General features: G+C 44.2%; 10 protein-coding genes across 10 annotated transcripts; all 10 read left to right on the top strand.

Moving 5' to 3' along the window:
- Positions 1-17,050: 17,050 nt before the first annotated feature.
- LOC119707968 (inositol 1,4,5-trisphosphate receptor-interacting protein-like 1) lies at positions 17,051-18,625 on the top strand. Its single transcript, XM_038153660.1, has one exon. The coding sequence runs from the start codon at positions 17,051-17,053 to the stop codon at positions 18,623-18,625; it is 1,575 nt and encodes a 524-aa protein (XP_038009588.1).
- Positions 18,626-21,114: 2,489 nt separating this feature from the next.
- On the top strand, positions 21,115-22,689 carry LOC119707967 (inositol 1,4,5-trisphosphate receptor-interacting protein-like 1). The gene has a single exon (XM_038153658.1). The coding sequence runs from the start codon at positions 21,115-21,117 to the stop codon at positions 22,687-22,689; it is 1,575 nt and encodes a 524-aa protein (XP_038009586.1).
- Positions 22,690-25,178: 2,489 nt separating this feature from the next.
- LOC119707966 (inositol 1,4,5-trisphosphate receptor-interacting protein-like 1) lies at positions 25,179-26,753 on the top strand. Its single transcript, XM_038153657.1, has one exon. The coding sequence runs from the start codon at positions 25,179-25,181 to the stop codon at positions 26,751-26,753; it is 1,575 nt and encodes a 524-aa protein (XP_038009585.1).
- A 2,540-nt stretch (positions 26,754-29,293) lies between these two features.
- Positions 29,294-30,868, top strand: LOC119707965 (inositol 1,4,5-trisphosphate receptor-interacting protein-like 1). Its single transcript, XM_038153656.1, has one exon. The coding sequence runs from the start codon at positions 29,294-29,296 to the stop codon at positions 30,866-30,868; it is 1,575 nt and encodes a 524-aa protein (XP_038009584.1).
- A 2,540-nt stretch (positions 30,869-33,408) lies between these two features.
- Positions 33,409-34,983, top strand: LOC119707962 (inositol 1,4,5-trisphosphate receptor-interacting protein-like 1). The gene has a single exon (XM_038153654.1). It carries the CDS (start codon positions 33,409-33,411, stop codon positions 34,981-34,983), a length of 1,575 nt encoding a protein of 524 aa, XP_038009582.1.
- A 2,540-nt stretch (positions 34,984-37,523) lies between these two features.
- LOC119707961 (inositol 1,4,5-trisphosphate receptor-interacting protein-like 1) lies at positions 37,524-39,098 on the top strand. Its single transcript, XM_038153653.1, has one exon. The coding sequence runs from the start codon at positions 37,524-37,526 to the stop codon at positions 39,096-39,098; it is 1,575 nt and encodes a 524-aa protein (XP_038009581.1).
- A 2,101-nt stretch (positions 39,099-41,199) lies between these two features.
- LOC119707960 (inositol 1,4,5-trisphosphate receptor-interacting protein-like 1) lies at positions 41,200-42,774 on the top strand. Its single transcript, XM_038153651.1, has one exon. It carries the CDS (start codon positions 41,200-41,202, stop codon positions 42,772-42,774), a length of 1,575 nt encoding a protein of 524 aa, XP_038009579.1.
- Positions 42,775-44,877: 2,103 nt separating this feature from the next.
- LOC119707959 (inositol 1,4,5-trisphosphate receptor-interacting protein-like 1) lies at positions 44,878-46,452 on the top strand. The gene has a single exon (XM_038153650.1). It carries the CDS (start codon positions 44,878-44,880, stop codon positions 46,450-46,452), a length of 1,575 nt encoding a protein of 524 aa, XP_038009578.1.
- Positions 46,453-47,340: 888 nt separating this feature from the next.
- Positions 47,341-50,547, top strand: LOC119707958. The gene is made up of 2 exons (XM_038153649.1): positions 47,341-48,094; positions 48,188-50,547. The coding sequence occupies exons 1-2, from the start codon at positions 47,341-47,343 to the stop codon at positions 50,545-50,547; spliced, it is 3,114 nt and encodes a 1,037-aa protein (XP_038009577.1).
- An 888-nt stretch (positions 50,548-51,435) lies between these two features.
- Positions 51,436-54,696, top strand: LOC119707957. Its single transcript, XM_038153648.1, has one exon. It carries the CDS (start codon positions 51,436-51,438, stop codon positions 54,694-54,696), a length of 3,261 nt encoding a protein of 1,086 aa, XP_038009576.1.
- The last annotated feature ends 67,200 nt before the right edge of the window (positions 54,697-121,896 follow it).

Raw genomic sequence — 121,896 nt, 5'->3', positions numbered from 1 at the left:
TCAGTTTTGCTCTCTGTACTACCATTAGTGTTCAGGTGCCTGAGAGGATAGCAGTGGCCTGGAGTGAGCAAGCAACTGATTTACCCAACTCTAACACAGGCTCTGGAAGCACCTTGCTTCTGGAGATCAAGAAATCTGAAGGAGAAAAGGTGATAAGAGGTCATGGAACAGGCAGTGAGCAGCAAGACTAAAGATGAAGAATGGCCAAGCACAAGGAGAAAACCATGAGAAATGAAGATGGACTTTTCCACTTTAAGGATATTCACAAGAGGACTGCACTGAAGTAATTTTTCTGTTATCAGCTAGAGTCTCACAAGAAAACTTTTGTAACCCTTGGTCAGCAAAATAATCTGTGTAGGAGCCATTTTTCCTGTGACAGTCTCCCTGTTCATAAGCCAAGATAGAGAAAGTAATATTTAAAAGGAGTAAAAATGAAGGTGAAAACAACATTCAGAGGAGAAATTTTTCATCATTTGATGTTTTGAAAGAAAGAAAATAGGATGATGTATGTGACCTTCTTATTAAACAAAAATCAAAAAGCATTAGAATAATTTTCTTTAGCCTGACAAAAGGATTGGAAAAAGAGGGATCAAATTCTGTTTACCACAAAGCAGTATCTACAGCAAAAAGAATTCAATAATACATCTCTTAAAAAAAAAAAAAAAAGAAAGAAAACAAAACAATTGGAACACATAAAAAGAGAAAACTGAATGAAGCCAGAAAATGAAATGAAACTTTTTTTAAAAAAAAAAGTTGTTTTGAAACACTAGCTTAATTTCCATTTCATAAGTATTTCTGGGGGTTTGGGGTTTTTTTCATTTAATGCTTGCTGCAGTGCATATTTTTCCCTTCTTAAACAGAGGCTTCTGGCCATTTAAACAAAACTACTCTATTGCTCTGCTGATGCTAAGGGTACTTATAAGCAGACTGACCTGAAAAACAAAAATCTTCTGTTTTTTCACAGATTTTAGATTGTAAACAATGTTTCTTTTCTGATGGCAAAGGAAGGGAAATCAAACCTGGCAAAACTTTTTCTGAGGTGGAGGAAGGGAGACAAGGAGTGCAGGAGATAGAGAAAAAAGAGAGGCCTACAGTAGGACTGCCAACAATGTGGACGATAAGCTTTGCATCTGGCATGAAAAGAGCCAAGCCTCGTGTTACTCTTCTAAATTGGGCAGATTTCCCCAAGTTCAGGCCTTCTTGGGTTTGGCATGCCTTCCTAAAAATTAAATCCTGAACCTGAGAAGTTGGTTCAACAAAAGTTTTGTCACTTCAGAGTAAGAGACAGACCAAATTATATACTTATGTTTTGGGGATAATTCTCTTTATTTCAAGCTGTGGGGAAAATCAAGGTATTATCATTTAAATGCTAAGGATAATCAGGACATCTGTTTCATAGCAGGACAGGCAGAGGACAGAGAATAAAGAGGTATTTAAGCATTAGGAATATAACTTGAGACTTCTTCAATTCACCTAACACCCACTCCATAAATTCTGTTTATGGCTGCCTGGACAAATGTGTGTCTTTTGTGAGAAATGTGTATTTTATACTCTGAAGTATTTCTCCCCACTGAGCCTAAATGACTAGTTCAGGTGAAGATGTACCTATCAGGCACTGAAACCTGGTGAGCTGCATCCAGTATTTAATTGTCCTGTAGTCACTGAATAGTCACCAAATATTCTTCTGAAAGCCAGTTTCACAGGAAAACGTAATTTCAAGATTCAGAATGACTGTTTGGAGGATGACAGTCTTCTCTGGGCTATGCTGCTAACCCAGGAAGACTTTTGGTAAGTTATATTTAGATTATTTTTTTTTTTTTTGGATATCTGTAAAACCAATCAAATAAACTAATAACCATTTAAAAAAAAAACAAACTCAAAAGCCTATCCATGGTCAAAACAGTACATTTAAACACTTTTGATTACACCAATTATACTGGCTAAAACTTGTCACCATCTGAAACATTTTTAGCTAAATGATTAAGAATTATGCTGAAGCTAGACAAGGAATACTTTTTTCAGTGTCTTAAATAATGTTTCAGCAACTTGTACTCCTCCTAAAACAGCCCTCTATGAAATCAACTTATCAATCCATCACCTCCAAGAGGTGTGCAAGTACTACAGTAATTTTACAAGTAGTTATTCAAAGGGAGAGAGAAACAGACCAAACACCTTATTTCAGTGCCGAGTCCATCCTGATGCTTTGTTTTTACCATACAACTGTCTTTTCACCCTGTATTACTTTACAACATGCATAGCTGGCGCCCAGCTGGAGTCAAAGCTGCAATGAAATGCATGTTTGTTATAGTCAGAGTTTAACGCAATCCCTATCCCTAAAGCAACACAAAGATTTCTCTGAGACCTCTTTCAGTTCCATTTATCTCTCTGCTTTAATTTTTCCATCTGGAATAGCTTGTTTCTTCTCAGTCCAACTAGTAGTCCAAAATGATTTTTTCCCTGGAAAATCCAAGGGATGGCATTTTGCATCATTAGGAAGGCTACCACTGAATCTCAAACACATCATGACTGAAGGATTTGGATGGCAGATGCTTGAAATGTAATAGGCAGGTCAGAGACTTACTGGCAAACAAGTGCAAACTTCACATATTTCACATCAGCCCAATTCTCAAGCCTGTCAAGGCCAAATGATAGCAATACTGGGGGATGTCAGATATTGCAGAGAAATTCTTCATAACAATGCTGCAGGAAAGTTAACCTATTTCTCTGTAGAAAATCTGCATTACCTGCAAGAAGAAAAGGCCTCCCCATTCTCTCCTGTGAATGAAAGTTGTATTGGAAATGGAGCAATTAGAGCACTGTGAGGATGGCAGCAGTATTAGGGGGAAAGGCTGGGACAGCTGCTCTATGCCAGTACTAGGAATCAGCAAATACCAGAAGTGGTAAAACCCCTTTTTCAAATATTTGCTTCCCTTCATGTAGGACTGGCTAGTGGAGGCAGAGTCCTTTGGCTGTGAAAGGCACTATCTGGTACCAAAGACACTTTCACTTATTTTGTCACAGTCTCAGCTTTGAATCATAGAATCAGTTCTATCATTTCACTGCTGTTCCTTCTCCAGACTACCGTTCAATATTTGCCCAGAAAACAACAAAGTGGAATTTCTTCTTTACCACTGCACAATTCAATGTATCAGCTCTGAGTCTGTCCCAGTGACACTGGGAAAGTGCCATTAAATCCCAAAGTGATCCTAGCCCTGCAGTTGGGTTTTTGCTACACGAACACACCGAGTTCCACAGTGCTCACAGGCAGCTCCTTGCTGAGCAGAGAATGTCAAACTTAGCACTGTCCTGCAATGATGTTTGCTAGTCTTGGTACACTTACACACTTACATTCATTGCAGAGACCACAAGGAATCATGGTTTAAACCACCAAGAACAGAAGAGATTAACTGAATTAGGGCACTAGAGTGCAATCTGAGAGAGATGGGTATTTTTTGAGCCCTTGGTGTTTGCTCCTTCTATCATACAAAGAAAGTGGCTTTATGTCTTCTTTTTCTCCCTTTTTTACCCCGAACTGGAGCTAAGGAGGAGTTTGTCCTTGTTGAAGATGTGCACAAATACTGTTACAGTAAGAATCAGAGGGGCAACAACAAACAAGATTCCTCTGTGGAAACTTCAGATAGTGTGGAGTAAATGAGGCATAGTGTTATACCAAAGGATAACAAATGGAAAGGAATCTCAGCAGTCTCACTCATGGAATACTGCTCATCCTGTGCTCTACTGGATGCAGCCATACTGTAGGAAAGAGAGGCTCACACAATAAAACAGGATTGCAATACACTTGTGCAAGGGGGCATGTAATGATCTGATTCTGAGTCCTGTTGACATGTCATGGAGGACTTGAGATGGACTGTGTTATTTCATACTTTTATTCTCTCTGGCCATGCCTACAACCCAGAGCAGTATAGTACTTAGATTGGTTTATTATTTTTGCTCTCAGCCCATGAAAGGGTTTTGCAATATTATTCATTAATCTTGAAAATAATGTCCATTTCCAGGTAATTATGAGTAGTTCTTTGAATGCGGTATATACATCCAGATGGAGATGTTTTCTCATAGTGATTATTTCATACCACCTATAACCAAATTTTCTTCTGTTTTACTCAATACAGAAATTAGGTAAAATACAGCATTCTTCTTACCTCTGTGTTCATTGGCATGAATAAGAGTTTTCTACACACAGGTAGATCAGGAGTCAGACCTTACAAAAATAATAACATGAGTACAAACCCCACAGGAATTTGCAGTGCTGTTGACGTGTTTGCTTTCTGATCCTCTGGCAATGTGGAAAACATAACCAGCCATACACTGGCTCAGGATTACAGGACCTATTACAGACCCTATTTCTAAACTACTGGAGTAATCTATGAATTTAAAATACTGCAAAGAACACATTTGTTTCTTTTCTTTGCCAGCTGCAAGTTTCCAAGCACTCAGTCTGCCAGTCAATAATTTATTTTCTTTTGAATTCTATGACTTCATTAAAATGCTTATAACATTTTTGGCTTGTTACATTTATTTTAATTATTTAACTATTATTCTTGATCTAGCATGACCTTTGAATCTAATCAAGCTTCTGTTGGCTTGTTTTTGTTTTTAAAGGCAGTTAACCAAGGCCAGACCTCTTTAAAAAAAATAATATTCAATTTATGCGGGAGTATTTTTTAAATTCTTTCATAAATGTAAGAAAACTAAATTATTACCTTCTTACTATGTACTTTCCTAAGTCAAAGCTGGAAATTTTGAGAAGAAAAACGGTGCAAAACTTAAAAAAAAATCCAGTTGCAGCAAGTAGTTGCAGATGCATGCTTCAAAATTCTCAGTGAATCCAACACATTTTTGAATTAGCTCTGTTTTTCCTGTAATGCAGGAAAAAAGTCTTAGTGCCAGGTTATACTTCTATTTTAATTCAACTCAGGATATTACCCAGAAATCCAAACCAAGTGTGATTATTGATAGTCTCAGCATGTGTAGTGGAAGACAGCTGAGTGATAATGGATTTGTGTATATTTTGGTATCTCATCAAGTAGTATGGTACCTCATCAAGTATTGGATGCATTTGTGCCTCGTGCTACTTATCTCTGGCATGTCAAAAAAACATTTTGAGTACTATAAGATGTGAAGCATGATGTGTGTATTTCCTCTCCAAGGAGCATGCTTTCCTCATTAGCATGAGGAGCACTTGCACATGTATGGGGAGGGATTCTGGGGATCTAGGTCAGGTGGAGCTACACAGTTTTACAAATTAACATTTACTGTACCATACCATTCACATTATTTGCAGCAAAATCATCACACTTCTCAGAGAGATTAAAAGAAAGCACCACAAACCAGTGTGTGAACCATTATTTTCCTTCTGTAAATTACCAGATTAAATGACCTATGGAGATAACTGCAGCAAGAGATATGAGTAAGGGTGACTTCAAACAGCTGCTTACCCATGCACATTGGAATGCTTTAGACAACACGGGATGTGTACTCTTGTCATAGGGATATTTCTCCAAATGCCTAAATGGTTCAATCAATGCAGTAGAGACACTCATACATTTGACAAAATTCAAATCTGCCCTTTAGGTCAGATCTCTGAGATTTTCAAGATCTGCCATCACAGTGGCTATTGTGTACCTAAGCTGCGAGAATATCACTAGACACTTAGGGCCTTCATGAAGGAAGACAACACTGCAAAGGGCTTATCATCCTCAGTCAGATCAATATAAATACCCTGAAAATTCCCATGATAATGTCATGGCAGATGTGTTGTTTGGGAGATAAATGTTTGGCTTCTGGAAGCTTGAAGAAACAGACATCTGTGATCAATATGAATCCTATCTCTCTTGGAATATTACAGGGTAATGAAGAATGTGTTGGAAATGGATGTATCTGAGGGATGAAAAGTTTTAGGGAAAGGATCCCAGGTTTAATTTGCTGTGCTAGGACTGTCCACGAGACCCTTTCAGAAAAGCCCAGAGTACTGGCCCTGTGACAGGCCTCAGCAGCACATGTATGACCTCTGGTTTTCCATTCCCACACTATCACCTCTTTCCCCCAAGCAACAACTGTCCACAACGTACCCTCCTCCCACCTTCTCCTAGAATACTCTGGGGTAAAAATGAGAATCCAGTATTTACACCTTTGTCTGTAAATGTCTGTGGTTGGTACTGTGAACAGAGTGATAACACAATGCTGCTAGCAGCAGATCAGTGATGGGACAGCCACACCTGGGGCAGCCACACCAGTGATGGGGCAGCACCGGCTAAACCACAGTGTGGGTATAGAGCACAGAGGTGGTACCTGGGACTTGGAAACGTTTAGTTTAGAAGGCAATGGATGGCATATAGAGGCTACATTCTTCTGCTCAGCAGTGTGAAATTAATGGGGTTCTGCAGAGGAAGGACAAAACCTCTGTTGGAGTCCAGAGGCCACAAAGATGATTTGTGGAACACCTCTCCTATGAGGAAAGGCTGAGGGGATTGTTCACTCTGGGGAAAAGAAGGCTTCAAAGTGGTCTTACAGTGGCCTTCCGCAGCATAAAGAGGGTCCACAAGAAAGCTGGAGAGGGACTCTTTCCAAGGACATGTAGAGATAGGACAAGGGGATGTAGCAGGCCCAGGGCCTGCAAGGCCTCCCTGGCGTTCGGCAGCCTAAGATAGGAAATGCCAAGTCACGATGACTGGACTTAAGAAGCCCCTCTCTTCCGCCTTCGGACCCTTGCTTATCTCTCTGGGAGACTATAGGTCACTTTCCTTTAACCCTTATGATTGGACAATTTCCAATTCCTCTATACCCTATATAAACCCCTACTTCTGCCCAGTTCAGCAGAAGAGCTGTCACTGAGAACCTTCGCAGAAGAGCAATAAAGACTTCCCTGTGGAATGTCACACGGCTTCTCTCCTCTCTCGCCTTGTGTCTGCCTGCAGCGCCTAGCAAGCTGAGAGCTGAACTCACAAATGAGCTGATAATCACTAAAGAGCTGATATCACTGAAGCTTGCTAAGCTTGCTCCTGAGGCTGGGAGCTGCTTGGGAACTCAGGGCGTGCCGAAGCAAGGCTGAGCTATCCGGCTTCTATGCAGCTCTGCTGGGGACACCCCGTAACACAGCGAGCAGCATTAAGGGGGAAGATGGCTTTAAACTGAAAAAGGGTAGATTTAGATGGATATAAAGGAAGAATTATTTTCTGTGAGTGTGGTTTGGCATTGGCACAGATTCCCAGAGAAGCTGTGGATGCCCCATCCCTGAAGTGTTCAAGGCTGGGTTGGATGGGGTTTTGAGCAACCTGATCCAGTGGGAAGTGTCCTTGTGTGGTAGGAGGATTGAAACTAGGTGATCTGAAATGTCTCTTTCAGCCCCAGCTATTCAACGATTCTGTGATTTTAAAGTGTAGCTACTCTGAAAATAGTCACCAGTTTCCTCTCTACTCCTTGTTCACTAGGATAAAACATAGAACATCTTTGTCCATATTCACTTATCTCATGGGGGTCAAAAGTGCAGATATAAAATCTATACAGCTTTCTTGGGCTCGGTCTGAGAAGCATTAGAACAGAGAGCAAAGGAAATGACTCCTAGTTGAGAAGTGGGAACAGATTCCTATGTTCCTCTTCTGCTATCATACATAGGGAAAAGTACATTTTGGTTTCTAGACCAATGACTTCCCAGGAGCTTATACTGATTAAAAACAATCTCTTACAGCGAAAAGAAATCCAAAAGCCTATAAATATTTATGTCAGAGTCAAAGCCACAGAAAGATGAGTATGAAACAAATAAGTGAAAAGAAAAAAAAAAAAGGCTAGTACAATGGCTGGCACGTGAGGCAGACTGAATTCCATACTGCACTCAACCACACTATGAGGACTCTGCAATAGGAAAAGGTGATGTAACAGAAGACTTTTGGAGAGATACACAAAGAAAGAAGAGATCTTGCTTCCTGTGTGCATGAAAAATTCTAGGTCGTGCTTTTTCCACCTTCCCTGGATGGGAGAGGAGCCTCCCTGTGCCAAAGGTTCAAACAATACATGGCTGTTGGTGCAGAAGTGAGTGCTGCTCCTTGGATGTTTTCTCTGTTTTGCAGCAGGACTGTAACACTGTGTGTTCTATTGGATACAAACAAACCTCTTTTAAAGGTAGTTAAGTCATAGGAAAGAAGACAAAAGTCACTATTGATTTTCCACAGATCTTCCCTATTCATGTTCTTCTAATCAAGACAACATTCACCCTTCTTTTCTCTTACACTGAAAGAAGAGATGAAGCTTGCTCAAGTGGCTGCAAATTTCACTGATTTAAAGTCTTTACAACTGTGCTTTGTATAAACCTTAAAAGGACTCCAGCTCACTTTCAATGTTCAGGGACAGGAGAGGGACACAGCAACATAGCTCTTCGGTAGACACTTCTAATGCATATTTTAAGTTTACTAATGACATATGCTGCTCAGAAAAAAGGAATAGAATTCCATTGTTTTGAATAAATGGTGAGGGGTTTTCCTTCCTGAAGACACAGAAGAATTTTCATAATTACACCATATTAGATACATGTGGACAAAACTTGTCTTAAGATGTGTATTTAAAACTGATTTATTTGACATGATGCATGCATGTCAGGAGATTTCTGTAAATCTAATTTTTAAAAGAATAAATATTATACTTATAGGCTCTATAAAGGTATTGTGAGAAATTATACTCCCAAAAATTTAGGAAGGTTTATTAAAACATTATCAAAAATACAACAGAAGACTGAATAGAGAAAATACTATGACTCTGGGGGCAGAAGATCATTCCCACCATGTGCTCATCCACACAATGGATGTTCCACCTTTTAATCCTTTAGCCCCTCCCAAAGTTCTGTCCATTGACTCCTTCTTCCTTGTCCAGTGGCGGAGTTTACTTCCTTAAATCTTGATTGGAGGTCAGATGTTGCCATAGCAACAAGCCAACCCTCCCGAACCCAGCCCCTCCCCAACAACAGCAAGGTAAAACAAAACTATAAGTCTATAAAACTTCTCTCAATATACATAATATTTGCCTTTTAATTGTGAGAGTCAACCATCACATTACTCATCTATCACAGTATGTAAAGTAAAATCTCCTTCAGCAAAAAAAGAAACATTAAGAAAATTAATGTCCTATGTGCCTAACCCAGAGTAGAGACACATGATGCATCTCATATTTGGTGTTATTTGTAATTACACAGAAACAAAACACATTTTGGACACTCCATACAGTTTGAAAGAGTAACACATTTTAAAATATTCTAGATACAGTCTGCTTCTCAGACTTTTCTGAACAATAGAGCAGTACTAATCAGCCTAGCTCAAAGAATGCTTTTTTAAAAGTTGCTGTGGATTTCACTTGTGATTAGGAAGGAATTCCCATCCCTGCATCTTCATTAGTCATGGAGTTTTGAGACTCTCACACTGTGTGCAACCCTGTGTTGCAGAGAGATTTCTTTCAGCCTAAACAGAGGACTCAGAAGAGGAAAAGGAAGAGGTTCTATGTCTCATGGTTATGAAATATACAACATACAGGAAAGATCTCAGGCACCACACTGGTCTTGTATTCCTTATTCCCAATCCCTTCACTTGTCTGAATTTTCAGAGAAGTACTATGATAGCCTAAACATTTGCAAGAAGATAAAAACTCAGAGCAAAACCATTTCCTGGAATGCACTGAAAGTCAAGGACTCAATGGGACATATGTTCAGGAAGACTGGTGAGCTGAGGAAAGCTGGAGTGGATGCAGAGCTATAAAAACCACATGAGAGGAAGAGGAAACTGAGCAGCTATGAGGGCAGTCACAGACGTGCCACACTTGCCAGGACAGGCTGCAAATGTGTGTCCTCTCCTCTTTCTAAACACAGGCTGAAGGATATCTGAGAAACCCCTGTATGCCTAAAGGAACAAAGCATCTTTCATTTTGAGTTAAATGATACAGAAAAAGGTCCCAGAAGAATGGTGGTTGAAGACAGAGAAGTTTTTGAACATGTATAATTCAAGGTCATATGAATGCTTGTCACATCATGTCCTGAAATCATATGATATTTTGTTGTTCAATTACTCCATTCTTACCTGTAGGCTCCTTGAGTTTGCTGTAGTCATTCAGCAAATCTCTGCTTTTGTGCTTCTTTTACAGTTCATTTCTTCGCCCTCATTGCTTCATTTCAGAAATGAGGAAGGAGAGGAAGAGGGGAAATAAAAGCAAAAAAGCATATCTGGAAAATGCATTCAGCGATCAATCAAATCTGAGCAGGAAGCCTTCAGGAAGAGGGGCAGACTGGAAAGTGAGGATCTGCTCTTATGAATCACAGGTCAAATCTTATAAAGGCTGCATGTGCCCCATTGTCATTGTGTTTCATGGGTGCAAATGCAGAGAAAAATGTTCAGGCTGGCTGAGTCACACTCCCCTGCAGGAAGAATCACTGAGAAAGGGCCATTGTGACAATGTGGATACGCATCCTTCATAACTGTGAGTGTCATAAGGGCAAGATAACCAAGTTGAAGACCTCAACTCAACAATCTCATAATAGTATCTCAGATACTATTATGCCACACTTTTGAAAAGGGTAGGAAGCATGACAGCAACTCATGATTACATCTGCCATTTCCTGGCCTCCCTCATGCTCATTGTTGTACATTTTATCCAAGTAAGGAGGAAGGAAGAAGTCAAGACCAAATGGTTGATTTGGCTGCTTCTGCACGCACAGATATTTGTTCAGAAAGATCTGAGCATAAAGAATACAGCAAATACATTCTTTTTCCCCACCGTACTTCAATCTTGTTCCATTCCCATCTCCATTAGGGCCTAGAAGTTCCCTAGATCTCCTTTCAGAGAAAAACTTTTCCTCATAAGAACAAGGGGTTCAGAAATAGCAGAGCAAAAGCCCACCATATTCATGTTTAGTAGGGGGTCTTTTATATCCTTTCTAAATGAGCAGGTTTCTATTCCAAAAGCTGAAAATATGTGAGCACAGCAACAAGCTGGCTCTTCTCAGACTATGAAGAAGGAAACATGCTCACGTTAGCTCAAAATAATGTCTCAGAGTTGAATTTCTTTAAGCTTTAACCGTGCAATTTTTTTATCAGTAAATTTAACCTTTTCTTATCACTTTACCCTTCCTGGCAACTGTTTACATGCAGCGCACATCATCACTGATAAAAGAATGGAACAGTTCCTGGAACAAAAATTTTCAGTGCCTTCTCTCATGAAAACCCTGAAGTATTTATTGCCCTCACATTCAGCAGGGAGGAATCAAGCTGCAAGAGAATGAACTCTTCATGTAATGCTTCTCCTTAATGTTTTATTGGCTAGAATGGAATTCCCCATTTTTCCTTGTCCCTTCCTCATCACTCAACACAGCTTCTTAGGAGCTAAATCACTTAATCCAGCAAACTCATACCATCCCTAACACCTTCTCCTTTCTCTTCACATATTTAAACCTTCACCTTCATAGTACCTCATGAGAACAATTTTTAAAATTTTACTATAGGTTATGAGAGTGATGAAACAAAGTTGCCATCAGGTTTTGTTCCTACGGACTCTTAAATCTTTCAGGTCTTTCCTTTTCATATGCTGATTTTATATTGTGGATTTACAAGCATTTTATTTTAGCTCTCCCATTACCGTCATCTATTACAATGCACAGACTCAAGGAGACCTTCACTGGCTTCATTGCAGCTCTGTAGCTGTTTGTATTTACCCTTAATGAAGTCAGATTTCAGGATCAGTGACTTCAAAACCTGTTGGTCAGGAAGCTGCGTTGTGGTTTCCATGAAAGATCTTTCTACCATCATCTTGCTTCCCTAGAAGCAAATCTGTATGTACAACTAAAACAGAAAATCACTGCATTTCAGGAAAGTCCAGAAAGTGCAATTTGTGCTTTCCTGATTAATTAGGAGATAGGACAGTCTTGTAATATCTGCTGAACAACTGATGGCTACCAGAATTGTTAAGACAATTTTCATCTTTGTTTCCCAGGACTACTGAACTAAATAAACTGTTTCATTTGTGCTGAGAAAGAGAGAAAGGGGGAAAATAGAGAATAGTAAGGTAACATTTTTCACTGACAGTTTGTTTTCTGCTCATAACTTACAAGACATAAATAAAGATGAAAGGTGTTGTCATTAAGAATTAGAATGAGTAGGTTTCTTGGCAGAACCAAAGAAAAAAATTAATATGCTGACCTATGAGATCTATAGGTAATATCAATTCAAATCAGTAAATATAAATTCAAATCAATAAACATAAATTCAAATCAAATATCAAGCCAAACCACAATAAAATTTATTTGTCATATTAGTAATAGATGTGAATAGTAAAAACAATCCATGCTTTTTTATTTTTGACATCACTATCTTCAGCCAAGACCATGCTGTTCTTCATCTTTTCAACGGTTATGGAATCTGAGAGTAACAATTGTTACAAAGTAACTGCAAATTCACCAGAAACATAGATAGAAAACAGGTTACAAAGTAACTGCAAATTCAGGAGAAACATAGATAGAAAACAATGATTTACATTTTCCTAGAAGGAAGAATTCACAATGAATAAGACAAAAGCAAGCAAGTAAGGAGCTGGTTTTACATTGTGTGTGACTACAGTGAAAGAAAACCCTCCTTAACTGGGCTGTTATCTGCGCCTTCAACACAGTGGTGCCTGTTATCATTCTTATAAAGTAGTGTCTGGAAGCCTTTCCTTTACAAACCTGTTTTTCAGGTATATGCAACTCTGCTCTTAAACAGAACAAGGGCCTGAAACAGATTAATTCATTTTCATTTGGAAAAAATACATTTCCTGAATTTTTTTTTAAATTTTATCTCAAGGACTGTTACTCCAGCCTCAGTGATCTGGGCTAGGAGATGTAGCAAAGTCTTCTGTCTTGCCTCAGCATGCCGTGTTCATGTTAGAGATTGTCTTGTTGTCAGAACCCTTTCTGAGATGCAGTTAGTTGAAAATTGCAGGTGCAGGTGCTTGCAACTACTCCAACTCTTTGTGCATCCTTCTAAGGGAAGCAAGTCTGAAACACAGGAGTGGCAGTATTTTGAAGGCAAGTGCAATATAATGAGGGTAATTTATTTGGAAAGTAGGGATAGCACCACCTATAATTTCACAAAGCACACTTTGAGAAAGGAAAAGCTGTATGCCTTAAGGTGCTAAATATGATCAGCATGTTCCGTTCTGAACACCTGGACATGCTTGCAAAAGCAGGGCATGTTTCCATCCAGGCTGGAAAGAAGGAGCCCACTGCTGCAGGGTGGAGTGGGTTCCTTTGTTCAAGTCAGCACAAGTCCCAAACCCCTGAGGTGGTTTTGAAGGTACACAGCTTCTAGACACAAGCTATTTCCAGACTGTCAGTGTTGCCTGTTCCTCAGAGTGTGGACTAATCCCACACTTCATTCCCCATATCTGTTTTTTTCATAAGACTCGTGCCTTTCTGATTGCAGGTTATGGGCTTATGCAGCTGCAGGTTGGGAGGTTGCTGAGCTGAGCTGAGGTGGTAGGCTAAGTGGAGCAGTAAAAGTGATTCACAGTCAGTGAGTTGACCTCAGGTCCTTCAAATAATGCAGTCCAAGTGGATCTTGCCAGTATTTCCACTGGAAGCTTACCATGGGTACCTTGTTTTGTCTGTGTTTGACTGTCTGGTGCATTGGGAGGGACAAGAGACTGAGAAATGGTTGACCAGGGCAGGAATGAAATTACTTTTTCCTTTAGTTGGTCCTAAGCATCTCAACCTGAAGTTTTAAGGAGAGAGAGTAGGAGTAGCAGAGTTCATTTAAAGCTGCCTTTTTCCCAGGGTCAGCAAATTCATAGGCTCTTTATCACTCTGGGTCTAATAATGTGGGCTTTCAGAATAGCTTAAGGTATAGGTGAACCTAAACCACCTCCCTTAGAGTAGGGCAGAGGTTTTCTCTTGTCTGCTTGATGCTCAAGTGACTGCAGGTCAGAAGAAATTTCCCCCCTATTCTTCATCTTAGTTACTCATGTGCCTCAGGTGAGCACTGTGATGAGACTGGATGCTCGTCATCAGAAGATATTTAAAAGGAGCTGAGTGCTATGGATTGCTGAAACACAGTAGCCTGTGACATTCATGGCTCTCTCCTGTTTCTTCCTGGTGATGCCTGTGAATAACTGGTTAGTGGCTGCTGTGATCCTGTCTTCCTCTTCTTATCTCCCTGCTAGGTAACACTTGGGACATGAAGCTGTTCAACAGCGACCTCATTTAGATGGCAGAATGTAGAAGGCGTTGTTATTATATAGGATGGTTCAGAAACCTGTGTTTTCTTAGTGCAGCAAGCTCTTGTGTCATGGATGGAGAAGACAAAGGCAATTATTTAGACATTCTGTGCTCCTTCAACCCTCAGCTGATAATCATCCAGAAAGAATTTGAGAAGCCCAAGGGAGCAAAAACTTCTCGCTGTGCTGTGATCAGCATCAGAGAAACCCTTCCCAATAAACAGCTCCATCATAGGCAGTAGCAAGGATCTCCAACCAGAAAAAAGCAAGGGAGGAGGTTTGTACCCAGGATGGTGTCCAAATGCAGACATGTCTACATCCCATACAAAAAAGAGTTTCCCTCAGAATGGCTGTCATGCTAGGGTAGCCAGTTGCAGAAAGCGTCAGGAGGGGCACATCTTTATGTGTTGTTGGGGGACAGCACATTAGAGTGGAATGAGCTAAGCTTCAAAAGTTCTGTGTTTCAAGGACTTTTTCCATTTTAAAACTTGTATTTCTTGATTATGGTGGCTTGCCCAATCTTCAGCCAGACAATGGATTCAGCCATCAGTGGTGTAAGAAGTAGTTTGTACCGGCCTGACGATTTTTACACTGCCGTGTAAACCATAGGTTGGTTGTGTGTGATCTTTTGTCAGTCAATAAACAGATCTCTGGAAGTGTTCCTAATTCAGAAGAGAAACCCTGAAACATCTTTGTTTTCAAAAAGATCTCTGAGGCAGGACAGTGCTGGTGTAAAGTAAGTGTAGGCTGTAAGACTGGATGACGTTACAATTTCCAATGCATCATTCCAGCAGTGGGGATTACTTTATTTCACTCTATATCAGTAAATAAATATAAGCTGATATGACATGTTGCCGCCAAAGTAATTGTCACAAATGAGTGTGCTTCAGATTGTCAAAATAAAGTAAGAACTGATCCCAGGTGGTGTGTCAAGACCACGGCTAACAAGTATTTCTCAGACCACACTGCGGCCCAGAAAGGAGCAAAGGAGGGGAGATGCACAACCACAGTAATAAATATAAATATTATGAGCAAAAAAGTTCTGCCTTGAATAACAAGTTTACAGCTGTATAATGAAAACATCCATTGGTCACATCACCAAAAGTTATATTTAACAAAGATTGTGCAGGAAGGCACGTGTGTATACTTTCCCAAGGGAAGTTCTGGGGTTCCCAGGGTCCTGAGTGCTGGTCTGCATTTGGTGTCTATTGGGATTTTGTGAGCCCAGGGCCATGAGGAGCACCCTGTCCAGGCTGAGGATGATGGGCGTGGCTGGCCTGTGATGCGCTCTGGGTTCTGTGACAGCACAGGTGTGTCACAAGGCCGTGTCACAATGGGGGCAGCTACGAAAGGCCGCAGCGGGTGCCACTGCCCCAGTAGAGCCTGGGCAAGCGGTGAGTGCACAGCAGTGAGGAGACGGGGCTGGAGGAGGGCAGGGGCTGGAGGAGGGCAGGGGCAGAAGCTCCGGTACCGGGCCCTGTGTTCTGCCCCCACACCCAGGGCCCGGCCCCCGGGAGGGAGCGCCGTGCTGAGGGCGCGGCGCTTGCTGGGGCAGCGGTGCAGGCCTCGCCGCCTGCCAGCTGCCGGGGTCCCCCTCCTCCCTGCCGCCACATCCCTGCGGCTCCTGCCCCCCACTGACTCTCTCCATTCCAGCCCCACTGAACTCTGCATTCTGTGTGTCCTCCTGCAGACCATGGCTTTACTGTCATTGCTCTTCGTGCTCGTGCAAAGCCTGATCCAGTACCCCCAGCCGGCTGGGGATGGGCTGGATGAGGCCATGCACCGGCGAATGCAGGAGCGTCAGGAGCTGCTGGACCGTGAGATGGCTCGGCTGCTGCAGGAGCTGGAGCAGCAGGACGAGGGCTGGGGAGCCGTGCTCTTTGGTGCCCTGCAGCAGTGGCCATTCTGGGTCCTTGCTGGAGTCCTGCTCCTCTTGGGCCTGTGGTTTGGCTGCAGGAGAAGGAGCAGTGAGGCCTGCAGCAGCAGCAAGGACCTGACCTCCTGCAAGACTCGGGGAGATGAGGGAGGAAAAGGACAGGAAGGAGACAGTGCTGGTTCAGAAGAAGATGAAGAAAGCACTGGTGGGATTGTGGAGGAAGAGGACTGCGGCAGTGGAAAGGACAGAGAAGGAATTCCTCTGGCTGCAAATGACAAAGACGATGATGATGCCATTGAAGGCAATGATGCTGCGAAGGTGAAGGAAGACAGCAACGTTTACAAAGATGATGACCGTGACTTAAAGAAAGACAAAGAATGGAGTGATGGGAACGTGCCAGGAGATAATACTTGTGAAAGAACAGAAGAAGAACCTGGCAATGTTGCTGGAAATACAGAAGGCCTAGATGAAGCAAATAAAGGAGAAAACAAGGATGAACAGGTGAATGAAGACAACGATGCTGAAAAGGAAGAAGAAGAAGGAGAAAACACGGATGTACAGGTGGATGAAGAAAAGGACGCTGAAAGGCAAGAAGAAGAAGAAGGAAACAAGGATGGACAGGTGGATCAAGACAAGGATGCTGAAAAGGAAGAAGAAGAAGAAGAAGGAAACAAGGATGTACAGGTGGATCAAGACAAGGACTCTGGAAAGGAAGAAGAAGAAGAACAAGGAAACAAGGATGTACAGGTGGAGCTAGACAAGGACTCTGGGAAGGAAGAAGAAGAAGAAGGCAACAAGGATGTACAGGTGGATGAAGAAAAGGACGCTGAAAGGCAAGAAGAAGAAGGAGGAAACAAGGATGGACAGGCGGAGCAAGACAAGGATGCTGGAATGGAAGAAGGAGGAGATGGAAATGAAGAAAAAACCAATGGTGTGAATATGAAGGCAGGCAGCAACGAGGATGTAAATGATGGGGAAGACAACGTGGATGGACAGGAAGAATACATGGATGTGAAGGTGCAGGAAAGCGGTGATGCCAGTGAACAGGGGAGCAGGGATTGCACTGGGCAGGAAGACAGCAATGAACGTGGGAATGAAGCAGCCCATAGTGCTTTTGCTGGCACAGAAGAAGAAAAGAAGGAAGTTCTAGAAGGAGATGGCAATGATAGAAAGCAGGATGAAGAACAGGGTGATGTGAATGTGGAGGCAGACAAGGAGGAGGATAGGAAAGAAGGTGAACAAGGTAACGTGGCTGCTAGGGAAAAAGAGGACAGTGATGGTGGCAAGGAAGAAAGCGGCAGCGGTGGAAGTGAAGACAGAGAGGACACCCAAGATGTTTGGAATGAGCTAGGCCTCCTTTTAGTAGATCAGATAGAGTGGCCTGTGGAGGACCTGGAGAGAGGTTGCTCAGTGACAGCTGAGCTGATGAAGAGCTTCAGCCGTGTCTTTGTGGACAGCGCCAGCAATAGCTTCTACCCAGTGCCTCAGGAAGCCATCGGGGTGGGCAGTGCCTTTGAGGGCTGGAGTCCCCGTGACTGGGATGGCGTGTACCGTGTGCTGGTCCCACTGGATCCCCCACCAGGGCACACCTTCCAGCTGGAGCTGAACAGTGCAGGGCCGATGGCGGCAAGGACCTTCAGCGTCCGTGTGGAGCTGGTGTGCACGTGCAAGAGGGAGCAGCTGGACAAGAAGCTCTTGTGCTTCCTGCACCACTCGCAGGAGGAGCTGCGGCGGAAGCAGAAGCGCAGCCTCCTAGAGACACTCTGCACCGGCTCCTACCTGGACGTGGAAAAAACCTCCCACTGGTTCCGCCAGCTGGTGAGATGCTCGTGGCTGCACGTGCCTCAGTCATACTCGTGGCACTTGGTGTTTCAGCCCAGCAGCCGGTCCTGCCAATTCCAGCTGAGCAAAGGCAAGGAGAGGCTGACGGTGGAGATGCTCTTCGGGGTGCGCCAAGGGGACTCGGACATCTTTGTGGTCAGCCAGCCCACGGAGGCCCAGAAAGGTGGCTCCCTCAGCTTTGTGAGCAGCCAGCCCGCCCAGGCCAACTTCATTGCAAGCACAGCGTGGCCCGAGACGTACGCTGCGGCAGAGGCAAAATTCTTCCAGCACATCGCCAGGCAGCTGCCGTGTGAGAGCTTGCACCTGAAATGCCTGCAGCTCTTCACCTGCATCCTGAGGGACACAGGTCTTTCCAGCTCTACCTGGAAGACTGTGGTCATGCACATGCTGACCATAGTACCTCTGTCCCGCTGGTGCAGGAGGGAATTTGCACGGCGGCTGTGGGACACCATGGCCTACCTGCACTGCTGCCTGCAGCTGAAACGCCTGGACCACTTTGTGCTGGGCAATGAGAGGCTTCCTGCAGAGATCAGCTTGCCGCCGGCAATGCGAAGGGTTGAGCCGCTCAACCTCTTCGAGCGCCTGGCCCGAGATCCGGCCGCCCACGGACAGGCGATGCAAGCTTATGGTCAGCTGCACTTTCACCTCTGGATGCTGCTCTGCAACCAGTGAGAGGAGTTCCCTGCACAGATCTGTGCTGGGGGGGGTCACACCTGATGGCAGCCATGTGAACTCTGCACTGCTGTTCCCTTTGTCACTGGCCATCCTGAAGCTGCTTTCCTGCTCCTGTGCCAGGAAGATGCTGCAGCGCACGGATTCCTTGGACCCACACATCTCAGAGCGGCCGCGCCCTTCACCTTCCAGTTACAGCGGTGCTGCTGACCAAGTCTCTGAGGCAGAAACTTGCTCCACCTGCACATCCTCACGGAAGACAGTGAAGCTGGGAGAGGTTGCTTGGGACACCTTGAAGACAGCAACCTAGCCTCTTAGGGGCCTAATGTAGTTAGTTAGTTGTAGCGGCAGCTTTAGTTAGAGTTGGAGTTGGAGTTGTAGCTGCAGCTTTAGTTGTAGTTGTAGATGTAGTGGTAGCTGCAGCTATAGCTTTGTAATTTTTGTAATTGTTGTATTACAACATTGTGTTGTGTTGCTATACAATTATTATAATACTTGTATAGTTGTAATTGTAGCTTTAATTCGAGTTGTTTATTAGCAGTAATTAGGCTTGAATTAGACTTGATTATTAGCATTCCTTGAAGAGGCCCTTTAGTGTTGTCAATTTTGCAAAGTTACCCTTAGTTTAGAGAACTGCCATGCCCTCCTGTAGTGAAGGGTCTGCTTTTAAATAATATTTGAATATCTATGTTTGAAAAAATAATAAAATGAGATAAGTTTCTCAAATGGCCTGAAGTGTGTCATTCTTTGGATTTAACCCTCTGTATCTTAGAGAATGTCCTTTCTCTATCCCTATCTGAAGTAAAGACTTTTGGCAAACAGAGAAGTTGGCTATATTAAGTATTCTGTCTCTCAAGCATTTCCATAAAAATTCCATTTCCATAGAAATGCTTGAAGCCCAGGGCCATGAGGAGCTTCCTGACCGGGCTGGGGACGGCGGGCGGGGCTGGCCTGTGATGCGCTCTGGGTTCTGTGACAGCACAGGTGTGTCACAAGGCCGTGTCACAATGGGGGCAGCTACGAAAGGCCGCAGCGGGTGCCACTGCCCCAGTAGAGCCTGGGCAAGCGGTGAGTGCACAGCAGTGAGGAGACGGGGCTGGAGGAGGGCAGGGGCTGGAGGAGGGCAGGGGCAGAAGCTCCGGTACCGGGCCCTGTGTTCTGCCCCCACACCCAGGGCCCGGCCCCCGGGAGGGAGCGCTGTGCTGAGGGCGCGGCGCTTGCTGGGGCAGCGGTGCAGGCCTCGCCGCCTGCCAGCTGCCGGGGTCCCCCTCCTCCCTGCCGCCACATCCCTGCGGCTCCTGCCCCCCACTGACTCTCTCCATTCCAGCCCCACTGAACTCTGCATTCTGTGTGTCCTCCTGCAGACCATGGCTTTACTGTCATTGCTCTTCGTGCTCGTGCAAAGCCTGATCCAGTACCCCCAGCCAGCTGGGGATGGGCTGGATGAGGCCATGCACCGGCGAATGCAGGAGCGTCAGGAGCTGCTGGACCGTGAGATGGCTCGGCTGCTGCAGGAGCTGGAGCAGCAGGACGAGGGCTGGGGAGCCGTGCTCTTTGGTGCCCTGCAGCAGTGGCCATTCTGGGTCCTTGCTGGAGTCCTGCTCCTCTTGGGCCTGTGGTTTGGCTGCAGGAGAAGGAGCAGTGAGGCCAGCAGCAGCAGCAAGGACCTGACCTCCTGCAAGACTCGGGGAGATGAGGGAGGAAAAGGACAGGAAGGAGACAGTGCTGGTTCAGAAGAAGATGAAGAAAGCACTGGTGGGATTGTGGAGGAAGAGGACTGCGGCAGTGGAAAGGACAGAGAAGGAATTCCTCTGGCTGCAAATGACAAAGACGATGATGATGCCATTGAAGGCAATGATGCTGTGAAGGTGAAGGAAGACAGCAACGTTTACAAAGATGATGACCGTGACTTAAAGAAAGACAAAGAATGGAGTGATGGGAACGTGCCAGGAGATAATACTTGTGAAAGAACAGAAGAAGAACCTGGCAATGTTGCTGGAAATACAGAAGGCCTAGATGAAGCAAATAAAGGAGAAAACAAGGATGAACAGGTGAATGAAGACAACGATGCTGAAAAGGAAGAAGAAGAAGGAGAAAACACGGATGTACAGGTGGATGAAGAAAAGGACGCTGAAAGGCAAGAAGAAGAAGAAGGAAACAAGGATGGACAGGTGGATCAAGACAAGGATGCTGAAAAGGAAGAAGAAGAAGAAGAAGGAAACAAGGATGTACAGGTGGATCAAGACAAGGACTCTGGAAAGGAAGAAGAAGAAGAACAAGGAAACAAGGATGTACAGGTGGAGCTAGACAAGGACTCTGGGAAGGAAGAAGAAGAAGAAGGCAACAAGGATGTACAGGTGGATGAAGAAAAGGACGCTGAAAGGCAAGAAGAAGAAGGAGGAAACAAGGATGGACAGGCGGAGCAAGACAAGGATGCTGGAATGGAAGAAGGAGGAGATGGAAATGAAGAAAAAACCAATGGTGTGAATATGAAGGCAGGCAGCAACGAGGATGTAAATGATGGGGAAGACAACGTGGATGGACAGGAAGAATACATGGATGTGAAGGTGCAGGAAAGCGGTGATGCCAGTGAACAGGGGAGCAGGGATTGCACTGGGCAGGAAGACAGCAATGAACGTGGGAATGAAGCAGCCCATAGTGCTTTTGCTGGCACAGAAGAAGAAAAGAAGGAAGTTCTAGAAGGAGATGGCAATGATAGAAAGCAGGATGAAGAACAGGGTGATGTGAATGTGGAGGCAGACAAGGAGGAGGATAGGAAAGAAGGTGAACAAGGTAACGTGGCTGCTAGGGAAAAAGAGGACAGTGATGGTGGCAAGGAAGAAAGCGGCAGCGGTGGAAGTGAAGACAGAGAGGACACCCAAGATGTTTGGAATGAGCTAGGCCTCCTTTTAGTAGATCAGATAGAGTGGCCTGTGGAGGACCTGGAGAGAGGTTGCTCAGTGACAGCTGAGCTGATGAAGAGCTTCAGCCGTGTCTTTGTGGACAGCGCCAGCAATAGCTTCTACCCAGTGCCTCAGGAAGCCATCGGGGTGGGCAGTGCCTTTGAGGGCTGGAGTCCCCGTGACTGGGATGGCGTGTACCGTGTGCTGGTCCCACTGGATCCCCCACCAGGGCACACCTTCCAGCTGGAGCTGAACAGTGCAGGGCCGATGGCGGCAAGGACCTTCAGCGTCCGTGTGGAGCTGGTGTGCACGTGCAAGAGGGAGCAGCTGGACAAGAAGCTCTTGTGCTTCCTGCACCACTCGCAGGAGGAGCTGCGGCGGAAGCAGAAGCGCAGCCTCCTAGAGACACTCTGCACCGGCTCCTACCTGGACGTGGAAAAAACCTCCCACTGGTTCCGCCAGCTGGTGAGATGCTCGTGGCTGCACGTGCCTCAGTCATACTCGTGGCACTTGGTGTTTCAGCCCAGCAGCCGGTCCTGCCAATTCCAGCTGAGCAAAGGCAAGGAGAGGCTGACGGTGGAGATGCTCTTCGGGGTGCGCCAAGGGGACTCGGACATCTTTGTGGTCAGCCAGCCCACGGAGGCCCAGAAAGGTGGCTCCCTCAGCTTTGTGAGCAGCCAGCCCGCCCAGGCCAACTTCATTGCAAGCACAGCGTGGCCCGAGACGTACGCTGCGGCAGAGGCAAAATTCTTCCAGCACATCGCCAGGCAGCTGCCGTGTGAGAGCTTGCACCTGAAATGCCTGCAGCTCTTCACCTGCATCCTGAGGGACACAGGTCTTTCCAGCTCTACCTGGAAGACTGTGGTCATGCACATGCTGACCATAGTACCTCTGTCCCGCTGGTGCAGGAGGGAATTTGCACGGCGGCTGTGGGACACCATGGCCTACCTGCACTGCTGCCTGCAGCTGAAACGCCTGGACCACTTTGTGCTGGGCAATGAGAGGCTTCCTGCAGAGATCAGCTTGCCGCCGGCAATGCGAAGGGTTGAGCCGCTCAACCTCTTCGAGCGCCTGGCCCGAGATCCGGCCGCCCACGGACAGGCGATGCAAGCTTATGGTCAGCTGCACTTTCACCTCTGGATGCTGCTCTGCAACCAGTGAGAGGAGTTCCCTGCACAGATCTGTGCTGGGGGGGGTCACACCTGATGGCAGCCATGTGAACTCTGCACTGCTGTTCCCTTTGTCACTGGCCATCCTGAAGCTGCTTTCCTGCTCCTGTGCCAGGAAGATGCTGCAGCGCACGGATTCCTTGGGCACACACATCTCAGAGCGGCCGCGCCCTTCACCTTCCAGTTACAGCGGTGCTGCTGACCAAGTCTCTGAGGCAGAAACTTGCTCCACCTGCACATCCTCACGGAAGACAGTGAAGCTGGGAGAGGTTGCTTGGGACACCTTGAAGACAGCAACCTAGCCTCTTAGGGGCCTAATGTAGTTAGTTAGTTGTAGCGGCAGCTTTAGTTAGAGTTGGAGTTGGAGTTGTAGCTGCAGCTTTAGTTGTAGTTGTAGATGTAGTGGTAGCTGCAGCTATAGCTTTGTAATTTTTGTAATTGTTGTATTACAACATTGTGTTGTGTTGCTATACAATTATTATAATACTTGTATAGTTGTAATTGTAGCTTTAATTCGAGTTGTTTATTAGCAGTAATTAGGCTTGAATTAGACTTGATTATTAGCATTCCTTGAAGAGGCCCTTTAGTGTTGTCAATTTTGCAAAGTTACCCTTAGTTTAGAGAACTGCCATGCCCTCCTGTAGTGAAGGGTCTGCTTTTAAATAATATTTGAATATCTATGTTTGAAAAAATAATAAAATGAGATAAGTTTCTCAAATGGCCTGAAGTGTGTCATTCTTTGGATTTAACCCTCTGTATCTTAGAGAATGTCCTTTCTCTATCCCTATCTGAAGTAAAGACTTTTGGCAAACAGAGAAGTTGGCTATATTAAGTATTCTGTCTCTCAAGCATTTCCATAAAAATTCCATTTCCATAGAAATGCTTGAAGCCCAGGGCCATGAGGAGCTTCCTGACCGGGCTGGGGACGGCGGGCGGGGCTGGCCTGTGATGCGCTCTGGGTTCTGTGACAGCACAGGTGTGTCACAAGGCCGTGTCACAATGGGGGCAGCTACGAAAGGCCGCAGCGGGTGCCACTGCCCCAGTAGAGCCTGGGCAAGCGGTGAGTGCACAGCAGTGAGGAGACGGGGCTGGAGGAGGGCAGGGGCTGGAGGAGGGCAGGGGCAGAAGCTCCGGTACCGGGCCCTGTGTTCTGCCCCCACACCCAGGGCCCGGCCCCCGGGAGGGAGCGCCGTGCTGAGGGCGCGGCGCTTGCTGGGGCAGCGGTGCAGGCCTCGCCGCCTGCCAGCTGCCGGGGTCCCCCTCCTCCCTGCCGCCACATCCCTGCGGCTCCTGCCCCCCACTGACTCTCTCCATTCCAGCCCCACTGAACTCTGCATTCTGTGTGTCCTCCTGCAGACCATGGCTTTACTGTCATTGCTCTTCGTGCTCGTGCAAAGCCTGATCCAGTACCCCCAGCCAGCTGGGGATGGGCTGGATGAGGCCATGCACCGGCGAATGCAGGAGCGTCAGGAGCTGCTGGACCGTGAGATGGCTCGGCTGCTGCAGGAGCTGGAGCAGCAGGACGAGGGCTGGGGAGCCGTGCTCTTTGGTGCCCTGCAGCAGTGGCCATTCTGGGTCCTTGCTGGAGTCCTGCTCCTCTTGGGCCTGTGGTTTGGCTGCAGGAGAAGGAGCAGTGAGGCCAGCAGCAGCAGCAAGGACCTGACCTCCTGCAAGACTCGGGGAGATGAGGGAGGAAAAGGACAGGAAGGAGACAGTGCTGGTTCAGAAGAAGATGAAGAAAGCACTGGTGGGATTGTGGAGGAAGACGACTGCGGCAGTGGAAAGGACAGAGAAGGAATTCCTCTGGCTGCAAATGACAAAGACGATGATGATGCCATTGAAGGCAATGATGCTGTGAAGGTGAAGGAAGACAGCAACGTTTACAAAGATGATGACCGTGACTTAAAGAAAGACAAAGAATGGAGTGATGGGAACGTGCCAGGAGATAATACTTGTGAAAGAACAGAAGAAGAACCTGGCAATGTTGCTGGAAATACAGAAGGCCTAGATGAAGCAAATAAAGGAGAAAACAAGGATGAACAGGTGAATGAAGACAACGATGCTGAAAAGGAAGAAGAAGAAGGAGAAAACACGGATGTACAGGTGGATGAAGAAAAGGACGCTGAAAGGCAAGAAGAAGAAGAAGGAAACAAGGATGGACAGGTGGATCAAGACAAGGATGCTGAAAAGGAAGAAGAAGAAGAAGAAGGAAACAAGGATGTACAGGTGGATCAAGACAAGGACTCTGGAAAGGAAGAAGAAGAAGAACAAGGAAACAAGGATGTACAGGTGGAGCTAGACAAGGACTCTGGGAAGGAAGAAGAAGAAGAAGGCAACAAGGATGTACAGGTGGATGAAGAAAAGGACGCTGAAAGGCAAGAAGAAGAAGGAGGAAACAAGGATGGACAGGCGGAGCAAGACAAGGATGCTGGAATGGAAGAAGGAGGAGATGGAAATGAAGAAAAAACCAATGGTGTGAATATGAAGGCAGGCAGCAACGAGGATGTAAATGATGGGGAAGACAACGTGGATGGACAGGAAGAATACATGGATGTGAAGGTGCAGGAAAGTGGTGATGCCAGTGAACAGGGGAGCAGGGATTGCACTGGGCAGGAAGACAGCAATGAACGTGGGAATGAAGCAGCCCATAGTGCTTTTGCTGGCACTGAAGAAGAAAAGAAGGAAGTTCTAGAAGGAGATGGCAATGATAGAAAGCAGGATGAAGAACAGGGTGATGTGAATGTGGAGGCAGACAAGGAGGAGGATAGGAAAGAAGGTGAACAAGGTAACGTGGCTGCTAGGGAAAAAGAGGACAGTGACGGTGGCAAGGAAGAAAGCGGCAGCGGTGGAAGTGAAGACAGAGAGGACACCCAAGATGTTTGGAATGAGCTAGGCCTCCTTTTAGTAGATCAGATAGAGTGGCCTGTGGAGGACCTGGAGAGAGGTTGCTCAGTGACAGCTGAGCTGATGAAGAGCTTCAGCCGTGTCTTTGTGGACAGCGCCAGCAATAGCTTCTACCCAGTGCCTCAGGAAGCCATCGGGGTGGGCAGTGCCTTTGAGGGCTGGAGTCCCCGTGACTGGGATGGCGTGTACCGTGTGCTGGTCCCACTGGATCCCCCACCAGGGCACGCCTTCCAGCTGGAGCTGAACAGTGCAGGGCCGATGGCGGCAAGGACCTTCAGCGTCCGTGTGGAGCTGGTGTGCACGTGCAAGAGGGAGCAGCTGGACAAGAAGCTCTTGTGCTTCCTGCACCACTCGCAGGAGGAGCTGCGGCGGAAGCAGAAGCGCAGCCTCCTAGAGACACTCTGCACCGGCTCCTACCTGGACGTGGAAAAAACCTCCCACTGGTTCCGCCAGCTGGTGAGATGCTCGTGGCTGCACGTGCCTCAGTCATACTCGTGGCACTTGGTGTTTCAGCCCAGCAGCCGGTCCTGCCAATTCCAGCTGAGCAAAGGCAAGGAGAGGCTGACGGTGGAGATGCTCTTCGGGGTGCGCCAAGGGGACTCGGACATCTTTGTGGTCAGCCAGCCCACGGAGGCCCAGAAAGGTGGCTCCCTCAGCTTTGTGAGCAGCCAGCCCGCCCAGGCCAACTTCATTGCAAGCACAGCGTGGCCCGAGACGTACGCTGCGGCAGAGGCAAAATTCTTCCAGCACATCGCCAGGCAGCTGCCGTGTGAGAGCTTGCACCTGAAATGCCTGCAGCTCTTCACCTGCATCCTGAGGGACACAGGTCTTTCCAGCTCTACCTGGAAGACTGTGGTCATGCACATGCTGACCATAGTACCTCTGTCCCGCTGGTGCAGGAGGGAATTTGCACGGCGGCTGTGGGACACCATGGCCTACCTGCACTGCTGCCTGCAGCTGAAACGCCTGGACCACTTTGTGCTGGGCAATGAGAGGCTTCCTGCAGAGATCAGCTTGCCGCCGGCAATGCGAAGGGTTGAGCCGCTCAACCTCTTCGAGCGCCTGGCCCGAGATCCGGCCGCCCACGGACAGGCGATGCAAGCTTATGGTCAGCTGCACTTTCACCTCTGGATGCTGCTCTGCAACCAGTGAGAGGAGTTCCCTGCACAGATCTGTGCTGGGGGGGGTCACACCTGATGGCAGCCATGTGAACTCTGCACTGCTGTTCCCTTTGTCACTGGCCATCCTGAAGCTGCTTTCCTGCTCCTGTGCCAGGAAGATGCTGCAGCGCACGGATTCCTTGGACCCACACATCTCAGAGCGGCCGCGCCCTTCACCTTCCAGTTACAGCGGTGCTGCTGACCAAGTCTCTGAGGCAGAAACTTGCTCCACCTGCACATCCTCACGGAAGACAGTGAAGCTGGGAGAGGTTGCTTGGGACACCTTGAAGACAGCAACCTAGCCTCTTAGGGGCCTAATGTAGTTAGTTAGTTGTAGCGGCAGCTTTAGTTAGAGTTGGAGTTGGAGTTGTAGCTGCAGCTTTAGTTGTAGTTGTAGATGTAGTGGTAGCTGCAGCTATAGCTTTGTAATTTTTGTAATTGTTGTATTACAACATTGTGTTGTGTTGCTATACAATTATTATAATACTTGTATAGTTGTAATTGTAGCTTTAATTCGAGTTGTTTATTAGCAGTAATTAGGCTTGAATTAGACTTGATTATTAGCATTCCTTGAAGAGGCCCTTTAGTGTTGTCAATTTAGCAAAGTTACCCTTAGTTTAGAGAACTGCCATGCCCTCCTGTAGTGAAGGGTCTGCTTTTAAATAATATTTGAATATCTATGTTTGAAAAAATAATAAAATGAGATAAGTTTCTCAAATGGCCTGAAGTGTGTCATTCTTTGGATTTAACCCTCTGTATCTTAGAGAATGTCCTTTCTCTATCCCTATCTGAAGTAAAGACTTTTGGCAAACAGAGAAGTTGGCTATATTAAGTATTCTGTCTCTCAAGCATTTCCATAAAAATTCCATTTCCATAGAAATGCTTGAAGCCCAGGGCCATGAGGAGCTTCCTGACCAGGCTGGGGACGGCGGGCGGGGCTGGCCTGTGATGCGCTCTGGGTTCTGTGACAGCACAGGTGTGTCACAAGGCCGTGTCACAATGGGGGCAGCTACGAAAGGCCACAGCGGGTGCCACTGCCCCAGTAGAGCCTGGGCAAGCGGTGAGTGCACAGCAGTGAGGAGACGGGGCTGGAGGAGGGCAGGGGCTGGAGGAGGGCAGGGGCAGAAGCTCCGGTACCGGGCCCTGTGTTCTGCCCCCACACCCAGGGCCCGGCCCCCGGGAGGGAGCGCCGTGCTGAGGGCGCGGCGCTTGCTGGGGCAGCGGTGCAGGCCTCGCCGCCTGCCAGCTGCCGGGGTCCCCCTCCTCCCTGCCGCCACATCCCTGCGGCTCCTGCCCCCCACTGACTCTCTCCATTCCAGCCCCACTGAACTCTGCATTCTGTGTGTCCTCCTGCAGACCATGGCTTTACTGTCATTGGTATTTGTGCTCGTGCAAAGCCTGATCCAGTACCCCCAGCCAGCTGGGGATGGGCTGGATGAGGCCACGCACCGGCGAATGCAGGAGCGTCAGGAGCTGCTGGACCGTGAGATGGCTCGGCTGCTGCAGGAGCTGGAGCAGCAGGACGAGGGCTGGGGAGCCGTGCTCTTTGGTGCCCTGCAGCAGTGGCCATTCTGGGTCCTTGCTGGAGTCCTGCTCCTCTTGGGCCTGTGGTTTGGCTGCAGGAGAAGGAGCAGTGAGGCCAGCAGCAGCAGCAAGGACCTGACCTCCTGCAAGACTCGGGGAGATGAGGGAGGAAAAGGACAGGAAGGAGACAGTGCTGGTTCAGAGGAAGATGAAGAAAGCACTGGTGGGATTGTGGAGGAAGAGGACTGCGGCAGTGGAAAGGACAGAGAAGGAATTCCTCTGGCTGCAAATGACAAAGACGATGATGATGCCATTGAAGGCAATGATGCTGTGAAGGTGAAGGAAGACAGCAACGTTTACAAAGATGATGACCGTGACTTAAAGAAAGACGAAGAATGGAGTGATGGGAACGTGCCAGGAGATAATACTTGTGAAAGAACAGAAGAAGAACCTGGCAATGTTGCTGGAAATACAGAAGGCCTAGATGAAGCAAATAAAGGAGAAAACAAGGATGAACAGGTGAATGAAGACAACGATGCTGAAAAGGAAGAAGAAGAAGGAGAAAACATGGATGTACAGGTGGATGAAGAAAAGGACGCTGAAAGGCAAGAAGAAGAAGAAGGAAACAAGGATGTACAGGTGGATCAAGACAAGGACTCTGGAAAGGAAGAAGAAGAAGAACAAGGAAACAAGGATGTACAGGTGGAGCTAGACAAGGACTCTGGGAAGGAAGAAGAAGAAGAAGGCAACAAGGATGTACAGGTGGAGCAAGACAAGGACGCTGGAAAGGAAGAAGAAGAAGAAGGAAACAAGGATGTACAGGTGGATGAAGAAAAGGACGCTGAAAAGGAAGAAGAAGATGGAGAAAACATGGATGAACAGGTGGATCAAGACAAGGACACTGGAAAAGAAGAAGGAGGAAACAAGGATGTACAGGCGGAGCAAGACAAGGATGCTGGAATGGAAGAAGGAGGAGATGGAAATGAAGAAAAAACCAATGGTGTGAATATGAAGGCAGGCAGCAACGAGGATGTAAATGATGGGGAAGACAACGTGGATGGACAGGAAGAATACATGGATGTGAAGGTGCAGGAAAGCGGTGATGCCAGTGAACAGGGGAGCAGGGATTGCACTGGGCAGGAAGACAGCAATGAACGTGGGAATGAAGCAGCCCATAGTGCTTTTGCTGGCACTGAAGAAGAAAAGAAGGAAGTTCTAGAAGGAGATGGCAATGATAGAAAGCAGGATGAAGAACAGGGTGATGTGAATGTGGAGGCAGACAAGGAGGAGGATAGGAAAGAAGGTGAACAAGGTAACGTGGCTGCTAGGGAAAAAGAGGACAGTGATGGTGGCAAGGAAGAAAGCGGCAGCGGTGGAAGTGAAGACAGAGAGGACACCCAAGATGTTTGGAATGAGCTAGGCCTCCTTTTAGTAGATCAGATAGAGTGGCCTGTGGAGGACCTGGAGAGAGGTTGCTCAGTGACAGCTGAGCTGATGAAGAGCTTCAGCCGTGTCTTTGTGGACAGCGCCAGCAATAGCTTCTACCCAGTGCCTCAGGAAGCCATCGGGGTGGGCAGTGCCTTTGAGGGCTGGAGTCCCCGTGACTGGGATGGCGTGTACCGTGTGCTGGTCCCACTGGATCCCCCACCAGGGCACGCCTTCCAGCTGGAGCTGAACAGTGCAGGGCCGATGGCGGCAAGGACCTTCAGCGTCCGTGTGGAGCTGGTGTGCACGTGCAAGAGGGAGCAGCTGGACAAGAAGCTCTTGTGCTTCCTGCACCACTCGCAGGAGGAGCTGCGGCGGAAGCAGAAGCGCAGCCTCCTAGAGACACTCTGCACCGGCTCCTACCTGGACGTGGAAAAAACCTCCCACTGGTTCCGCCAGCTGGTGAGATGCTCGTGGCTGCACGTGCCTCAGTCATACTCGTGGCACTTGGTGTTTCAGCCCAGCAGCCGGTCCTGCCAATTCCAGCTGAGCAAAGGCAAGGAGAGGCTGACGGTGGAGATGCTCTTCGGGGTGCGCCAAGGGGACTCGGACATCTTTGTGGTCAGCCAGCCCACGGAGGCCCAGAAAGGTGGCTCCCTCAGCTTTGTGAGCAGCCAGCCCGCCCAGGCCAACTTCATTGCAAGCACAGCGTGGCCCGAGACGTACGCTGCGGCAGAGGCAAAATTCTTCCAGCACATCGCCAGGCAGCTGCCGTGTGAGAGCTTGCACCTGAAATGCCTGCAGCTCTTCACCTGCATCCTGAGGGACACAGGTCTTTCCAGCTCTACCTGGAAGACTGTGGTCATGCACATGCTGACCATAGTACCTCTGTCCCGCTGGTGCAGGAGGGAATTTGCACGGCGGCTGTGGGACACCATGGCCTACCTGCACTGCTGCCTGCAGCTGAAACGCCTGGACCACTTTGTGCTGGGCAATGAGAGGCTTCCTGCAGAGATCAGCTTGCCGCCGGCAATGCGAAGGGTTGAGCCGCTCAACCTCTTCGAGCGCCTGGCCCGAGATCCGGCCGCCCACGGACAGGCGATGCAAGCTTATGGTCAGCTGCACTTTCACCTCTGGATGCTGCTCTGCAACCAGTGAGAGGAGTTCCCTGCACAGATCTGTGCTGGGGGGGGGTCACACCTGATGGCAGCCATGTGAACTCTGCACTGCTGTTCCCTTTGTCACTGGCCATCCTGAAGCTGCTTTCCTGCTCCTGTGCCAGGAAGATGCTGCAGCGCACGGATTCCTTGGACCCACACATCTCAGAGCGGCCGCGCCCTTCACCTTCCAGTTACAGCGGTGCTGCTGACCAAGTCTCTGAGGCAGAAACTTGCTCCACCTGCACATCCTCACGGAAGACAGTGAAGCTGGGAGAGGTTGCTTGGGACACCTTGAAGACAGCAACCTAGCCTCTTAGGGGCCTAATGTAGTTAGTTAGTTGTAGCGGCAGCTTTAGTTAGAGTTGGAGTTGGAGTTGTAGCTGCAGCTTTAGTTGTAGTTGTAGATGTAGTGGTAGCTGCAGCTATAGCTTTGTAATTTTTGTAATTGTTGTATTACAACATTGTGTTGTGTTGCTATACAATTATTATAATACTTGTATAGTTGTAATTGTAGCTTTAATTCGAGTTGTTTATTAGCAGTAATTAGGCTTGAATTAGACTTGATTATTAGCATTCCTTGAAGAGGCCCTTTAGTGTTGTCAATTTAGCAAAGTTACCCTTAGTTTAGAGAACTGCCATGCCCTCCTGTAGTGAAGGGTCTGCTTTTAAATAATATTTGAATATCTATGTTTGAAAAAATAATAAAATGAGATAAGTTTCTCAAATGGCCTGAAGTGTGTCATTCTTTGGATTTAACCCTCTGTATCTTAGAGAATGTCCTTTCTCTATCCCTATCTGAAGTAAAGACTTTTGGCAAACAGAGAAGTTGGCTATATTAAGTATTCTGTCTCTCAAGCATTTCCATAAAAATTCCATTTCCATAGAAATGCTTGAAGCCCAGGGCCATGAGGAGCTTCCTGACCAGGCTGGGGACGGCGGGCGGGGCTGGCCTGTGATGCGCTCTGGGTTCTGTGACAGCACACGTGTGTCGCAGGCCGTGTCACAATGGGGGCAGCTACGAAAGGCCGCAGCGGGTGCCACTGCCCCAGTAGAGCCTGGGCAAGCGGTGAGTGCACAGCAGTGAGGAGACGAGGCTGGAGGAGGGCAGGGGCTGGAGGAGGGCAGAGGCAGAAGCTCCGGTACCGGGCCCTGTGTTCTGCCCCCACACACAGGGCCCGGCCCCCGGGAGGGAGCGCCTTGCTGAGGGCGCGGCGCTTGCTGGGGCAGCGGTGCAGGCCTCGCCGCCTGCCAGCTGCCGGGGTCCCCCTCCTCCCTGCCGCCACATCCCTCCGGCTCCTGCCCCCCACTGACTCTCTCCATTCCAGCCCCACTGAACTCTGCATTCTGTGTGTCCTCCTGCAGACCATGGCTTTACTGTCATTGGTATTTGTGCTCGTGCAAAGCCTGATCCAGTACCCCCAGCCGGCTGGGGATGGGCTGGATGAGGCCACGCACCGGCGAATGCAGGAGCGTCAGGAGCTGCTGGACCGTGAGATGGCTCGGCTGCTGCAGGAGCTGGAGCAGCAGGACGAGGGCTGGGGAGCCGTGCTCTTTGGTGCCCTGCAGCAGTGGCCATTCTGGGTCCTTGCTGGAGTCCTGCTCCTCTTGGGCCTGTGGTTTGGCTGCAGGAGAAGGAGCAGTGAGGCCAGCAGCAGCAGCAAGGACCTGACCTCCTGCAAGACTCGGGGAGATGAGGGAGGAAAAGGACAGGAAGGAGACAGTGCTGGTTCAGAGGAAGATGAAGAAAGCACTGGTGGGATTGTGGAGGAAGACGACTGCGGCAGTGGAAAGGACAGAGAAGGAATTCCTCTGGCTGCAAATGACAAAGACGATGATGATGCCATTGAAGGCAATGATGCTGTGAAGGTGAAGGAAGACAGCAACGTTTACAAAGATGATGACCGTGACTTAAAGAAAGACGAAGAATGGAGTGATGGGAACGTGCCAGGAGATAATACTTGTGAAAGAACAGAAGAAGAACCTGGCAATGTTGCTGGAAATACAGAAGGCCTAGATGAAGCAAATAAAGGAGAAAACAAGGATGAACAGGTGAATGAAGACAACGATGCTGAAAAGGAAGAAGAAGAAGGAGAAAACATGGATGTACAGGTGGATGAAGAAAAGGACGCTGAAAGGCAAGAAGAAGAAGAAGGAAACAAGGATGTACAGGTGGATCAAGACAAGGACTCTGGAAAGGAAGAAGAAGAAGAACAAGGAAACAAGGATGTACAGGTGGAGCTAGACAAGGACTCTGGGAAGGAAGAAGAAGAAGAAGGCAACAAGGATGTACAGGTGGAGCAAGACAAGGACGCTGGAAAGGAAGAAGAAGAAGAAGGAAACAAGGATGTACAGGTGGATGAAGAAAAGGACGCTGAAAAGGAAGAAGAAGATGGAGAAAACATGGATGAACAGGTGGATCAAGACAAGGACACTGGAAAAGAAGAAGGAGGAAACAAGGATGTACAGGCGGAGCAAGACAAGGATGCTGGAATGGAAGAAGGAGGAGATGGAAATGAAGAAAAAACCAATGGTGTGAATATGAAGGCAGGCAGCAACGAGGATGTAAATGATGGGGAAGACAACGTGGATGGACAGGAAGAATACATGGATGTGAAGGTGCAGGAAAGCGGTGATGCCAGTGAACAGGGGAGCAGGGATTGCACTGGGCAGGAAGACAGCAATGAACGTGGGAATGAAGCAGCCCATAGTGCTTTTGCTGGCACTGAAGAAGAAAAGAAGGAAGTTCTAGAAGGAGATGGCAATGATAGAAAGCAGGATGAAGAACAGGGTGATGTGAATGTGGAGGCAGACAAGGAGGAGGATAGGAAAGAAGGTGAACAAGGTAACGTGGCTGCTAGGGAAAAAGAGGACAGTGATGGTGGCAAGGAAGAAAGCGGCAGCGGTGGAAGTGAAGACAGAGAGGACACCCAAGATGTTTGGAATGAGCTAGGCCTCCTTTTAGTAGATCAGATAGAGTGGCCTGTGGAGGACCTGGAGAGAGGTTGCTCAGTGACAGCTGAGCTGATGAAGAGCTTCAGCCGTGTCTTTGTGGACAGCGCCAGCAATAGCTTCTACCCAGTGCCTCAGGAAGCCATCGGGGTGGGCAGTGCCTTTGAGGGCTGGAGTCCCCGTGACTGGGATGGCGTGTACCGTGTGCTGGTCCCACTGGATCCCCCACCAGGGCACGCCTTCCAGCTGGAGCTGAACAGTGCAGGGCCGATGGCGGCAAGGACCTTCAGCGTCCGTGTGGAGCTGGTGTGCACGTGCAAGAGGGAGCAGCTGGACAAGAAGCTCTTGTGCTTCCTGCACCACTCGCAGGAGGAGCTGCGGCGGAAGCAGAAGCGCAGCCTCCTAGAGACACTCTGCACCGGCTCCTACCTGGACGTGGAAAAAACCTCCCACTGGTTCCGCCAGCTGGTGAGATGCTCGTGGCTGCACGTGCCTCAGTCATACTCGTGGCACTTGGTGTTTCAGCCCAGCAGCCGGTCCTGCCAATTCCAGCTGAGCAAAGGCAAGGAGAGGCTGACGGTGGAGATGCTCTTCGGGGTGCGCCAAGGGGACTCGGACATCTTTGTGGTCAGCCAGCCCACGGAGGCCCAGAAAGGTGGCTCCCTCAGCTTTGTGAGCAGCCAGCCCGCCCAGGCCAACTTCATTGCAAGCACAGCGTGGCCCGAGACGTACGCTGCGGCAGAGGCAAAATTCTTCCAGCACATCGCCAGGCAGCTGCCGTGTGAGAGCTTGCACCTGAAATGCCTGCAGCTCTTCACCTGCATCCTGAGGGACACAGGTCTTTCCAGCTCTACCTGGAAGACTGTGGTCATGCACATGCTGACCATAGTACCTCTGTCCCGCTGGTGCAGGAGGGAATTTGCACGGCGGCTGTGGGACACCATGGCCTACCTGCACTGCTGCCTGCAGCTGAAACGCCTGGACCACTTTGTGCTGGGCAATGAGAGGCTTCCTGCAGAGATCAGCTTGCCGCCGGCAATGCGAAGGGTTGAGCCGCTCAACCTCTTTGAGTGCCTGGCCCGAGATCCGGCCGCCCACGGACAGGCGATGCAAGCTTATGGTCAGCTGCACTTTCACCTCTGGATGCTGCTCTGCAACCAGTGAGAGGAGTTCCCTGCACAGATCTGTGCTGGGGGGGGTCACACCTGATGGCAGCCATGTGAACTCTGCACTGCTGTTCCCTTTGTCACTGGCCATCCTGAAGCTGCTTTCCTGCTCCTGTGCCAGGAAGATGCTGCAGCGCACGGATTCCTTGGACCCACACATCTCAGAGCGGCCGCGCCCTTCACCTTCCAGTTACAGCGGTGCTGCTGACCAAGTCTCTGAGGCAGAAACTTGCTCCACCTGCACATCCTCACGGAAGACAGTGAAGCTGGGAGAGGTTGCTTGGGACACCTTGAAGACAGCAACCTAGCCTCTTAGGGGCCTAATGTAGTTAGTTAGTTGTAGCGGCAGCTTTAGTTAGAGTTGGAGTTGGAGTTGTAGCTGCAGCTTTAGTTGTAGTTGTAGATGTAGTGGTAGCTGCAGCTATAGCTTTGTAATTTTTGTAATTGTTGTATTACAACATTGTGTTGTGTTGCTATACAATTATTATAATACTTGTATAGTTGTAATTGTAGCTTTAATTCGAGTTGTTTATTAGCAGTAATTAGGCTTGAATTAGACTTGATTATTAGCATTCCTTGAAGAGGCCCTTTAGTGTTGTCAATTTAGCAAAGTTACCCTTAGTTTAGAGAACTGCCATGCCCTCCTGTAGTGAAGGGTCTGCTTTTAAATAATATTTGAATATCTATGTTTGAAAAAATAATAAAATGAGATAAGTTTCTCAAATGGCCTGAAGTGTGTCATTCTTTGGATTTAACCCTCTGTATCTTAGAGAATGTCCTTTCTCTATCCCTATCTGAAGTAAAGACTTTTGGCAAACAGAGAAGTTGGCTATATTAAGTATTCTGTCTCTCAAGCATTTCCATAAAAATTCCATTTCCATAGAAATGCTTGAAGCCCAGGGCCATGAGGAGCTTCCTGACCAGGCTGGGGACGGCGGGCGGGGCTGGCCTGTGATGCGCTCTGGGTTCTGTGACAGCACAGGTGTGTCACAAGGCCGTGTCACAATGGGGGCAGCTACGAAAGGCCACAGCGGGTGCCACTGCCCCAGTAGAGCCTGGGCAAGCGGTGAGTGCACAGCAGTGAGGAGACGGGGCTGGAGGAGGGCAGGGGCTGGAGGAGGGCAGGGGCAGAAGCTCCGGTACCGGGCCCTGTGTTCTGCCCCCACACCCAGGGCCCGGCCCCCGGGAGGGAGCGCCGTGCTGAGGGCGCGGCGCTTGCTGGGGCAGCGGTGCAGGCCTCGCCGCCTGCCAGCTGCCGGGGTCCCCCTCCTCCCTGCCGCCACATCCCTGCGGCTCCTGCCCCCCACTGACTCTCTCCATTCCAGCCCCACTGAACTCTGCATTCTGTGTGTCCTCCTGCAGACCATGGCTTTACTGTCATTGGTATTTGTGCTCGTGCAAAGCCTGATCCAGTACCCCCAGCCAGCTGGGGATGGGCTGGATGAGGCCACGCACCGGCGAATGCAGGAGCGTCAGGAGCTGCTGGACCGTGAGATGGCTCGGCTGCTGCAGGAGCTGGAGCAGCAGGACGAGGGCTGGGGAGCCGTGCTCTTTGGTGCCCTGCAGCAGTGGCCATTCTGGGTCCTTGCTGGAGTCCTGCTCCTCTTGGGCCTGTGGTTTGGCTGCAGGAGAAGGAGCAGTGAGGCCAGCAGCAGCAGCAAGGACCTGACCTCCTGCAAGACTCGGGGAGATGAGGGAGGAAAAGGACAGGAAGGAGACAGTGCTGGTTCAGAGGAAGATGAAGAAAGCACTGGTGGGATTGTGGAGGAAGACGACTGCGGCAGTGGAAAGGACAGAGAAGGAATTCCTCTGGCTGCAAATGACAAAGACGATGATGATGCCATTGAAGGCAATGATGCTGTGAAGGTGAAGGAAGACAGCAACGTTTACAAAGATGATGACCGTGACTTAAAGAAAGACGAAGAATGGAGTGATGGGAACGTGCCAGGAGATAATACTTGTGAAAGAACAGAAGAAGAACCTGGCAATGTTGCTGGAAATACAGAAGGCCTAGATGAAGCAAATAAAGGAGAAAACAAGGATGAACAGGTGAATGAAGACAACGATGCTGAAAAGGAAGAAGAAGAAGGAGAAAACATGGATGTACAGGTGGATGAAGAAAAGGACGCTGAAAGGCAAGAAGAAGAAGAAGGAAACAAGGATGTACAGGTGGATCAAGACAAGGACTCTGGAAAGGAAGAAGAAGAAGAACAAGGAAACAAGGATGTACAGGTGGAGCTAGACAAGGACTCTGGGAAGGAAGAAGAAGAAGAAGGCAACAAGGATGTACAGGTGGAGCAAGACAAGGACGCTGGAAAGGAAGAAGAAGAAGAAGGAAACAAGGATGTACAGGTGGATGAAGAAAAGGACGCTGAAAAGGAAGAAGAAGATGGAGAAAACATGGATGAACAGGTGGATCAAGACAAGGACACTGGAAAAGAAGAAGGAGGAAACAAGGATGTACAGGCGGAGCAAGACAAGGATGCTGGAATGGAAGAAGGAGGAGATGGAAATGAAGAAAAAACCAATGGTGTGAATATGAAGGCAGGCAGCAACGAGGATGTAAATGATGGGGAAGACAACGTGGATGGACAGGAAGAATACATGGATGTGAAGGTGCAGGAAAGCGGTGATGCCAGTGAACAGGGGAGCAGGGATTGCACTGGGCAGGAAGACAGCAATGAACGTGGGAATGAAGCAGCCCATAGTGCTTTTGCTGGCACTGAAGAAGAAAAGAAGGAAGTTCTAGAAGGAGATGGCAATGATAGAAAGCAGGATGAAGAACAGGGTGATGTGAATGTGGAGGCAGACAAGGAGGAGGATAGGAAAGAAGGTGAACAAGGTAACGTGGCTGCTAGGGAAAAAGAGGACAGTGATGGTGGCAAGGAAGAAAGCGGCAGCGGTGGAAGTGAAGACAGAGAGGACACCCAAGATGTTTGGAATGAGCTAGGCCTCCTTTTAGTAGATCAGATAGAGTGGCCTGTGGAGGACCTGGAGAGAGGTTGCTCAGTGACAGCTGAGCTGATGAAGAGCTTCAGCCGTGTCTTTGTGGACAGCGCCAGCAATAGCTTCTACCCAGTGCCTCAGGAAGCCATCGGGGTGGGCAGTGCCTTTGAGGGCTGGAGTCCCCGTGACTGGGATGGCGTGTACCGGGTGCTGGTCCCACTGGATCCCCCACCAGGGCACGCCTTCCAGCTGGAGCTGAACAGTGCAGGGCCGATGGCGGCAAGGACCTTCAGCGTCCGTGTGGAGCTGGTGTGCACGTGCAAGAGGGAGCAGCTGGACAAGAAGCTCTTGTGCTTCCTGCACCACTCGCAGGAGGAGCTGCGGCGGAAGCAGAAGCGCAGCCTCCTAGAGACACTCCGCACCGGCTCCTACCTGGACGTGGAAAAAACCTCCCACTGGTTCCGCCAGCTGGTGAGATGCTCGTGGCTGCACGTGCCTCAGTCATACTCGTGGCACTTGGTGTTTCAGCCCAGCAGCCGGTCCTGCCAATTCCAGCTGAGCAAAGGCAAGGAGAGGCTGACGGTGGAGATGCTCTTCGGGGTGCGCCAAGGGGACTCGGACATCTTTGTGGTCAGCCAGCCCACGGAGGCCCAGAAAGGTGGCTCCCTCAGCTTTGTGAGCAGCCAGCCCGCCCAGGCCAACTTCATTGCAAGCACAGCGTGGCCCGAGACGTACGCTGCGGCAGAGGCAAAATTCTTCCAGCACATCGCCAGGCAGCTGCCGTGTGAGAGCTTGCACCTGAAATGCCTGCAGCTCTTCACCTGCATCCTGAGGGACACAGGTCTTTCCAGCTCTACCTGGAAGACTGTGGTCATGCACATGCTGACCATAGTACCTCTGTCCCGCTGGTGCAGGAGGGAATTTGCACGGCGGCTGTGGGACACCATGGCCTACCTGCACTGCTGCCTGCAGCTGAAACGCCTGGACCACTTTGTGCTGGGCAATGAGAGGCTTCCTGCAGAGATCAGCTTGCCGCCGGCAATGCGAAGGGTTGAGCCGCTCAACCTCTTTGAGTGCCTGGCCCGAGATCCGGCCGCCCACGGACAGGCGATGCAAGCTTATGGTCAGCTGCACTTTCACCTCTGGATGCTGCTCTGCAACCAGTGAGAGGAGTTCCCTGCACAGATCTGTGCTGGGGGGGGTCACACCTGATGGCAGCCATGTGAACTCTGCACTGCTGTTCCCTTTGTCACTGGCCATCCTGAAGCTGCTTTCCTGCTCCTGTGCCAGGAAGATGCTGCAGCACACGGATTCCTTGGACCCACACATCTCAGAGCGGCCGCGCCCTTCACCTTCCAGTTACAGCGGTGCTGCTGACCAAGTCTCTGAGGCAGAAACTTGCTCCACCTGCACATCCTCACGGAAGACAGTGAAGCTGGGAGAGGTTGCTTGGGACACCTTGAAGACAGCAACCTAGCCTCTTAGGGGCCTAATGTAGTTAGTTAGTTGTAGCGGCAGCTTTAGTTAGAGTTGGAGTTGGAGTTGTAGCTGCAGCTTTAGTTGTAGTTGTAGATGTAGTGGTAGCTGCAGCTATAGCTTTGTAATTTTTGTAATTGTTGTATTACAACATTGTGTTGTGTTGCTATACAATTATTATAATACTTGTATAGTTGTAATTGTAGCTTTAATTCGAGTTGTTTATTAGCAGTAATTAGGCTTGAATTAGACTTGATTATTAGCATTCCTTGAAGAGGCCCTTTAGTGTTGTCAATTTTGCAAAGTTACCCTTAGTTTAGAGAACTGCCATGCCCTCCTGTAGTGAAGGGTCTGCTTTTAAATAATATTTGAATATCTATGTTTGAAAAAATAATAAAATGAGATAAGTTTCTCAAATGGCCTGAAGTGTGTCATTCTTTGGATTTAACCCTCTGTATCTTAGAGAATGTCCTTTCTCTATCCCTATCTGAAGTAAAGACTTTTGGCAAACAGAGAAGTTGGCTATATTAAGTATTCTGTCTCTCAAGCATTTCCATAAAAATTCCATTTCCATAGAAATGCTTGAAGCCCAGGGCCATGAGGAGCTTCCTGACCAGGCTGGGGACGGCGGGCGGGGCTGGCCTGTGATGCGCTCTGGGTTCTGTGACAGCACACGTGTGTCGCAGGCCGTGTCACAATGGGGGCAGCTACGAAAGGCCGCAGCGGGTGCCACTGCCCCAGTAGAGCCTGGGCAAGCGGTGAGTGCACAGCAGTGAGGAGACGAGGCTGGAGGAGGGCAGGGGCTGGAGGAGGGCAGAGGCAGAAGCTCCGGTACCGGGCCCTGTGTTCTGCCCCCACACACAGGGCCCGGCCCCCGGGAGGGAGCGCCTTGCTGAGGGCGCGGCGCTTGCTGGGGCAGCGGTGCAGGCCTCGCCGCCTGCCAGCTGCCGGGGTCCCCCTCCTCCCTGCCGCCACATCCCTCCGGCTCCTGCCCCCCACTGACTCTCTCCATTCCAGCCCCACTGAACTCTGCATTCTGTGTGTCCTCCTGCAGACCATGGCTTTACTGTCATTGCTCTTCGTGCTCGTGCAAAGCCTGATCCAGTATCCCCAGCCGGCTGGGGATGGGCTGGATGAGGCCACGCACCGGCAAATGCAGGAGCGCAGGAGCTGCTGGACCGTGAGATGGCTCGGCTGCTGCAGGAGCTGGAGCAGCAGGACGAGGGCTGGGGAGCCGTGCTCTTTGGTGCCCTGCAGCAGTGGCCATTCTGGGTCCTTGCTGGAGTCCTGCTCCTCTTGGGCCTGTGGTTTGGCTGCAGGAGAAGGAGCAGTGAGGCCAGCAGCAGCAGCAAGGACCTGAACTCCTGCACGACACGGGGAGATGAGAGAGAAACAAAAGAAGAAGAAGACAGCGTAGATTCAGAAGGTGGAGAAAACACTGGAGTGACTGTGGAGGAAGATGACAGCAGCAGTGGAAAGGACAGAGAAGGCATTCTTGTGACTGCAAATGATGAAGACGACGACGATGCCTTTGAAGGCAACAATGGAGGAGGAAGACAGCGACGTTAACAGGGACGATGGCCATGACTTAAAGAAAGATGGAGGATGGAGTGATGGGAACGTTCCAGGAGATAATACAGCTGAAGGAACGGAAGAAGAACCTGGCAGTGTTGCTGGAGACCTCGATGAAGTAAATGAAGGAGAAAACAAGGATGTACAGGTGGAGCAAGACAAGGATGCTGGAAAGGAAGAAGGAGGAGATGGAAATGAAGAAAAAACCAATGGTGTGAATATGAAGGCAGGCAGCAACGAGGATGTAAATGATGGGGAAGACAACGTGGATGGACAGGAAGAATACATGGATGTGAAGGTGCAGGAAAGCGGTGATGCCAGTGAACAGGGGAGCAGGGATTGCACTGGGCAGGAAGACAGCAATGAACGTGGGAATGAAGCAGCCCATAGTGCTTTTGCTGGCACTGAAGAAGAAAAGAAGGAAGTTCTAGAAGGAGATGGCAATGATAGAAAGCAGGATGAAGAACAAGGTGATGTGAATGTGGAGGCAGACAAGGAGGAGGATAGGAAAGAAGGTGAACAAGGTAACGTGGCTGCTAGGGAAAAAGAGGACAGTGATGGTGGCAAGGAAGAAAGCGGCAGCGGTGGAAGTGAAGACAGAGAGGACACCCAAGATGTTTGGAATGAGCTAGGCCTCCTTTTAGTAGATCAGATAGAGTGGCCTGTGGAGGACCTGGAGAGAGGTTGCTCAGTGACAGCTGAGCTGATGAAGAGCTTCAGCCGTGTCTTTGTGGACAGCGCCAGCAATAGCTTCTACCCAGTGCCTCAGGAAGCCATCGGGGTGGGCAGTGCCTTTGAGGGCTGGAGTCCCCGTGACTGGGATGGCGTGTACCGTGTGCTGGTCCCACTGGATCCCCCACCAGGGCACGCCTTCCAGCTGGAGCTGAACAGTGCAGGGCCGATGGCGGCAAGGACCTTCAGCGTCCGTGTGGAGCTGGTGTGCACGTGCAAGAGGGAGCAGCTGGACAAGAAGCTCTTGTGCTTCCTGCACCACTCGCAGGAGGAGCTGCGGCGGAAGCAGAAGCGCAGCCTCCTAGAGACACTCTGCACCGGCTCCTACCTGGACGTGGAAAAAACCTCCCACTGGTTCCGCCAGCTGGTGAGATGCTCGTGGCTGCACGTGCCTCAGTCATACTCGTGGCACTTGGTGTTTCAGCCCAGCAGCCGGTCCTGCCAATTCCAGCTGAGCAAAGGCAAGGAGAGGCTGACGGTGGAGATGCTCTTCGGGGTGCGCCAAGGGGACTCGGACATCTTTGTGGTCAGCCAGCCCACGGAGGCCCAGAAAGGTGGCTCCCTCAGCTTTGTGAGCAGCCAGCCCGCCCAGGCCAACTTCATTGCAAGCACAGCGTGGCCCGAGACGTACGCTGCGGCAGAGGCAAAATTCTTCCAGCACATCGCCAGGCAGCTGCCGTGTGAGAGCTTGCACCTGAAATGCCTGCAGCTCTTCACCTGCATCCTGAGGGACACAGGTCTTTCCAGCTCTACCTGGAAGACTGTGGTCATGCACATGCTGACCATAGTACCTCTGTCCCGCTGGTGCAGGAGGGAATTTGCACGGCGGCTGTGGGACACCATGGCCTACCTGCACTGCTGCCTGCAGCTGAAACGCCTGGACCACTTTGTGCTGGGCAATGAGAGGCTTCCTGCAGAGATCAGCTTGCCGCCGGCAATGCGAAGGGTTGAGCCGCTCAACCTCTTCGAGCGCCTGGCCCGAGATCCGGCCGCCCACGGACAGGCGATGCAAGCTTATGGTCAGCTGCACTTTCACCTCTGGATGCTGCTCTGCAACCAGTGAGAGGAGTTCCCTGCACAGATCTGTGCTGGGGGGGGGTCACACCTGATGGCAGCCATGTGAACTCTGCACTGCTGTTCCCTTTGTCACTGGCAATCCTGAAGCTGCTTTCCTGCTCCTGTGGAAGGAAGATGCTGCAGCGCACGGATTCCTTGGACCCACACATCTCAGAGCGGCCGCGCCCTTCACCTTCCAGTTACAGCGGTGCTGCTGACCAAGTCTCTGAGGCAGAAACTTGCTCCACCTGCACATCCTCACGGAAGACAGTGAAGCTGGGAGAGGTTGCTTGGGACACCTTGAAGACAGCAACCTAGCCTCTTAGGGGCCTAATGTAGTTAGTTAGTTGTAGCGGCAGCTTTAGTTAGAGTTGGAGTTGGAGTTGTAGCTGCAGCTTTAGTTGTAGTTGTAGATGTAGTGGTAGCTGCAGCTATAGCTTTGTAATTTTTGTAATTGTTGTATTACAACATTGTGTTGTGTTGCTATACAATTATTATAATACTTGTATAGTTGTAATTGTAGCTTTAATTCGAGTTGTTTATTAGCAGTAATTAGGCTTGAATTAGACTTGATTATTAGCATTCCTTGAAGAGGCCCTTTAGTGTTGTCAATTTAGCAAAGTTACCCTTAGTTTAGAGAACTGCCATGCCCTCCTGTAGTGAAGGGTCTGCTTTTAAATAATATTTGAATATCTATGTTTGAAAAAATAATAAAATGAGATAAGTTTCTCAAATGGCCTGAAGTGTGTCATTCTTTGGATTTAACCCTCTGTATCTTAGAGAATGTCCTTTCTCTATCCCTATCTGAAGTAAAGACTTTTGGCAAACAGAGAAGTTGGCTATATTAAGTATTCTGTCTCTCAAGCATTTCCATAAAAATTCCATTTCCATAGAAATGCTTGAAGCCCAGGGCCATGAGGAGCTTCCTGACCAGGCTGGGGACGGCGGGCGGGGCTGGCCTGTGATGCGCTCTGGGTTCTGTGACAGCACACGTGTGTCGCAGGCCGTGTCACAATGGGGGCAGCTACGAAAGGCCGCAGCGGGTGCCACTGCCCCAGTAGAGCCTGGGCAAGCGGTGAGTGCACAGCAGTGAGGAGACGAGGCTGGAGGAGGGCAGGGGCTGGAGGAGGGCAGAGGCAGAAGCTCCGGTACCGGGCCCTGTGTTCTGCCCCCACACACAGGGCCCGGCCCCCGGGAGGGAGCGCCGTGCTGAGGGCGCGGCGCTTGCTGGGGCAGCGGTGCAGGCCTCGCCGCCTGCCAGCTGCCGGGGTCCCCCTCCTCCCTGCCGCCACATCCCTCCGGCTCCTGCCCCCCACTGACTCTCTCCATTCCAGCCCCACTGAACTCTGCATTCTGTGTGTCCTCCTGCAGACCATGGCTTTACTGTCATTGCTCTTCGTGCTCGTGCAAAGCCTGATCCAGTATCCCCAGCCGGCTGGGGATGGGCTGGATGAGGCCACGCACCGGCAAATGCAGGAGCGTCAGGAGCTGCTGGACCGTGAGATGGCTCGGCTGCTGCAGGAGCTGGAGCAGCAGGACGAGGGCTGGGGAGCCGTGCTCTTTGGTGCCCTGCAGCAGTGGCCATTCTGGGTCCTTGCTGGAGTCCTGCTCCTCTTGGGCCTGTGGTTTGGCTGCAGGAGAAGGAGCAGTGAGGCCAGCAGCAGCAGCAAGGACCTGAACTCCTGCACGACACGGGGAGATGAGAGAGAAACAAAAGAAGAAGAAGACAGCGTAGATTCAGAAGGTGGAGAAAACACTGGAGTGACTGTGGAGGAAGATGACAGCAGCAGTGGAAAGGACAGAGAAGGCATTCTTGTGACTGCAAATGATGAAGACGACGACGATGCCTTTGAAGGCAACAATGGAGGAGGAAGACAGCGACGTTAACAGGGACGATGGCCATGACTTAAAGAAAGATGGAGGATGGAGTGATGGGAACGTTCCAGGAGATAATACAGCTGAAGGAACGGAAGAAGAACCTGGCAGTGTTGCTGGAGACCTCGATGAAGTAAATGAAGGAGAAAACAAGGATGTACAGGTGGAGCAAGACAAGGATGCTGGAAAGGAAGAAGGAGGAGATGGAAATGAAGAAAAAACCAATGGTGTGAATATGAAGGCAGGCAGCAACGAGGATGTAAATGATGGGGAAGACAACGTGGATGGACAGGAAGAATACATGGATGTGAAGGTGCAGGAAAGCGGTGATGCCAGTGAACAGGGGAGCAGGGATTGCACTGGGCAGGAAGACAGCAATGAACGTGGGAATGAAGCAGCCCATAGTGCTTTTGCTGGCACTGAAGAAGAAAAGAAGGAAGTTCTAGAAGGAGATGGCAATGATAGAAAGCAGGATGAAGAACAAGGTGATGTGAATGTGGAGGCAGACAAGGAGGAGGATAGGAAAGAAGGTGAACAAGGTAACGTGGCTGCTAGGGAAAAAGAGGACAGTGACGGTGGCAAGGAAGAAAGCGGCAGCGGTGGAAGTGAAGACAGAGAGGACACCCAAGATGTTTGGAATGAGCTAGGCCTCCTTTTAGTAGATCAGATAGAGTGGCCTGTGGAGGACCTGGAGAGAGGTTGCTCAGTGACAGCTGAGCTGATGAAGAGCTTCAGCCGTGTCTTTGTGGACAGCGCCAGCAATAGCTTCTACCCAGTGCCTCAGGAAGCCATCGGGGTGGGCAGTGCCTTTGAGGGCTGGAGTCCCCGTGACTGGGATGGCGTGTACCGTGTGCTGGTCCCACTGGATCCCCCACCAGGGCACGCCTTCCAGCTGGAGCTGAACAGTGCAGGGCCGATGGCGGCAAGGACCTTCAGCGTCCATGTGGAGCTGGTGTGCACGTGCAAGAGGGAGCAGCTGGACAAGAAGCTCTTGTGCTTCCTGCACCACTCGCAGGAGGAGCTGCGGCGGAAGCAGAAGCGCAGCCTCCTAGAGACACTCTGCACCGGCTCCTACCTGGACGTGGAAAAAACCTCCCACTGGTTCCGCCAGCTGGTGAGATGCTCGTGGCTGCACGTGCCTCAGTCATACTCGTGGCACTTGGTGTTTCAGCCCAGCAGCCGGTCCTGCCAATTCCAGCTGAGCAAAGGCAAGGAGAGGCTGACGGTGGAGATGCTCTTCGGGGTGCGCCAAGGGGACTCGGACATCTTTGTGGTCAGCCAGCCCACGGAGGCCCAGAAAGGTGGCTCCCTCAGCTTTGTGAGCAGCCAGCCCGCCCAGGCCAACTTCATTGCAAGCACAGCGTGGCCCGAGACGTACGCTGCGGCAGAGGCAAAATTCTTCCAGCACATCGCCAGGCAGCTGCCGTGTGAGAGCTTGCACCTGAAATGCCTGCAGCTCTTCACCTGCATCTTGAGGGACACAGGTCTTTCCAGCTCTACCTGGAAGACTGTGGTCATGCACATGCTGACCATAGTACCTCTGTCCCGCTGGTGCAGGAGGGAATTTGCACGGCGGCTGTGGGACACCATGGCCTACCTGCACTGCTGCCTGCAGCTGAAACGCCTGGACCACTTTGTGCTGGGCAATGAGAGGCTTCCTGCAGAGATCAGCTTGCCGCCGGCAATGCGAAGGGTTGAGCCGCTCAACCTCTTCGAGCGCCTGGTCCGAGATCCGGCCGCCCACAGACAGGCGATGCAAGCTTATGGTCAGCTGCACTTTCACCTCTGGATGCTGCTCTGCAACCAGTGAGAGGAGTTCCCTGCACAGATCTGTGCTGGGGGGGGGTCACACCTGATGGCAGCCATGTGAACTCTGCACTGCTGTTCCCTTTGTCACTGGCAATCCTGAAGCTGCTTTCCTGCTCCTGTGGAAGGAAGATGCTGCAGCACACGGATTCCTTGGGCACGCACATCTCAGAGCGGCCGTGCCCTTCACCTTCCAGTTACAGCGGTGCTGCTGACCAAGTCTCTGAGGCAGAAACTTGCTCCACCTGCACATCCTCACGGAAGACAGTGAAGCTGGGAGAGGTTGCTTGGGACACCTTGAAGACAGCAACCTAGCCTCTTAGGGGCTTAACGTAGTTAGTTAGTTGTAGCGGCAGCTTTAGTTGGAGTTGGAGTTGGAGTTGTAGCTGCAGCTTTAGTTGTAGTTGTAGATGTAGTGGTAGCTGCAGCTATAGCTTTGTAATTTTTGTAATTGTTGTATTACAACATTGTGTTGTGTTGCTATACAATTATTATAATACTTGTATAGTTGTAATTGTAGCTTTAATTTGAGTTGTTTATTAGCAGTAATTAGACTTGAATTAGACTTGATTATTAGCATTCCTTCAAGAGGCCCTTTAGTGTTGTCAATTTTGCAAAGTTACCCTTAGTTTAGAGAACTGCCCTGCCCTCCTGTAGTGAATGGTCTGCTTTTAAATAATATTTGAATATCTATGTTTGAAAAAATAATAAAAGGAGATAAGTTTCTCAAATGGCCTGAAGTGTGCCATTCTTTGGATTTAACCCTCTGTATCTTAGAGAATGTCCTTCCTCTATCCCTATCTGAAGTAAAGACTTTTGGCAAACAGAGAAGTTGGCTATATTAAGTATTCTGTCTCTCAAGCATTTCCATAAAAATTCCATTTCCATAGAAATGCTTGAAGCCCAGGGCCATGAGGAGCTTCCTGACCGGGCTGGGGACGGCGGGCGGGGCTGGCCTGTGATGCGCTCTGGGTTCTGTGACAGCACAGGTGTGTCACAAGGCCGTGTCACAATGGGGGCAGCTACGAAAGGCCACAGCGGGTGCCACTGCCCCAGTAGAGCCTGGGCAAGCGGTGAGTGCACAGCAGTGAGGAGACGGGGCTGGAGGAGAGCAGGGGCTTGGGGAGGGCAGGGGCAGAAGCTCCGGTACCGGGCCCTGTGTTCTGCCCCCACACCCAGGGCCCGGCCCCCGGGAGGGAGCGCCTTGCTGAGGGCGCGGCGCTTGCTGGGGCAGCGGTGCAGGCCTCAAAGCCTGCCAGCTGCCGGGGTCCCCCTCCTCCCTGCCGCCACATCCCTGCGGCTCCTGCCCCCCACTGACTCTCTCCGTTCCGGCCCCACTGAACTCTGCATTCTGTGTGTCCTCCTGCAGACCATGGCTTTACTGTCATTGCTCTTCGTGCTCGTGCAAAGCCTGATCCAGTACCCCCAGCCGGCTGGGGATGGGCTGGATGAGGCCACGCACCGGCGAATGCAGGAGCGTCAGGAGCTGCTGGACCGTGAGATGGCTCGGCTGCTGCAGGAGCTGGAGCAGCAGGATGAGGGCTGGGGAGCCGTGCTCTTTGGTGCCCTGCAGCAGTGGCCATTCTGGGTCCTTGCTGGAGTCCTGCTCCTCTTGGGCCTGTGGTTTGGCTGCAGGAGAAGGAGCAGTGAGGCCAGCAGCAGCAGCAAGGACCTGACCTCCTGCAAGACTCGGGGAGATGAGGGAGGAAAAGGACAGGAAGGGGACAGTGCTGGTTCAGAGGAAGATGAAGAAAGCACTGGTGGGATTGTGGAGGAAGACGACTGCGGCAGTGGAAAGGACAGAGAAGGAATTCCTCTGGCTGCAAATGACAAAGACGATGATGATGCCATTGAAGGCAATGATGCTGTGAAGGTGAAGGAAGACAGCAATGTTTACAAAGATGATGACCGTGACTTAAAGAAAGATGAAGAATGGAGTGATGGGAACGTGCCAGGAGATAATACTTGTGAAAGAACAGAAGAAGAACCTGGCAATGTTGCTGGAAATACAGAAGGCCTAGATGATGAACAGGTGAATGAAGACAACGATTCTGAAAAGGAAGAAGAAGAAGGAGAAAACACGGATGTACAGGTGGATGAAGAAAAGGATGCTGGAAAGGAAGAAGAAGAAGAAGAAGGAAACAAGGATGTACAGATGGATCAAGACAAGGATGCTGGAAAGGAAGAAGAAGAAGAAGGCAACAAGGATGTACAGGTGGAGCCAGACAAGGACACTGGAAAGGAAGAAGAAGAAGAAGAAGGCAACAAGGATGTACAGGTGGAGCCAGACAAGGACACTGGAAAGGAAGAAGAAGAAGAAGGAAACATGGATGTACAGGTGGATGAAGAAAAGGACACTGAAAAGGAAGAAGAAGATGGAGAAAACATGGATGAACAGGTGGATCAAGACAAGGACACTGGAAAAGAAGAAGGAGGAAACAAGGATGTACAGGTGGAGCAAGACAAGGACGCTGGAATGGAAGAAGGAGGAGATGGAAATGAAGAAAAAACCAGTGGTGTGAATATGAAGGTGGGCAGCAACGATGATGTAAATGATGGGGAAGACAACGAGGATGGACAGGAAGAATACATGGATGTGAAGGTGCAGGAAAGCGGTGATGCCAGTGAACAGGGGAGCAGGGATTGCACTGGGCAGGAAGACAGCAATCAACGTGGGAATGAAGCAGCCCATAGTGCTTTTGCTGGCACTGAGGAAGAAAAGAAGGAAGTTCTAGAAGAAGATGGCAATGATAGAAAGCAGGATGAAGAACAGGGTGATGTGAATGTGGAGGCAGACAAGAAGGAGGATAGGAAAGAAGGTGAACAAGGTAACGTGGCTGCTAGGGAAAAAGAGGACAGTGACGGTGGCAAGGAAGAAAGCGGCAGCGGTGGAAGTGAAGACAGAGAGGACACCCAAGATGTTTGGAATGAGCTAGGCCTCCTTTTAGTAGATCAGATAGAGTGGCCTGTGGAGAATCTGGAGAGAGGTTGCTCAGTGACAGCTGAGCTGATGAAGAGCTTCAGCCGTGTCTTTGTGGACAGCGCCAGCAATAGCTTCTACCCAGTGCCTCAGGAAGCCATCGGGGTGGGCAGTGCCTTTGAGGGCTGGAGTCCCCGTGACTGGGATGGCGTGTACCGGGTGCTGGTCCCACTGGATCCCCCACCAGGGCACGCCTTCCAGCTGGAGCTGAACAGTGCAGGGCCGATGGCGGCAAGGACCTTCAGCGTCCGTGTGGAGCTGGTGTGCATGTGCAAGAGGGAGCAGCTGGACAAGAAGCTCTTGTGCTTCCTGCACCACTCGCAGGAGGAGCTGCGGCGGAAGCAGAAGCGCAGCCTCCTAGAGACACTCTGCACCGGCTCCTACCTGGACGTGGAAAAAACCTCCCACTGGTTCCGCCAGCTGGTGAGATGCTCGTGGCTGCACGTGCCTCAGTCATACTCGTGGCACTTGGTGTTTCAGCCCAGCAGCCGGTCCTGCCAATTCCAGCTGAGCAAAGGCAAGGAGAGGCTGACGGTGGAGATGCTCTTTGGGGTGCGCCAAGGGGACTCGGACATCTTTGTGGTCAGCCAGCCCACGGAGGCCCAGAAAGGTGGCTCCCTCAGCTTTGTGAGCAGCCAGCCCGCCCAGGCCAACTTCATTGCAAGCACAGCGTGGCCCGAGACGTACGCTGCGGCAGAGGCAAAATTCTTCCAGCACATCGCCAGGCAGCTGCCGTGTGAGAGCTTGCACCTGAAATGCCTGCAGCTCTTCACCTGCATCCTGAGGGACACAGGTCTTTCCAGCTCTACCTGGAAGACTGTGGTCATGCACATGCTGACCATAGTACCTCTGTCCCGCTGGTGCAGGAGGGAATTTGCACGGCGGCTGTGGGACACCATGGCCTACCTGCACTGCTGCCTGCAGCTGAAACGCCTGGACCACTTTGTGCTGGGCAATGAGAGGCTTCCTGCAGAGATCAGCTTGCCGCCGGCAATGCGAAGGGTTGAGCCGCTCAACCTCTTCGAGCGCCTGGTCCGAGATCCGGCCGCCCACGGACAGGCGATGCAAGCTTATGGTCAGCTGCACTTTCACCTCTGGATGCTGCTCTGCAACCAGTGAGAGGAGTTCCCTGCACAGATCTGTGCTGGGGGGGGGTCACACCTGATGGCAGCCATGTGAACTCTGCACTGCTGTTCCCTTTGTCACTGGCAATCCTGAAGCTGCTTTCCTGCTCCTGTGGAAGGAAGATGCTACAGCACACGGATTCCTTGGGAACGCACATCTCAGAGCGGCCGTGCCCTTCACCTTCCAGTTACAGCGGTGCTGCTGACCAAGTCTCTGAGGCAGAAACTTGCTCCACCTGCACATCCTCACGGAAGACAGTGAAGCTGGGAGAGGTTGCTTGGGACACCTTGAAGACAGCAACCTAGCCTCTTAGGGGCTTAACGTAGTTAGTTAGTTGTAGCGGCAGCTTTAGTTGGAGTTGGAGTTGGAGTTGTAGCTGCAGCTTTAGTTGTAGTTGTAGATGTAGTGGTAGCTGCAGCTATAGCTTTGTAATTTTTGTAATTGTTGTATTACAACATTGTGTTGTGTTGCTATACAATTATTATAATACTTGTATAGTTGTAATTGTAGCTTTAATTTGAGTTGTTTATTAGCAGTAATTAGACTTGAATTAGACTTGATTATTAGCATTCCTTCAAGAGGCCCTTTAGTGTTGTCAATTTTGCAAAGTTACCCTTAGTTTAGAGAACTGCCCTGCCCTCCTGTAGTGAATGGTCTGCTTTTAAATAATATTTGAATATCTATGTTTGAAAAAATAATAAAAGGAGATAAGTTTCTCAAATGGCCTGAAGTGTGTCATTCTTTGGATTTAACCCTCTGTATCTTAGAGAATGTCCTTCCTCTATCCCTATCTGAAGTAAAGACTTTTGGCAAACAGAGAAGTTGGCTATATTAAGTATTCTGTCTCTCAAGCATTTCCATAAAAATTCCATTTCCATAGAAATGCTTGAAGCCCAGGGCCATGAGGAGCTTCCTGACCGGGATGGGGACGGCGGGCGGGGCTGGCCTGTGACGCGCTCTGGGTTCTGTGACAGCACAGGTGTGTCACAAGGCCGTGTCACAATGGGGGCAGCTACGAAAGGCCACAGCGGGTGCCACTGCCCCAGTAGAGCCTGGGCAAGCGGTGAGTGCACAGCAGTGAGGAGACGGGGCTGGAGGAGGGCAGGGGCTGGAGGAGGGCAGGGGCAGAAGCTCCGGTACCGGGCCCTGTGTTCTGCCCCCACACCCAGGGCCCGGCCCCCGGGAGGGAGAGCCTTGCTGAGGGCGCGGCGCTTGCTGGGGCAGCGGTGCAGGCCTCAAAGCCTGCCAGCTGCCGGGGTCCCCCTCCTCCCTGCCGCCACATCCCTGCGGCTCCTGCCCCCCACTGACTCTCTCCGTTCCGGCCCCACTGAACTCTGTATTCTGTGTGTCCTCCTGCAGACCATGGCTTTACTGTCATTGCTCTTCGTGCTCGTGCAAAGCCTGATCCAGTACCCCCAGCCGGCTGGGGATGGGCTGGATGAGGCCACGCACCGGCGAATGCAGGAGCGTCAGGAGCTGCTGGACCGTGAGATGGCTCGGCTGCTGCAGGAGCTGGAGCAGCAGGACGAGGGCTGGGGAGCCGTGCTCTTTGGTGCCCTGCAGCAGTGGCCATTCTGGGTCCTTGCTGGAGTCCTGCTCCTCTTGGGCCTGTGGTTTGGCTGCAGGAGAAGGAGCAGTGAGGCCAGCAGCAGCAGCAAGGACCTGACCTCCTGCAAGACTCGGGGAGATGAGGGAGGAAAAGGACAGGAAGGAGACAGTGCTGGTTCAGAGGAAGATGAAGAAAGCACTGGTGGGACTGTGGAGGAAGACGACTGTGGCAGTGGAAAGGACAGAGAAGGAATTCCTCTGGCTGCAAATGACAAAGACGATGATGATGCCATTGAAGGCAATGATGCTGTGAAGGTGAAGGAAGACAGCAACGTTTACAAAGATGATGACCGTGACTTAAAGAAACACGAAGGATGGAGTGATGGGAACGTGCCAGGAGATAATACTTGTGAAAGAACTGAAGAAGAACCTGGCAATGTTGCTGGAAATACAGAAGGCCTAGATGATGAACAGGTGAATGAAGACAACGATTCTGAAAAGGAAGAAGAAGAAGGAGAAAACACGGATGTACAGGTGGATGAAGAAAAGGATGCTGGAAAGGAAGAAGAAGAAGAAGGAAGCAAGGATGTACAGGTGGGTCAAGACAAGGACGCTGCAAAGGAAGAAGAAGAAGAAGGCAACAAGGATGTACAGGTGGAGCCAGACAAGGACACTGGAAAGGAAGAAGAAGAAGAAGGCAACAAGGATGTACAGGTGGAGCCAGACAAGGACACTGGAAAGGAAGAAGAAGAAGAAGGAAACAAGGATGTACAGGTGGATGAAGAAAAGGACACTGGAAAGGAAGAAGAAGAAGAAGGAAACAAGGATGTACAGGTGGATGAAGAAAAGGACGCCGAAAAGGAAGAAGAAGATGGAGAAAACATGGATGAACAGGTGGATGAAGAAAGGGACGCTGAAAAGGAAGAAGGAGGAAAAAAGGATGTACAGGTGGAGCAAGACAAGGACGCTGGAATGGAAGAAGGAGGAGATGGAAATGAAGAAAATACCAATGGTGTGAATATGAAGGTGAGCAGCAACGATGATGTAAATGATGGGGAAGACAACGTGGATGGACAGAAAGAAAACATGGATGTGAAGGTGCAGGAAAGCGGTGATGCCAGTGAACAGAGGAGCAGGGATTGCACTGGGCAGGAAGACAGCAATCAACGTGGGAATGAAGCAGCCCATAGTGCTTTTGCTGGCACTGAAGAAGAAAAGAAGGAAGTTCTAGAAGGAGATGGCAATGATAGAAAGCAGGATGAAGAACAGGGTGATGTGAATGTGGAGGCAGACAAGGAGGAGGATAGGAAAGAAGGTGAACAAGGTAACGTGGCTGCTAGGGAAAAAGAGGACAGTGACGGTGGCAAGGAAGAAAGCGGCAGCGGTGGAAGTGAAGACAGAGAGGACACCCAAGATGTTTGGAATGAGCTAGGCCTCCTTTTAGTAGATCAGATAGAGTGGCCTGTGGAGAATCTGGAGAGAGGTTGCTCAGTGACAGCTGAGCTGATGAAGAGCTTCAGCCGTGTCTTTGTGGACAGCGCCAGCAATAGCTTCTACCCAGTGCCTCAGGAAGCCATCGGGGTGGGCAGTGCCTTTGAGGGCTGGAGTCCCCGTGACTGGGATGGCGTGTACCGGGTGCTGGTCCCACTGGATCCCCCACCAGGGCACGCCTTCCAGCTGGAGCTGAACAGTGCAGGGCCGATGGCGGCAAGGACCTTCAGCGTCCGTGTGGAGCTGGTGTGCACGTGCAAGAGGGAGCAGCTGGACAAGAAGCTCTTGTGCTTCCTGCACCACTCGCAGGAGGAGCTGCGGCGGAAGCAGAAGCGCAGCCTCCTAGAGACACTCTGCACCGGCTCCTACCTGGACGTGGAAAAAACCTCCCACTGGTTCCGCCAGCTGGTGAGATGCTCGTGGCTGCACGTGCCTCAGTCATACTCGTGGCACTTGGTGTTTCAGCCCAGCAGCCGGTCCTGCCAATTCCAGCTGAGCAAAGGCAAGGAGAGGCTGACGGTGGAGATGCTCTTTGGGGTGCGCCAAGGGGACTCGGACATCTTTGTGGTCAGCCAGCCCACGGAGGCCCAGAAAGGTGGCTCCCTCAGCTTTGTGAGCAGCCAGCCCGCCCAGGCCAACTTCATTGCAAGCACAGCGTGGCCCGAGACGTACGCTGCGGCAGAGGCAAAATTCTTCCAGCACATCGCCAGGCAGCTGCCGTGTGAGAGCTTGCACCTGAAATGCCTGCAGCTCTTCACCTGCATCCTGAGGGACACAGGTCTTTCCAGCTCTACCTGGAAGACTGTGGTCATGCACATGCTGACCATAGTACCTCTGTCCCGCTGGTGCAGGAGGGAATTTGCACGGCGGCTGTGGGACACCATGGCCTACCTGCACTGCTGCCTGCAGCTGAAACGCCTGGACCACTTTGTGCTGGGCAATGAGAGGCTTCCTGCAGAGATCAGCTTGCCGCCGGCAATGCGAAGGGTTGAGCCGCTCAACCTCTTCGAGCGCCTGGCCCGAGATCCGGCCGCCCACGGACAGGCGATGCAAGCTTATGGTCAGCTGCACTTTCACCTCTGGATGCTGCTCTGCAACCAGTGAGAGGAGTTCCCTGCACAGATCTGTGCTGGGGGGGGGTCACACCTGATGGCAGCCATGTGAACTCTGCACTGCTGTTCCCTTTGTCACTGGCAATCCTGAAGCTGCTTTCCTCCTCCTGTGGAAGGAAGATGCTGCAGCACACGGATTCCTTGGGCACACACATCTCAGAGCGGCCGTGCCCTTCACCTTCCGGTTACAGCGATGCTGCTGACCAAGTCTCTGAGGCAGAAACTTGCTCCACCTGCACATCCTCACGGAAGACAGTGAAGCTGGGAGAGGTTGCTGGGGACGTCTTGAAGACAGCAACCTAGCCTCTTACGGACTTAATTTATTTAGTTAGTTTTAGTTTTGTTTAGTAATGTAGTTTAGAAGCTCTCGGTTTAATTTAGTTGTTATTGTAGCTTTACTTAGACTTTTTTATTAGCAGTCCTTCAAGAGACCCTTTAGTGTCGACTGTTCTGCAAAGTTTCCCTCAGTTTAGATAATTGAACTTCCCTTCGGTAGTTGCTTGTCTGCTTTTAAATGGTATTTAAACATCTATGTTTAAAAATTTATAAAATATAATAAGTTTCTTAAATTGCCTGAAATGTGTCATTCTTTGCATTTAACCCTCTATATCTTAGAGAATGTCCTTCCTCTACCCCTATCTGAAGTAAAGATTTTTTTGAAACAGTGGTGTTGTCAGTAGTAATTATGCTGTCCCTCAAGCACTCCCACAGAAATGCTTGAAGCTTAAAGTAAAAATGCCCTGAAGTTCCTGAAATTTTGCAGCAGACTTCTCCTGAAATTTTCAGTAATGTTTGGAAAAATTTTCTTTACACAGTCACCTTTTTACGCTTCTGTGGAATAATTCAGTCCTAAAACATTGAGGTACCCTGCTATAGCCGCCCTTCAGTAATATCTACATATATATGTGAGAAGTAATAATAAAAGGAGAAAAGCCTCTCAAATAGCCAGAAATGTTTTTATTTAACCCACAATTTCCTAAACAGTGTTCATCCAGTGCAGCTACCTGAAAAAATGAAAATATGACACAAACAGTGACAGTGTTTAGCAGTCACTTCTTGGTATTCCACTTCCGTAGCACTTTAAAGCAGAGGTATTAATTTTGCCTCTTGAATTCAACCACAAGTCATGATGGTCAAAACAGCTACAATATTAATGAATCAATCCTCCCACTGTCATTATAAAAGTTCCCCCTCCTTCAGGGCTAGGCAAAGAGAGCTGCTGTGGCCCATGTCAGAGAGGGAAGCCTACTGTAGGGACAGGAACAAGCAGCTCCCTTGTGAGGAGAGCACGCAGGAACCTCCTGAGGGAAGATCACTGCCAACAGCAGAACTTGCTGCTCCACTGATAGAGACAGAACTGTGCTCACAGAGGTCCCTGCCTTTTGTCTCCTTTGCAGGCAGAAACTGCTCCCACCACAGCCCCTCTGGCCCTGCTTGTGGAAGGAGGAGAATGCCCTTCCTGCTCCGCTCCCCTGAAACACACACACCCACTTTGTTCCCCGCTGCTCCGACCCCAGGTGCAGACACCTCCCCTCTCCCTTGTCCCAGCTCTAGTGCAAGGACACATGCTCTCAGTGGAAAGGCCTCAATCTCTGTGTGCCATTGAGCCTGACCACACAGCTTGTGTGGGCTCTGGAGCAGTGCTTGGAGTCAGGGAGAAGCACAGCCCCCATGGCTTCCTGCTGCACAGTTCACCCAGGGCTAGACTGGCTAGCGCCAGAATTATTGCAGGTGGTTAAACTGCAAGTCTGGCTTTGAGTTTTGATGCTGTGTGTGCCTGAGGGACATGCTGAGGGAGGGGAAGGCTGGAACATACAGCTGCTCAGTGTTGCCACTGAAACACTGTTGTGTAACTCAGGTGCTGATTTTTAACTGGTGGGTAGTATGCAGTAACACTAGGATGGAAATTGAAAGCAATGTTCAGTAAGAGGCAAGTGATCTGGATGTTTTTTCTGTTGCTGAGCTGTTCCTTCAGGCCTTGAAAACAGGAGGCAGTAATGATGAGATAACTGAGCGAGTCCAGTTGGTATTAATTGCATCCAATCAGCTCTCTGTTCATGTGGCCCTCACATCTCCCAACCAACCACTGCCTCGCTACCGACCGGCACTCAACCGATGTTAACTGACTCTCAACCGGCTCTCACCCGAGCTGCAGCTGAGCCCTTCCCAGAGTGCCTTTCGTGGAGCAGAATTTAACAATTTTAATAGATTTAGCCAAGGATGAATGGAGCAAGGCCTGGTGTCAGATGAGCACTCGGAGAAAGCAGCTTTGAGTAAAATGAATCACAGCCAGAGAACTGTCAGCACGTGCCAGTGGTGTCAGAAGAGCTCTTGGGTCAGAACAGGGTTTCTGTAGGCAACTGCCCCTTGGATTTACTGAACAAAATTCCTTACAGTTTGGACACTGAAATCCACAAGAAAATTCACATTTGCTCCAAGTGTGAAGCCAAGTCATTTCTCCCTGCTTCCTTCATCAGCAAAGCACAAACTGAGTTAGAATTTAAAACCATGTTGTGTTCTGTACAGCTGCTACCAGAGAGGATGAGCAGAAGCAGCAGGAAAAACTGCTGCTGTCTTCATGTTTTATTATGGAAATATGAAATGTCATGGAATCTTATTGGTATAAAAAGAATTTTCAGGTTCACAATTACCACTCCCTAATTTGAAATAAAACTGAGTATGGTCTGATTCCTGAGAATTTTACTACACCTGCAAATCCACTGACTCAATGAGAGGGTGGAAGGACTCAGCCTTGGAGGGAAAAGAGGGTGACATAGATTATGAAACTGAATCCTGTTGAAATTATTCTTCATGATAAGGTCTCACCCAGCCCTTTGTGAATCTAAGCTGAAGTGTTTTTGATGCACCAAATCTCAGGTTTAATTGCTTATGAAAATCTGGATCATAACTATAATCTGTATCACCTAAACCATCATTTCCAGTGCGACAAACAACCAGTGTGACAAAACACTAAGTTCACATAAAAGCAGAGAAATTTTACCTTTTTATCCATCACTTTTTTTCATCCATTACTGGGATCTTTATTAAAGAGTGATGGTAATAAGCTCTTCCTAAGGGATCAATAAAAATATGCAATGAACTTTGCCAATAGCCTAGTACAAGAAATATTCTGTATTTTAATCTTATAGGGAAGCTCCATGAAAGGTTTATTCTTTTTTATTTATTCCCACTCCACCCTTCCTGACCCATCCCCAAAAATATCTTGCACTTACCTTGCAGAATGCCAGCAATAAAATTACATGTGTTATTCCTGACTGCTAATTCTTCTTAAGCCATTTTGGAGTGATCAGATTCAAGCAGCTTTTGGAAGCAGTTTTCACCTTAATCAATTTTAACAACTCTGTACGCAGAATCATACAAACAGGGTAACAATGGGACAAATAGAGACATTTGTAAAACTAGGAGGTTTGACTTATATTCTTAAATATTTTCCAGACAATTTTAAAGTGCTAAAGGATACACTTCATAACTTGTAGCTCTCTTAATGAACCTCTGAACACAGAATTTTTCATCTTTGAGCTTACATGACTAAGATCTATTTACATTCTTGTGGATTGCATAAGAATCTGGGGAAGGAAACTCATTTCATGCCTCATGACACTGTGTCAGTGAAGAGAAAGCCATTTTTAACTGGGGCATAACAAAGAACCAGCTGGTGACATATTTTCCATTGGTTTGAGTGGAACGTCACATGGTCTGCAATTCTGAAAACCTAATAAAAAATAAAATAAATTATTTTTAGAAAGTAATTCAGTAATAGAATTCATAATGCCAAAAGTCACAGTGAGACCACAGTATATTTAGGTTTTCTTTTTTACATGTATTTTCAGGCTAAACTTCAGGAGGGTGCTAATTTCTCAGTAATGAAATCACCCAGCAGAGCCAAGAATGACAGATCTGTTACCATCTCTACCAAAGCTTTTCCTCTGGTCTCCTAACTTTGGCTCCTTATCCTATATGTATTAACTTTTTCTTCGTATTCTAATAATTTTCTTTTCTTCATATTCTAATAAGTGTTTCTTCATATTTTAATATTTGGACAAAGGTCTTAAGTGACCTGAAGAATATTTTTGTTTGTTCAGGGTTTTTCAGGAAAAAATGTTTCCTTTTCTCCAGGAGAAGAAAATAAAGACTGGATCAGAAAGAGACAATAGTTGATTCAGTTTCCTAATCCACAAACAATATGGATAAAGAATTCAGTCAGTTGTAGTGATAGGTGTACTCTTTGGATACTTACTTGTCCCCGATGAAAAAAAAAACCAAAAAACCCAGTAATTAAATGCAGATTAGTATAAAATTCTATTTTTAATAAAAAATTGGGAAAAAATAAATTATGGCACTACTTATTCACATGATGGAGAGGTGAACTTTATCAGATGTAGAGATCTCCAGCTCATGACTGCAAATAGCCAGAACAACATCTTTCATCCTTCGCACAAACACATTGTAAAAATCAGCATGAAAAGCAGTGCCACATTCTAATTCTCAAGCCCTACTAAATAACACTTGAGCAAGTAAGAAGCCTTTGAATTGTTTTTGTCCTGCTTTTGTATACTTTCCATGTGATACCAAAGTAAACAAATGCTATATATTTTCATCAGCATAGAAAAAATTAAAAATTCATAACTTCAGTTCTAAAATTTTGTTGTCAGCTAGGAAGAATCAAAGAAACAAAAGAAGAGGAAAGGTCTGAAAAAGAGAACTTGCAGTAGAACTTTTTCATTTGGGTTCCTGCAAAGACTTTTTCTTTTCAGGAGATCATACAGATTTCTATGAATCTTTGTTTATGTAATATGAATCTATCTTTCTATCTCTACTTTTTTTTTTTCCTTTGGTCAGCAGGGGACTTGGATTAGAAGGATAGGTGACCTAAAACCTGATCACAAGTGTATCCCATTTGCAGTAGAATATTTTTCTGGTCCTAAGACTACTTGCTTAGGCATTTCTTGGGTTCATACGACCTTATACTCTGCACCTATCTTGCTGTGCAGATAGATGGAAAACTTTCCAGGTCTGTCACAGATCTGTGATTGTGGGGGAGCCCTCTGGCTGTCTTAAGTCTTCTGGGCTTCTTATCCAGATCAGGGAAATCTTTCTTCCCCATGCTACCAATGCTTAGTCCTTCAGCACTATCAGGGGCTTCCTGAGTCAGGATAGCGGCTAAACCTCCAATGTCAGAACCTTTGGTAACATTTTTAGGAATTTTGTTTTCCAGAGAAACTTCAGACTTTCTTCAGACTTATTTCTTTCAGATTTAGAATACAATTTCTCCTGAAGTACTGGATTTTCCTACAGAACAGACTTTTTGATTTTGAGTCTTTTAAAGTATACTAATATATTTCTATTAGAATTCTGATCACTTAATAGCTAATAAAATCTTATTTTAAGGTTATAAAAATCAAATAACCAGTTTTCTGACATACTGCAAACATAGTTATATTTCTACCAATTAGGAAAATTGATGACTGTTCATACTATAACAAAAGGTTGCATAACATAAAACTTGGAGATTATGGCTTCAACTTCCTTTAAAATGGTTTACTTTTGTGTATATTTTATCCTTTAAAGCAAGTTATTTATTATTCTTTCAGAAGTGGGAGATTAGGTCACCAGTAGAGGAGTAATCATGGTGTTTGCTGTGTTATTAAAATGTAGATCAGTAATGACATTATCTCATCAGTGGTGTGACATACCATCAGTTATTCTGTCATCATGGATTTGCAACTGCATCACCAGGAGTAGGCTGAACCTAACTTATAACTCAACAGCAACTTCCAAACATTTAAACTCAATTTTCATGGCTATTCAAGGTAAGAACACATGGTTTTGTGTTATGTGCCAATTGAAAAGTACTCCATGATTTGAATTACTTTTCTGAGCCAGGGATGATTTTGTAATGGACAAGTCCAGACCAGTATATCAGAATTGGTTCCATCTGCCAGCTGAGTTGTGATTGTATCACCCTATATATTAGTCCTTTCAGCATTTCTGGAATTTCTTGCCAAAATTAGCCTGACTTTGGATTCAGCAGTTATTCAAACCAATGTAAAGGCAAATTCATGAGAAAAATATAGCAAGTAAGGCTAAAATCAGGGAATTTATTTGGCAGCCTTGTTGAATCCCTCCAAGGCATTTGATTGCAAGGAGCATACTCAATCTTTTATGGCACTCTTTATCTACATCCTAAAGGAATATTTAGCTTTATCTCTTGATGTGCCTTCTTTAGGCAATAAGTACACAGCGGGTGCTGTTTTAAGTTAACATTTACCTCATGATATTTATTGCTACCCATACTTACTTGCTATTCATTTTCAGCAAAGTTCCCTCTCCAGATAAGGTATGTTTTAAAATAAAGTATTTACTGTTTGTACTATTTTTTTCCAATCATTCAATTCAATTTAAAAGTTATAGGAATTATTTCTGAGCTGAATCATTTCACATACATACAAAGGAAAATGAAAAGAATAGGAGGATACTTTATATCACCCTCTATTTAACTAATTAGTTTGTTTAATTCTTATCCTTGAGTTTGCAATTAATCTGAATCTCCAAGAGAAACCAAATGAATCTTTATTGCACCTTTTAATGTTGAGCCTAATAATTTTTTAGTTAAAACTAAAATAACTGCAGTTTCTAATAAACAAAGGCACAGTCTACCCTCATCACCATCTTCTAAAATGTTCATTCCATTAAGTTCTGTAAAGTTTTTCTTTCAGAAAGGTTCTGTGAACTAAATTTCCATACAGCAGAGTGAGCAGGACATTTGGAAGTCCATTCCTCCCCCATGGTACAACTGCTGCACAGTGTCAGTCAGAGCTTATGACTTCACAGTCATTGCATGCAACCACAGCACAGAGCATCAATTGTGAGGTGGAATGATGGGAAAAACATGACACATGGCTCCAGTACTGACTGGTTTTGGAAATAAATTGTGGACTCATACTCAGCACATCTTTCTAAATTTGCTTAAAAACATTCCATATGACTCATTCTGCCATTTGAATATTCATCCAAATTTTCAACAATTTCATCTCCTGAACATGGCAATAAATACCGATTACCAAATGCAGTCTTGAATATTTGCAGTATAGGCTGTATAAAATGAAACAGCTGGTTTAACTTTAAAAGATAAGCCAGTTATCTCTTGTCTCCAAAGTAACAACAGTCTCCCAATGGTGTTTGGCACATCTGATAAAGAAGAGTCAAGCAGTGGGTCCAGGAGCTGGAATGTGTAAGCAATCTTCATCCCATCTGTGGATGCATGCCATAGATGGGTTGGCCATAGTTACAGATGTGATTGACTTGCTACCTAAATTGCTCTCCTTCAGAAGCTGATGATTATGTGATGTAGAGCTGCATGTTGAGAAAGTCCAGATTGGCTAATGGCAATTTCCTGCTGTGCCCTTGACACAGCTTGACTCTAAATCAACAAAAGGTTCCTTCTCTATAGCAAATGTCTACATTTTCATTTGACAATGCTAATTGAATACTTCCTCCTCAAAATCTGAACGCTGACATAGAAGATGTAATTGTGTGTTGACTTCCAATAATGAAGAGTTAATGAGCATGCAACAGTTCAGGGCAGAATCAAGTTTCATGTGCACAAAAGCCAAAACAACCTTTTTCAACATCCTATTCATTTAATAATAATTTCAGAAAATAATGAGAGGCCATGCTACAGACCAAGGTGTTATTGTCTTTCAGGTCAGGTTTGTTTGCTGAGAAAGGAAGGTTTAATTTGACTTGATCAGCTAAAACAGTGTCAGCTGTGTTTATTACTAAATGATGCAAGCATCTAGACTATGAACTCATAGATACTCTGACTAGACTGTTTCCACAATACTGGTAGGAAAGGATCACAGAATTTAAAGAGAAGGAAAAAAATAATCAAGCCAGGAAGGTACCTGCTGTTAGAAAACACAAATAACATATTTCTTCCATGTGCAGATTAGTTCAGTGATTAAACTACACTGCCATTCATGTATTCCTTGTGTTCAATTATATACTAAACCTGCCACACCCTTCAAAAGCCACAGCCTTCCCTGGATGGGGAATTCTTTTTGTGCCAAACCATGTGGTGGTTTTATACTGCAAACAAATGAGAACTGGTGAGATCAACAGCTCATTTTGGGTTATGATCTAAGACGATATGAACGGTGTTCCCCAGAGATGCATCCCCAGAGATGATGTTCCTTTACATTGCACTGTGTATTATTTTAGCAAGTAGCTGTGACTGCAGTCTGTGGAAAAGAAATACTCATCAAGCTAGAAGGTAGAATTGAAAGAATAACCCTTTCCTTCTACTCACAATTCATACTTCAAATAAGAGTGTGAATACAGCAGAACTCCCTCCTTAAGGCAATTAAAGTTCTCAACTATTGGCCATATAGAGCCCAAGTTCCAATGAGGATACATTTTTGTAAATCCTTCTTGTTAATAAACAGGTTTCATAGTTTTTGTCATGCTGGAAACAGAATTTATATTCATAGTATCTTTGTGTTCATAATCTACAAATGTGGGTTTCTTTTTTTCTTTTATTTGTCCTCCACCCCTCTTTCCCTCTTATTACAGTTAAATAATGTTACTTAAGTACAGAAGTAAACCAAACCAAACATACAAACAAATCTCTTCTAGATCTCCAACAGCAGGATAAAAATGCGAATTATGCCATTCTATATTTTTCCTGTGGTTCTTTTAGATTTACATAAATCAAGGTGTGTTGCCACAAAAAAAAGTACCATCAAAGTCAGATTGTTTCTCAGGCTCATTACATGGATTTAGCTGTGTGAGTTTCAAAAATCAATCACTATATACAGTGTGTTCTGGTCACTTCAAAAATATGGCCAAATTTAGAAAAAAAAAGTTATTAAAATCATAATCCTTTTGCATTAATTAATTTTGGTATCCCTAGAGCAAGTGGCTCCCTATAATTCAATGGTCAGGGTAATCTGAAATACAGTTTACAGTGAAAATTCTCTCTGTCATACTGAGGAGTATTGAACTGAGGAAAATAAATAACTCTGTAATCTAATAGTTTGGATTTCCAGATCCTAATTTCTTGCTGTTTGAGTACTGCAGTATTTTTAAGAGTAGACCAGGTTTCACAGGAGATATCAACATTAAGGAATCATAGACTGAAGAGTTTATGGAAGAAAATTCTCCAACTGCAGCTGGTGGTAAAAAATAATGTTTTAAATATCTTGCTCTGTTTCAGGAATTTAATATTTGACTCAGGATGTTTCAAGTCCCACGTAACACTGGCTTATACATCAAAGAACGTGTTGTAACATCACCTCTCCTCAGTGTGGAATCAGCCTTTTTCATATACTTTTAATACCCAGAGGGAAAAGCATAGGGGTAAGAAAAGCTTTAAAAAATTACTATCAGGCCATTCTATAAACCTTTTTGTTCAGACACTGGAATTAAAAAATAAATTGGACAAGAATTTGACAATGACTGATACACTAATAGTGAAAAAATGGTTTGAGCCCCAGAGGCATTGTGAACAAGGTATGGACAAACACAGTATCTACACCTTCATAAAAAACCTGAAAAGCTAAAGCCTACATTAACTGAAGCAAGAGATAGCACAGGTGTGTGGCTGATTAACAGCAGAACAACAAAAGTTTGAAGAGAGAGAAGTTTGACAATATTGGACAAGAAGACCATAAAAATTACTGGAACACTGAAAGCATGGGAGACAAGGAGAAGACAAACTCAAATTGCTTCAAGAATGTGAGCATGGAGAGATGAAGCTTCCAACAACTGTGGAGAGAATCGAGCAGAAGAGATACCAGGAGGAATTAGTACTTCTATCTCCTTAGACACATTGAAGTTCAAACTGGCATTAGAACTTCAAAAGGGGTATATTAGATAAATAATTCCATACTGACTATCCAGTCTGGAATTGCTGAGGTATAAGTGTATGAGTGATCCACTTTAAGAGAATCATTCATATCCTGAGGTCATTAAAGAGAGAGGTATGCAAAGCAAAACAAAAAGAAATGGACTATATAAGATTTTGAGGCAGTGGAAGGAGAAGGCAAAACTGGGTCAATAATGATAAGATTAGACAGAAGGAAAAAATACAGGTCAAAATAGGGAAGAAGAAGGCTGATGTGAGGGTATGTCAGAGACTCCAAAAAGGCAAAGAATAGTTTATTTATGAAGCATGAGAAATAAATATGCAGAATAATGCTTAGGAAGTTTAGGCACAGCAAGGAGAGTAAAATCTATCCAGGAATAAATCAGTCAGCTGAAAGAGAGAAAATGTGATTTCTCAGGTCCAATTAACAAAGTTTTGGATCTGGGTGATTAAATGTCCTTTCAGGGTTAGCTTGCTGGGTTAGCTTTTGAGATGTAACTACAACAGCAGGAATACTTTGACTGGGAGACATGAGTGCAAAGGTAACATATTCAATATGGTTATTAAATGCAAAGCCAAAAGAATAAGGAAAGGACCAGACTCAAACTCTCTTTCAATGTTGAAAATGTAAATCTCATTAGGTCATTATAGTCCGTGTCTGGTCCTTGATATCCCAAGCTAGAAAACAATGCTACCTTTGAACTGTTCCTATGCACAGGGAGATTATTCTTTAATTCATGCTCACAGGGACAAAGTCAACAAAAATGCTCCTGTGCTGTTCCCCACTACTCCTTTTGTCAGACAATTACAGTGAAAGGGGTAATATAATAGAAAGGACAAAACAACTGCTGTGTCTCTGGCTCAAACTGTAACTGCAGCTCCTTTAGCTGTTTAAAACATTTCCTAGGCACCCATGCTGAGAGTCAGCCTTGGCTGTGCTGACAACTCTGGGCATTTTCAATGCAGTGCAACAGTAGGAATCTTTCAAAGCCACAACCAGGACTTCTTTATTTAGTTTTGTTTACTCCTGCTACCATGTTTTGGATTAGTTTGGATGTCAGAGTGATTTCATGCACTAAACCTGCAATATATTGAACAGTGAAGTGAGGTAACAGCTGTGTTGTACGGTTAACCAAAAATGTAAACCCATTACAATTCTGTTGATGTTAATGTTTTTGGACAGCAAGCTTCCCTTTGAAGAATGGGAATATTCATGAAACCTGCTTATTTCTTTCCTAATCACTGTCCCCTACTCCTCCTGTCTCTCTCCATACACTTCCTTAAATTAAAAAAAGGCTCCAAAAAGCTCTGGTCAGTGCCAGAGCCCTGAGGAACTTCCATTTCAACCAGAATTTAAGCCTATACATCAACTCCTACTTTAACACCAGCTCCTTACCAACTAAATCATTAAACTTTAATTCCAATATGAAATTCCATGTGAATTCTAAAGCAAACTCTCATTCTAGGGTTTTATACAGCAATATTTGACAGTGTTTTTCTCATTCACTTAGTAGCAAGTGATCTAAGATTCCTAAGACTTGGAACTTTGGGCCAATTTCCATTCAGAAAATATTCAACACTCACTTGAGCCCTTTCAATAGGTGAGACTTTTGTTTTCAAAGTCCTTTTCAAATAGAAGCTTCCCAGAAAATACCCCTGGCCTCAGTGTGTAAGAGGAGCTATGCAATTATTACCAGCCAACTGACAGGGATCGTTCCATTGCTTCCTTTGAACTTCCCTCTGCCAACAAACTACTTGAAAACTACAGCAAACCCTTAGTGAGCTGTGAGGTTTGCTGTGGCAAAGTTGACTGAGCCTGCTGAAGGTCTTTCAACCCCTTAAAAAATTGAATGTTGCTGCCTTGAGGAGGAGAACTAAGAGGATGAGAGGCACAATCAAGGAGGCAAGAACCAGGGTATGTTCATGGAAGAGCACTTTTTCCCAGGAAGATGGGAGGGTTGTAACTGTAGTCACTGGGATTCAGGGAGAAGCTGTTTTAATAAAACCACTCACAGAATCATTTGGGTTGGAAGGGATCTAACAGACTATGTCATTCCAACCCCTCTGCCACAGGCAGGAACACCTTCCACTTTGGATGGTGCTCAAAATCCCATCAAGCATGGCTTTGAACACTTCCAGGGGTGAGGCAATCACTTTGGGCAACCTGTACCAGTGTCTTAACACCCTTACAGTGTTCAATTTCTGCATTATGTCTATCTAAACCTACCCTCTTCCAGTTTAAAGTCATTACCCCTTGTCCTATCACTACATGCCCTTGTAGAGTCTTTCTCCAGCTCTCTTGTAGCCCCCTTAGGCACTGCAAAATGCTGTAAGCTCCTTCCCTTCTCCAGGCTAAGCAACCCCAGCTCTCTCAGCCTATCTTTCCAGGAGAGGCACTCCAGCCCCCAGACCATCTTTGTGTCCTCCTTTGGACTCACTCCAGCGGCTCCATGCCCATCTCGTATTGCGGGCCCCAGCGCTGGACACAGTGTTCCAGGTGAGATCGCACAAGAACAAAGTAGAGGGGGAGAACAACATGGTTTGGCACAGCCCAGGATATGGCTGGCTGATAATCACTAATCACAGCCCCGGTACTCCTATCTTCCCCCGGGGAGCAACAACAAGCTTTGGTTTCCCTACTCGGGCAGAGAGGTCATGGCCTTCCTGGTGCTCTCAGCACCTCCTTCTGCCCTGCCCAGCTGTCGGCTGCAGTCACTGCTGGTCACAGAAATCTCTCCTTGGTGTGACGGCACCACCACACTGCAAACCCGGCTTCTAAGTGCTAACGCAGTGCCATAAACAAACCAAATTCTGGGGAGCTTATTCATATATTCTACCATCCCCCAAGTTTCCTGAGTATTTATTAATGTTTTAAAACCAAACATCCAAGGAGTTCTTTGTCACACACTGCAGAGTGTCAGGAATCCTGCTCAGCTTCAGCCACCAGATGCTCATTGCGACAGAGCAGGGACACTGCTGTTTGTTTTTAAATATTAGAGGAGACACTTTGACTATCATCTCACCAGATAAACATTTGGCCTTGTTTTGTACTGAAAGAAGAGTTTCCTTGATGCAACAGCAGATTATGTAGCTGTGCTCAAAGGCCCGGGAGGTGATAATGATTTAAAGTATCTGCCATAAACAATCACTTAGCCACAGCCAGGGGCAAGGGAGAAGAAAACATCAACGAAGTGAGAAGTGTCAGATTCCATCCTGGCAGGGGGTGGGAAAGAGATAACGTCCTCTAGGCCACAGTGTCTGCCCATAAACACCCCCTTTGAATTGGTCAAGTAAGCACAGAGTTGTGCCGTCCACCTTTGGCATGGCTTCAATAAATCAGATCTACAGAAAGATGTTTGACAGGCTTTTAAAGTCGATGGGGAGTGTTATGGTGAGGGAGAAGCTGTTTTTCTCAAACTGCAAGATTTAGACTTTTGAAAAAAGATAAGCAAACAAATCGAGGAGCCCCTTTCACAGATCAGGATGAAAAGAGCAAATCTCCAACTTTTAATACCAGTAAACAAATGCAAATTGTGAAAGTGGAAACGTTCTGAAAATATCAGAAATGTGTAATGTGATTACAATGCTAATTTTTCACCATCTGTTTTACTAGCTGAAATTCTAGTCCAGAAGTTATTTATTCTAAAAGTTGTTTTTTTTTCAAGTTACAGAATGTTAAAAAAAATTTCTGAGAGACGTTTCCTGAAGTATACATTCATGAAAAAACCCCAAACCAACACGTATTTTCTCTTTGTGGATTCTGCATCTATAAGAAAGGGCCAAAACTGTCCATTAAAAGTCTTTGACTAGATTCACTGCCCCTCTGTGCAGAGAGCTGTCACAGTGATGTCCTGGCTGTGGCTGACTCCTCCAGTCCAGTCCAGGTAGGTGGCACAAGGATTTTCAGGATGAATAAGGCCAGGTAGGCACATACAATCATGTAGCAGCTAATTCCATTTGGATGCCAGCAGCAGGAGCAGAGCTGACAGCTGAACTCCTGGAATTAAGTTAGCCAGTCACATTTTTTGGAACAAGCTTAAATTAGCAAATTGACCAGCACAGTGAGTAAACCCGAAACACAGAGTACATCAGTGTTTTACTTCATATGGTAGCAGAATTTTTCATCATGTATTAAAGTGTTATAGATAGATTTATTGCCTCATGAAGTCACAGCCCTGGTCCTTTGAACCGAATAGCTTTTGCTGCCCCAGGTGGAGAAAGAAGAGAGTAAAATATGTTAATTATGACAACTGATTGTAGCTGTTCCTGTTATTTACAAGGGGGCTAATTAAGTTTGATGAGAAATATTCTGCAGAAATATTTACTGAATTTACTTTGTCAAGCAGATGAATGAGAACCAATAGATTTGATACAGTTTTGATGTTCTCCACTGAAGGCAGGAAAATGAAAACTCTCCCAAGTAAATTAATAACTGGGATGTTTCTGTAGATATAATTGCTTTGATCATCAACGCAGAAGACTAGCATAAAAACAAGATGAAATAATATCTTTCTCCAGGGATTCCTTCACATACAGGCTTCCCCACGAGTCATTGCTGCTTATTCAATAATTGCAGAGCTATAAATTTTCTGTCTGTCTCCTGCAAAGAATAATATGGCTGCAGGCCTACAGGAGGAAACCCAAAACTGCACCACACCTGCCCGGATTTACCCATAAGTAGCTGTAGATGGCTTAGATACTGACAAGTGAGTTCCTCTCCTTTACTGACAAGATTTATAGAGAAAGAGGTAGGCCCCGTGAAAGGCTTCATTGTCTGCAAGTTAAATGGCAAAGTGGTTCCCTATCCCCTGGAATGGAAATCAGAAATGTCTTAGTACAGCAGAAAGCAGTTTTCCAATAAAAAATTTGGGGAGAAAGAAGTATATTAAAAGCCATTGTGTGGCAGGTAGGTGTCATTTACAACTACTCGATAGAAACAGGAGCATAGAGTTGTATTCAGAGAAGTCTGATACTTGACTGAAGGCTGCAAGCAGTCAGTCAGGCTGCAACCTTCTGCTTCCTGCTGGTCCAAAGCTCAGAACCTTCTCCTGAGAACAAGAGTCTGCCATGCCAGCTCAGGAAACAGCATGGCTACAGTTTTGCCCATCCAGCAAACCAGTTAGCTTTAAACATGAAAGTGAAAGACAAATTTCAAAAAGCTGATAGGAAGGGAATAATTCTGAGGAGAAAAGTCCTAAAGGTTCCACAACCCTAATACGTGCCAAGCTGAAGGGTGTCAAGAATGATTTAATGAGAGTAAAATGAAGAACAGTACCTGGTCCACTTGCTCCTGTAATTTTTATGCTATCTAGCAGTACTGTCATTATCAGGGAGCCCTGTGGCTGTTAAGGATGTGCCAACACATCTTGGATCCCTCAAGTGAATGGCTCACGACTCAGAGGTTCTCTGTTAAACTATGCCAACAGGAGGTGTTACTGTTCTTAGGGCTAACACAGCTGTGTGATGGAATGAGCTTTGCCTGTGTGTGTTAAATCCTTTTTGAGAAATAAGCCTTTCAGCTGAGCCTTGCACCGCTGCAAGATGATGTTCTGTACAGGGAAGAAGCACTGAGGTGTGAAGTTTGGGTGGTTTAGGGTGTGAATGGCCTGCATATTAGAATCTTTAGACTCTATGAACAAAAAATGGGTTTTTAGGTAGTTCAAGGTGCTGCATCATTCTTCTTCTTAAGCATCCAGCTCAGGAATGCCCAATACAGGAACAACATTGACCTGTTGGAGCAAACCCAGAGGGATACACAAAGATGAGTAAAGGGATGGAGCACATCACCTACAAGGAAAAGCTAAAACAATTGGGATTGTTCAGCCTGAAAAAGAGAAGGTGACCTAATTGCAGCCTGCTAGTACCTGAAGGCAGCCTGCAAGAAAGATGGGGAGAGACTATTTGCAAGAGTCTGTAGTGACAAAACAAGGGGAACAGCTCCTAACTGAAAGAGTGTAGGTTTAGATTAAATGTTGGAAGGAAATTCTTTATTGTGAGAGTGATGAGGCATGGAACAGATTGTCCAGAGAAGCTGTTGTTGCCTCATCCCTGGAACTGGGGTTTTGACCAACATGAAATGTGAAATGTGTCTGTGAAACATGAAATGTGAAATATGTCTAGTGAAATGTGAAATGTGTCTAGTGAAATGTGTCCCTGCCTACAGCAGGAGAGTTGGATTAGATGGTTTTTATGGTCCCTTCCACTCCAAGTTACTGATTCAATGATTCTATGATTCTCAGATCTAGCTTTGAAACAGTATGAGCATTATGGAAGAAAGCCCCCTAGTGCCTGGTATGTTCTGTGCCATTAATACTGTTCTGAGGTCAACAAGAGCCTCAATCCCAGTTATCCATTCCCATGACTGCATGGAGTGCTGGTAAACCTCATTCTCTTCACTATCATGACCAGTGACAGGACCCGAGGGAATGGCCTGAAGCTGAATCAGGGGAGATTTAGGTTGGATATCAGGTAAAGCTTCTTCACCCAGAGGATGGTTGGGCACTGGAACAGGCTCCCCAGGGAAGTGGTCACAGCACCAGCCTGACAGTCCAAGAAGAATTTGGACAACTTTCTCAGGCACACTGTGGGATTCCTGGGATGTCCCATGCAGGGCCAGGAGTTGGACTCAATGGTCCTGATGGGTCCCTTCCAACTCAGCATATCCTACAATTCTTTTATTTCCATTCCTGCTATACTTTAAAAAGGTGACACATCAGAGCAGCAGCTTAACACCCTCATCCTTAAGTAGCAGTTATTGAGTGTAATGTACTTTAATAGCAAGCTTGTCTCTTTCCATCATCCTCTCTTCTCTCATCCTTTGTAAGGAATTTTGGCTAGACACGTTCCAGTTCTGCTGTCAGAAAAGTAGTTGTCCAAAACTAATGTAGAAACTCATGCAAAGGCTGTCCAGTGAATTAAGTATCAAAAATTGATATGTTTTTCTTATCAGTAGAGAATACAACTTGATTTTAAAGAAATTGATAGCATATATTCTTCAGAAACCAGTTTGTTTGTCAGGTCACACAGCAGTACTATCACCTCTCATCTTCTGATAAAGTCACAGATTCATCTCCTTTATCATCAACTGTCTAAAGGTTAGGCATCTGGCCTCAGCTCATCATCTGGGCTCCCCCAGTAGTCTCTGATGAAAGACAGACTTCCTCCTCATCCTTCATACACATCTGTCCTTCAAGAAGATGAATTATCCTTTGTAGGTGCCTGCCTCTTCATAAACTACAGAGTACTGGCATGACTGGCTTAAACCCGATGCCTAGCCCTTAGATAGCTGAAATGGGGTGAGATGTATTTCACCCCATGAGGACATGATTTCCTACTTTTGTTTCTGTTCTTGCAGTCCTTTGAAAGCCGGTCAAGAATTTTTATTTTTCTCTGTGTGCCCCTTGAAAACACAGGGACAGACATTTGTCTTGCAGGAATGCTGTTCAATTCAGTTGAAGAATCCTGATCCAAACATATCAACTTGGGCTTAGGAAACTCTGTCTCTCCTTATGTGTGGCACCTTCAGGTTTAGTGAGTTTCAGGGTCTCTGCAGATCTATTCTTTTTTGACATTGACAGAAAATCTTCTTAATCCCATGCATAAAGAAAAGCAGCAACCGCAAAACCCTCAGTAAACCCTCAAAAGAAAAGAAGATAGTTTTGATAGCAAACTTTGAGATAATCCCATGGAAAAGGTACTGCTGTATTCTCTCAAATCTTCTACCTATTTATTCTCCTGGGTAGAGGGAGTGTGGATATTCATGTATCCTATTGTCCAGGAATCTGTCATTCAGACAAGCATGGAACTGCGCCCTCAGGGACAGTCTCAAGCAATCCCCCTTCCTGAGCTAAAGGAGGATTTAGGGAGGGTTTTTTTTTTTTTTTAAGTAAAAACTGCCTCTAGGGTCTGGAGAGCAGATGAAAGAATTCACAAACTTCCACATTTTCTTCCATTAACACCTGGATTTTTTTGCATGCCTGGTAAGTAAGGTAAAGTTTAAAATCTATTATCTCCTTCACAATCACGGATAACAAGATCGGCAGGTGTACATGAATGCCATTTTTCTGTGAACCTATATACTATTTATTGAGTTTGCTGTTTTACTACTTGAGTGGCCTTCCTTACTTCTGATTGCTGTGATAAATGTAAATATATTTTTTAAGGATGTAGTCTGATTAGTCTGATGATCTGTTTAAATTAGGTGTTGGGTTATTGGTTGTTTTGTTGTTTTGTTGTTTTGTTTTTTTTTTCTTTTTCTGGCAGAGTGACAAGCATTGGTTCTGGTTCGGTTTTGTGTTTAATTTTCAGATTTCAACAGCACTGAAAGGTCCTCTACGCTTCTAATGAGCTAGCCACATATTTATTTTATGTACTTAACTTCTGGCGTCTGACTTTGCCTTGTTCAAAGACCAACGTCTCTGAATTTGACAGCTCTATTTAAATTATATTTTTAAAATTGTTTTATGCTGTTACACAATTTATGTGCACTACATGTCAAAGCTGTGTTGGGGAGACAGGTAGAAACACGTTCTTATAGAGAAAATTGATCGGAGTAAAACTTTGGCTGCTGGGGAGGCAGGAAGTGATCCAGGACTCTCAGTTCTAGTTTCGAGCCAAGTCTGGTGGCTCTTGCTGCTCCTTCAACTCACTTCCCAGAGGGAAGAGGAGTTTCCTGCCTCCTCCTGATCTCACTCCCTGCTCCCAGCACACATATCACCAGAGTATGTGAGGTCATGCAGTTCTGGGCTTAGTCTGAGTCTTGCCCTGTCCTTGCGTCCATGTAGGTCCTGGAGCAAACCCATCCCTGCAAAAGCAGTATGGAATAGATGTACAGGGCTTCACCCCACTGAACTTGCCTGATGAGAATGTCCCACGAGGCCACTGCCACAGACACAAGAAGCAGAACATGATGGTAAATGGGAATGTCTCCAGAAGAAACAGAAAAGAGGAGATAAGCTAAGTTGGCTGCTGACTGCAGTTACCTCTGAGGAAAGTTAGTTCCAAGAAGATCAGAGCATTGGAGAAAGCATGGGAAGGGAAAGGTGCGTGAGTAAAGTAATAAACAAAAGATCATTATGGGGACGCTTCAGAAAAGAGAGGAGTAAAAAAGGACAGCAAGCAGTTTTTCAGTTAAAACACTCCTCCTGTTGGACACCAGAATTTTCAACAGAGGAAAAAGTCCCAAATGCTCATTTTCACATCACTCTTGATTTAAGCATCAGCCTTTTCCTAGTGCAGGATAAAACCTCTGTTTAATGTAAGCCACTAAGCAAGCTGTGGCTAAAGCACCCCACTGAACTGAAATGGAGAGAGCTTTGATCACAGTGTCTGTTGGAATTGTTTTCTGAGCATTCACCTTCTGTTCCCATGTAGATCAAATTCTGTGTTTGAGATAATAAAGACCTTGCTGGAAGGCAGACATCAGCTCCAACAAATCTGTTCATTAAGATGGTTACCACACTTTTGCTCTGGGGCTGCCTCTGTCGGCTCAAAGGACAGGATGAGCCAGATCACAGCCAACTACACCCATCTCTGTATACACAGCACTGCATATTTCACATAAACTTCTTATCTGTACTACTGCATCTCCTCTACAGTAAAATTTATAACTAAATAAACCTGTTTTCTTATTGATGGATCCTTCACAGCTGGGGTCTCTAGGGTGAGCTTTGACAGAAATTCTCCCTTTAATGGGCATCTTCATTATGTCTCACCCTATCTGGTGAATCTAAGCCTCTGATAAAGTCTTTCATTCAGTGGAAAACAAATTCTGTCTCCCCTTTTAGTCAGCTGCTTCAACACATGAAGGGACAAAATATCTTTGAGAACTTCAGATCTCTGTAAAAATGCACTGAATTTGACAAGTGGATTCAAAAGATATTGTGAGGAAGGGGATAAGACAAAATGTGTATGTATACATAAGTGATCCCATAAACTCTCATTTCTTAAGAGATTAAGCTAAAATATCAATTTGCTACTGTCTGAAGCTTTCTTCTCTTTAGTACAGGGATCTTCTTTGGAGTCAAGAGAATAACCTTCTGACCTTGAGCCACCTCCCTGACTAACAGCTGGCCCGTACAGCTAATCCTTCAATTTCATGAGCTGACCAAAATAAAGCCATAATTATGCTATTTGTATTTTCTCTGTTCTACAATTTTAGGCCATCCCTAAAACACATTTGCCAGATGTTTGAGAAAGACACAGTGTGCTTATGTACAAAGCAGTTTTCCAAAAGGTGAAAAATAAGGAAGAAAATATTTCACCTTTATAAAGTGAATACTTTCACCTATAAAATGGTGTATTATTTAATATGTCCCTGTATTTCCAAGGAGTCACTGCTTTTGTCTTCTGTTAGATTTACAATCAATGTTGTGGTTACACTGTTGTGCTAGAAGCGGTGCAAACAAATGAGAAATCAAATCTTAGACAAACAGTTAAGATAATTTCCCTGCACACTCCAGGAGCATAAACCAAGTATTTATTTCCATGTGATTAGCTAATTAATAATATATCCCAACATTATGTTCAAAACAGTAGAGCAAAAGGCAAGTCATGAGACTTTGTTGGGCTTTTATAAAATGATTCCTAGATGTCTGTGGTTGGACCAAACTGGCAAAATCTGCCAAGAATTAAGGGATGCGTGCTGGACATCCTCCCAAGAAAATCTATTTACCTGCAGCCCGTGGTATGGCTCTGTGCACACCAGCCTGGTGCAGCAGCACTGATACTTTACCATCCTATGCAAGCAGCTCTGATGCTCGGTGGGGCTGAGATCAGCAATGCTGAGCAAACACAGATCTGCTGAAACTGCCTCTGGACCCAGCACTGGGGGCTTTGGCATTGTTCTCTTTGAAAAATGAACAAATCCTCTCCATCCAACCTAAGTGACATGGCCTCAGAATGGGGAAACAGATGTTGCTTTTGTAGAAGATGAGTGCTGGGGTCCTCACAGACTTCCTGGCAAACAGTGTGGGGAGCACTGCTAAACTCTTCTTTGTAGTTCAACATATAATTAGAATAAATGCAGTTCTGAGAAACAAACTGACATCTTGTATGTTGTTCATTACACATCTTAAAGCCTCATACATTTAGCTCAGAAGAATAGTAAATGAGTTATAAACTTGCCCATGGCACACCATCACTGTAAACATTAGGTACCAATACTTTACAGAGTAAAAATGTCATTGAAATATCTGCTGTGAGGAGAAGCAGTTTCCTTCACACAGTATAAATGACATTTTTACCCCAAACAAGAAAGGAGTTGTTGTTCTGCTATTACAAAGTAGCCATGGGAGGAGGGGAAGAAAGCATGTTGGGGAGAAATAAGGTTAAGGGACATAGAACTGGCCAAAGGGATACTAATGTCTATTTTATTGTGATTTTTTAGGAAAGGCTTCTGTCTTTTGTCATTCCTCCCTTTCTGTGAGGCATAATCTCTCCATTTCATTGCTTTTGCAGAAGATCTGTTCCCTCAGGGGTTGTCCTGGTAACACACTGGCAGGTTATCTAAAAGACAACCAGAAGTACAGAAATGAAGAAGTATGCCTAGCAATTATAATTTATAACTTACAACTATAATCATAGTAACAATAATGTGTTTGTGGCCATTTCTATTTTCTTTCTCTCTCTGTGCCAAAAAGTGGAAATTTAAAACGTCCTTGCATAAGATAAGTGTTTCTGTATTTGTTCCATTAATGTCAGTGGTGATTTCTCTTTGGTTTCTATGAGAAGAAAGGCATGAAACTGTACACTTTTTAAAAATGTCTCTAAATGTTTCTTAATGCATTTTTTTACTTATGGAAAAGAATGGAAGGAAGAAAAGAATGGAAATAGGAAAACTGAATTGAAATAGTTATGTCTTTTTCTGTCACTCTAGAGTCATATATTTCCAATGTTTTGTCTAGTTTAAAACAAACACCTTTCTAGTTTCAAGGCAGTTTCCAGCAGAAGCCCAAAATAAGCAATGTAGAAGGCAGAAAGAACACAGAGGCAATTGTAGGCTGAGCAGATGGGAAGAGAAAGCACCTAAAAGACAGAGGTGAAGGAAATGCCTAAGATAGTCTCCTATTTCAGTTTTCAGAGGATTTTCCAAGCTTCCCCACAGTGTTAGTCAGCACCCCATCATTTCCCTTCTACATATGGTAACAGTGGGTGAGCTAACTCCAAAAAACACATTTTCTCCCCCAGTTAGTGGAAGGCTCCTCTACGGCCCTGCTTGGTGACATTAAATGTCAAACACGCCTTCACTCCCACCTGCTCCGCCCAGCCCTACGGGAAGGGAGCCAAGTGGGAAGGTTTGTTCTAGCAAATATGTGGCAAGGACAAGCAAGACAAGAAACTCAGTCTTTTTAGGAGTGTCCCCGTTGCTTTTCATCCTTAAGGGGAAAGAAAACAAAAATACGAAGTTATTCCTTTCATAGGAGACATGGCTATTATTTGACCCATTTGGTGAAATGGTCAATGCAAAGGATGTCAGAGGCTTACTGGGTTTGTTATGTTTGATCAGCTTTGGCATTGCTGTACTATGGGATATTACTATTAATTATCAAATTTATTTATTCTAAGGCAGCAGATGTTGAGACGAACACAAGTCCACAACAACTGCTACAATCATGTTATTTTCCCCTCAGTGGTGGTTTCATTAACAGTGTAATTTCCAATATCTTAGGGGACTTAAACAAAAAGACCTAACTGGAGATGAAAGCACTGCCCTACCATCTTTCCTGTGTGACAGACTCAGCCCCAGAAAGACAGGGAATTACTTTGGGCTTCATTTTCTTCCCTGTAAAATGCTGTTATTTGGCTCCACACATAGTGCAGTCCGGAATCTCCTGTACCTGGAGGGAAGAATCTGCATTTGACTGGATCTTCCCTGAGCCACAGGGCTACAACCCACTCTGGTCTTGAAAAGGTTTGAAAAGGTTTGAGCAATCTCAAGTGTGTCTTGGATTAGGTAGCACAATCCTTTTAGTCATTGCTGTCTCTGTTGGCTGGAGACTAATATTGTCTCATTTTCCCAATTTCAAAAGACTTTGCTGCTTGTAATCCCTTGTAGGGCTAGCTAGCCTGCATGGCCAAACTGTGGCAGTGTACATCATAGGGGTCAAACCTGAAACTTTTTCAATTGATTTTGAGTATGTGTAATGAGTAAAAAGTAATTTCTATTTGAAAATTTCCCATAGCAAGACCTGTATGTTGTGTACACTTTGTTCACTTCTGTGACACCTTCACAAATTTTAGGGCTTTACAGTGCTGCAACCTTCACACACAACTACTGAAGATAGATATGAAACACATGTACCCTTAGATGTTATATTATACTGTATGAGAAGCAGGCTATATATGTTAGACCAATTAGTGACGTTTTAGTCAGCTGTGCTTAGTTAACATGTCATTAAATGGCCAACAACAACCACATAAGTGCAGATTGTCAGGGTTAGATTATACTTCTCTTTAGTCAAATAAAGTTTTGTCAGACCTTTGATGTATCCCTAACTCTCTGATGGTTTCCATATTTACACCAGCAGGCACTGCAATTCTCAAACTGCTGCTCAGTTCCCTAAGGGAACCGTATTTGCCTTTTTGGACACCTGCAGTGCTCTCCAGTAGGTTTATCCTTTTCACCAGCTACTGACACTAAGTGAAACTACATCAGTATGGTTGAATTTAACATGAACATATGCTAAGAAATGTATATCAAGAGATAACACTCCTGTTATTGTAATCTAAGCCATGGCAGAAGGGATTTTTCCTTGGTTTAGGAAACAGTATCCAAAGTATAGAAAAAAGTCCAAATTACTTTTTTTTCCCAGGCAGCTAAAACATTGATCATTTGCTAAAGCAAACAAAAGCAGCTCCCTTCAGAAGAATAGAATTTAAAAAGCTAGTGTTTGTCAGGTATTTAGTACAATTCAACATGTTTTTCAGCACTGTCAATCAAAATATATCTATTTTGTGTCTTTCTGTCTTTTGTCAGCTGAAAAGTTGAGATTTTCATTGAATGATATCTTTTCTTTAGCAGAAAAAAAAAAAAAAGAAAAAAGAGAAAAAAAAAATCCAGCAAAAGAAAATCCTCCAGGGGGTCAGAGATATAACCTTCAAGTACTAACACTGTGTTCCTTACCTGAAATCCAGCTCAAGATGGGGGCTTCTCTAGGATAAAACTTCAAACTAGTTGTAATCTCTCAGGACGCCCCTTGGTATTAGAGCATTCCCAGACCTTATCTTCTGCTTTAGGAAAACATTTGTGGCTTAGTGAAAAGAAACAGTTTCTGTGTCTTGGGACTGCTTCTCTAAGCAAACCAAAAGCACAATATTTAGGGACAATAGGTGTCTAGCTTCAAATTCACACTTCTGATGTGAATTAAAACACTAATGAAGATGTACTTAGAGGGGTCAGGAGGCCACACAGTACAGTTTCTGTGACAAAACATCCCACTAGCCAGCTGCTGATGAAAAAAGGATGACACTCTCTCTGGGGGAGTATTTTAAAATAAAATGTCATCAGTTTTGGTTTGCCTTAATCTTCAGCTCTGTAAATTGTGATCTCTGAGCAGCTGTGTCATGAGCAGTCCCTCTGCCTGGATGCCCACTGCTCCAGGGCAGGGTGGTGGGGCTTGGGAAACCCAGAGGCAGAAATACTCTCCTCCGCTTGCTCCCATTTACATATGAACTAGATAAGAGGGTTTTGGGATCTGAGGAAAGGAGAAGAGCATTTGCTTCCATCCCCTCCATGTGCCTCCTACAGTAGGGCAAAGCCAGCAAGGTGGAAAATGTCTCTCCTCCTGCCTTTTTGCCCATGTTGATAATTTCTGTAATGTGAAGGCTACCACCTCCACACAACTTCTGTGTACATTTCTCCCTATGAGGTCCCACTGCAGCGGCTGTTCTGTGTGTGTGCTTTCATTTCAACTCCCAGATTTGCACAGCTGAATCCGGTATGTTTGAAGTTTTTACTGGAAACACTGTCATAACCTTAAGCATAGCAGCATGAATGATGCTTCTATAGCACTGAGGTAATTTTTATAAGGTAAATAAATTCCAGTTATTGATGTTACAGAGGGTGCCTCACAAAAGGGATGAATTACTTTGGACATATTCTGGCTGCTGCTGCTCAAAATGGCAACTTTTACTGTAAATGAAGAAAAGTGTATATTTATTCTCTTTGTGTGTCTCTTTCCACATTACTCATGTTCCTGAAGGGGGATGACAGTAATAGGATCTGCTGTTAATACTGCAGCTATATGATAGCTGACTTCCACAGGCTGCTCAGCCAGTGAGTCACACATCATCCCAGCAGGTGCACTGTGAAACTCGTATTTTCCCCACTGTTTTAGAGACCATTGTACTAAAATACTGAAATGAGCTGAAACAACAAAACCAAGTTACTAAAACTGCCCTGCATTTCAGCTGTGATTCCGTTCTGGGATGTTAAAGAGATGCAATGATATGGGTTTTGGAATAAAATCTTTTTATTATTGCCATAGTAACACTGGGTTGGGTTTCATTACAATATGCAGAGAAAACACAAATCTTCTTTGTGTTTCTGTACAGAAAAAGGTTGCACAGACTTGCAGTTTAGCAATATTAAGGATTTAGTTTCCAAATAATAAGTTCTTAAATGGTCCTAATACAAACCTAAACATTTAAATAAATGCTGCCTGAGGATGTTTATTAATCCAGTTTAATATTAGCTACAGACAGTCTCTGATATAATCACACATCTTTTTCTTAAATTGTTTGCATGTAAAGCTCTCGGCTCATTAAATAACTAGATGACATTCTTAGTCTTCAGGAAAACACAGAGACCATGGAAAACAATGTACTTTAAATGTTGAACATGTGTCTCTAAATGAGAGCAGCTCAGATTTTTGTAGTTTCATAACTCTCTTTGTCCCTACCATGTATTTTTCATAAAAATGAGCTGGGTCTTACATCATACCATGTCTTCAGCTCACATTTTTAAAGACTTCTTCCTGGGCTGTGTTGATCTTCGGTTAAGATTTGGAAAGGTTTGGTGGCCCAGAATAAAGGTGTGCTGGTCCATGTTAGCATGGGCAATACAGCTGTCAGAGCTGTTAAAAAGCTGTTTCTCAGTGCCTTACACGTACTGGGGGCTGCTTTCTTCCTTTCTGAGTAGTTAGGTGGTAAACATGTTCCTCCCCTCTTAAGTTTTGGGAGATATAAGGACCAGCTAGCAGAGGGAAATTGGCCCACATATGATCATGCTCCAGCCTTGGCAGGACAGTACTGGAGAGTCCCAGAACTGCTGATGAGAAATAAAATATCTGGGAGAGATCCTCCTCAATGCTTTGGTGTTCTAAGTGTACTTTGAAAATGATAAATAAATTAACCTTTTCCAGTAGCTATGCAAAACAAGCAGCAAGCCCAGCTGGTTGAGAGAAGTGAATTGATTAGATGGCACAAAGGCCAAGGAAGAACAGCCTAGAGCCTTTTCTTGCCTCCAGAATATTTTGTATGGCCTGTCCAGAAATGCTGAGCAAAAGATTTGGGCTGGAGTTCACCAAGGCCTTCTAAAAGCTTGAAGGGTGAAAGTTGAATCATTAGTTTGAGGTTTTTCCATGGATTTTTTAATACTTAATTACTCAAGATGTAAAAGTACATCATGCTAACAGGATTCATAGATAGGATAACCAAACTATGAACAGATGTTCCTTTCTTAACACAAAAAAATTTAGCTTCTTTATGAGAGTTGTCACAGACTCCCAGGTAAAATTTGGAGTGCCATTGCCAGGTCATCCATGTAAGATGCACTAGAAAGTAACAGGTATTGCTGTGAATCCCTGGAGACTGAGCAGAAAATTGAACCCAGAGGTCTCATTAGAGCTAAGAATTCAACCACACATTTTACAAGAAAATCAGGCTCCCCATAACACACGTGAAAATAAAGCTGCAGATGTGTGCAAAACTTTCAGGTGAAAGGAAGGCTGTGGTTCCAAGTATGTACAAGAATGACTGACTTAGTTTTCTTTGCTCTGTCATCTTTCCCATAGAATTGCTTATGTAGCTGTTATCTTCCAACTTATTCTGGGGAAAAAAGTAAATTTACTGACACAGGGACCACCTTTACCAGGCGTTTGCACTGTACTTCACAGCTCATAATACACTCTGCCTGCATGTGCTGTACAGGGTCACCCTTAATTCCACATCATGTTAGCAGAGTATTCAGCTAACTCTGAGGGCCTTTGCACCTCCAGAACAGATGTAGCCAGTGATTTTTATCTACACCTCAGGTATAACCATGGCCTCGAGCCAATGTACACACAAATTACATAAAAATTAATGTGGACTTGATCCTGGTGTTGGCAGCAAAGAGGCAGCTCCTCTTGGCTCTTATTTGGAAACATTCAGCTAGGCATCAATGTATGCTCCAATGTAAGCTTCCCAGAGTTACTGTAAGAATTCTGTTAACCACAAGCAGGTCTGGCTCCCTACTCACAGTTCCTCCCGGTCTTGCAACCTACAGGCAGAACCATTTACTGGATTTATACATGACAGTGCTGGGTTGTGAACTCCTAATGGCATGGACTGTGTGCTGTTTGTGGTCCCCACGCCTACAACAGACTGCTCATGAGCATTTATGTGCAACCCCTAGATTTCACTGGAGTTTTACATGGGGCCATTTCACCCTGCTGATTTGCTTAACTCATTCTGTGACCCCTTTTTAGAATGAAACAAATACTAGGGATGTGATCCAGCTGCCTAACTCTGTGTGTTTTATCACATGAGGTGCTAGATGTTGTTCAAAACAGGAGCAGAAAAGACATGGGCTCCTAAGGGACAACTGGCAACCTCCTGAAGGGACAGTAGGTGAACAGGCGGGATCCCTGGAGCACCACAGATGACATCAGCTTCCTGTGAGTAGCCAGCTGACCAAGCCAAGATCCTAATTGCTTAGTGATGCCAGTAGAGCTCACCAGGTGACTGAAAAGGTGTGCATTTTATGGAGAGCTGTATGTCTCCTTGGTCAATGTGTAGATCACTAGTGGTGAGGGGGAAGTGTCCAAAACCTACAGTCAGACAACAAAATTGAGTATCTTGGTCTGCGAGTGGGACCCGTTTCCAGAAGTTTCTTCTCTTCATAATCCTCACCTACATTAAATGAACTCTTCACATCCTACAGTAATGAAGTGAATGATGCAGCATAACACCAATCATGCACTGTCTTAATGATTTCCAAGTGTAAAGTATCACTTCTAAAGACACAGCTAAAATACTTTACGAGCTCTTGGATTTATGTTGTGGATATGGACATCTCTCAACCCCAGTGTTTAGACTATATTTTTCATCTAGGCCAGGTAGGGTCCTGCAATTTTGTCCTGATTTTGAGGCATATTCAGATGTCCTCTGGTAGATATAGCCAATACACTGAAGCTGTCTAGCAAATACCTTGAGCTGCCTGTGACTACCCATGACCTAGTGTTCATCATTTCTGTAACTGAGATGTGGTAAAAGATCAGGTAGGAACAAAACAGGCTGAGTGGCTTTGGGGGTTGTAATAAGCAGTGTAAGTGATGTTTGTGTGGCATTCACTGATGTGGGAAGGATAGCCAGCTTGATGAGAGAGTTCATAAAAAACAGAAAGAGGCAGTGGCATCCTAAACTACCACTGCAGCATCCAAAAAGGCAGGACTGATTATAGTCTGTAGTTCTGTCCAGATGGGGGCATGACCCAGCTTTTCACTGTAAGTTTGTGCAGCAGCTAACACAGAGGCATACTGGCCTCTTACCAGGAATCCCAGTATGTCTTTACCAATGTCATGAACTGCCTTTGGAGTGCTTGAAAGACTGGGCCATCTACACTGGTGTTCTGTTACAGTTTGCTAACCCCATAGCTTCAGTACTTGCTCCCCTTTTCCTGCCCCTACTTGCTTCTGCCCATGCTTCACTCACTCATTTTCTCATGCATCTACTTGAGTGGATGTATTATGAGCGAGAGGAAGGAACGCATCCAGGTTAAAAGCAGAACATTTATTCATTAATTTATTTATTTATTATTCAGAGACAACAGGTAAAGGTATGGCAGAAGGCTGGGAGCAAATCATGAACGGGGAAGGAGGAAAGAAGCAGAATTTGTTCAATACCCTTTCGACCACTGCTCTCATGCTCACAGGCTGCTCTCCATAAAGCTGAAAGCTACAGCAGCCAGTCTCTGCCTTTGTGTGGTTCATTTCATGATTTAAACTCTGGGTTTTCACATCTCTCTCCACTTGCCAAAAAAAAAAGGAAGGCTGTAAACAGGCTGGAAAAGCCCTGCACACTACAGGGTTTACAATTTTTAATAGCTCTGGAATGTTTGTGTTCAGAGATTAATTTCACAAAGCCAACTGGAGTACGTTTTGTGTGTTTGTGCTTACTACTCCCCTGGCATGCATTTTCCCCCACAGTAAGTGCCTGAAGTAAAGTAATGCCTCTCTAATCCTACCGGTGATTTCTGCCCTCCTTGTTTGTGTCACACAGAGGGTTCGTGCTGGCTGGAGGAGCCTCCTCCTGTGGTTTCACTCGGGTCCCCCTCTTTCAGCTTTTTGCTGAGACTCAGCACTCTGGGGGTGTGTAAAGCCTGTGCCACGAGCTGACTCCTGACTCAGCACTATGGCTGGGTGGACACAGGGCTTTGTGGTCACCCACCCTGTCCTGGTGACTCAGAGATAAAAATTCATTCCCTGCCTTAACGCTGGCGTTTATAGCCTGCCAAGCTCCGGCCTGGAGCATGCTGTAAATCTCAGAGAGCAGACCATAAACAAAAAATGCAGCCTAGTACCAGTCCAAGCAGGGCTCCTAATATTATATTGCTCTTTCTCAGAGTATGGAGAATGTATGAGTAAGAAAAGCAGCCTACATCTATCATACTATGCATCTCTCAGCTTGAAATCTTTTTTTTTCCTATAGTAGCCGCCACCACAGCCATAAAGTACTTACAGAAGTTTCAACTGGATATTAGGAAAAATGTCTTCACCTAAAGGGTTGTCAAACACTAGAACAGTCTCCCCAGAGAAGTGGTTGAGTCATCATCCCTGGAGTTGTTTAAAAGAGGTGTAGTCATGGCACTTGGGGACATGGTTTAGAGGTGGATTTGGCAGTTCTGGGTTAACAGTTGACCCGATGACCTTAGAGGTCTGTTCCAACCTAAATAATTCTATGATTCTCCTGCACAGCAAACTGCATTTGCAGGGCAGTGCTGCCACTGGGCTTTGACAATGATTCTGGTCTCCCATCTGCAGCTGGGAAAACATCTCTAAGCACAGAAGCAAACTTACTGTCTTTTCATTCAGGAAAGTCTTGGCTGTTTTATTTTCATCATAATTAGAATTTTTTTTTATTACACTAATGTAAAAATAGCATTTGTCAGCTGTGATGAGGATCTCATTTAGTTAGGAAATATCTGTATATTGGAAATAAGAGACCAATATGCCAAGTACTTTCTGAGTAAAAGTTCAGGAGCGTTGACTATCTACATATAACAACAGACAACTTAAAAGGATATTGCATCAATAAAATAGCAATGAGAAAAAAATAAAGCAGCAACTACAATACTCCCACAACCTAAATTCTGAGTTACTGTAGAAATCCACAGATTATTCACAAAGCAGTGAATGAGGTGGCTCTGAGGAGAATTGCCTGTGTCACCACAATTTGTTTGAAAGCAGAGCAGCTCTGCTCTCTCTCACACTAAAAATTATTTATTCACTCAGTATGTGGGTTTGGGGAACTAATGCAGTTTGTAAATTGTACTTTGTTCATTCATGAAATAGTAATAAATTTGGGGATGCTGAAAGCAAGTACTTTGTTAAGAGCTAGACAGAAAAAGAAAATTTAGGAACTTGAGGAAGGGGGAGAGATTTTATCCCCTTGTAGGTGAGTGCAATAGTGCAGTAGTCAGGATGCTCACCTAAAATTGTAGGACATTTTACCTTGGATGAAAACAAAACCCAGATGCCTGGCTCCTGTATACATATTTAATCATCAGTTTATAAGCTCTGGTCCAGTGATAAGGAAATCCAGCTGCATTTGTAGGGACCTCTGTGAGATCTCTGGTCCAGTCTGCTTTGCAGTCCATGAATTCAGACTGATGCCCCTCTGGATGCTGTCTTTAACTTTAAAAAAGTGAAAAGCATGTACAACAAAGGGATATATTTTCTGTGCCTTGGTCAAGCTGATGGGTTGCCTTGAGTTCCCAGCAGGACTTCAGAATTTAAATTAGTTGCAGGTGGTGACAATAGGCAGATTTGCTTTAGCTATGGTCTGGCTCCATCAAGTTTTTGGCTTACTTCTCCAAGGCTCTGGAATCAGGCATTTTCTCTCAGCTGCCCACTATTTTCTGAACTCCACCCAGCCCTGGCTGTCCCTGGCCATTCTCTTGTACACAATGCTTCACTGAAGGGTGATCTTATAGAGATTCTTTAGAAAATAATTGAAGTCAACATTTTTTTGTGTTCTAGGAGATACAGAGAGAGACACTGAGACACTACCAAACCCTTCCACAAAATGCCAGCAGCGAGTCCCTCACCGCCTCTAGTATTCTCCATGTACAACACTAAAAACTGTACTCATAAAAAGGCTGCTGCCTTGTTTTTCTCCTTTCCCATTTGCTTTCCACTACAAACACGATGAGCTCAGTGCCTGGTTTTGCGGATCACGGCGGGTCCCCTTCCTTCCGTTCCTGTCCTGGATTCCTCAGGGCTGTAGGCACACATCTGGCCCCTCAGCCCACCAGTGCCAGCCCTTCCCTCTCATTTGGTTGCCACCAGTGGGCACACATCCCTCAGTGGTTGTGGTCAGCCCTCACAGTGCTGTGGGCTCACCCCGTGATGCTGCTGTTCAGCTGAACCGAGGGCCTCCGAGTGCTGTATGGGCCTGGACAGATCCGAGATGGAAAGTTAAATGAGCCTTAATAATGGCAAATTATCGATGGATCACTCAGTTTGGCTGCAGCCAGAAATTTCAGGGTTCCCACGACCCTCCCTAGTGCACTTACAATGCTGGCACTTTAAAATGTCACAGCTGACAGGCAGAAAGCAAGGGTTTTAGGCGTGCTGGGCTTGTTCCCTATATTTTCATTTGAGAGTGCCAATCACTGTGGTATCTAAGTACTAGTTGTCCTCTGAACAGCCTGTGTCATGTAAAAAGAGATCCATCATGCTTATAGTCAGCTTTCTAAAAGCTGCCCGGCCTCCCGAGTTCAGCAGGTTTCCTCAGCAGATGAGGTGAGGAGAAAAACATGTCCAGAGGGTTAATTTTCACACTAGCTTCTTTTTGCCTCTGTCTTTCAGTGTAAGTCAGGGAAAGTACAAGGCTGATGAGAGCTGCTGTTCATAGACAGCTTTGGCTGGAAGGGTTTCAGACTGCTGAATGAAGATATGAGGAAAAATCAGCCTGCAAGGTACATGTACCACAAACACTGAAAGAGCCCTTTTCCTTTGGTATTTTGCTGTTTTGAGATCTGGTATCACAAGGTGCTGTGAAGGGAGACACCTCTTACAGTATGTATTTTATAGATCAGAAATAGCATGTGTGAGATCTAACAGCCAGAAGCAAGTTCAGACTAGAATTTCACATTTTAACAATATAAATAATTCATCATTGCAAAAGTTTGATGAAAGATGTGGCAAATTATCCAACATGTGCAATCTTCAACATATGAAAAAATATGCAAGTGATATTCATGCTGTAACTAATACAGGAATTGCAACATGGATGTGACTATCAGAAATATAATACAGAGAATTACATTTGAAAAAACAATGTTTCTTTCTAACCCATTTTACAAGATTCCTGAAGCGTACAGTGCCCAAAGATGGCAGCCAGAGTGAGAACACACAGATAATTCAAAGAATTAGGAATCTAATATACTTGGTTTTCTATCAAGCTGTGCATTTATGTCATTGTATATTTTGTTGTCTATCTTTTCCTTCACAATTTTGCACTTATTCTAACTGCAAGAAAATTCATTTTTGCAGCAATTACAGAAAAGCTCACTCAGGTTACAGGCTGAGTGGAACCAGTGAATTTTCTGTCCTTTTCTGTTTTTGCTAACCCCCAACAAGTCTGATCCTGTTGGGAAACCCAGCTGCAGTGATAGCTGCAATGCAAGTTAGTGCTACACTTGATGGCCCTGAACCAGAGGCAGTTGAAAGATGTTTAGTAGTGACTGAATGACAGGGGAGTCCTCAATTCTGAATGGAATCCCACTAAAAATACAAAGATTTACATGCACACACGGTACAAGTTCCTCTCCAAACTTGAAAGGGGTGCAAAACCCTGTCTAGCTGCTATTTTACCTACACCCATCCCTAGCAATCCAGAGGGAAAAAGACACAAAACTTGTCGCGGACTCTGGGTTTTCCCTTGGAGCTGATGATGTTATTCCCTTATCCTGATGCCTTTGCTCACTGCCTGTAGTTGCCTATGCCCAAACATCCCCCAGCTGGTGTGTCCCAGTCCCCAGAGTCCCTCTGTCTCTGGTGTTCCCCATAGCCCAGAGACACAATACTTCCAGCAACCCAAGGTCCTGGATCAATTCCCTGGTAAAGACATCCATGCCTGCAGCTCTGTCAGCCACAGGATGCAGCAGATGGCAAGAAGTCAACACTCTGTGTTTGGTGGAAGATGTTCAACAAATGTTGTGACCAGAGGATTTCAGATTTAGCTTTCTAAAGGAACAGAGCTGTACCACAACATTTACAAACAGCTCCAGTTACAACTGCGTAACACCAGCCAGGATTCAGAAGCTGTGCCAGGAAGCTCTCCACGTTGCTACACTCCCTCATTAATAGCATTTTGCCAAGCTGCCCTCTGGGACAAAATTATTGTAGAGTGGTTAAATGTCTGCTTGTGGAGGAAAGCTTTATTTTACCGTTTAACCGCAGTCTGACTCGAATTCCAGCGCACAAACCAGGAGGTACCTGGGATGCATTATAGCTGCATCTGGCTAGATTTTCTGGCCCTACAAAAGACCACAGACATGAGTGAGATTGATTTATTGATCTCCTCTCCCTCCCACAGCTTACACAAGCAGTGGCAACAAGCTACTCCCACACACACACCTGCATCTTGATTTACCACATAAATGTTACAACAAGCAACACTAAGATCACACCCACCTTTTCTTTAGCCTTCCAAAGCTCCTAACCAAAACAGCTTTATCAAGACAAGATATTTCTCTGATAAGAAAACACTGATATGAAGTAGGTCTGTTGAAGCAGAATAGGGAATATCTAACAGAAGATCATTCTTTTATATGCTGAGAGTGGGAGAGTGGCCTCAGTATGTCCCCTTGCTGACCTCTTCTGTGCAATGATCTCCTTTTGTAAAGTAGGTCTGCAACTGCTTTATATTTTTCTGTCTAAATATTCAGTAGTCATTACTGTGAGAAGGGAAAAATAAACAAAGCCCAAACTAACACAGTGAAACACCAGCCAGAGAAGAGTTTCTCCTAATGGCACAAACCAGAATGAGCAATAAAGACCAGGCTGTCTGTGTCCAATACAGATCCCATGTGTGTTTTAATAACAAAGGATAAAAATCACTGGGCTTCCCTCCTGTATTGAAATACTAGATTATAAAAACTAATGACTAGAGCAACAAGATGTAGCCAGGGGGAAGTTCTAGGAGAGGTTTCTGTTGAAACGAGACAGACATCATACAATGAGACAGAATCCTTGTCTGAACTTTTTAAAAGATGATTTTCATCTTGTTCATACACTTGAACTACTGAGCAAATGAACTGGACTAATTAAAAACTACTATCCTTTGGTGTTTGGCTGTTCTACAAATGTAGCAACATTTTTAAGCCAAAAAAATCTCATGACATATGTTTGTGAATTCCAGTTCTTTGTGTTTTTCATTTCAATTATGTGAAAGCAAGGAGCACCTCGCTTACGAGGAACGGCTGAGAGGGCTGGGACTGTTTAGCCTTGAGAAGAGGAGGCTCAGGGGGATCCTACTGATGTGTGTAATTATCTGAGGGAAGGATACAAAAAGGACAGAGCCAGGCTGTTTTCAATGGTGCCCAGTGACAGGACCAGAGAGTATGGGCACAAAATGAAGCACTGGAGGGGTCAGCTGAACATCAGGAAAAATTTCTATTCATTTTAAGGGCAGTAGTATTGTAGTCGGTTGCCCAGGGAGGTTGTAGAGTATCTGTCCTTGGAGATATTACAAAAAAAACTGTCCTGGGCAACTGTGTGGCCCTGCTTGAACAGGAGGGGGTAGAGAAGATGAACTCCAGAAGTCCCTTCCAATCTCACCCATCCTGCAATTCTGTGATCTGTCATTCTCTGAAGGTGGTTGCAGTGCATTGGGGAGTTTTCTTCATGATTCTGGTGCTACAAAAGGGGAGACTAAAGATGTAGCTGCACTGGTAAACTGATTCATGCCTTCCACTCTGAATCACTGTTGTCTTAGCACCCACACACACCACGAGAGTATGCAAATGGTGTTGCAGCAAATGTGGTTTTCTTAGAAAATGAGACAAGATATACATGATTGGCCTATGCCAGAGCTCATATTCATGTGTTCCACCTGCACCAGGTGGGACTTTCAGTGTTCTCTGGTGTAGAGAGGGACTCTCTTGTGCTCTCCCAGATCAGTCAGGAATGTGAACTAAAATTGTGTGCTAAAAACTCTTACATTTTATCAGAAGAAAAGCAAGTGTTTCTTGCACAATTGTGATTGAGAGTCTCAGTGCCCCAATGGCTCTGTTACACAGGAATGGATGGGCACAAGTTGGGTCACAGCAGCTGCCAACAGAGCTCTTTGGTGTGACTGTCAGCATGCACATAGGTGAGAGAAAGTGACCATTACAGTTCCTTCTTTTTTTACACACGTATGTTTATGTCATAACCTTTTTGCTTGTAGGGAATTTATGTGAAAGTGAAGAATGACTGCTACAATAGGTGAATATTCCAACCACTCTCCCATTCCTCCATCCAGAACACCAAACATGTGGCACTTTGAGAAGGGAAAAACAAAACCTCCTCAACACATAACACATGGACTTGCAGAATAGTATTGCCATTAGTATGGTTTGCACAAATGTGTGAGATTTTCCTATGAATGGGAAATCATGATATGTAAATTATGAGCATCTCATTTGCAAAGTAGGAAACTCAACAAGTCCATAAAAAGGACTTGAGCTCAAGTTTTTTTCTGAAGGACAATAACTGATTTTGAGAATTAGTTCTACTTTTCCCTTTCATTCCCACTGTTAATTTGTTTTGCCCAAGTCCTAACTGTTGAATGGGACAAAATTAAAGAAAACAATGCAAGTAAATATGTATGGAAAATATTGTTGGATGAATCATCAGCATGGTGGAGGATAGACTGGAACACTCTTAGGTATCTTCTGTTTCTGCAAATTTCCCAAATTTGCTGTTAAGTGCACAGAGCTGATGCTTCCTAGTTACACAGTTTCACTTCTGTCACTTGTATAATTAGCAAAATGGACGCAGAAAGTGCAAAGAACTCTTGTGATTTTTGCAATCAGGCTTCTGGAAGCCTGAGGAGACGTGATCAAACAAGCACTGCAGTAATAGTAGGTTGCCACTTCACACAAGCCAAGCACCAGGAAGAGGAGAACAGTGTTCAAAATACTGAATGCTTACCCATTGCTAATTTTATCTCAGCCAAATCAGGTTTTAAGGCTGAACAGAGGAAAATGATGATTTCTGGACTTTGATGTTCCTCACTCTGTGCAGGAGATCAGACCATGCTAGTTAAAAAAAAAAAAAAAAAAAAAAAAGGAAGGATAGAAAAGTGCTTACATCAATTTTGCTTGTCAAGATTTTTGTTAATCAGTATATAATTATAAATATACATCTCTAAGCATTTTTAAATTAAAATTAGAGCAATGCAAGTACATCCATGTACCACTTGTTCTGGTTACAGAGTTAAGCATCTTTTTAAAGTAAACAGAATATTGTGGAATTGCAGGGGAAAAAAACCAAAAAGCTGAACAATTAGGTTTTCCCTTTTCCTCTCATCTCTCTGTGTGTATAAGCCATACACATATTGGAAAGATTTCAAGATTTCAGTTCTCATGTTTTGTTTTTTGCATGACTTAACTCTGAGCACCCAGAATACTTTAGAAACAGCAATAAATAATGTAATCTTTACCCCAGGTGAAACTAGATTATGTACATATCCACCACAAATAACAGGGAAACTTATCAGACACGACAGTGATTCGGCCCCATGGAGCACTAACAAGAACCTAAATTAGCATAAAGCAAGCCACAATTCCCAGACAAAATTCTCTCAGGGAGTAGAATTTGCAGGAGCTTCCAATGAAACAGATGGGAAGGAAATTTCATATTTCCCAATAATATCAGGTTAAACTGGCACTTGGTGTAGGTGCTACTATCCATATTTGAAGAATATATTTTGCACAAAAAATGTAAAAAAAATGAAAAAATTAACTCTTTTGTAAATGAAATACCTATGGGCTTAAGTGAAGCTGTTAATTTCATTTGGAATTTTGACACAACTAGAGTCTTAATACCTGGATTCCCACATGCACCAGACCTTTTGCCACGTTACCACAGACAACCATGAGAACTCAAGAAAATAATTTCCCAGAAGACATTTTAATGGTAACCTTTAACTATTAAAATTGTTTCTGTTGGCTTTTTCAGACCAATACAAAAGTTTCCATGAATGTAATTTAGGAACAATTAAATAAATGAATACCACTGTAGCAAATAGTTCCAGTCACAAGAAAGGATGAAAAATATTTCATTTGAGTCTTTCTGAAGCTATGATTATATTTTCTTTTGCCTTTTTTTCCCCCAAAAAGTTCTTTTAAGCTTGACTTCTTTGAAAAACCAGGGTGCTTATCCTTTTCCTCCCTTTTTCCCAGCTTGACAGTAGACAAGAAAGAAGAAGAAAACCCCTACGTTCTCTGAATGCATTTTTAATTGGACCAATTGATTTCATCCACCCTACGGAAAAAAAAAGAAATTGCCATTTTTAAGACCAATTTGTGTGCATTGTTTGCTGCCTTGGTCTGTCAAGGAGTGTCTGTGGGGGAATCTAAACCAGTTCAGGCTCTGTGCTGTAGCTACAAATAGTGTTTAATTTCTCACATCCTTGACAAGCATTTGATTTGTGTCAATTCCCTCTCTTTCAGGAATGCCTTGACATGATTCAAATATGGCATGAATCAGGATATTGCTCCTGGCAGATAGCATGAATAAAGTAAATTAATTTGGAATGGGGGTGGGCTACTTCTGTTTGTACAGTGTGGTCCAGAGCTGCATCCCTCCAGGTCACACCTGTGGGTCTTGGAGGCCAGCACTGTACCTTGAGGTCCTGATCTTCTCCCAGCTCTGACTCCTCAGTTCAGCTCCTCTCTGCAGCATTACCTCAGCTCTGCAAAGGAGGCAATCAGAGAGCTGATGTAGCAGGAAAACAAGCGAGAGAGAGAGAAGCGGTAGCAGTAGCTAAGGGATGTTGCCATCTCATGTGTGGGCACATCCGGTCTGCTGCAAAACTCTCTCTACATTGTATCACAGCTTGGCAAGATGTCTGGGTAGCAGACAATGGAGAAAGGGAGCAAAGTTGCATAAAAAGTATCAGTGAAGACAGCTTAACAAAAGTAAAAAACAAAGGTGACATCCTTCCCTCTTCAGCCCTCTTGACTGTATTGACTGGATCTTCATGGACTTCAGCAGTGGATCCATGAGCTGTAACAAATTTTTGGCCAAGTCCTTCCCCAAATGCAGTCTTCAAGTCAGAATCTTTGTTTACTTTCCAAAACCAACAGAAATCATTCCTATTTTTATTCCAAAGAAAGAGAGATAAAGTGTTTCTTTCAGTTGCATGTTTCCTGTGTACATATCTAACCCTGATCTTATCTAACCATGATCTTATCACCAATACTTATTATCATTGTCACTGGAGGATTGCCATGCACAGATGAACTCGGCCTCATGACCAGAATCAAACTGCAGAACCACACTGTGATACTGGAGCAGGAAGATGCACATATAGGAGGATGACAAAGGATGAAAAAGGAGAATGGATCCAACCACAGGTACTCAAATTCATGAAAAGGAGAATACTTTCAACTTCATATTAGCAAATCATTAACAAAAAAACATGTTGGTAAGCTAGTATTCAGCTTGTGGTCAGAAAAAGCACAGAATACTTTTACTTCCGTAACTGATATAAAATACGGAAATGGCACCCTAAGCAGCCAGTTGGTGCAATGGTTTTAAGCCATTTAAACACTATAGTTGTAAAGAAATGGAAGAGAAATAAAAAAGTGTGTTTGTTTATAAATCTCCTTCTGTTTCTTTGATTTGAAGCTGCAACACAAATCACATTTTTCAAATAACTTTGCTATGGGAAGAAAAGGGCATTTACAAAAGTCATTACTAGAAGAAGGTAGTAATTTTGTTTCAGTAAAACTCTCCACAGTATGGATTGCTAAAGTACATGACTCTTATAATGGATATCTAGAGCTTTTAATAACAACAGCAGGAGCTATGCAAGCAGGCCTGAATACAAAGCTCTGTGCCAATGCACATTAACTTGTCCCATGTAACTTCTACTCTTCCAGCCACTGGCCCATGTCCATCCAATTTAAATGCTGAATACTGGAGGGAAAATTGTAAACCTTCTGTACTTACACACTGCCATCTTTTTTTTTTTTTTTCCTGAATTTTTACCCAGGGAAGAATAGATCAGGGTTATATGCTTCATAGAGTCTGCTTGATATGAACTTTTAAAAGGTTTTACTTTAATCCTGTACACCTGGTATTTCTGGGGGTTCAAACAGATTTATATTTCTTCCCTACCAGCTCTCCTATGACTTTACAAGAACAAAGCAAATAAATTCCTCAGCATCAAAGACAAAAGCAATTGGAAGCTGTTTCCTAATCCAGACCTACAGAGCCGTGTGTCTTTCCCCATATTCCACATCCCTAATGACTGGATTCTCTCTCTCTATAGATATAAAACAGTCTATCATTTGTATTTGAATCCCTTTCTTTAATATTATTAGACTACACAGGCACATATTTAAAGAGGTCAGATGGCTTGTTAACACAGTCTATATTGGTATTGTGCAGCTCTCAGCAAGCAGGTTTGGAAGAACACATATTTTAAGACTAACATGAGAACTTACAAAGTTAAAGAGAAAAATAAAAAGTTACTTTCTATTCTTAATAAACTCAATCTACCTTATGAAATAAGATCATTGAAAGAGAACAAGCCAGTGCTTTGCCCTTTCTCAGCATCACTACTGGATTACAGCTTTACTACTCACCTAACTCTTTGCTGGGAAGTTGCAGCAATACAATATGTACCCTTTCCTGAATGTAACTTTACTTTCTTTCTTGATTCGTAACACTTAATTGATCTGGAAAAACGGAAATCACTTCAGTCCTCAATGTAGGACCCTGCATATCTGCAGGAAGGCTAAATTTATGGAAGCACTCTATTCCCAGAATGACTTAACAGGGAGTAACAGAATCATCCAGAAGTCAAGTAAAACTTAACTCCCTTCTGGTCTTTAGATAAGCCTTTCCCTCCTGAAGGAGACCTGGGAAGCCTATAATCAGTAGGCTAATTTTTGTTACCATGTATAACTGGGGATAACACTGGGCTCATTGCCCTGTTATTGTCTCTGTGCAGTGAGACTGGGATACAGGTTCCTTAAGCATTTCCTTCACTCATGGTGTCTCTGCACAGAGGTAACTCAGTGTGGACTTTACCTCCTCAAATAGCTTCCCTCTGTTCCAGTGAACTAACAATCATTGTCTGCAGTACAGCATGGCTGGCTAATCGTTTCCCTCTGAAAAGCAATACAGATATTCGATAGGATTTAACCAACAATTTGGTGCTAGGTATGCATGAAAATAATTATCCCTTTAATCCTAGGAAACAAAAGCAATTCATTTCTGTTGATGCTGTTAAGGGCGTTTTGAGGCCTAAACATTCATAGGCTCTTTATACACCCAAAAGTTTTTGCTGGAGTTATGACTTCCTTTCTTATGACAGCCCGGATTTCCCAGAAATTCCCTCCTACCCCAGAGAGAGAAAAAGAGGACTGGAAAAAACATCTTCTTGCTGACTGTTAGGGTGGGATTTATCTCACCTAACTCTAAGCATTTATATTAATAGCTGAGCTGGTCACTCTGGCCTCTATTTGCAGTCAGTGGGGAAAAACTGTAACATAATTTGTCTAAACTCTTCCAGGTATTTGCTTTAGACTGAACTGAGCTTTAGAAATGTCTTATTCTCTCCTCTTACTACAAAGGCACATCAGCTTTACTAGATCACAAGTGAATGCCTGTTGTCACTCCATTAGATGAATAATGTTTTTTCTCTCTCCTATTGTTTTCAATGCACTTTATTTTTTGCTTTTTTGTTTTTTATATGTCATTTTTACTCTTCTTAGGACAGCTTGCCTTCTAAATATCAGTCAGTTCACCAACATAGTGTGCTTTTCTCAAAAAACCCCACGACTGCAAAAAAGCAACACATGCAAGATTTAACTCTCAAAACATAACAATACCCCTCACCAATTTCTGCAGTGACTGAAATCTGTAAGGATAAAAATATTTCTGATACTTTTCCAGTACCTACTAGATTGATGAACCTTGCTTCTGTATGACAGGAAAAGAGTTCACAATTGCAAAAATCAAGAAAAAGTGAAATTATTTCATTCTAACCACACCCCTTCTGTTGCTCTAGAGCATTACTACCAAAACAGCAGAGTTTAAAACTAGTTTTGGTACATCTGCAGTAGCTGCAGCCATCTCTCTGAATATAATTACCGCAGAAGTAGTTATTCCTACCAAATTGCATTAAAATAATTATATTAGAGAACATATAAAACAAAACTACTGGTATTTAAGGTTGCCCAGGGATGCTACAGGGTCTTCACTCTTAGACAAAATTGGACTGAACACAATCTTGCACAAACTGCTCTGATTATCTCTGCTCTAAGCAAGAGGGTAGGCATGAAGATCTCCAGAGGTCCAATTTTACAAAATTCCAAATTCTCTTGTTCTATGAGTCTAAGCATGGAGCCACATTTAATTTTGATTAACAGTTTTGCTTAACTGAGATGTTTAAGGTAAGTGCACCTCATACATACATGTGCATGGGTTTCGATTTTCAGAATTATGTCTCAAAAGATGGGAGCACACATCCAGGTTACACTCAGAACTGAGCATGTTAATGTCTCTGTTTCCAAAGTCCAGAAAAGTCTTCAGAATATCTCATTGATACATAAAATAGTGAAACTTCTGAACAGAAACACTCAAAGACACTCAGAAATCTTTCTTTTCTCATTCAGGATGGGATGCATTTTGGCAGTACTTTTGGGGGTTAAAATAGATTTCTGGACTAAATTCACCACTGAAGCTTGCTTTTTCATCAGTCTAAAGATACAGGCACTGCTAAGAGATGATTTGATCTGTCAGAAGACAGGTTTTGAGAATACACAAAACGAATGTCCCAGTGGAGTTCTCCATTTATTTTCACTATGGAATGAGCCTGCCCTGCTGACTGAGGCTGCATACATAAATTTTAGCACTGAAACTTGACAAGATCAATCTGAATCTCAGCATGGTTTAAAAAGAGTGCACCTCTGGTTCTAGCACTGCTCATAAGCAATTAAAACCTTCTTTTTTTTGAAGTCTTTTTGTCTTCAAAAACTGTCCTAAAGAAATTTTCACATGAATGGTGGCTTGAAAAACCTAACAAAACCCCCAGAACTACTATGAACACTCTTCTGAAATCCATTTTAATGATTTCTTACTAATCTAAAAAATTTTGAGGGGAAACAGTTATTGGGTAATTCTGTGAACCAAGCATGAATAAAACACTACGGACAATGAGCTGCCCATAAAGCATCTGTGCTTCACTCTTACTGAATTTGCTTTTAAAAAGTTCACAATGCTCACCTTAAAGAAAAAAACAAAACAAACTAACAATGAAACCCCACCAAAAAACCCCAAATAAAACATCCAAAACCAGTATAGGCGACAATATGACTTGTGAGAATTCCATATTATTTCAGTATCCAGTAGCTGCCATGCAAAAGGACCAGTTAATTAACTGTTTATTATTCTTACTTCAATAGCTTATTTTCATACAGCCTGGAAGGCCTTGCAGAGATTCCCCAGAGCATATCATGGTGGTGATTTTTTAGAAAGACAGCATAATCAGACATGAATTCCATTTCACTTCAATAAAAATATGTTTTCTGTTGAGTTTTACACTTCAGGCTCATTACAGCAGCAGTTTTACTAGCTGGGTTTATCCAACCCACAGGAAGTGCATGTACACAGAGATGTTTAAAGGGATGTTGGACATTTGTATCCGACAATAAAACCTTGCTTGCTTGTGTTTCACATCACTGGGATGCCATGGAATAACAGCAGAGTAAACTGAGCTTTATTTATTATGATTGTAATTCTTGATTATGGAAGGAAAAATAAATGCTAAGTATCTGGAAACAGATGATAGTTTTATAGCTGAACTCGGTGATTTGCACATAAAGCTGGGGAAGTGGAATACTTAACTTACCATTATGTCATGATTTATTTTACAAAAGCTGAGTGAGCTTTGAGTAGAGCTAACCTTGTTAAGAGTTCTAGACAGATGTTATGAACTCTCTTGGGACTCTCATGGTTCAAACATAAGGATACCACAGAGCTTTCTTGGCTAATATTAGCTACTACCTTACAGCCTTCTCTTTAGATCCATGAATTACCAGCACTCAGAGTAGCTCATTCAAGTCAAGACGTTTCTAAGAAACCCTGGGGATTCTGTGAAAGTGCCCTGATTGCTTTGAAAGTGTTTCAGTTTCCTGCTCTTAAAAATCACTGCCCTAAACAAGAGCTGTCTTAGGAGCAGGAACATTATTCAGAATCAGCTTAATCAAAAAAGGCTTTGAAATTTAAAAATGTATATTAACTTAAAAATTCTGATTTCAGTAACAGGGCAACATTTAATACATATCATAAAGTTAAGTTAAAGTGGGATCATACTTGGAGGCTTTACCTTAGCATTCCTTAGCTGCTCAGTGCAGATACCTAATAGCAGCTGGCATATCCTGGAAAGTCCTTAAATGGAAATCTATTCTGTACCTTGTTTTTTCCAAGAAGTTTATAACAAGTTGCATTTCATGATCCTACTCTGAATGAACATTTCTTTGTAATTTGGAAATGAGACCTGACATAGCACTGCTGAAATTTATTGATCGTGTTTTCCCCTTCTTTTTATAATTGTTGCTGAAATTTGAATAACAAAAGAACCCTTAGAAATTCAACTTAATATGATTTTTTTTTTCTTAGAACAAGAAAATAACATAAGAACAGAGATAAAATTAATTTGTAGATTTTATCTTCCCAGCTCACTGGCTGAATTCAGATGAATCCATCGCACTGAACATACACCTAAGAGTTATGTCCAAAGATATTTTACATCTCTTTTTTCAGCATTATCCCTAGTGCATCAGGACCTAGGTGATTATTTTTCCCGATGATTCCTGCACCATGTGAATATCCAGTCCTAACTGGGTATTTAAGTGGCAGATCCATAAAGGAAATGGGTGTAAAACATCAGCAGTTGGGTGGCAGAGAGAGTCTTTAAATTTCTGGATTTAGCTTCAAGGCATTGTCCCCAGCCCAGTACAAGTTAACGCTGCTGTACCTCAGCTAAAGCCAGTCATCTTTGTGGTTTTTTGGGGTTTTTTTGTTGTTTGGTTTTTTGTTTTTTTTTTTTTCTCTTTTTTCTGCATTAGTGTCTGCACAGTGATATATTCTCAGTAGAAGGACTCAATAGTGACTGCAATCTCAGTTTCGGGTGATGAGGTCACTTTTCAGAGAATTGAGTTGCAGTTTTCCAGACCGAGGAGGGAGCAGGATCCAAACTGCTGCTTGCCAAAGAGCATAAGCAGAACTCAGAATTGACACAGTCACTGAAATATTTACACTGGGGAGGATGCTTAGGAAGTGCAGTGCTCGGGAGGCTGGATTCCTTCCTCTCCACTTCAGGTGCCGGTCAATAGACAGGAGGAAGTTGTGCATCTCAGAGGGTGCTTCAGCTCCATATACATGCCAGGTTTTTTTTCCATCTACTAAACAACCGATTCTCCCTCTGCAGGTCTTTATCTGTCCTCATTAACTCTAACAAAGAGTCTATGATGACCAAATCCCGTTCCTAAATGTCTCATTGAAATGCTTAAATTGAGGCAAAATCTGTCTGGTTGTAAGAGTCTCTAGAGCCTTTTGCTAAAGATGTGTCCTGACAGTTGCAGCTGCACAAGACATTTCAAATTAGGCATCACTGTAAAGTCCCTCATGATCTCTAGGCCACGGCCATTAAACTTCACACTTTTGGGTTTTGTTGTTGATTGCAAAAATTTTTCTGAGAATAGTCATGTTAAATCCCAATGTGGCACCCAAGGTTACATTGTGCAAACCAACTGCAGTTCGCATCGAGAAATACCAGGAGCAAAATTTCAACCTATACAAATATAACAATTTGTACCTCGGTTGTTACTTTATGCTTCCCAAATTTACTTTAGGAACATTTGTGTTCTGTAGAGTGGAAAAATCATGATCTCCATAAAGTCCAATTTCTCTAAAATTTTCAGTTGCTTTTACCCATAGCTTACTAGATTTCATTTTTTAGGACTAATTTTATTTTCACTGACATGATCTGTCAGGCTTGGATGGATGCGAGTTCCAAATGGCAAACATATATATGTGCATGGATCCTAATGAACCTGTGGTATAATTATGCAGAAGTATGTGCATGTTGGTTACTGTCAACAAATAACCAAAGCATAGTACTGTAATTAAGAAGTGGGAATGTGATACTGCTGGATGGTATTATTGCTTTTTCTGGGAAGAATTATTGCATCTTTAGTCACATTTAAGGTTCTCAGAAAATCATTTGCCTCGAGCAAATGAAAAATTGGAAGAAGAAATGAGCATACAGAAGACTTCCAGCAATCTCCACATTTTTCCAATGCGACTAAACAGAAATGTTTGGATGCAATAAATGTAGTTGAAATAAATGTACTGTGACACCGAATATTCAATGGCACTACAAGACCCACTCACATCCAGCAACTGCATCCACTGCTGTTAAAGTAAATTTTAAAGAAAGGCCCCAACATCCCAAGAATTTCTCTGGCAGAACTATCTCACCAACTCTCCTGCCATCTCACAAACACTTAACTAACATTACTGCAGAGTCCTCTTCCTTAATCCTTAGTATTATTTTATTGTAACATACATCAGTGACAGAGTAATTACATTAACAAGTCCTTTTCCCTGTTGTTTTTTTTCTGCACATGGATGAAGCCAAGCAGAGAAGTCAGGAGCATGACCACAGTGCATAAAAGCAATGCTGATGGCTTTAACATTTATTTGCTAGTGAACTGGATGAAAATAAATGCTTTAAGAAGGATAGACTGCTAAGTGTGTAACCACTAGGTAGATCTAACTTCTTTTGCATAAATGTTGATTAAAGCACAGAAATGCAGAAAATGGAAGACTTTATGTATCCAGGCTGGCCTTTGATTCCTGTTCATGTAACTAATTGTATTAGTTTTTTGAATTATAGCATTTATAAATTACAGCAATAAATATTTTGTTTCACAAGGATGTGTCTAAATCACCTATGAAAATGGAAGTAAGAATTTCCAATGGCATAGAAGCCCAACACAGTCAGAAATTATTACTAAACAGATCACTTCCTATAAGCAGTTCAGTTACAGATCCTGCCCTTCTGCTCTGTGTTAAGACTGGGGGGAAAGGGGAATCTGTATTCCTTGGCTTTTGAGCATGGATAGCACAATAGATGGCAGAGTCTATTAAGTGTCATTTTAAGTTGTCTGAGCGTGACTTGGAGTAAAAATTCAGTTTCTCCATAACATCACTGTAGATACATGAAAAGATCCAGAAAATCTCGAAGTGCTGATCCTCAGGCACTGAGTTGTGCAGGAGCAGTGCTCACCTCTTCCCTTTGGGGAAAATGTGAGCTGTTGCCATCCAGCGTCCATTCTGGGGCATTCTGGGAGGGATATTTTTAAAGACAAGTAAGCAGCATCGTGGTCAAGGAGGTGTCAAGTCTCCACAGGGTCAGCAGCCCCTCTCCTTCCTCACGGGGCTTTAACAGCCTGTGTTCAAGGTCAGGTCTGATATGGTGGAGCCACAAAGCCGTGAATCAAACTCCGTAAACACAGCAAAGTGTGTGGGGAAACAGTGAGAAGCCTCACCTGCTGATTCCTTACCCAGGAGCTGCACTTCAGCCATGCCCTTGGTCTTGGTGCATGCCTTCACTTCCCATTCCCATGCAGTTAAAAATCAGAAGGTGAAGGATATTGCAGGAAGTATTCCAGCTTTTCTTCAGAAATACTAATGGCTTCTGGGGGGGGACAGGATAGGAGTCTGATAACAGACAGTATTTTCTTGTGCTCCAAAAACACACAACATCCCTGAGGATGCCTGGAATGAGAAGTGCAGGAAAGGTTACAAAGAGATCCTTCAAATGAAAAATAATGATTTACAGGGGGTTCTGACAGAGAAAGGTAAGTCTTGGGACCTGGCTGGTGGGATTTGAGGGGAAGATTCAATTCTGCCAAGCAAAACACACTCAACTTCATATTCATTCTGGAAGCCATAAGAAACAATAGGGTGTCATTGTACTAATGGAATGGTTTGATTTGTTGGAAATTAAAATAGAGTTGTTTTATTTATTCTGAATTGGAGAGCAAGGAATGACACATTGTCTTTATTAACCATACATTTCCACCCTTTCTCTCATTTAAATGTATATATATGGGTTTTTGGTGGTGGTTTTTTTTTGTTATTGTTTGTTTATTGGTTTTTGTTTGTTTGTTTGTTTTGGGTTTTTTTGTTTTGTTTTGTTTTTTCTATATGCTCGTTCCTAACCCTGGTTCCACGCTTAAGGTAATCTAGTTAAATCCAGTAACAAAGGTTATGTTCTTTATTTTGCATACACTTCATCATGCAAGGCATCATAAGGTATGCCCATTTATCTGAATGCCTTCATTATGCACTTGTGAAGCTAACAAAGCAGTTCTATCCCAGAAGAGACTGGGCAAAGATGCACATAACAGAAAAGTTAGATTTTATTCAACATGGACTTGTTTTCAGCAAGTCATTTGGATTTGTACCCATTACTGCTCATATTGGTATTTCTACATGCTGGGAGATCAGAGGACAGATGGATCATAATTCTAATCCAATTATTTCTAAAATGCATGGAGAAATCTCAGTTACTTCCACATCAATTTAATGCACACCTGTATAGGAATAGGCAACTTGTTCCTCAGGAGTGGAGTCACATCTATTGGAGGAACTCACTGTGGCTTATGGAGTTTGCTGCAAACATTCAATCATTTCTATAAATCTGCTCAACACTCTCTCCTTCTGACACCCAGACTGAATGGATTTCCTCCCCATATATCTGACACAAGTGCTTCTGAGGTTGATGAAACTTCTTTGGACACAAAAAAAGAGATAGACATACTTTTGAAATTGCTAATTGCCAGCAGGAAATAACAGCTATATCATGATCTGACAATTAGTGATAAACCATGATGCTGATGTAATCATATCTAAAATGAAAACTATGTAGTCATAGCAAAATGGTTTTATAACTAAACAAAACACTTAACCTTATTTTGACCCATCAGAAAATGTTATATTCTCAATTTATACTGAACATAGCAAATGTGCCAATCTCCCAGAAACTTCAGTGTTGTAACTTCTTGTTTGTGCTGAGGCATTTTGTAGAAAGGAAATCCAGGCAAATATTCCAGGCAGGAACTTCAGTATGCAAAAGAGAAAACTGATGTTGATAGCTGGGGAATGAGAACCCAGCAATGTGTCAGTGAAGTCTGTGGTCACTTTTTCTTGTAGGAACTGTTGTAGGAACTGTTGTAGGAACTCTGGTACCTGAGCCCTGGCATTTCTAGAAACTTGGAGAGAGACTGGATTCTGTTTCACAGCTCCAGGAGAGAAATCCCAGGTAAAGCTAAATCCCAAAGAACTTGGATTGATAGCAAGAACTTCATGTGTCCACTTCTGCTGTCTGAGCCTGTAATCTACCTGCTGTTCTTTCTCAAGAGCTAAGGTCAAGTGTTTTATGTCAGCTTAACTGCGGAGGTGCATCAGGACTACTTTGATAATAGGGCTTTGTTCCCTCATATAAATGCAGTGTTTTGGGGAATTAAAATGAATGTGCTGTAAATGTGATTGCTGATAGAAATAGGACTTGTGAAATCAAAGGCATGGACCAGAACAGGAAGCTGTTTTTCTCACACAATGTTCTATGTATGCTTGGGGTCTTTTTATGGGCAGGCACTTATTTAAGAAAATGACATGCTCCATTTAGTGAAAGCAATGGAGCTGCTTCAGTGAGAGACAGATGTAATGAATGCACCATGGGGATGGAAACCTTCCATCCTAAATATGGCTTTGGATAAGAACAGATTCAGTTGTCAATGGGGTTGTGTCTATTTACAGCAGGACTGAGTTTACTGCAGTGCTTTGTCTTTTCATCATCATTCATGAAGTTACTTAATCCCCTATTTGCCTCTGGAGAAGTGTATGAATATCCACTCTGTTCTCATTTATTTTTATATGGCATTGCTCATATTTAGATGCCTTCAGTGTGGTATGACGATGTGATCATTATAATGATCCATAATACAAACATTACACCCTATAAGCTTTACATCCACTAGAAAAATCCTATCTGTGGTTATGTGGGAAATGTGGAACGGTTCATTGTTCATTGGAGCATTAGGTAAAAATAAATTTTATCTCTGAAGTTGCTACCATTTCCAAAAATTTTAACACACATTTTTGTTCATTCATAGATTATCACCTTTGGTAACCTTAGATATTCTCCAAAGTTTGAGTCATTTAGGAAATGTGTTGTCATCTTATCATTAAACCCTCGCTTTAAAGTTTATTTTATGCATATTAGTAGTTTTTCAAGTGGTATTCATAGGCAGTGGTTAGTTATGCAACTCTTAGATGAGCATTCTGTGTTTACAAATATATCCTATTTTCTTTGCAAGTTTATTTCTCTAATGCATTCCCTCCAGCCGCTCACACATGCAGGGGATTGTTTTGCAACAGCAACATGACACTCTCTATCTCTCACAGATAATCTGTTCCTTGCCTGGTCAGCTGCATTGGCCTGTGTTTTATGTTCTGCCAAACCTTGAAGGTGGGGAGATCATAATATTTTGATTATATCTAATCCACTCTGAAAGCATTTTCATTAATGAGCAAAATAAACAGAGTGGTGGAATAATATAGGACATGAAAGTGCAGAGTGTTTTCCAGCTGGGTAGAGCAGCTTAATAGATCAGCCAGACAAAGTAGTTTTCTGACAAACTAGAGTAAGAGATTTAAACTCTTGCAACATTGCAGGCCTATTCCTTTCCCCAGCAATGATGAAGGATACTCAGATGTGTCTTAAGTGTCTTTCTGGACCACAGCCTCGATAAATTACAAGTTTAGGAAACTCATTTGTCCTGTGGGTTCCCTCTGGAGCCCACCAAGTGTCATGCATACATCCATCCCTTCAGTAACTGTGAAAATGGATTTTCTGCTGCACAGTTTTCCATTACAAGGACTTATGCTTAGCCAGGTACTTGATGAATTTCCTTCAGCTTTGAACTTTCCTAGAGCTTTGAACCCATGTTCTCTGTTTCTTACTTATTTGTTCTGAGTGTATAAGTTTACCATGATAGCGTTATTTCAAAGACGGATTTATGTCAATAATCCAGCCAGGTTAGCTGCTTAAATGACCCTGTAAGACAAGGTTAGAGGTGAAGGTTAGAACCTTAAACTCCTGAGACCCCCATGTATTAGTTCCACTCTCATTTCCACATCCTGAATTTCAAAGCTGAGTGGGAGTGCTGTGTCCACAGCACAGAAATCTGATGCCTTCTCTTTTGCATGGGTTCCTGGTATGGAATCACAGAATACATCCAGAAGATACTCTCAAGTAGGACATAAATGACAGGATTAACTTCTAACATTAAATGTGAGCTACATATCCAAATCCAGAGATATATGGGCTCATTTCAACTGCCCACACGTTGGTATCTTGTGCCATTTGAGGAGCCCTGGGTTGTGGTATTTGCCGAGGGATGTGAATTATGGGAGGTGTGTGCTTAAGCCAGTCCTAAGGCATCTCAAACTATGCTGCTTATCTACATGTGGGCAGTCTCTCACCATCACAGTCAGAGACTGTCAGACTTCTTCCTTGAATAAAAATCTCCTCTCCCCTAAAAAAAGTTTAGGCACCACAGGCATGATTCATTTGCTTCAACTTAGATATCCACTGCCATTTGAGGTGCTCTACAGCATCCCAAAAATGCATCTGGAGCTGGAAAAAATGCCATAGGAGTGCCAGAAAATCTGTGATGACCTGGGCATCAGAGAGGATTTCACGAGTCAACAGAAATGGCTCTAGGTGCCAGTTACTAGACCCCTGAACTAAAACCTTAGCTAAAAAGCTCATGCCATAAACACCTGAAGTTAGGGAAAATGAATCCTATTTTTAAATAACAGCATCTGGACATTTCACTTTCTATCAGAGCAGTGATACCTTATCATACATTCACGAGTCGGTCCTTCTTCCAGTATTACATTTTTTCCAGTTTCATTTGATACACTTCCAGTAATTTTTCCAATGAATTTGCCAACTAATGCATTTCTGTGTCAATAAGCATTTCCAGGATATAAATCTAAGTACTGGAGATAAGGGAACAGTTCAGATTTAAGGCTCATTTGTTTTGAGGCCATTGAGCTGACATTATCAATTACCATTTCAATTAGTGCTAATTGAATTGCTGAGGTTTCTAGATGGTCGTCTGATAGCAGTAACTCATTTCATCTACACTGAAAATTGCTAGGATCTTTCAATCACAAACTCTCACTTGTGATGATCTAGACACTAAATTGTGATTATATAGACACTAAAAGGTGGACTGGATAGGTTAAAAAAGCAGCTAAAACCCCTAAAACGGTGACTCTGAAATACCTTGAACATGTGCATGACTTTTTAAAAAGCTCAAAGCAATAAAAGGAGTACAATCTATTGTAAAAGCCTGGAAAAAATTGCCATGACAATTTAGGAGGTTTTTGGGGCATCAGGTGTTGTGGCCATAAAGGACAATTTCACCTGAACATTGCAAGGGGTTGTTCCTGCAATTTCTGGATTTTAGGGAGATTGATGATGACAATACAGTCGTGCATGCTTGTATGGAGTCTTCAAAAATATTTTTTCAATAATCTGACAAATGTGTAACCAACATATGATTAATTCAGACATCCCAGAAGTCATTCTGGTGTTTCTGTGACTGTCAGAAATTATGTTTGAAAGAATATCAGTAAAATAAAAATATTTCATCTGTAATGAATCTGTACCTCCTTTCTACCCCACAGTTTTTTCCATATGTTTGACAGTCACTATGAAAGGTTTTAAGTAGGTGATGTCACTTACACTCATGGGCTCCCTAGAGTATTCCTGAAGCAATGCTAGGGTGCATCCAAAGGGCTTGATAGCTGATCTGGAGCCCAGGGAGCTGTGTCTAGTCCACATACCACAGCATTCTTTAGGCCTGATGCTCAGATATCTGTGATATCTGAGTGTACTCTGCTGGTATTGTTTTTTCTGTTTATAGAAGCCTAATAAAAATAATCTTGAACAACATCCTCAACAAAAACACTGAGGGAGTGTACACTTGGCAAAACTCACTCAAACCTCAGCTTTTCAATGGTATTTTCACTGTTCTGCTCCCCACTCCAGTGTCAGGAAGTACCATTGAAGCAGATGAAGCAAATAAAAAGAGTGTGCTAAACTTTTTCAAACCTCAGAAGGGCTTTGAGGTTTGAGGAAGGATTTCAGCCAATTCTTACTTTATCTGAATCTGGTCTTCTTTATTCCTAATGTTAATATGACTCCTTGCCCTCCTCATCCTCCCAAATGCCTGAAACCTTGTGGCTGAAAAAAAACCAAGAATTGTCCAGCAATTAATGAGTCCACATAAGATTCAGAAGATTAAGCCTTAATTTCCTTTTCAGACATATGCATTCTATGTGACCATTCCTCTCTGTGCCTTAAATCTCTTTTTTTTTAGGAGAAAAAAAGAATGAAAAGAGAATTTGCTTTTGTCACAGTAGTGCTGAGAGGCTAAAGCCATTAAAATGATAGAGTGGAACAAATATTCTGCTAAGGGGCAACCATAAGTTCCTCAGGACATGTTCACAAGTTTCCAAGTGATTAATTTATCACAGCTTCATGCATTGTTGCTTTCCAGCCCAATTGTGATTGCTGACCGTGGCATTCTGGATAACTGCAAATATGCATTAACTGTTGTAGCATAACCCACTTTGGAGGAGATTAAGAACATAGAACATTACTTTGCAAGTAGGAAGGGGCAGAAAATCACATAGAAAGCTACTACTAATCGAGTCACAGGCAAAACTCATTCCACTCACGGGAAAGCTACCCTTTGGTGGAAACACACTTTACCTGGGTTTACTAAAGTTCTGCCAGAAATGTGCAATCATCCACTGAATGCAGACACAATTTCAAATACACAATTTCAAATACACAATTTCAAATTTTCTTTGATGTTCAGAGCCTCTTGGCATCCTAGTTTTGATTCAAGCTCATTCCTAATTGATTATACTGTAATGAAGGGTACAGGAAGGGAGCAGGAAGAAGAAGAAAGCTCAAAATCGCCTTCCAGGCATAAAATGTGTTTTGATTTACAGTTAATGAAACGTTTTTATTATTCAAATTACACCTTAGTATCGTGGCTGGATTTACTCTGGAATGAGGTTATCACACACATATGTCCCATTGGTCTCCATCTCAGCAGCCGGGGTGGGTTTATTTTGGCGGGCTGGGAACAATGTCAGTGGTTCCCTTTTTATTCAAAGCAGCATTTGGCACACTTGCAGAGTGCTTAATGGTTTGTGTTCAGAGAAAAGGAACTTTTTCACAAGTTGGAAAAATATTTTTGTAATCTTAGATGGGTAGAGGTAGATTTATATGTGCATATACACACATGCTCTCTATATGTATATGTATATGTATTTATACACACATGCTATATATATGTACACATGTACATTTCAGAAACTATTGAACTTGTAAATTTACTTCCTTCTTAAGACTAAAATTGGTTTCTCCAATATTCAACCTCAGTCAGACTTCCCCTCTTTTTATCTCCAGTGAACAGCAGTAAGAATCAATCCTAACGAACTGCAGTTGTGGATGTTTTTGAAAGGCAGCTCCAGTGTAGCAGTTACTTGCCAAGGAGATTTTAGCAATGTCTCATTTTAGTTGCTGAGTAGACTTAACAGCAGCTTTTGCCAGATGAATCATAACTGAAACTCAAGAGCTTTGGTTTGGTCCTGCTAGGCCTACAGAAGTTCAAATATTCATCTGGAGAAGTTCAAATATACATCTGGGGACCACTGAAGCCACAGGAAGCTTTGCTGTTGACTTCATCTGCTGGTTTCAGAATTTGCATCAAGTCCCCAGCATGTTTGGGCTCCTCCTTTCCCTCTTGGCCCCATATGACCTCCATCTTCAGAAAGACACCATCACAAACCCAGGTCCCATTACAGAAGTGCAGTTACACCATAAAACTGGAGCTCAACCATTAAGGTTGAACTCTACGGTTCAGTATTTTTCAGTGGAGGAATTTCTAAAGCCTTGCACCATTTCCAGCTTCAGCTGAAAATGTGTTTGCTAGGTGCATCCCAGCTCCTGCTGCCTGAAGTTGCTCACATGCAGAAGTGTCCATTCACAGACAACTCTCAGCCCGGACAGAATGGAAACAGATCAGCAGCACAGCATGGCTTGCTCACATGGGATATTCCAGGTGGGAATGCCATTGGGTTTTTTTCCCATTTACTATAAATGTCATTAATGCAAAACAATATTCTAGATTCTGTTTAAAAACATTAGGCTGACATGAGTTAAAATTAGAGTAACTTTGCTAGATTAAATTCAAGATATACTTGACAAATCTTCAGGTTTGTCAGGCTTCATAATCTTCAAAGAGTTTTATTACTTTCTCTTTAATCTCATAATTCTTTCCATTTTAATTGATTGGTAAAACCCAGATTTTTATACTCTCTAGGTCTGATAGTGATGACTTATTCCTTTGTAATTTGATCTTGTCATATTACATTTAAATCCTTCAGAACACCCTATAGACATGTCCTAAACAATTATTATAAAAACCTTTCCACTTAGTATTTGTTCTCTTCCCAAACAAGATCCCACAGACTTGCCTTAGCTAACTTTCTAACACACAAGCAGAGTATAAAAACCACAATGTGTGATAATCTCTAATAGTATGATTACTTAAATTTAAATTAAATAAACACTTTTTTTGAGAAAGCGTTCTTGCAGTCATATGTTTTCATTAGCTTAGTCCCTGCTTTCTTTGAATCTCATCTTCTCTCTCCTTGAGAATGATTTAGTAAGCCTATATTGCTTAAAGAGACTGAGGCTGTGTGCTGCTGAATTCATCAAGTACTACTTTAAACCAGTATCATATGCAATGTAATATTTTGCCATTTGCAATTCATGCTTCTTGCTGTGTTCGATTGGAAAAAAAAAAAAAAAGATATTTTTGTTTGCATTTACTGTGTCCAACTTCATCCTAAACTTCAGGGAGAACAATCATATCTTTGCCTCCATTCATGAAGTTATTCCTGCTATTTTTCACGTATGGACTATATTATTCTCACTTGGAATATAAATTTTAAGCAGAAATTTTTCATGTAGACTAAGGAATTACACAACAGATTGTAAAATATCATTCCAAATCTAATCCAAATTGCTATGGCTTTTGCCTCTGCTTAATTACCTGTACTAAAAATGATTTATAAAGGAGTTTAATGCTGTATTTCAACAACTCCTTTCTGGAATTTGTACTCTCATGCTGTGTAGTAAATTTATAGAAGGTGATCTGCCTTTAGCCTTCCTTGGAGGCCACTTGCTCAGTGCTTGATGTGATGTTCAGTTTACTCTTTGAGCTTCCTAAATACAGTAATTATGATCATTAGGAGGAAAATCCTGCCGGCTTTTGAAAATTCTTGTGGTACTTTCTGGGAAATTATTTTTTACATGGAAACTGTGACTGCCTCTTTTGTTTCGTGTTAACTTTCTTCCATTTTTATAGGCGTTAAAACTTTTTGTGGTGAAGCTCAGAGATCCGTCTGGGATTTTTTTTAATTAATGTTTTATTAAATCACAAAGCTAGTTTCTAGTGAAGAAGAGAAAGGTTCAATAGAATTTAATAAATATGTTGATACTGAAAAACAGCACTGAAGCACTTGCATCTGGTGCAAGACGACTAAGGGACCAAGAGCTGACTAGGGAGTGAGATCACAGCTCTTGGATAACATATCCAGAGACCAGAAATAGGCATTTGATGGGTTCTGCCGCTTACTCTGCGGTCACTGGAGCAGGGAAGTGCCAGCCAGCTGCTCCCTTTGTGACTGGAGGGGGCCAAAGATGGGTCACTCCCAGGCTCTTTTCAGAGAATACCTGAGAAGTGGTGCTGACTGCGGTGTGGGTGACACAGGCGGGAGTGTGCTGCTAAGTCCCAAAGCAAAGGAAGGAGAGCGTGGACACTTCTATAAGCACCAAAGAAACCCTCCTGACACACAGAACCAAGCACAAGCGCCAGGAAAGGGGGCTGGGGAGGCATTCATAAAGGGAGTGGGCAGGATGGGAGGAGACATAAAGCAACCAGTAAGCAAAGGTCAGGAGAGGAGGATGAAACACAGCTGAACCAATAAAGATTACACAGGAGAGGGAAGAAGCCATGGAGGTAAATAATGTATCAGGCTAAGGGATGATTGACATAGAAAATTCTCAAAAATAAAGGGGGGGTGGTTACAGTGACAGGCAGGGGGAGTGGGCAGCGCCATGAGGGCTGACAGAAAGCTATAAGGGGAGGAGCTGGGGATCAATCACCTTGAGGGGCAGCTTAGTGGCGGGAAAAGCCGGTGGAAAACAACTTGGGGAGAAACCATCCTGAGGGGATTACACGGGGGGAACTGAGGATCGGACCATTTCTTGAACCAAACAGAAAATAACTATCTTTTACAACAGAACCAACATTACAACAGAACTAACGTTAATATTTTTTATAAAACACACGACACCACAGGGCTCCAGCCCCATACCTGTGGTCAGAGATACAGTGCACATAAACTGTGTTTCAGGAAGTGAGTTTACTCATAGGGAGAAACATTATCTTAAAAAAAATGTTAATTTCACTTTATGTTTGTGAACAAAGAGATGCCATATTTATCATGAAAACCTTACTATGTGCCTTTCTTCTAAGTAATGTTTTACTGAATCCTCCCTACTGAACTGAAAGAATCAGCAGCAATCCTAGCTCTGAGCCAAGACATTGAGGGGAAAGGCTCTCATACTCCAGTATCTTTGCTATATCCATATAATAAACAATTGAACAATATGTCTTAGGATAAATGTCATTTTAATAAAAAGCACCAGTGGGATACTTTACTTTATAAAGTATTGCTCTTTTCTAATCACAACTAGTAACATTACCATACCTGACTATATAAATGGCATTTTTTCTCCAGAAGTACTCCCAGTAACCTGCATGGGAATCTGCAATGGGAATACCTTTGTCATGATGTGGATCTGATCTATTTTTTGAATATTATAGAAAATTAATATATCCTAGACAAAGACAGAAAATGTGGCCCTACTGCTTTACTTTGTGTGCCTGAGGACTGAAGTATCCATTTATTTGTTTTTTAATAACTGACACATGGTATGGTGGAGTTTTGGGTCTCAGATAACTCTTCTAATATTTTTCTTAACATCATGGCATTTCTGGCATGCCCATGGTAAAATAAATCTTCCTTACTTAGAGGAATCGTTTGAAAAATATTTGAATAGATTTTCTCTTGCTGAAGACAGCTGTCACTTTTGCTTCCCTTATCTCCTGGGTATCCAGGGTTGGAAAGGTCTTCTTTTGAATTTATTTTATCATTCTATATTTGTTGCTCATATGGTAGACATTTGCTGACTCTATGGCATATGTGTTATGCAAACCCCAGCGACCAGAGTGTTTTGAACAGCCATGAGCTGTAATTCCAAACATATTAAGAGATTAAAATAATTGCACTGTTTACTTTTACAAGCTTTCTACAACAAATATAGCCACCCACTTCTATACTAAGAGAAAACGTCGTGGTGACAAGGTCCTCACTATTTTCCAAGGTTAGCTGTGAAATTACTTTCTTAAACTGCATACATTCAAATATTGGCCTTGCCGCCCTTGCACACCCAAGCATTCCTGTAGGGCTGTTATTACATAAATAAATTATTTCTGATCTTCACCTACTGCTCTTTTTAATAGCATTGTCAGGAACCACAGGAGTCTGAGTTGCTACTGCCTGTCAGAAAAGCTCATAAATATTTCAGTGGTGCATGATCAGGGCTCAGGGCCTTCGACCTAATCTTCTCTAGAGTAGTAGTAGTAGTAGTAGTAGTAGTAGTAGTGGTGGTGGTGGTGGTGGTGGTGGTGGTGGTGGTGTGCTAGACCAGGGTTTTGATCCACGCCTTCACTAGGCATGCTCAGACAGTGTCCAGAAGACCTTTTTCTTCTGGGGAACATGAATATCAGTCAGTGTCCCCCTTTCATTGTTTCTTTTGTTTCTTTGGTTTTTTTGTGCAAAGGGTCTGTGTTACCTCATGCCAAAACAGTCTGCACCTCTAAGGCCATTGTCTTATTAAGACTATTATTGGTCATCTGCTGGACACAGGATAAGATACATGGAATACAGATCACAATCAATAAAAACTCATCAAATAAACCATGCCACTGACAAAGAGATCCGCAGCATTGGAAAAGAAAAAGATAATGTCTAATGTCCCAGGAGGTGGAAATAAATGGCTACTGTTCCAAAGAGCGCAGGGCTGGAGCTCGGGGGCCCTGCTGTTTAGGCAGGAGGAAGTCCATTAGCTGGAAATGCTATCTTTGACATTACTGAGCATCTTTCTGGAAGCAGGAACAGGGAATAACTGGAAGGTCAGTAGGAACACAATGCCCTGATGGTGGGTGCAGTGGGACACAAGGCCTCTGTTGGCAGGCAGCCTCTGTAAGCCTCCAGACACAGCCACGTCCCTGGCAGTCCTACTTCTGTTCCTGCCTTGGCCACAAGGACTGGATGATGATTAGGCATTTTTATTTCTCACTGGGCCTCATCCTCTTGGAGGCAATTGTTGTTTGTCAGGATGAGCAGGGAACCACCTTAGACCTGCTGGTGACAAAAGACACATGTACCTTCTTCCCCAGGTCAGCAGATCAGCTAGGCCTTGCCACTGCACACCCAACTGTGGATCCTTACCTAAAACTTTTAGAAACTGGTTCTGCACACACAGATCTTCAGAGAAGTATTGCTCTGCCAGGGATCAAAAGTGATGATCTACTTTCAAAACTTCTAGTGTAAATATTGCATTATCTAAATGTTCTTGAGGAGCCATATTCCCCGTTCTTTGTTTTTTTTTTTTTTTTTTTGACAAGATGTGTGTTTCTCACTAGGAACATGAAGGCAACATAAAAGTAAAACAATACATGTGGTAAAGCAATAAACTCACACTGAGCAGAGATAAGAAATAAGCAAGGTAATACATATAATCATTAGCACATGAGAGAGAGGAAAGTGATATAGAACAATGCATCATCAATTTTTTTGGGGAAGCAACACTGAACTGTTGTACTGTGATGTAACAAAAGAGAGAATAAAATTACAGTGAATTGGATAAGAACATTCATAATGTTGTGATATTCAGACACATGGATTTTGATTGTTAAAGCTTTTCAGTTCACCTTGAAAAATACAGGAAGAGTAGTTTTTTGTTTTTTTTTTTTTTAAGTGTAAACTGTTTATGAGAAGTTTTCACATAGAAGAAAGTTTAAAAGTCCCCAAATCAGAATGATGGCCATAAAAAAGGAAGCTACCATACCTAGGACTTGGGCAGTGCTCTGGCAAGGTGGCTGCAGATAGGTAGGTGAAATGAAATAGAACAAAACTTATTTCTGGAACCACTGGAAATGAGAAATGTCTTCACGTATGAGTAGTAATCTAGTCAGCAATAAAGTCCACAAATGATACAGGGAAAGCTCATTTCTGACTGGGATCTCCATCAATATGACCAATATGATGTGCCACCACTTCTCAAATCCAGAGGAATAGGCACGGCAAATTTCTTTCTGTGGTTGTTCCTGTGTATCTATTTTACAAACTAATTACATATAAAATGCAAAATTATACCTAGCTATAAAAGCAAAAACCTTCTAGTAATGCATGTTTATCTGGCTGAGAGTTACATTCTGCATCTGGAGGGAAGTCTGGGGACTCTGGGGATTTGTCTTCCAGAATATAAGAGTCAGGGCCATGGCAGGAATTTTGACTCCCATCCGCTTGGAAAGCCAGGTCCAACAATAATTTGCATGTCAACACGAGGGAAAAACACAACTATGTCTGATATATGCATGTATGCTACCTATATCCTTTCATCATAGAGGCCTCATGTCCACAGTGTTTCTCTATAAATAAATAAATATATATGTACATAATCTATTATTCTACATAAATAACAGTAGAGTAATACCTTGGTATAAAGCTTGATGCCTTTATTATCTCTTCTTATCTTAATTTGATCTAATCTGAATTCTTATTAGAGCAAGAGTAAGCTTTGTACTTTAAGTATGAACTATCTAAGAAAAGTACAAAGTACCTGACTCTTATTACAAATGAAGGAAAAAATCACATAAGAAAAATTTTTCCTGTGAGATTTCTAATAATTTCTTCTTGCAGTAAGGTGGGCACTGTTCCAAACAACACATTCTTTATATATATATATGTATATATATATATATATACATATATAAATTTGAAGTACTTCAGCTTCTGCTAAAAACCTGAAATTACAGAGATTTGCAAGGGAGTGCATTCCTGTGACATATCATAAGTCACAGGAGAGAAATATCTATGCTTTCCATGATCAAGTATGAAAAAATCGTGTGCATATTTCCAATAGTTTGAGGGATTGTGAAATGTATTAAAAAAAAAAAAAAAAAGGAAAGAAATAGGGGAGAAAGAAAAAAAAGCTGGATTCAATCATTATAAATTTTGAACTTGTTTCTGTAATGTTCCCAAAACCACAAGGTTACAATTTCTGGCAAAGAAAGTCCTGGAGCTGGGAGATATCCCTGGAAGCTGGAGGACCATAATTGCAAAGTGTCACTAAATCCTTCCCCTGTTCATACCGTGTCCTCCCCCGACATGGCCACTGGCTGACATGTCAGAGACAGGACACGGGACTAGATAAACATTTAATCCTGACCCTGCATATTTGCTCCTATATAAAACCCATAACCCAAATGACTCAAGGTTTGCAGATGAATAACTTTGTGTAAAATCTTCTCCAAATCTGTGCCAGACATTTCATGGCAGATATTCAAAATACCAAATAGTCCCCCAAACTCTTCAGGAACATCCATCTCTGAATTAAAGCACTAACCTGGTCACATTCCTGATATATCTCTGAATAGAATACCAAGTTATTTTTCCTTTCACCACAATTTTGCATCAACACATTCAGCTGCAATATTTATCTCCTTGAAGTTGTAACTGGGTTGATGCCATCCAGTATAAATATGCTGTTTAGCTTCAGTCATGCTTGTAAAATGTTGATGAAAGTTTCTGGCCTTAATGTTAGGGAAGCATTCAAAAGGGAAGTGGTTTTCCAAGTATAAATAAATGCTGATTAAAAAGATATGGAGAAATCCAACCAAATTCAACTTCTTTTTCTCTGTTTCTTGCATTATCCATTTCTCTACTTGAAAAGAACACTCAAATTTCAGTTTTTGTCAGAATGTATTACATTTTTTAGAGGATTTCTGGTAAGAGGAGAAGTAATTAGGATGTAAGAAGGAAGTAGTTTCTTGTACTTTTTTAGTTACTTTCTTGACAGAGATTTGGGGAGTTTTTTAAGTGGATTTCCACGGAAACTAAATGAGAGAATGTTAATAGAGATTTGCTTTATCTCAAAGGAAAAATCATTAAAAGAAGGAATGGTTTTCCATAAAGGCATTTTCCTTTCAATAAAGGCAGAAATAGGTTTTGAAGTCAGAACTAATAAAAACATTACTGTGTAATTTGGTCAGAAAAGAACATGGTGCATACACCACCCCACCAGAAGAAGGCTCAAAGCTTCAGTAAATCAAAACTGAAGAGCCATTCCCAAGCAGAAGATCTAAATGTGATGAACATGTACGTTATAACATTCAAATTAATGACATATGCAAAATGAGGTACATTTGTGAACCTCTTCCTGGCCCTCACCTGTGATTTGTTAGCACGGTAATCAGAAAATTTCAGGAGCCAAGGGGCAGAGGGAAACCAGCTGACTAAGAAAAAGGTAACCAATGGGACAAAACCCCTCTACTTTTAGAAAACTACCAAACTGCCCACCCAGGTTCAAGAAAAGTGCCTGAATTTCTGATTAGGTTACAGTGAATACTGATTATCCAATTTTAGTCTCCAAAGGGTGCTACGAGTAACTACAGAGCAGGCCTCAAAAGCTCGTTGAAAGATACCTTATTAGCCATGTCTGTAAATATTCCTCACCATTTCCTTCATATTTAGTCACACTTTTGTCATTTCACAGTGCTTTCATCCCATAAACTGAGTTTTATGTAAAGGTTTCTATCTGTGTTATTAAGTAGCAATCATATTTTCAAGTTAAATCAGTTTCTGATCTCACTGCTGGAAAAGGGCCTTCTCTTAGAGAAACCTGGGCCTTCAAGTGAAACAGCCATCTCAAATGTGGTGAGAGAAAATAGTATTTCAGCAGAACAGAAATCATGTGTGGAAGCTTCAGGAACAGCCTCTAAATCTGACATGTATGCCTTTATTTCACCCTTCTCCCTAGCATTGTTAATGAGACTTAGATTGGCTGGTGACAGGAAAAATTTAAGGTAGTACTCAGGAGCTAAATCACACCATCCTTCTTCATGGTGCTCTCCTCTAGAGAGGTCTGTTGCAGATTCAGAAGGTGTCAAATCTATTCCTCTGATGGTTCTGAGATTTTTCTCTTCACTCTCCAGTTGCTCCTGTCACATCAGTTTTGTTCTGTCCCATTTCTCTTGCTCATTGCTCACCAGTACAAACTCTGTCTAACATCTGGGAAAATTCTCCAAACCAATTCCTCAACCTACAGATGCTGCTAGTAGTAGTAATAGTAATAATAATGAAACATTTATGTATATATTACTTCTGTTTCTAAAATACGTGAGGCTCTGTGCAAAAACAAATGACACCCAATCAAAATAAATAGGATAAAACCACAATAAATACGCTGAATAAAACGCTAAGAGATTTGCAGGTGTTTGGACCCCAGGTCACCCAGACACATGTGTTTTAGCTCAGCAGAGATTGTGGCAGTCTGCATAGCCACTAATTGAGTTAATCTTATTGCAGCAGTTTCTGCAGTAAAATTCAGGCTCTCACACAAGTATGTGTTTGTTTTGTACACAGGCATGGACCTAGCAGTAAGTCCAGTTGAGCAGCATATGTTCAATACACCTGCTATTCACAGATCACAGAATCACAGAATATGCTGGGTTGGAAGAGATCCACCAGGACTGTCAAGTCCAACCCCTGGCCCTGCATAGGACAAACCCAAGAATCACACCAGTGCCAGAGAGCATTGTCCAAATGCTCCTTGAACTCTGGAAGGCTGGCTGCTGTAATTACTTCCCCTGGGAAGCTTTTTCTGTTGACAAAGCTTCACTCCCACTTCTACATTTAGAAGGAACAATAATATGCCAAAGACAATTAAGCTGATTACTTTAACTTTTGAACTGAGCTAGGATTTTCTGTGCTACTGCTGAAGTATATCTAGATCTAATCTATCTATCTATCTGTATATTTATATCTCCTTGTATTCATATGAGTCTTGATATATTGATAAACCAACAAAATTGGTATACTGATATAAATATCCACTGGCAGACCAGTGCTGTTGGGACATTCTTCAGCAATCTGTGCCTCTCCTATTTAACTCTTTACATATCATGCAGTCACTACCCAGTGCATTTTCCCCTAAGCTATGCAATCAACTTTCTTCCCTCAGTGACAGCCCAGTCCTGGTCATCATGTCAAGAATGCTCTTTTGCTACATTATTTGGTAGACTTGTGTTTTCCTCTGCTGGTGTGATTAAATAAATAGTCTGCACTCAGATCTCAGCAAAATCCAGTGGGACTATATGTCCAAGTTACTGGGATATATTTTTTTCTAATATGCACACTACATGATTGTTCATGCTTCAGCACTTGAAGGGCAGCCATCCAACTCACTTCTGAAAGAAACAATGATGAATAATCTACCAAATATCTTAAAGTCTCCTTTCTGCCTCTGTAGTTTTGCATGGATATTATCCACCCCGGGGAAACGTGCTGTTCCTCAACTTCATGACGGCCCATTTTCACTTCAGATTGCATAGAGCTGTTTTCCTTGGCATTGGGACTGCCTGAATGAATCATCCCCATCATGCACAGCAGGGCTGTCTGGGGCAGGGTGGTTGAATAAATTGCCCGAGTGTTCCTTCTTGCTTTTCCCTTCTTTCATCAAGACCTTACCGTCTCTGGACTGACTGTGGCTTCATAAGCTTGTCTCACATTTCCTTCGTAAGTGTGTAGGTGGCATTTAACTCACTCTAATTTTAGCCATTCAAATGTTAGTAACTTTGCCTTAACTCATCATCTGGTCTTCCTCTATAGTCACAGAAACACATTATTCTACACAGAATAACTGGCAGCTTCAGCAGATTCATTGCACCTAAAAGGGTCCAAAACATTTACATTACACATCTGTTTTTAATCCTATTATCTGCTTTGTAAGTCAGGGCTTTTTTGTCACTTCTTTTCACTTTTTCTATTTCATCACATCCAGGATTCTTGATTAACTCCTTTGTAGGATGAACTGCAAACACACTGAATTCTTGGAGACCTGGAGAGGTATTCAAGACACAGTGAGATATACTGGTAAAAATCTTACCAATAGAATTGTCTTAATTCACAGAATCACAGAATCAGTTAGGATGGAAAAGACCTCTGAGATCTTCAAGTCCAACGTATGACTGAACACCACCTTGTCCCTGAGTGCCTTGTCCAGGCTTTTCTTAAACACTCCAGGGATGGTCACTCCACCACCTCCCTGGGCAGCCCATTCTAACATCTAGTAACCCTTTCTGTGAAGTATTTCTTTTTAATGTCCAGCCTACGCCTCTCCTGGCACAGCTTAAGACCATGTCATCTTGTCCTGTCACAGGTTGCCTGGGAGAAGGGCCCAACCCACACCTCACTGCACCCTCCTGTAGACCTTTGGTCCTGTGGAACCTCATGCTGTTGGTCTCAGTCCATCTGTCTAGCTTGTCCAGATCCCTCTACAGAGCCCTCCCCCCTCCAGCAGGACGACACTCTGACCTAACTTGGTGTCACCCACAAATTTGCTAATGATAAACTCAATCCCTTCAACCAGATCATCAATAAAGATATTAAACAAAACTGGGCCCAACGCTGATTCCTGTGGGACACCACCTGATGCCAACTGCAGCACCATTACAGTGGCACAGAAGTCTCTTATGTCTCTTCTTTAATATAAATTCTACGTGTTAGAAAATATACATTTTTTTTGCATTACTCATCTACCATCATGAGAAACTGCCACTTTTGTGTGCAAAAATAAGACTAAATACAAGAACCATGCAGCAGAGTTGAATACCATGCTAACCAGGTGCCTTTTATAAAACTAATAAAAGACTGATGGAAGTCACTGGACTCTCCCTTTAAAGTCAGTAAGCTGCGAATGGTGCTTACAGGCAGCCAGTTGAAAGAACAAAATCACTGAGTGCAGTGTCTTACTGATTTCTGAAGCAGGACTTGCCTTTGAGAAATGGGCAACACCACAGCCATAACTAGGATGTGCTTTTCAAGTATTTTAATTAATGAGAGTTAGGAATTCGGTTTTGAAATGCAAAAACTGACTGTAAATTAGGACTGGAAAAAAAAATTTGGGTGAAATCATAAGAAAATAATAAAGCCTATTTTTGAAAATTTCAGATGACATTGGAATGATGAAAGTGCTGGGTGGTTCCATAACTGTCTGAATGAGATTATCTCAGAGGTCATGTGTAGCTACTTTGCCATTATGATGGAATAGCTAATGAAGAAGCTAACAAATAAACAAGAAATGTAATGTCATTAAACATTAAAAAAAAAATCCTTTCTTTTTAAGCTTGTGCCTATTAATTTATAATTCAAGAAATATTGACAGATAAATACAAACCTCTCAACCTTTCACAGTTCAGAGTTCTAACCTAGACAGAAAGAAGCTGAGCCTCATAAACACAACAAAATTCTGGAAATGGTGAGACAGTAACAGGAATTCTGACTTCTCATACTAAAGTTAGGCTTTTATGCCTCTCTCTGACAAATAAGGGGCAACACCCTGTGCTTATAAACAGCATTCAACCCAACACCCTGTGCTTATAAACAATATTAATATAATAGCTTATTACAAGAGTCATATAATGTACACAACAGTGCATTATTAATGTAAAAAAGCCCAACTGCACTGAAAAACCTTCCTAAAGTGGTCTGCTGGCTGTGGCAGGAAAGTGGCCTCTGTCCACATTTCTAATACCACTTTTAGGAAGGACTGGCAGCAAATGAGACATTTCACAGTAGGCATGACTAGGTCAAAACCACTTTAATTTAGAGTAATTTCTCTGACCGATAGGAACAGATTTATATATATTAACAATTATTTACATTCTGGTTTAAAGTATGCTTGTTTGATATTTAACTTTCTGGTATTCTGCATTTTCTACAGCTGTAGATTTTGGCAGTAGTGCTTCCAGTCACATATTCTCAGCAGTCCTGATGGATGCCTAGGGAAGAATTTAAAGACAAGATGGAAATGGAGGGCTGCTTTTAAAAAGCATTCCTTTAAAACAATTGGTTAACCTCCAGGGTTTTTCTGTTTGCAAACTTCTTGTGCAGGAGAAAATGTCTTCAAAATGATTAGCCTTTATCCAGGTTTTATTTATTATTTTTTATCTGGGTTTTGAACACATTTTTTTTAAAGGATATTTTAGTGACTTTCTTTTGCCTAAGAATAAAG

This window comes from Motacilla alba, chromosome 1A (genome assembly GCF_015832195.1).
Source record: "Motacilla alba alba isolate MOTALB_02 chromosome 1A, Motacilla_alba_V1.0_pri, whole genome shotgun sequence".
Taxonomy (NCBI): Eukaryota; Metazoa; Chordata; class Aves; order Passeriformes; family Motacillidae; genus Motacilla; species Motacilla alba.
This window is presented reverse-complemented; position numbering and strand designations above follow the sequence as displayed.

Coding starts and splice junctions, on each gene's coding strand:
- LOC119707962 (XM_038153654.1), top strand. CDS start 33,409: ATGAAGGCAGGCAGCAACGAGGATGTAAATGATGGGGAAGACAACGTG.
- LOC119707961 (XM_038153653.1), top strand. CDS start 37,524: ATGAAGGCAGGCAGCAACGAGGATGTAAATGATGGGGAAGACAACGTG.
- LOC119707958 (XM_038153649.1), top strand. CDS start 47,341: ATGCTTGAAGCCCAGGGCCATGAGGAGCTTCCTGACCGGGCTGGGGAC. Junction 48,095..48,187: donor TGGCTGCAGGAGAAGGAGCA/GTGAGGCCAGCA, acceptor GTGCTGGTTCAG/AGGAAGATGAAGAAAGCACT.
- LOC119707960 (XM_038153651.1), top strand. CDS start 41,200: ATGAAGGCAGGCAGCAACGAGGATGTAAATGATGGGGAAGACAACGTG.
- LOC119707957 (XM_038153648.1), top strand. CDS start 51,436: ATGCTTGAAGCCCAGGGCCATGAGGAGCTTCCTGACCGGGATGGGGAC.
- LOC119707967 (XM_038153658.1), top strand. CDS start 21,115: ATGAAGGCAGGCAGCAACGAGGATGTAAATGATGGGGAAGACAACGTG.
- LOC119707968 (XM_038153660.1), top strand. CDS start 17,051: ATGAAGGCAGGCAGCAACGAGGATGTAAATGATGGGGAAGACAACGTG.
- LOC119707959 (XM_038153650.1), top strand. CDS start 44,878: ATGAAGGCAGGCAGCAACGAGGATGTAAATGATGGGGAAGACAACGTG.
- LOC119707965 (XM_038153656.1), top strand. CDS start 29,294: ATGAAGGCAGGCAGCAACGAGGATGTAAATGATGGGGAAGACAACGTG.
- LOC119707966 (XM_038153657.1), top strand. CDS start 25,179: ATGAAGGCAGGCAGCAACGAGGATGTAAATGATGGGGAAGACAACGTG.